General features: G+C 37.6%; 3 protein-coding genes across 29 annotated transcripts in view; all 3 read left to right on the top strand.

Moving 5' to 3' along the window:
• Positions 1–60,020, top strand: part of LOC120960043 (liprin-beta-2) — a 61,086-nt gene extending 1,066 nt beyond the window's left edge. Inside the window, exons 1-12 of one of the 21 annotated variants that reach the window (XM_040383941.2) lie at positions 34,867–34,944; positions 35,957–36,216; positions 48,554–48,769; positions 48,861–49,252; positions 49,460–49,684; positions 53,286–53,663; positions 53,746–53,899; positions 54,101–54,583; positions 55,183–55,718; positions 55,789–56,322; positions 56,388–56,636; positions 56,926–60,020. In XM_040383941.2, coding sequence (XP_040239875.2) covers positions 35,964–36,216; positions 48,554–48,769; positions 48,861–49,252; positions 49,460–49,684; positions 53,286–53,663; positions 53,746–53,899; positions 54,101–54,583; positions 55,183–55,718; positions 55,789–56,322; positions 56,388–56,636; positions 56,926–57,165 — 3,660 coding nt within the window. In that variant the 5' untranslated portion in view covers positions 34,867–34,944; positions 35,957–35,963 and the 3' untranslated portion in view covers positions 57,166–60,020. The other 20 variants (XM_040383940.2, XM_040383939.2, XM_049609739.1 and 17 more) reach the window with 20 other exon arrangements.
• Positions 60,021–66,771: 6,751 nt separating this feature from the next.
• LOC120959824 (testis-specific serine/threonine-protein kinase 3-like) lies at positions 66,772–70,647 on the top strand. The gene is made up of 2 exons (XM_040383500.2): positions 66,772–69,569; positions 69,629–70,647. The coding sequence occupies exons 1-2, from the start codon at positions 69,477–69,479 to the stop codon at positions 70,637–70,639; spliced, it is 1,104 nt and encodes a 367-aa protein (XP_040239434.2). The 5' UTR covers positions 66,772–69,476; the 3' UTR covers positions 70,640–70,647.
• A 9,478-nt stretch (positions 70,648–80,125) lies between these two features.
• LOC120957287 (zinc finger protein 236) lies at positions 80,126–142,683 on the top strand. 7 transcript variants are annotated; one of them, XM_040379408.2, is made up of 5 exons: positions 80,126–80,265; positions 82,779–83,146; positions 125,602–127,458; positions 134,438–134,569; positions 135,125–142,683. In XM_040379408.2, the coding sequence occupies exons 3-5, from the start codon at positions 125,824–125,826 to the stop codon at positions 135,629–135,631; spliced, it is 2,274 nt and encodes a 757-aa protein (XP_040235342.1). In that variant the 5' UTR covers positions 80,126–80,265; positions 82,779–83,146; positions 125,602–125,823; the 3' UTR covers positions 135,632–142,683. The 7 variants fall into 7 exon arrangements, with proteins under 7 accessions (XP_040235342.1, XP_040235339.1, XP_040235341.1 ...); XM_040379405.2 differs by having other exon boundaries at positions 82,748–83,146; XM_040379407.2 differs by having other exon boundaries at positions 80,126–80,285; positions 82,793–83,146.
• The last annotated feature ends 1,496 nt before the right edge of the window (positions 142,684–144,179 follow it).

The raw sequence follows: 144,179 nt of genomic DNA, 5'->3' as shown, positions 1-144,179 counted from the left end.
GTTTCACGCGCCTTTGCTAATAGTGTTTGAATGTCTAGGCACGTGCATAGATTGAACAAGTGAATCGAAGTGACTTATACGTATTCAGACACAGGAAATTGCTTAGTGGTCCGTTCACACGACTCTTACAATGGCATCTTCGACGGATATAAAGAATACCTTATCAAGTGAATTGGAGGCAAACGAGTTACTGGAAGCGGTTCTAAAACAGATGGATGGCATAATATCAGGTATGTCAAAGATTGTTTAACCATTAGTTTAAATATTTTGCAATTACAACGGCGGAGCCCTTCATAACGAATACTCCCTAGTATAAGTTTTTCGGTTAACGAGCAAATTCTCTCATAATGGGCAACATATTTGTGGTTCTAATACACTTGTTTGGTGTCATCTGGTACTCTAGCATGGTATCATCAAGATCATGATCGGTTATCATTCAGCATTTCTTTATTTTTTGTAATCGCTCGGGTAAATGAGAGTTTTGATACGAATAATCGTTTAATATAAGGCTATTGCCAGGAAGATTTGTAAAGCGTATGGTATATTTATGCAAGCTGCATGCATTTCTTACAAGCTTTTCCGGGTCTACTGGAAAATGAAATAATTTTAATGTAGAAGAAAAATGTCTAGTAGGACATATCAGGCACCTGAACAAGCAACGCTCGTATCTGGACTAGTATTTGCTAGGTAAATCTGATTCAGATTGGTGAATCAAAATGAATCTATGTAATGATTCAATCTATCTTAATCTCGATTGGGAAGATTTACGAGTCTCAAAAAATTCATGACTCTCAAAAGATTCATGAATATCTCATATGATTCACAAATATCCAGAGATTCATGAATCTCAAGGAATTCATAAATCTCCAAAAATATATAGAGCTTGAGCTTCTTTTTATTCTTCTTCTTGGCATAACAACCTACGAGGTCATGTTAGCCTTCCGAGATTTCTCGGTAAATTTTACGACCCCGGTTTGTTTGTTTTGCTACGGGAAAATGATCCATATGAAGCTTGAGCACACGACGGGCATGTTGTTCAGTCGTGCGAGTTAACCACTGTATCATGGAATCATGCAAATTCAATATCTATGAATCAATCTCAACGAAAGTTTTATGAAACCCAACACTATTCTGGACATAAACCGATGAATAACCGTTTCACATTTTTATTTTGCAGTGGTGATTTAAACGACTACGAATAAATCACGTGCAGTACTATTCGCATAAGTATTATTCACTTTTCATACAAATTTTATGGAAATAATCTCCCTCATAGCAAGTAAGTCGCTGGAACAAATTAATCTCGCAAGGATTCACTGTTTCTTTATTTGTTCAAGTCTAACGAAAATTATTTTTTACTGGTGTCGCGATTTACCTCTTTGATAAAAGATAGATTTATTTGATATCTTAATCTATTGCAATGATAATTTTTATAGCCATCTTTTAGTTAAAGGATGAAAAAACTGATATGTCGCCAACAGATATTTTATCGTATGACCAACCAAGCAACAATACGGCAAGGCCGTAATAATACACTAAATCAGTGGTTTTCAACCGGTAGGGAATTCCCCCCTAAAGGGGGAGTTTTGGCTTCTTTGGAGGGATTTTTTTGTTGAAAATTTTGCTAAATACCATTGCCACGCCCTCCCCCCACCCCGGCTTATGAATTTGTGAGTGGGGAATGAAAACCTACATGCACCCTATTGGGGGGAAAAGCTGCAGAAAGAGTGAAAACAACTGCACTAAATAAAAAACCAACCACCTTTTTATATAGAGGAGCATGCAATAATATAAATATCTGGGAAATTGAGTTCTAGATCTTATGTAATGAAACACTCAAAAATGTTATTTTCACAATAATTGACATTTTAGCTCCTTTATCAAACACATTGGATTTTCCATCGATGATTTAATGTAAAAAATAGGAATTAAAATCATATTAAAATGTCACGAAGAATTTTGTGGTGATCAGAATGGTCATAAAAAAAATGCATGAGAGTTTCTAACAAAAGTGTAAAATTATGCATAGATATAACAGCACAAACAAAATATATTTGGCAAACTGTTGGGAACATGGGGAAAAATGGTCGTGTGGGGTAATATGGGCAACATGCATCAATGTATTACTCAACATCAAACCCTAGTACCTGAAAAGTAAGTAACTTCCAAACCTTCCTGAAAGCAAGACAGTGGCTTTACTCTACCCTGATTAAAATTAGTTTTTTTCAGCTAACTTGTTTTGTAGGGGCCGGTCTGGTGGTACAATCGTCAACTCGTACGACTTAACAACATGCATGCCCGTCGTGGGTTCAAGCCACGAATGGACTGTGCTCCCATGTTTAGGACTGACTATCTTGCTATGGTAACAATAAGTCACTGAAAGCCAAGTTCACTTCACTAGTGGGTACAGGCAGGCCTTAAACGACAACGGTTGTTGCGAAGAAGAAGAAACAAATTTTTGTAGATTTTTTTTTCATTTGATTTGGAGAATTGTGCTTTCAAATTATTCGAATCAACCATTAAAGTGATCCAGTGTGATCAGAATTAGCGGAATTTTGAGTAAGAGTGCCACTGAGGAAAGAGTATTCACAAGCGTTTTTAAGTAAAACTTTAATTAAATGACCAATTGAGTATACAGATGATTTTGTTTCAACTAAGTAATTTGGCCAGTTTACGGGGTTGCGCAAATAAATATCAGAGATCCTTTTTACTCTTAAGAGTACGCCGAAATTAATGACCTCTTAACCTAATTAAAATAACATTACTATGACGACCCTTTAAGAGACTTAAAACCAAAACCAAATCCCAAGTCCTGGAACCTGTCATGAATCAACTCTGTCAACTGTCATGAACTGATATTGATCCTGAAATAGCTATTTTCAACTACAGTATTTGGAACTGTTCCGGATACGAATTCGGAACGATATTTGGACCTCGTCCGGGTCTAAAACCGATACAATTCCGCAGGCAGGCCAAGACCGTAACGCAGTTGTAGCGCCGGATAAGTGAGGTAATAAGTATCAACGAGGACCTTCACTACCTCCTGTCTTGCGTAGTTCCATGGTACAGTCACCAACTAGTACGTTTTAGCGACATGCCCGTAGTGGGTTCAATCCTAGAATGGACCTCCTCCCGTAGCGAGAACTGACTATTCAGCAGCTTGGTATTTAATAAAGTCCAGAAAGTCTGTATAGACCGGCATTTTCGACGTTTACGTCAAATTGAAGAGTATATATCTCAGTCAACGATCTATTAAGCACAGCTTTTTTTTCCTTTTTTATGTTTTTGCAGCAGGAATTTTCAGGACGTTTTTTTAAAGCCAAGATAGACTAATAAGTGTATGTAATGTAAAATAGACAAATCTGACTGTGGGGCCCTTTCCATTTTAAGTTCGTAGCAAAGTCTATATAATACAGAGGTCGATGCATAGCTCGATTTTGGTCAAATGTTCAAATGTTCTGGATGACTCGACCTCTGTATTATATAGACTTTGGTTCATAGGCTGAAATTTCAGCCTGTCAGTTGTTTGCATTGTATAGCAGTTTTCGAGCAGCTATCGAAGTGGGTATAATATGCAGGTGGGCTTATCCCAAGGTGTATGAATTTAGAAGGCTGATTTATATCGTTTCTGCTTCTGAATGAAGATTTTAAGAGTGTTTTGTGTATTCGTCAAGCCTCCAGCTCTCCAGCTCCAAAGCTTGTTTAAACAAAAGTTTTCACCCATCCTGTCAAAAAGTGATATTCAAATTTGGTTATAAGAAACATACTATGAGACCACCTGGACTACATACACTTTGATTCTGGATTCCATCACCCGATCTCTTTAATTCACTTTGGGATAAATGTAAACATCATCTTGTTGTGCCATTTTTCGAGCAGGTACTCGAATCTTATTCTAGCTTTGAGACTAGAATAATCTAGTTTGAAAATTGCAGGCTAGTTTTATGTGTGGTTTTGTCTGGAGTGTTTACAAGATTTCAGCCTCCAACTGTCAAACTCCATACAAAAAACTGACTTGAATCGTGAAGGGCCCCTGTGTTGTCATTAAAGAAAGATTACCTTGACATTTTAATAGATCCGGATCAATAGAAACTACTGCCTAAAATCGAATGTCTCATATTTTAACCTATTTGTTATACGTCGCAGAGTCGCACTTTTTAACTATGCTCCTGTAATAATCTTGAAATATGACTGAAAACCATGCATAAGTGTGAAAAAACGCGAAGCTATAAGAATGGATTAAAATAATTGAAACCAAAAACCAATAAAACATCACACACAAAACTAGCTTCAGTACTTCAGCGTAGATTAGATTGTGATACGTATTCCACTCATAATACCGTACACCAACAGCATCAATCACTGTTATTCTAGTTTCCACTGCAACATCTACAAACATGTAAGCAATCAATTGTTCTTCTTCTTCTATTTGGCGTAACGATCTACGCGATCATGCCGGCTATATAGACTTTTGAGACTTATTCCGCACCACGCAGCCGGATAGTCAGTCCTTGTTTCGGCCTTTTCTTTTTCAATCCCGTTGGATTATATTTAGCATGTCAGTGGAACAGTGTTCATCATCCGGGTTGCATCCATGGAGGGTTATAAACGCCCTCATAAATTGATCTTAAAATTCTTTATTTTACGATTTTTGTTGATGAAAAGTGTTTGTTTCCTTAACACAACCGAAATAATACTCTTACATTCACCAAAAAGAAGAAGATTCAGAAATAAACAAAACTATCTTTTGTAAATTTTTCGTCTGAGATTCTGTCAAATTGTTAGAGATAAGTCTAACCATAAATTGTCGTTTGTTAACATTTTCTGGCTACATTTTTCTAGGCCAAAAACCTGAGGCTAGGTTAGCAAGTGTTTATGTATGGAATATCCCCCCGCTCTTCCCCACCCCACCACAATATTTGAAAAATGTGCGCAGGTTAAAAAAAGATTATTATTATAGATTAAGAGAAGAGTGTAAGTATGACATAAAATAAAATTTAACATGTTATGCTTAGTCGCGGATATAATGCAATAAAGCGTAAAGCCGAAAACTTATATATGTAAATACCTCAATATCAGCTTTTTTCCTCCTGATTAAAAAAATCATCCTATGGTTTTGCTTTTTAATTGTGAAATTGTATAATGTTGTTTATTGTTTATGTGTAATTATTTTTAGTAATGCGTTTTTTTTTTGCTCACTCGATTTTTTTTTGTCAAATGGCATCAACAGATTAAAAGGTAGAGTGAAATACAAAAGGCCACAGTCGATTTGTGTAAAATGTGTTATCGTTCGTATATTGGCTCTCTATTTCTCTCTGTTTAACCTCTCTCGCGAATGCTCAATTGACGCATGTCCTGCAGTATCCTTTTTGGAAGCTGTGTGTTCTTATTTGATGTCGCAAAGAGCAGATGTACGTGGAATGAAATTAACAGTGATAGCGCTCCGATGAGAGCAAGAAACATTTGTTGCTCAGCTTATACCAACTTTAGTATGGTATCAGGAGCTGACCATTGAGCGTTTTCTTTACGTGCTGCGTATTTATTACGTGAAAGTCTGTTTTGCATTGTACAAGTATTTCGGTAATAATACTTGTTGACAACATTGCCGGTCTTGTAGTCATCGGTAAAGGTTTTGATACCTTCATTTAGTTAATACACCGGTATTTTTTCGTCGTTCGAATGTTCGCAGTGAATTGTAAAACTATCACTTTCCGAAGCCTCTTTGTGTATGTGTTTGTGGTTGTTCAATACATGATTATAAGTGTACCGTAGTGTTAAAAATTTATTAAAAATAGTGTTTATACAAGATTGAGCTAAAACATGTGCTTTTGTTGAGTTTTGTTTGTTATTATGCTGTTATAATGATAACCCTATCATTGGAAGTGTATATTTAGCGAAACATAGTGGAAGCAATTGTGTTAAAACGGAATAGAGTACTCGCGTACAAGAAAAAGGATTATGGTTGAATTACTGTACCGATATGCATTAAAGCAGTGTGCGTGAAATAGGTTCTATTTGATAGAGTAGATGTGATTTACTGGCTTTTTCAAGAACTACAAACCAGATACCTGTATAAGTCTTGTAATATTTGTTGTTCATACGTTGTGTTTGAGAAAAGGTTTCATATATAAGGGTTTTATTTTAAGACACCAGAGCTACCATCTGTCAAGTTGCATTCCTATGGTTACCTCTTATTTAAATTCCGTGTTAATATATGCGTATATATGTAAATATATATATATATTTATATAAATATATATATATATATATATATATATATATATATATATATATATATATATATATATATATATATATATATATATATATATATATATGTATATATATATATATATATATATATATATATATATATATATATATATATATATATATATATATATATATATATATATATATATATATATATATATTCCTGTTTTTAGAAATTCACATAAATAAGACATATTAAAGCATATTTGATGAGTATGAAAAGAAAAGCATACTCACTTGGTAATCAAATAAAACGAGATAATAATACTGAGTATGTAAAAAGAGAGATTCGTAGTGTAAAAAACTGAGAGTAAGCAGAATACTAGAGAAGAGTGAGAAATCAATCAAAGTTTTCCTGCTCTGGAACAATTCAAAACAAAGCTGTTTTTTAAACATTTGATAACACATTGCTAGATTTTGATATTAAATGCATAACTGTCTAGTGTTGACTGTAAAGTTTTATCATATCATGCCCGTTGAATCTATTGCGTGCTATTTAAGTTAATCAACCATTCACTAGCTTTTGCGGAAGAACTGCACAGGATTTGTTGTTTTTAAGTACTGCGCATAAATTTTACGATGCAAATGCACCGACCTATACTTTTATATACATGTTGGTACTTGGCTTCATAATCCTTGTGTTGATTAGCCTAGTTTATTTTCATTGGCTAGTTATTCGTAATTTATTGACTTTATCACTTATGACGGTGTTGCGTGAAGTATCCGATCCGTTTGATTCAATCGTGGAATAAGTAATAGAATAACAAAACGAGTTGTTACTTAAAATTTAATTGCAGGACAATATATGTGTTATATTTAAATTTATCAACAAATATGCGAACATTTATTTGTATCAAAATGTATCATTAAATATGCTAAAAAAACTTTTTGTTAAAAAATGGCTTTTCTGCATGTATTTAGACAGTAGGAAAGGAGTACTAAAGAGGAATATGAAAAAGTAAAGTGTTTTTTTTCAACAAGTACAGCGCTGTTGTTCCACTAACCAATACAGCTATAAAACAAATAAAGCAGGAACTGTCAGAAATAATAGTATTAAAATGAACAAAATTGCTTCCGGATATTGTGTCTTTAAATAAAACCTGTCCGGATACAAAAAAAACACGCACACACACAAAACCAACGTTAGGAAAAAATAAAGAAATATTCAGCAAAAATTGCTATTTGGTTTCTTCTGTTGTGCACTACAATTACCAAAATAACACAAATTTCCTCGACTTTTCCTATTTTTTTCATGAAAATAGTAGTTTACAAACCTCTGTTTGTTTGTATTTTATTGACACTTACTACGTTATTTGTCGATTGTTATCTTGTTTTTGATGTGGTTTTTCAGTGTGTCTGGAAGCGGGCTTGACCAGAAATTAGTAGAAATTTTATTGCATCAACATAAACGTATTATATGTTATATAGAGAGAAAAGGATGAACAAAAGCAGACATGGGGAGCTTTCACGATACTAGTGATTTAAGCACGAAAATTGAATTTTCAGCTTGTCAGTGGAAAAATGTTCATCATGGAGGTTCTATTAAAGGAGCCAAATGATAGATGTGTTCCGCCTTACAGGGTTTCACACTTTATCTGAAGACCGCGGGACCCCTTCCCGAATCTGTCTTAGCCAATGTCAAGACTGCGGTATGATGCTTGAAAACGTTGATGATACCTGAATTCATAGGATGCAATGCTGAATCTGCGGCACATTTCTCGAAGACTCTGTTCCGCGCCGAGGACATGCGGTCGAATATTTTTTTACGCGTATAACCTTTGTGTACATCAGTGTACTGAAAACACCCAATTATTTTTTTCGTTTCGTTCGCCATCGTCCGACATCGACCGGCGAATCAATGTGCGATATATCTCACATTTCGTGCGGTGTCGAAGTTTTGAGGATCTCAGCAGTCCGTGAAGCCCATAGTATGCACGATTCGCCTAAAAAATAAACTTCCGAATTTCGCTGCTGATGTCATTGTTCGAAGTAACGATCTCCGAAGATAGCTGAACTCCTTTACTACCTCGAGATTGTCGCCGTCAATTAATACAATGTCTTCTAGTTTGATCCTATCACGAGCTGAGCCTCTGTCAAGCAGGTATTTCGTCTTCGTCGCATTGATTCTTAAAGCAATTCTTGCTGCTTCACATTTGAGTTGGGTGTACGCCTCATACATCTTCGCTGTTGTCCTGTCGATGATGTCGATGTCATCCACGAAGCTAAGAAATTGGAGAGACCGGTAGAGGATCGTTCCAGGAGATTCCGTCACCTTGCTTCAGACCCTTGTGAGATTCGAACGATTCCGACATTCTAATTCTAATTCTAACTAATTCTCACCTTACACTGCATCCCGTTCATGGTGGCCATTAACAGCCGGATCAACTTCCCAGGAAAGTGGTACATGGTGTTCCGGTCTATGGTGTCGTTGGCCGCCATGAAGTCGATGAAAAGGTGGTACATGGGGATCTGGCGCTCTCGGCACTTTCGGAGAATTTGCCGTAGAGTAAAAATTTGGTCGGTGGTGGATTTGTCTCCAACAAACCCAGCTTGGTAGCTGTTGACAAATGTGTAGCAAGAGGCGCAAGTCAGCAGAACAGATCTGTGACAGAATCTTGTAGGCGCCATTGAGGACTATGATGGCTCGAAAAATCAAGCAATCCAGTCTGACACCCTTTTTGTTAATTGGATAAATGATATCCAGCTTCCACTCCTCCGGTAGTTCTTCCTGCACCCAGATTTTCACGATCAACCAATTTTGACGGTAAGCCTCTCCGGTCCCATCTTGAAGAGCTCGGCCGCCAGTTCATCACTGCAAGCAGACTTATTGCTCTTAAACTGCTTGATGCCGCCGGCAATCTCATCCAGAGATGTCGGGGCACCTCGTCGTCTGCACCAATGCTGTCGATGTTGTTACTGTTGTGCTGCTGCTGTGGTGGTTATCTTGTTCTGCTACTTGCACCAGCGTTTCTAGCCTCTGCTCCATTCAGGAGTCCTTCAAAGTAGCACTTCCACCTTTCGACCACCTCCCGCTTGTCTGTCAGCAAATTTCCTTCTGCATCCCAGCACATTGCGGTATTGGGAGCAAACCTGCACCGTGCCTCCTTCAATCTCCTGTAGAGCAAGCGGGTGTCAATGGACAAGGAATGTTGCTTCAGCAGCTGTTGCAGCAGCCTCTTCAAAACGGCGCTGCTTGGTCTGGAAGAGCAGGGTTTGCTGTTTCCTCAGTCAACTGTAGATTTCCACAATCTGGTTGCATGGTTCTCGGATACTGGAGCTATTGTTTTTTCTCTCTATCTGGTAAGCAGACAATCTTAAGTTCGACTGCAGCGCTGATAGTTCGTTTTACCATACGCCAGTGGTCTGCGAGGGGAATCGCTGCGATGTTGTTGTAATTAAAGCTATGAAACATAAATCTCAACAAAACAATTATCAAATGAGTATACTTTACCCAAACAGGATTTCGATACTCTTCCAAGTATTTTTTTACAAAGTTTTAGTAAATCGATGCAAAATAAAATCTTTGCCAGTTATGTGAAATTAATAAACATGCAATAGGACCTAACTCCAATAAAACAACAAAATATGTTGCCTACGCTACGATCTCAAACAAAATGTATAGTTGTATCATGTGATTGATGATATTTAGTTAATGTTTATGGTTACTGGTGTCATTCGTGGTGAATGTAAAATAACGTGTTCGTGTTCGATGGTTTATATTACCCGTGTTATACTATTGATAATCTGTTAGTGGCATTTCGGTCCTATGAGTGTAAAGTGTGCCACCTGTATATTGTAATAATTGAAGCTCAAAACTGTAGTCTTGGCGTATAGTAATCGTGGCGCTTATGACCCGTTGGTGGTGGTTTCGAGCATGTAATAATCCAAATTCACACTCCAGTGAAAATGGCAGCATATTGGCAGATGGACGAGGAGTCAAGAGTGCATTTAGTGGCAGAAGCTGTTTTAGCTGTAAGCTATGATTTAATACTTTTATATAATTTTATTTAATTTTGTGTTGACAATTATTATAATCATATGCAAAATTACTGGTATCATTGAATACATTCGTAACGGCGGCGTACGTCCCGACACTCATTTTAGCTAATTTTTCTGACATACTAGATGTATAGTACTTTACCGCGATGTTGTAGGACCGGGCACACGAAATGTGTTGCCATCCCTAGGATTTTGTGTGAGCGCCGCACGTTCCCGCTACGGACGAATTCAATGATACCAGCCATTAACATCACAAAATGTAATACATTAGCTGGCCCAGTAAACCTAATTTTCCTAATACCTAAAACATAATATTAGTTGACGATTAAGTATTATAAGTTGTAAATATAGGTGCCTGAGTACACATATATTTTTTTGTTATGTGTTCAAATCATTGAAGTTTATTAAACAAATAATATAGCACAGAACATAATTTGAAGAGTAAATTACAATTACAGTGGAGCGCCGTTTATCCGGGTACCTTTTATCCGGCTTCCGTTTATCCGTGCTGTTGAGAAATGACAGTTCAATACAAAGGTGACATTGTGTTATGAGGAGGATATTTAAAAAAGCGGTTATAAGAGCTCATTATCATAACAAAAAACACTATAATTCATGGCAAATTTTAAATATTCTCATGGGAAAAACATGAAGATAATAAAAACTGGGTTATTTTTTTATCAAAAAATAGGATTTTTTTAAAGAACTAATCAGAAATTGGTGATAAAATATATCATTTGACTCATCCGTGTTATTCGCTTATCCGGTCGAGGTCAAGTCCCGAGAAGCCCGGATAAACGGCGCTCCACTGTATAATACATTGATGTATTTACATGCTTTACAAATTATTAGTGAATAATTACATTACAACTACGCTAAAAATAATTACATTATTGTAATAAATAGAGAGCTTCTATTAATCTCTAATACTATCTCATGCAATGGAGCGCCGATTATCCGGGTACCTTTTGTCCGGCTCTCCGTTTATCCGTGCTGTTCAAAAATGACAGTTTAATATTAAGGTGACATTGAGTGCTGAGGAGGATATTAAAAAAAACGGTTACAAGAGCACATTGTTATAACAAAAATAGCTGGCACATTTAATATATTCTCTTTGGGAAAGCATGAAGTTAATAAAAACTGACTAGATTTTACCAAAACAGAATACACATTCAAAAAAATATCAGCTATTTCCCAACTGACATTTTCGAGCACGAATAATCGGGAATTCGAGCAAATTCCCTTAAACTGGAGCCTTAAACTTCCCTTAAACTGCACCAGTTTAAGGGAATTTAGAAAAAGTCCTTTAAAATCAAGTGTAATGCGGCTTTTTCGTTACTTTCTTCTAGATTCGCTCGGAAATGACGTTTCCCATCGTTTTAGTTGGCCATGTTCCCATTTTATACTTAAATAATATCTTTTTTTTTTTCATAAAATAACGTCACACAAAATTAGCTTTTGTTTTTCATCAAAAAACCATGACCATCAGCAATGAATGAAAAATGACCTCGACGGCATCGTCCATCGATAGAGGAACGTCTAATTTACGAACGCACCAAATTTTGAGGCTTTCAACCCACTTGATCACATACAAATCCAAAATTTCAAACGTATCTAGTACTAATCGAGCAGATGTGGGAAAACATTTTCGAGCAAATGTCACTTGGGTTGTAATAAAAAATATACTCTGACTCATTATTCGTGTTATTTGAGTATCCGGGCAAGTTGGGATCCCGATTAGCCCGGGAAACGGTGCTTCACTGTATAAATAGATAGGAAACTGCAGGATCTTTGCTTTGCTTTGTGATAATTGTACTGTGCCCGTATCCTCACAGTACCCGACCGTCGAGTGTAAACCACCAGGCATCAAGTGTCAAAGTACTCTATACAACAACAACTGTTGCTACGTGTGTAGTACTGGATTAAGTGGGTCGCAAACGGTAAAGATAATTTTACAAACTGTTGTTTATTCAAGCAGTTTTAAAATTGGTGGTGTCTTTCCGCGTTCTGATTTGCCCTGTTCTCGATCAGCTGTGCGAACTTGACCCTGGTTGAACCGCTTCCTGATTGGTCCTATTTTGGGAGAACTAGTTGTCGCACAAGCTAACCCTGTCGTCCCTTTCGGTGTATCTAGTACGCCATCTGTCGGGTAAAGTGGGAGTTAGGTTGATCTGCTCTTGACATATCGATGTTAACAAACATTACTTTCTGTTTAGAACGCATGTGGTCTATATCGTGCCAACAACAACAATTATGCTTTTTGTATAGGAGTTAGAAAATTGCAATTAAATTAAGTTTAGTTTAATATGAACATTTAAAACCTACTCTCATGCCACCATAAGGTGTGTGCAAAGTTTCGTTGAAAATGATACAGCCGTTTCGGAGGTTGCTGGTAACAAACACCGTGACAAAAGATGTATATACAGCGCCTACCACAACTATATGGACCAAGGACTGTGTAAGAACGAGGTCAAATATTAGCCAAAATCGGTTTGGCCATCTTGGATGCCATTTGACAGCAGAGAGCCCTTAAATATTCATCAAACACTCAAAACTTTAATATTCAGGGTGGCCATTCAACCGGGAAAACCGGGAAAACCGGGAATTAGCCGGGAATTTTATTTTTCCGGGAAAACCCGGGGAAAAACCGGGAAAAACCGGGAAATTCTCCAAAAAAGGGAAATTATCACAAACTTTTGCTATCACTGTTTACCATCGTACTAAGTGCATTTTCAATTAATGTTGAAATATGTTTTGTATATTGTTCCCAACTTACCACAGGCCAGCAACATCACACCAATGTGTAAGGACAAAATTTTCCGTTTCTCACATATGGTACTATATAATACCATATGTGCAATATATGTACTATACTTCTCATTCGCACTGGTGCAATACTTACGTTCACCGATATTGGTTCTTGCACATTTCGGGTGTGGTGTGCTTTATTCGTTCTACCTTGCATTCGTCTTTTATTCAACTCTCGTGAAGTTGCGGTCTTGTCGAATTTAACGGTGGATTTAGTGCGCGATCCCAATTTTTGAACGTAATTGATAATTTTTGTCCCCTTTAGCAATTTTAAGGTTACCCAATCACACATCACCTGTACATTGGCATTTTGCAGTTTGGTTTCGGGCCTGTACCTTCATTCTTCCCGGGTGACTGGGTTCCCACACTGGCACTGATGGTTGAGGTGGCGTCGCTTCTGCAGTCCGATCGTTGCTCCGTTGTTTTATTATCACATAAAGTACACTTCCCGTAAAACATATTCAAGAAAGTGTCCCAAAATTAAGAAACAAACTGAAATCTCCTGTATCTATTTGTGAGGTGCATCATCAGCGTCGTGCGAGTAACAGCATGCATGGCTGCTGTTTTACAGGAAATCCGTTCTTCGCAGATTTGTATGCTTTCTCCAGTGGCTGGTTGGTCCATGACTTCAGCTTTCCCTTTTTTAAGGTTGTGTGATGACATCTGTTAATCAAAAATTGATAGCAGATGAAAAATATCTTTGCCACGGGGTAAAGTCTTTACACGTTAGTGTCTTGATGCTAAACCACTAAAAAGCAATATTCGTATAGCTTTTTTTGTCGTTTTTTCATCAGTTGTTTGCTCATATAAAACTTCCGAAAATATAAAAAATGCATATTTAAATAGCTTAAGATCCATAGTAGCCAAAATAGATCCATAAACGCGAGCGCACGATTGAAAATTTGTTTGTACAAATTTGATAGAAATCATGCCAAAAATGGTTCTCAAATGTGTTGTCACACCTCTAGATTGGATATTATCTCTTCTTCTTCTTCTTCTTCTTTTTGGCTCAACGACCGTTGTCGGTCATGGACTTGACTTTCAGTGACATATTGATCCCCCCATAGCAGGATAGTCAGTCCTACGTATGGCGGCACGGTCCATTTGGGGCTTGAACCCATGACGGGCATGTTATTAAGTTGTACGAGTTGACAACTGTTCTACGAGACCGGATAAATTGGCTAGATTGGATATTATATTGTTGAATAATTCACTAATACTTTTATCCAGTTTTTATGACAAGTTTCCATCGTTCCCGTAATGCCCGTGGTTACTTACCATCCTCTTGATAGCGATTTTTGAAAACGTATTATAATTTGGAATCGAAGTACGATAAAACCGACACACGAAGCATAGTGAACTCCAAAAAAATCCGGGAAAAACCGGGAAAAAACCGGGAATTTAAAATCCTGATTTGAGTGGCCATCCTGAATATTACTAGAGGCATACACGGTGTACGATGCTGTCGCAAATATCCCAAATATCAAAGCAGAGATGACATGGTTTAATAATTTGGGAATAATTATTACAAAAAAAAGATATGCTATTCCGTTTTGGCATATTTGCATATAGACATACGTTCCAAAACGAGCAAGTATAACCCAACTGAAACAGCTTAATACTCTATGTGTTTCTTCAAGACCGATGTTGTTAGATGCTATTTGCTTCTATTAAGATTTATCAATTCGATCAGTTTAGAATTATTTTACCATACTGATTTTAATAATTCGATTTACTTTGTTGTTTTGTACTCAAAACTGTAGTCTTGGCGTATAGTAATCGTGGCGCTTATGACCCGTTGGTGGTGGTTTCGAGCATGTAATAATCCAAATTCACACTCCAGTGAAAATGGCAGCATATTGGCAGATGGACGAGGAGTCAAGAGTGCATTTAGTGGCAGAAGCTGTTTTAGCTGTAAGCTATGATTTAATACTTTTATATAATTTTATTTAATTTTGTGTTGACAATTATTATAATCATATGCAAAATTACTGGTATCATTGAATACATTCGTAACGGCGGCGTACGTCCCGACACTCATTTTAGCTAATTTTTCTGACATACTAGATGTATAGTACTTTACCGCGATGTTGTAGGACCGGGCACACGAAATGTGTTGCCATCCCTAGGATTTTGTGTGAGCGCCGCACGTTCCCGCTACGGACGAATTCAATGATACCAGCCATTAACATCACAAAATGTAATACATTAGCTGGCCCAGTAAACCTAATTTTCCTAATACCTAAAACATAATATTAGTTGACGATTAAGTATTATAAGTTGTAAATATAGGTGCCTGAGTACACATATATTTTTTTGTTATGTGTTCAAATCATTGAAGTTTATTAAACAAATAATATAGCACAGAACATAATTTGAAGAGTAAATTACAATTACAGTGGAGCGCCGTTTATCCGGGTACCTTTTATCCGGCTTCCGTTTATCCGTGCTGTTGAGAAATGACAGTTCAATACAAAGGTGACATTGTGTTATGAGGAGGATATTTAAAAAAGCGGTTATAAGAGCTCATTATCATAACAAAAAACACTATAATTCATGGCAAATTTTAAATATTCTCATGGGAAAAACATGAAGATAATAAAAACTGGGTTATTTTTTTATCAAAAAATAGGATTTTTTTAAAGAACTAATCAGAAATTGGTGATAAAATATATCATTTGACTCATCCGTGTTATTCGCTTATCCGGTCGAGGTCAAGTCCCGAGAAGCCCGGATAAACGGCGCTCCACTGTATAATACATTGATGTATTTACATGCTTTACAAATTATTAGTGAATAATTACATTACAACTACGCTAAAAATAATTACATTATTGTAATAAATAGAGAGCTTCTATTAATCTCTAATACTATCTCATGCAATGGAGCGCCGATTATCCGGGTACCTTTTGTCCGGCTCTCCGTTTATCCGTGCTGTTCAAAAATGACAGTTTAATATTAAGGTGACATTGAGTGCTGAGGAGGATATTAAAAAAAACGGTTACAAGAGCACATTGTTATAACAAAAATAGCTGGCACATTTAATATATTCTCTTTGGGAAAGCATGAAGTTAATAAAAACTGACTAGATTTTACCAAAACAGAATACACATTCAAAAAAATATCAGCTATTTCCCAACTGACATTTTCGAGCACGAATAATCGGGAATTCGAGCAAATTCCCTTAAACTGGAGCCTTAAACTTCCCTTAAACTGCACCAGTTTAAGGGAATTTAGAAAAAGTCCTTTAAAATCAAGTGTAATGCGGCTTTTTCGTTACTTTCTTCTAGATTCGCTCGGAAATGACGTTTCCCATCGTTTTAGTTGGCCATGTTCCCATTTTATACTTAAATAATATCTTTTTTTTTTCATAAAATAACGTCACACAAAATTAGCTTTTGTTTTTCATCAAAAAACCATGACCATCAGCAATGAATGAAAAATGACCTCGACGGCATCGTCCATCGATAGAGGAACGTCTAATTTACGAACGCACCAAATTTTGAGGCTTTCAACCCACTTGATCACATACAAATCCAAAATTTCAAACGTATCTAGTACTAATCGAGCAGATGTGGGAAAACATTTTCGAGCAAATGTCACTTGGGTTGTAATAAAAAATATACTCTGACTCATTATTCGTGTTATTTGAGTATCCGGGCAAGTTGGGATCCCGATTAGCCCGGGAAACGGTGCTTCACTGTATAAATAGATAGGAAACTGCAGGATCTTTGCTTTGCTTTGTGATAATTGTACTGTGCCCGTATCCTCACAGTACCCGACCGTCGAGTGTAAACCACCAGGCATCAAGTGTCAAAGTACTCTATACAACAACAACTGTTGCTACGTGTGTAGTACTGGATTAAGTGGGTCGCAAACGGTAAAGATAATTTTACAAACTGTTGTTTATTCAAGCAGTTTTAAAATTGGTGGTGTCTTTCCGCGTTCTGATTTGCCCTGTTCTCGATCAGCTGTGCGAACTTGACCCTGGTTGAACCGCTTCCTGATTGGTCCTATTTTGGGAGAACTAGTTGTCGCACAAGCTAACCCTGTCGTCCCTTTCGGTGTATCTAGTACGCCATCTGTCGGGTAAAGTGGGAGTTAGGTTGATCTGCTCTTGACATATCGATGTTAACAAACATTACTTTCTGTTTAGAACGCATGTGGTCTATATCGTGCCAACAACAACAATTATGCTTTTTGTATAGGAGTTAGAAAATTGCAATTAAATTAAGTTTAGTTTAATATGAACATTTAAAACCTACTCTCATGCCACCATAAGGTGTGTGCAAAGTTTCGTTGAAAATGATACAGCCGTTTCGGAGGTTGCTGGTAACAAACACCGTGACAAAAGATGTATATACAGCGCCTACCACAACTATATGGACCAAGGACTGTGTAAGAACGAGGTCAAATATTAGCCAAAATCGGTTTGGCCATCTTGGATGCCATTTGACAGCAGAGAGCCCTTAAATATTCATCAAACACTCAAAACTTTAATATTCAGGGTGGCCATTCAACCGGGAAAACCGGGAAAACCGGGAATTAGCCGGGAATTTTATTTTTCCGGGAAAACCCGGGGAAAAACCGGGAAAAACCGGGAAATTCTCCAAAAAAGGGAAATTATCACAAACTTTTGCTATCACTGTTTACCATCGTACTAAGTGCATTTTCAATTAATGTTGAAATATGTTTTGTATATTGTTCCCAACTTACCACAGGCCAGCAACATCACACCAATGTGTAAGGACAAAATTTTCCGTTTCTCACATATGGTACTATATAATACCATATGTGCAATATATGTACTATACTTCTCATTCGCACTGGTGCAATACTTACGTTCACCGATATTGGTTCTTGCACATTTCGGGTGTGGTGTGCTTTATTCGTTCTACCTTGCATTCGTCTTTTATTCAACTCTCGTGAAGTTGCGGTCTTGTCGAATTTAACGGTGGATTTAGTGCGCGATCCCAATTTTTGAACGTAATTGATAATTTTTGTCCCCTTTAGCAATTTTAAGGTTACCCAATCACACATCACCTGTACATTGGCATTTTGCAGTTTGGTTTCGGGCCTGTACCTTCATTCTTCCCGGGTGACTGGGTTCCCACACTGGCACTGATGGTTGAGGTGGCGTCGCTTCTGCAGTCCGATCGTTGCTCCGTTGTTTTATTATCACATAAAGTACACTTCCCGTAAAACATATTCAAGAAAGTGTCCCAAAATTAAGAAACAAACTGAAATCTCCTGTATCTATTTGTGAGGTGCATCATCAGCGTCGTGCGAGTAACAGCATGCATGGCTGCTGTTTTACAGGAAATCCGTTCTTCGCAGATTTGTATGCTTTCTCCAGTGGCTGGTTGGTCCATGACTTCAGCTTTCCCTTTTTTAAGGTTGTGTGATGACATCTGTTAATCAAAAATTGATAGCAGATGAAAAATATCTTTGCCACGGGGTAAAGTCTTTACACGTTAGTGTCTTGATGCTAAACCACTAAAAAGCAATATTCGTATAGCTTTTTTTGTCGTTTTTTCATCAGTTGTTTGCTCATATAAAACTTCCGAAAATATAAAAAATGCATATTTAAATAGCTTAAGATCCATAGTAGCCAAAATAGATCCATAAACGCGAGCGCACGATTGAAAATTTGTTTGTACAAATTTGATAGAAATCATGCCAAAAATGGTTCTCAAATGTGTTGTCACACCTCTAGATTGGATATTATCTCTTCTTCTTCTTCTTCTTCTTTTTGGCTCAACGACCGTTGTCGGTCATGGACTTGACTTTCAGTGACTTATTGATCCCCCCATAGCAGGATAGTCAGTCCTACGTATGGCGGCACGGTCCATTTGGGGCTTGAACCCATGACGGGCATGTTATTAAGTTGTACGAGTTGACAACTGTTCTACGAGACCGGATAAATTGGCTAGATTGGATATTATATTGTTGAATAATTCACTAATACTTTTATCCAGTTTTTATGACAAGTTTCCATCGTTCCCGTAATGCCCGTGGTTACTTACCATCCTCTTGATAGCGATTTTTGAAAACGTATTATAATTTGGAATCGAAGTACGATAAAACCGACACACGAAGCATAGTGAACTCCAAAAAAATCCGGGAAAAACCGGGAAAAAACCGGGAATTTAAAATCCTGATTTGAGTGGCCATCCTGAATATTACTAGAGGCATACACGGTGTACGATGCTGTCGCAAATATCCCAAATATCAAAGCAGAGATGACATGGTTTAATAATTTGGGAATAATTATTACAAAAAAAAGATATGCTATTCCGTTTTGGCATATTTGCATATAGACATACGTTCCAAAACGAGCAAGTATAACCCAACTGAAACAGCTTAATACTCTATGTGTTTCTTCAAGACCGATGTTGTTAGATGCTATTTGCTTCTATTAAGATTTATCAATTCGATCAGTTTAGAATTATTTTACCATACTGATTTTAATAATTCGATTTACTTTGTTGTTTTGTACTCAAAACTGTAGTCTTGGCGTATAGTAATCGTGGCGCTTATGACCCGTTGGTGGTGGTTTCGAGCATGTAATAATCCAAATTCACACTCCAGTGAAAATGGCAGCATATTGGCAGATGGACGAGGAGTCAAGAGTGCATTTAGTGGCAGAAGCTGTTTTAGCTGTAAGCTATGATTTAATACTTTTATATAATTTTATTTAATTTTGTGTTGACAATTATTATAATCATATGCAAAATTACTGGTATCATTGAATACATTCGTAACGGCGGCGTACGTCCCGACACTCATTTTAGCTAATTTTTCTGACATACTAGATGTATAGTACTTTACCGCGATGTTGTAGGACCGGGCACACGAAATGTGTTGCCATCCCTAGGATTTTGTGTGAGCGCCGCACGTTCCCGCTACGGACGAATTCAATGATACCAGCCATTAACATCACAAAATGTAATACATTAGCTGGCCCAGTAAACCTAATTTTCCTAATACCTAAAACATAATATTAGTTGACGATTAAGTATTATAAGTTGTAAATATAGGTGCCTGAGTACACATATATTTTTTTGTTATGTGTTCAAATCATTGAAGTTTATTAAACAAATAATATAGCACAGAACATAATTTGAAGAGTAAATTACAATTACAGTGGAGCGCCGTTTATCCGGGTACCTTTTATCCGGCTTCCGTTTATCCGTGCTGTTGAGAAATGACAGTTCAATACAAAGGTGACATTGTGTTATGAGGAGGATATTTAAAAAAGCGGTTATAAGAGCTCATTATCATAACAAAAAACACTATAATTCATGGCAAATTTTAAATATTCTCATGGGAAAAACATGAAGATAATAAAAACTGGGTTATTTTTTTATCAAAAAATAGGATTTTTTTAAAGAACTAATCAGAAATTGGTGATAAAATATATCATTTGACTCATCCGTGTTATTCGCTTATCCGGTCGAGGTCAAGTCCCGAGAAGCCCGGATAAACGGCGCTCCACTGTATAATACATTGATGTATTTACATGCTTTACAAATTATTAGTGAATAATTACATTACAACTACGCTAAAAATAATTACATTATTGTAATAAATAGAGAGCTTCTATTAATCTCTAATACTATCTCATGCAATGGAGCGCCGATTATCCGGGTACCTTTTGTCCGGCTCTCCGTTTATCCGTGCTGTTCAAAAATGACAGTTTAATATTAAGGTGACATTGAGTGCTGAGGAGGATATTAAAAAAAACGGTTACAAGAGCACATTGTTATAACAAAAATAGCTGGCACATTTAATATATTCTCTTTGGGAAAGCATGAAGTTAATAAAAACTGACTAGATTTTACCAAAACAGAATACACATTCAAAAAAATATCAGCTATTTCCCAACTGACATTTTCGAGCACGAATAATCGGGAATTCGAGCAAATTCCCTTAAACTGGAGCCTTAAACTTCCCTTAAACTGCACCAGTTTAAGGGAATTTAGAAAAAGTCCTTTAAAATCAAGTGTAATGCGGCTTTTTCGTTACTTTCTTCTAGATTCGCTCGGAAATGACGTTTCCCATCGTTTTAGTTGGCCATGTTCCCATTTTATACTTAAATAATATCTTTTTTTTTTCATAAAATAACGTCACACAAAATTAGCTTTTGTTTTTCATCAAAAAACCATGACCATCAGCAATGAATGAAAAATGACCTCGACGGCATCGTCCATCGATAGAGGAACGTCTAATTTACGAACGCACCAAATTTTGAGGCTTTCAACCCACTTGATCACATACAAATCCAAAATTTCAAACGTATCTAGTACTAATCGAGCAGATGTGGGAAAACATTTTCGAGCAAATGTCACTTGGGTTGTAATAAAAAATATACTCTGACTCATTATTCGTGTTATTTGAGTATCCGGGCAAGTTGGGATCCCGATTAGCCCGGGAAACGGTGCTTCACTGTATAAATAGATAGGAAACTGCAGGATCTTTGCTTTGCTTTGTGATAATTGTACTGTGCCCGTATCCTCACAGTACCCGACCGTCGAGTGTAAACCACCAGGCATCAAGTGTCAAAGTACTCTATACAACAACAACTGTTGCTACGTGTGTAGTACTGGATTAAGTGGGTCGCAAACGGTAAAGATAATTTTACAAACTGTTGTTTATTCAAGCAGTTTTAAAATTGGTGGTGTCTTTCCGCGTTCTGATTTGCCCTGTTCTCGATCAGCTGTGCGAACTTGACCCTGGTTGAACCGCTTCCTGATTGGTCCTATTTTGGGAGAACTAGTTGTCGCACAAGCTAACCCTGTCGTCCCTTTCGGTGTATCTAGTACGCCATCTGTCGGGTAAAGTGGGAGTTAGGTTGATCTGCTCTTGACATATCGATGTTAACAAACATTACTTTCTGTTTAGAACGCATGTGGTCTATATCGTGCCAACAACAACAATTATGCTTTTTGTATAGGAGTTAGAAAATTGCAATTAAATTAAGTTTAGTTTAATATGAACATTTAAAACCTACTCTCATGCCACCATAAGGTGTGTGCAAAGTTTCGTTGAAAATGATACAGCCGTTTCGGAGGTTGCTGGTAACAAACACCGTGACAAAAGATGTATATACAGCGCCTACCACAACTATATGGACCAAGGACTGTGTAAGAACGAGGTCAAATATTAGCCAAAATCGGTTTGGCCATCTTGGATGCCATTTGACAGCAGAGAGCCCTTAAATATTCATCAAACACTCAAAACTTTAATATTCAGGGTGGCCATTCAACCGGGAAAACCGGGAAAACCGGGAATTAGCCGGGAATTTTATTTTTCCGGGAAAACCCGGGGAAAAACCGGGAAAAACCGGGAAATTCTCCAAAAAAGGGAAATTATCACAAACTTTTGCTATCACTGTTTACCATCGTACTAAGTGCATTTTCAATTAATGTTGAAATATGTTTTGTATATTGTTCCCAACTTACCACAGGCCAGCAACATCACACCAATGTGTAAGGACAAAATTTTCCGTTTCTCACATATGGTACTATATAATACCATATGTGCAATATATGTACTATACTTCTCATTCGCACTGGTGCAATACTTACGTTCACCGATATTGGTTCTTGCACATTTCGGGTGTGGTGTGCTTTATTCGTTCTACCTTGCATTCGTCTTTTATTCAACTCTCGTGAAGTTGCGGTCTTGTCGAATTTAACGGTGGATTTAGTGCGCGATCCCAATTTTTGAACGTAATTGATAATTTTTGTCCCCTTTAGCAATTTTAAGGTTACCCAATCACACATCACCTGTACATTGGCATTTTGCAGTTTGGTTTCGGGCCTGTACCTTCATTCTTCCCGGGTGACTGGGTTCCCACACTGGCACTGATGGTTGAGGTGGCGTCGCTTCTGCAGTCCGATCGTTGCTCCGTTGTTTTATTATCACATAAAGTACACTTCCCGTAAAACATATTCAAGAAAGTGTCCCAAAATTAAGAAACAAACTGAAATCTCCTGTATCTATTTGTGAGGTGCATCATCAGCGTCGTGCGAGTAACAGCATGCATGGCTGCTGTTTTACAGGAAATCCGTTCTTCGCAGATTTGTATGCTTTCTCCAGTGGCTGGTTGGTCCATGACTTCAGCTTTCCCTTTTTTAAGGTTGTGTGATGACATCTGTTAATCAAAAATTGATAGCAGATGAAAAATATCTTTGCCACGGGGTAAAGTCTTTACACGTTAGTGTCTTGATGCTAAACCACTAAAAAGCAATATTCGTATAGCTTTTTTTGTCGTTTTTTCATCAGTTGTTTGCTCATATAAAACTTCCGAAAATATAAAAAATGCATATTTAAATAGCTTAAGATCCATAGTAGCCAAAATAGATCCATAAACGCGAGCGCACGATTGAAAATTTGTTTGTACAAATTTGATAGAAATCATGCCAAAAATGGTTCTCAAATGTGTTGTCACACCTCTAGATTGGATATTATCTCTTCTTCTTCTTCTTCTTCTTTTTGGCTCAACGACCGTTGTCGGTCATGGACTTGACTTTCAGTGACTTATTGATCCCCCCATAGCAGGATAGTCAGTCCTACGTATGGCGGCACGGTCCATTTGGGGCTTGAACCCATGACGGGCATGTTATTAAGTTGTACGAGTTGACAACTGTTCTACGAGACCGGATAAATTGGCTAGATTGGATATTATATTGTTGAATAATTCACTAATACTTTTATCCAGTTTTTATGACAAGTTTCCATCGTTCCCGTAATGCCCGTGGTTACTTACCATCCTCTTGATAGCGATTTTTGAAAACGTATTATAATTTGGAATCGAAGTACGATAAAACCGACACACGAAGCATAGTGAACTCCAAAAAAATCCGGGAAAAACCGGGAAAAAACCGGGAATTTAAAATCCTGATTTGAGTGGCCATCCTGAATATTACTAGAGGCATACACGGTGTACGATGCTGTCGCAAATATCCCAAATATCAAAGCAGAGATGACATGGTTTAATAATTTGGGAATAATTATTACAAAAAAAAGATATGCTATTCCGTTTTGGCATATTTGCATATAGACATACGTTCCAAAACGAGCAAGTATAACCCAACTGAAACAGCTTAATACTCTATGTGTTTCTTCAAGACCGATGTTGTTAGATGCTATTTGCTTCTATTAAGATTTATCAATTCGATCAGTTTAGAATTATTTTACCATACTGATTTTAATAATTCGATTTACTTTGTTGGCTTTTTGATGTAGCATCAAAATTGCATGTGCGTAGCAAAATATATGGATGAATGGAAAAAATGATTGAATTTTAGTTTAAAACAAAAACAACCAAATTTCCTTTTAACCTTGACCTTTAAATGTTATTGATGTCCTTAACCTTTTAATTAAAAATGTATTGTATAGCAAATACCTGTAAATGTAGGTATTACTTCATTACCTATTTTAAGTGTTTTTCTTTTAGAAGTTGAATAGTTTTACACATTCAATAAACTATTATTTGAATTGAAAATGAGTGATTATTGCACACTAAAGATATTACACTATATTGAATGGATACTTTCAAGTTATGCATATATAAAGTAAGCAAGAAAAAAAAGTATTGCAAGTTATCAAGAACTTGCGTTCCGCGTTCCGTTTTTTTTCTCCAGATTGGCAGGTTCGTTCCGTTCCACAATTATCGGAACTATTCCCATCACTAGTCCCCATGCTTGTGGGTCTAATTTGACTACAGGGGTTTTTAAGCTTAATAATTTATATTGTTTATATTTTGGCAGTATTATTTTGTGCGAGACAAATGAGTTGACGTGATTATTATCCTAAAAACTGGTGACAGAAGGTAATGAAAGCAATAAAAACTTTTTGGTGGCAAGGAACACCGAAACCAAACTGGGAAATACGGAGATACACTCTGTAGATGGATCCCGAATGTATTGTTTATATTTCACTACCTATATCAATTGGAGATGAACCGATGGCATTAAAAACCTTAAGTAAGGGTAATCGGACATAAACTAATCCAGCAACTAGAGAAAGCATTAAAATATTTGAGGAACATGGGTCAACATATCATCCATGTGTTTTGCTTTTAGACGCTCGATGCTGATGAGGCACATCACGAAACCCTGTATCTTGCCAAGACTTGGTCTACTACAGGCGACCCTTGAGATACGATCCCCTCGAGTTACGACGATTCGCAGATACGACTTTGTTGATTTTTACAGTTGAAAGTTATTCTTTAGATAAGTTGGTGTATTTTTTATTTCTTAACCTTAGCTAATTATGTAATTACCGTTACATTAGTTTATTAGTGGACTATATATTCATATATTTATTCATTTATAATCGATATATCGTATCGACTTTCGGAATAAAATTCATATATTTTTTAACATTGTTTAAATAAAATACATAATATCATAGATTTAGATTCTTCAATTACGGATATTAACTTTATATTGATAGATGTTCGACTTACGACTTTTTCGACTTACGCCTTGTTTTGGGACATATTTTCGGTCCCAAATACAGTCGTTTCTCGGGGTCAGCTGTATAATCAACAAAAAGAAAAGGCAATGATATGACATCATTCAGGAATAGAAAAGAGATTCTTTGGGATTAGAAACAAAAAAATTGAATTTTGATGACACAAAGGACCATTTTTTAAACAAGTTCTTCTAACTTGCAACTTAAGTAATTTCGTAATAGTAAGTCCTAAACTGTAATTTGTAAGCTGGAGCAACGTTAGCTGTTAGGCCACTTCCAAACACACACAAAAAAACAGCGTAACGAAAAAGTTTGACAACCAAAAAATAACGCTTGTTATTGTAAACAAACAAAAAGTTAGTTTTGTTTTCCTCAATTTTGGTGAAAATATCACGAATATTTATGTTTAATTTGTGATAAATTGCTGTTTTGCACTGTAAAAGCATGTTAACAGCAATTTCGTTTACATTTCGTTCGTCGACGGGTGGGTGATCGGTGAAACGAAAAAAGGAGCGTTACAATGCGTTCGATTTCATCTGTAATTTTTTTCGTTACGGTGGTTTATTGGTGTCTGGCAGCGACCTTAGTGTCCGATTATCATTAATGCCTTACCCTGCAACCAGACATTCCGAGAAATAGCGTCGCGCTGTAAAGGCCTTATTAGACGGAAGAAAATACTGTCATTTCTCGATTGGGATTTATCTGTCAAACTCAGGCTTTGGCACAAAAATGCCTCTCGTACGTGTAATAAGGCAAGGAAATTGTTCTGTTACCTTTATCATTTATTATTTAATTTATTGATTTTCTTGGCATAAACGAAAGGATCATTCGTTGTTTCCCATTTTTGTTGATTTTATTCATCATTATCAAGAAATTCAATAGGTTCTATCGACATTGACAGTAAAAATCTACTCTGGAGCAAATCGGAATTGAGCATGCCGAATTCCAATGTTCCGCATCTATCTATCTAACGACTTCGGACGACTCCAGACGTCTCCGACTCCGGACGACTCCAGACGTCTCCGACTCCGGACGACCCCAGACAACTCCGGACGACTCCAGACGACTCTGACTCCGGACGACACCGACTCCGGCCGACTCCGGGCGATTCCGGACGACTCCGGTCGGACTTTACGCATCACTAGTTCATACCAAGGACCAAAGTGGGTTTATTATACAGGTGGGCTTATCCCAAACAATTTGACAGCCGTGCTGCAGAAAAATGAAAACGAAATGACAGGAGGGGATTCGATTCTCAATTCTCATTTGTTGATGTATGCGTTGTTGATTTGTTGATGTTCGATTCTATTTAGCGGCCGCGAAATTCCGCCTGCTAAAAATTGTATGGATATGACAGTTCGGAAAAGTTGCCCTTGATAGTGTACATTGGTTTGACAGCAGGCGGAATTCCGTGACCGCGAAACTCCGGTCCGTGTATTCTCGGCCTGAGAGCCCTTTCCGATTCAAATTTTAATTGTGATAAAAATGATAAATCGGTCTGGTCATCACAAGAACATTGTAAATTGGTTATTGAATGTTGCACCAAATGTATTGATGCCTCTTTTAATAATAATAGTTTGAAGGTTTCATAAGCTCTCCAGGACTTTCTGCTGTCAAATTGCTTCCAAGATGGCCGATTTTGGCTAATACTTGACCTCGTTCCTATACACTCCTTGGTTCATACATTTAGGCGTGAAATATTTCAGCCCCTTAAAACTGTTAACAGTAAACCTCTTAATTTTTCAACGTTTTCTACATTGTTGAAGAAACTTAAAATTTGGTAAAATGTTAAAAGTTTCAACACATTTTCTGATAATATATGAATGTAACATAAGATATGTATATTTTCATGATCAATGTATTCATATATCTATAGACTTTTTTAAATCTTCTCTAAAGTGTTCATCTTTACCTACCTTCCCTTGATGAAAATAATAATCATAAATTAATGAATGTGCCGCAGGATGTTTTTTTCCATCCATTTTTTTGTTATAGTTGTTTTAGTATTATAGAAACTTTCTATAGAAAGAAAGAATTTCTCTGGAGTCCTTAATCCCAAGTTATCTAAAATATGTTTTCCAGGTGATACAGACTACATTTCATCGCCTGATGATGCAGGAAATAACTCCTCATCGAATGGTGGTTTACAACACGGAATTCGATCCACATCAATATTGGCAGCAGCTCAGTCTCTTGCCATGGCTCTCCAACAACAATCGTCTTCACTACATCCGTCACCGGATCCCATAACGGCAGATATCATCAATATATGGCTCGATTCCCATTTACCGGTGAGTAATTAAAATCTGAAATTTAGTTTCATTTTGGCAATGTACTCATGATTGTTGTTATCAGTTAAATAATAAAACTCAACTATTTTAATTGCTCAAGTTAGACAAAAATCAATGCATTCCAAAATGTTCATATGATTGTAGCCAGTTGATGCTAGACCATGGTTCAATGAAATACGTAAAAGATTATAATGTTTACATGGCTGTTGGTTCTATGCTACTAATAGGTCATACAGGTTTATGTATGACCGCGTATATTATTTACCTAGAAATAGGATAATATTTGTAATTTAAAGTTTTAGAATCATATATATGAGCTGTGTTTAACTCGTTTTTCCTAAAAAAATATTACTGAATAGCTCAAGAGTTATAAATTATGAATATGAATAACATATAACAAAGTATTGCCCTAATAAACTGCTTTCCATACTTCTATTTCTATTCTCTATTCATAGTGTACCAATCCATCGTTGAATATTTTGAATTATTTCATTCAGTATATCAAAATAATATTTTTTAAAGGCTATTGTAAATTTAAACGTTTAGAGCCTACGGCCCAATGCTACCTTTAGTAGATTGTTTCGCAGTATATTATTATTTTTTCTTTCAATGGAGTGTTAAGAGCAAGATTTTACGGCGATGTGGCCTGGTGCAGCATGAAGGGAATTTTTTTTCTGTTTATTATCATTTTTCGCTACTCAAATGAAGTATTCTTATAATACGAAACGGGGTCAACAGGGATTTAAGAGACCAGTAGGGGAAGTCAGGGTTGGTTCGACACTGTGGGTAAGAACGACACCTCGCCGTTTTAGTATTTATAGAACTTTAAAAAAATGGTGATCTTATGTCTAAATAAAAAACAAAAACAAACACATGGTGCTTCTGATTGACAGCCGATGTGAATTTTACTTCTGAGACTTATGGAATTGTGATGTTTATTCAACAGTTTCCGTGTTAATAGTTTTGTTTTATAAATACATTGACTAGTTCTGTATCAAAAAGTGTAGTTTTTTTATATTAAACTATATAGTACAACATGTCACCAAAACTAATGTGGCCAATGGAGGTAAATCAACACAACATATGGTAGTAGTTTAATGCTCATCTGTAGTATGTCAACATTATATTTATATCCTAATTTGCGATTGCATATTTTTTCTACAGATGTTCCATAACTATGTACGATAAACGTAACAGTCAAGCTGAGCAAACGCTCAATTAAAAATACCTTAGAAGCTATAAGACTGGAAATGTCAATAAACCAAGCAGATTATAATTATGGAATTCAGCTATCTTATCATTACCTCATAGAACGTCTGCCTAACTCGGACACAAATCATGTATTTAAAATAGGATGTAGGATTATTAAAATAAATATTATTACGGATTCCGACGTATTTTAGGCTTATTTTAGGTTTGTGTAGGCTTAACTGAAGAAAACAATTATCAGTACCGTCAACTTGTATGGGATCAAATGACCGATGTTTGATTTTTGGCTTTCGCGTTAGCAGAGAAAATGAAATTTAACACCCTTCCATTTTATGAGAAAAAAAGAAGATTACTCAAAGATACTGGCTGCAAGGTAATTTTTTTAAGTAATTCGAACCACTCATTTCGTAAACTAGATGCTATCATGCTACATAATGAATAAAAAAACTATCTATGTTTACTAATAAGTTTACAATGGCAAAAGTATTGCAATCAGGAGTGAATCTGAAGGTGTCGAAACTACTCCCACTTCCCCTACAGTACTTTAAAAATGTCATGAAGCAGCAGTTATCAAGTACCTCTCTAAGTTCGTAGGCCGTTACGATACCTAATATAAAGCACTTTCTATACGTTTTACTACTAGCTACGTTTAGGGTTTTCGTACCACTGCACAGTGTAGAATGGCTATACAAACGCCGGAATGAAAATCGATTCATACTATTGCATTTTTTCTTCGTTCTATTTGCTTTGACTATATGTGACGGTCCTATAGTACTTGACGACTATACTAAACATAGATACTAAACATTAATAATTATCGCTCACAACATTTTATCATTAAAAAAAAAACATTCCAAAATGAAAATATTAAAAAAAATTAGAAATTATGTTTGGTTTTCGATCATTTATGAACTTTAAAAATAATTTGTTGCAAATTTCTAAGAAATAGCTTAAAAGTATGTACAAAAATATTTTCAACGACACATTGATAATCAAAATTTGACTATTATTTATTACAACATTATGTTGGGTGAAAAAATAGCTCTAATTTCGTATCATGGTATCACTAGTAATTACAGTGCAGTGAAATAATTTCCTTTCAATAAATTACAAATCTTGAATTTTTTTTCCTTAATCTTGAAATATTGAATTTAGAAGTCTTTTATAAAGGGCCCAAAATTACACCGTTTTCGAGCGAAAATAAACAATGTTAAGCTGTTTTTGAACTTTGTTTAACTGTAAGTTAAAATTTGACGTCCAACCGAAATTCTAATGGGTTTCTGAACGGTATTCAATATCAACAAAACATTTACTTTTGAACGTTATTATCGTATATAATCGTACGTTTCTATTGTCCGTGTACGTTTCTTTGGTGTTAATTTCTTGCAATTAAATTAAACCAGAATTAAATTGGTTTTGTATTTGTTTAATAGTTACCGATTAATTTTGAAGGTATTGAGATAAATTCCTTTCTTCTTTGGCTCGACAACCGTTGTCGGTCAAGGCCTACCTGTACCTCTTGTGGGCTTGGTTTTCAGTGACTTATTTATTTCTTCCCATAGCAGGATAGGCAGTCCCTATCACAGAAAAAAATTCTTGAACTTCAGTAAAAGTTAACTGAAGTTTTGTGAAATGCACATTCAGTAATCCTTTCAGTAAAAAGAATGTTTACTGAATCATTCAGTAATGTTCGGTGCTCACCAAATTTACAGCTCGTTTACTGAATCACAGCTATTCTCATATTACTGATTTTTCAGTAATTGGTAGCGATTAAAAAGTGACGAAAACTTTCTAACAAATAGAGATTTTTTTAAATTGATGCGAAGAGATTGCCAGCCCCTCGTTTCATGTTCACACTTATTTTGTTGTTGTTTGATACAGTTGATACCGTATTTGGCGTAACTAGTGTAGCTGGTTCAGAAAGCGCCCACAGACACCATGAAATTTTAGCACCGACAAACCGACGTGACACTTCGAACAAAATGAGCTTCAAAAGTTGTCTCCTGATTTCAAATGAAAATACGTTAAACACTAGCGCCATCTCTATAATGATTCGCTTACTACACTGACACAGAGAAGAAACTGCTAAATCCCCTTTTTGTTTTTCTTCGCAAATTCCAATGCGTATTGTTTAATGTACTTCTCACATCTTTTGCATTGATTTGGAAACTTATAAAATGATTTTCCTGGGTGTTTTGTCCAAAAATTCTCACAAAATCTTGCCTAACACTTTTTCCGCCGTTTGTACTTGGAAAAGTTGTTTACATCGAAGCAGCAGTGAACAGAGCTTACTTTGACAGAAGTGATCGCCTCACTGGTAAATGACAGTACTTTCGTGTGGGACACTTTTTTAACGCCAGTTTCACGTCGGTTTGTCGGTGATTTTAGTAAGCACATTGGATTGTAGCAAAGACGTTACCGCAGGACTCCACACAGCATAACACGGAGCGCAACATAACAATTGACAGCTATCAAACGCTTCACAAAACGCTTGGAAAAGGAGGTAAAGCGTTTCATTAACTGTCGGTCATCGCAGTAGGCTGGTAGTTTTTCTACGAGCAATGAGCGGCCTACTAAGGATATTCAAAATATGATACCAGCAATAAAGCGTTTTCTGAAGCGTTTGGCAGCTGTCAGTTGTTATGTTGCGCTCCGTGTTATGCTGTGTGGAGTCCTGCGGTTACACACCAACACGGTTGCCAATTGTTGCAAATTAATCCCGCAAGTCGAAATATCATCTGAAATTTTACAAGGGTGTCTGTAAGAACCTACTAAATCAACTTTTTGCACATCACGAGCAAGTGGGCACCGCATTGTTTTGTTGTTTGTTGTTCTGACTGACAGGTCGATTTGACAGAATGAATTGCTGCATTTTCAGTCATTTGTTTTACGGATATCCAATGAAACGACTAATTTGACACTTATTTTACAGATTTTCAGTAAAATACGTATTACTGAAATGAATTCAGTAAATTATTTTGCTGAAAGTCAGTAAAACATAAAATTTATGCCGAAACCAGTAAGATATTCTATTACTAAACCGTTTCAGTAAAAAACTTTGTGTGCGTATGGCGGCACGGTCCATTCGGGGCTTGAGCCCATGTCGAGATAAATTATTGGCAATTACATTCTAACTATGGGGTCCTTTCTGTTTTAAGTTCGTAGGCTGAAATTTCAGAATTTCAGCTGTTTGCATTGTATAGCAGTTTTCGAGCAGCTATCGAAGTCGGTACAATAAACAGGTGGCCTTATCCCAAGGTGTATGAATTTAAAAGGCTGATTTTTATCGCATCTGCTTCTGAATCTAAGTGTTTTGTGTATTCGTCAAGCCTCCAGAAAGCTAGTTTGAATAAAAGTTTTCACTCATCCTGTCAAAAAGTGATATTCAAATTTGGTTATGAAAAACATGCTATGAGACCACCTGGACTACATACCCGTCAAACATTGCGAGGGTTGCGAGTAGTATCTTCTCGAAATCTTTTGATATTTTAAATAATCTCTGTTTTTTATTCATCAATTATTTGTGTTGCGGTGTTATTTGTCGAAAAAATCACTGTTTCAATTTTTGTGGATTTTTTCAAACTAAAATGTCAAAATTCAGATGTTTAATATGCTATAAATTGCACTGTTATATTTGCTCTCGGGGTGCTATCATTATAACTGCTAGAACAAAGGGCAAAAAAACTGCCTAGGCTCGCAAGCTCTTTAATGCGAGGGCTACAACTCCATAGCTTCTCCTGTTCTATTCGAGTGTAGTTAGACCTGTATAAAGGTCTTGTTATAAATAAGTTTTCCTCTACTCAATTTTGAAATGAAGATTTGTTAAAATACACTAGACGAACCGACCTTTAGTAATTTGTGAACCTTGGTTCAAACCATAAACCATAACTAAAAAGAATTAAAACAAGTATTAAACAAAGATGAGTTCATCAATTAGATGTTCAAGTTGCAAAATTATATTCACATCCAACTCCGGATTCATTTGCTTCTCGGTTGATGTTGACTCCGAAAGCGAACGGTTCTGCATGTGTTCGGCAAAGTTAAACTCATCTGGAGTCGTCTTGGCTCCGTCAGAATCATTCGAACTACAGTGGAACGACGTTTATCCGGGCTCATTGGTACTCGACCTCGCCCGTATGCTCGAAAAAACGGATAATGGGCTGAAGTATGTTTTTTGATCAATATTTTTAAAGCCTTGTTGTACTTTTTATGTTTTGGTAAGACCTAGTTAGTTTTTATGAGTATGATGTTTGTTCAATGAAAATATTTGAAATATGCCATGAATACTCGTATATTTTATTATTAAAATTTTCTGTAATAACGGTATTTTCCAATATTTCGTTCATCACGCAGTGTCACCTTTGTATTGAACTGCCATTTCTCAACAACACGGATATACGGACAGCCGGATGTAAGGTACCCACATATACGGCGTCTCACTGTACTCCATTAGCTCGGCGTTTTTTTTACCAATCTGACATTCGTTATATTGACGCTTGGGTCGGAATGGATCCGCGTGTCCGAGTTTGGATCGTTCTAACCTTTTCACGACCAAGGGGAATATGTTTTCCCATCTAAAAAAACGTTACCAATTGTTTGATTAATTTGGAAACGAAAAAAATAAACGATTGCCAAATGCGGCAAATCTCTTTCTGAACGAATAAACAAAGAAAAACTATAAAATTTTATTGCGCCAAAAGCAAAAAAATCTTAGGCTTGATATTTTGAATCTTTATTAGACCTGAGGAAATAAAATAACTATGTTTTGCGACGTGTTTTATATTGTATGATTTCCATAATTTTATATAATTTCACAGTAAAGTGCAGAACATTGGCACATCTTATCACTTGCATTAAAATTGAAATATGTTATGTGCAATGTCCATTTATGTTTCACAAGTAAACGAATTTGTTTTTGTGGTATACCATAAATAACTATTAACTTTACTATTCTTAGAATTGAGTTGTAATTTGATTTAGAAAGCAATAATTGAAATATCGATGTAATCAAACAAACTCTTCATTTATTTACCTTTATGGTCCATAGGGAAAAATATATCCCATGAAATAATAGAAAACTTACATCCCCTATGTGTATGTGTAACACTCCGTTATGTTTTCTAGTTATATTTCCCCCAATACCTAACACATCCTGTTGAATTTGTATATTTAGTCCCAAATAGCTTATGGTCCTGAGTACGGTAATTTTTACTGAAAGTATTTTGAAGTTTTGCAAATTTTTTGCCATATTGCAAGTTGTTTAAACTGTAATAAAAAATGCTGCCGTTAAAAAAAGTAACGATTTTTTCAGTCTTTTCTAACAGAACAAACATGGCTAATCAGAGTAACTAAAATAATTCGGGTATGTTGGTATGGGTGTAATGGATACTGTTTACATTATGCACTGTATGCATACATTCTGTTTGTTCAGTATGTGAAGGGAATCGTCTTTGTAAGAACGAAAGAAATATGATATGGTCAAAACACACATGTACATAGGTTTCAATGACAAAAGTACATGTCTAATTATAAATACTAATTATAATATCTGAACTTAACATAAAAAATAGTAAGATATCATAATCTCCGATTGAATAAATTAACTTTTTAAATTAGGAATTATTTTAGAGGTTTAGAGGTTAAGGTTGAAGAAAATAACCATATTGTTGATAACGAGAGTTGTCGAAACATAAACTTTCCTGCAAATAACTCATTTTCTCACGCATGTTTTTGTCTGTTATGCGTGTTTAATGTTCTCAATCCAGCACTACGCAATGCGTGTTCTCTATTTCGCTCTTGAGAACACCCTCGAAAGCAGCATCTGAATTAGTCTCCCGGCTGTCGTCACCATATTCAGATCAACCAACGTTGTTAACTGGTTATTCTCCTCTCCATTTTGGTTGTAAAGTTGTGTCGGAGTTGTTTAAGCGTGCATAGTTTAATTCAATTCTGAAGTAGTATAATAGAGCAATTATATTATGTTAGTCAACAAAGTTATGTGATTGTCTCTATGACTAGTGTGTTTTGAATGCAATGAAAATTGATTGCATATTTAAAGGGCATTTGGTTAATATTGCCTACGTGAATTTTAAACGTTCGATAATCTTTTGTGGATAAAGGTGTTACATGGTGTTAATATTATTGTGCAAGCTGTTTTTTTTTAATTTTTGTTGTAGAGATTCTCATCCACCACTTTTCATTATATGAAAATCATAATATACGTTTACCATTTAGATATGGTTGTAACTATAACATAATATACTTTTGTTACATTGATTTGTTGGTAACAATGGAACAAAAAAATCATTATACTTCTTAAATAATTGCTGGTCTTGTGCGGTTCTTAAAGTACCATATAAATTCATGTTCATGTCGAAACGTCTGGTTACTGGTGAGAATTTCAAATCCAGACGTTCTAAAAATAGTCATTTTAGAGTGTAGTGTCAGAAAAACTGAAGCAATGCCCGCATGTATTGAAACACAAAGACGACGATTTTTATTTTTTGGTTATAAAGATTTTTAAGGAATATTAAAACTGGTTTGAATACATTAAAAACAATTGAAATAACTTTTTTTATTGTTTGGCTCGTGTCAGCTCTTGCGCAAACCTTATCTTATCTTACATGCGCACTGAGCAAGACAGCGTAAGTGATTGGAGATTAAGCGATATTCTGACTTTTTAAAACATATCATATAAAGTATGTGTTGTGTGATTTTTTATGAACTAATTATAAAATTGTGCGTGGAAGATTTCCTTTGATTATAAACATATTATTCTACCGTGAGCGTTGATTACAAATAAATGAATAGTCTTATAAATTTTATGGAATTCTTCATTTGACCTAAAATAAAATCATAGATATTAATTCGAATTAAATCAACTACAATAGTTTTTCAATGTCTGCAACATCCTCCGAGGCGACTTCTTCATCTTCTGGAGACGAAACATCGCACTCTTCTGAAGGTGAAGATGGCATAGTTACGAGCACTGAGGTTTCAATAAGAAGCAAAACTCGCGATGAGGGGATATTTGCGGCATCAATTCCAGCGTTAGAAACAAATGCAGCAAGCTATTGGTTAAAACAGGATGTTGCAACTAACAGTCGTATACCACGATTAAAAAAGGCTGCACTTACAATGATTGATCAAGGTAAGCATTATAAATTTCGTGGGAAAACACAACTTTGCGACCCTGTAGTTTTTAAATGCCAATCGATAAAGCCAACCAGACCGTTTTTCAAACAAACTATATTCAAATTGGGTGAAATCTGTTCTTTGTTGGCAGATTGCGCTTGCGCATCACATTTCCTTCGATATATGTCATCAAGACACTAAAAAGTGTCTTAGAATAGAATAAAATATATCGCCTAAAATGGAAGAGCATGATCGCCTCATACGATAAAAAAGTGCACAGAATGTCATTATTACAAAACTTTGATGAAACACGATTGTGTGTATAGTGTGACACACATGCTTATAATCATTAAAACTGAGTCAGAGAGAGTTCATCGGCGCTCTGCTGAGTTAATCCTAGTTGTTTTGCGTCTTTGCGCATTACGTACAACGCAAATGTATTAATATCACCAGCATGCATTTAGCAGAGAGCAAATATTTAGTTGGAAGTGTGTATTTAATATTTTCCCAATAAAGTGCGGGATTGGTTCATTCTGTGGTTTTCTGGTTACCAACTAATAGCATATTTTTTGGGACCAATACACACATTTACAGTGCAATTATAACGAATACATCGGCTTGGGTTGCGTACTACTACATAAAATTACCCCGATACACAATTCATATCGCAGAAATGTCATGGTATTAGTATTCGAGGGATCGTATCGTTGCTTTCATTCATTTGCAACCCGTAGATTGCAGAGAGATAGCCAGAGCGTTTATTTCTGTCGCTGACGGCGGTCATGTGAGCGCAGCATAGTGAACAACTATTGGTTTTTTTCGACCTGAATAGTGCGAAAGTATCTACGTAAAATAAAGATGATCATGTCGAAAGATCAGTGGTGAAAATAATATTTTAGTGAAAAATGTTCTGTGCGGCTGGCAAACCATACGCCAATACATGCGAATGTAGGCAATTGTCTTTGTAGTGTTGATAACGCATTTAAACGTTATTGGTGGTATCCTAGTGCGAAGGCTCAACATATTTTTGCTCATTTGAGAATATATTTTCGAGAAATTTAGGCAAACGTGGTAACCAACGAAACTATTACGATCCCTAACAAATACTATCCTTACTCGGGATCGATGGAGAATAAGCGATGCGATGAGAAAAATGAGCCATTAAGATCAGAACATTTAGCAGAAGTACCATCATCATCTCTTCAGTCATTTGTTTCATCACGAACACGAAGTCATCCCGTAATATGCGATGTGATTCGCCTTGAGGTTATTCGCGAGCGTAGCAGTGTCTACAGTGAGGATGGCGAGTTCATTGACTTGCCACTGCCGCCTGTTCCACCATTGTCAACTATTTTGAAAGATGAAGTTGCGGTTGATGAAGAGGAAAATCATATAAAGGGCAGCGAAAAATCTTATGAATTAGATGCACATATCAAATCTCCAGTGAATAATTTTGTGGGGCACAGCGAGGCGAGATGCGACGTAGATGTCATTGATATATCTATATCACCATACGATTGCAATCATAATACCGCTAGTGATTTGACACCAAACAACAAAATGCATTTGCGTGTAATGGAAGAAGATGCAAAGTCAATCGACAGTAGTACGGCATCAAACACATTGCGGAAAAGTTCGTGGAGTGTGACTTCGATTGGTTCCACTGGAGCTGAATACTCTAATGACGATTGCAAATCTGGCTGCCAGTCCGACAGTGTGGACAGCGATGAGGGTGATCGACCAGAGGACGATTACTGTGAACATTCATCTGGATATCGTGATAAATCGCCATTTCTACGATCAATATCGCTATCACCAGTAGAACGTCGTTTTCGTAAATTGTCCTCATCTCGGGAGCGTCGACGTCATGCACATGAAGCTGAAGGGAAGCTATTGGGAACCTGTGATGATTGGAGATCTCAACGGTCTAAGCCGTACAGAAAGCATGAAGCAGGTGATGGAAGCATCCACTAATATTTGTTTGTTTTGATATGGCTGACAGGATAATTATTTGGCACAATTGTCTTTTTGTTTTAATTTTCAATGTAAATTTTCTGTTTTGTTTTCAAGTGTCGCAAAAATGGTTGAATATATTAGTTTTATATCTGATTTTTGTAATATTTTACGTTGTCTTATATTTGTTGTAATCTGTCATTTTTGAACTTTTTCATTGTTATGTATGGCAGTTTGGTCGTACATACTTCATAAATACAGTACACATACATAAATACATCGATTATCCGAGGGCGGATTAATCGGCGGGCGTCTTAACCGTGCACATAAATTTGACAGTTGTTCAATCGTATGGTGAACATTTGCAGCGATATTGAAGTTGGTAACCCTTTTTTGTGCGGCTCTCTAGTTTAAAGTAATATTTTCAAACTTCATTTTTGTTTATTTGAATTTTACGCAATTTCGTGGTAATGCAGTATGTTGAGAAAGCAACATGTGTGCAATGAACACATCATAGTAGTCTTTAGAAAATGTTTAATATTGTCAGTCTAGTTTAAAATACATTACATACAAGTTCATTGTTTAGTTTCTGCTCCTCTTTTATTCCACTGTGTTATAACTCCGCTCAACAGGTTATGGGCCCAGAAGTACTGTCGAACAAGTGTTAAGTTTGTGTTATATTGAAGTAATAATCTATCGAAAATTTTAATCTTGAAGAAATACTGAAAACTTATCGAAAATTTTAATCTTGAAGAAACACTGAAAACTTAAATCTAGAAACATGTCTGAATCACACGTCACCATTGAAAAATTAAACGATCAAAATTACGCAATATGGAAATTCAAGATGGAACTTTTGTTAGCAAGGGAAAAGGTGCTGACTGTCGTGAAAGATTCGAAACCAGCAAGTCCCGACGCTGCATGGATTGCGAATGATGAACGTGCTAGGGCACTGATCGGTCTGTCGTTGGACGACAGCCAACTCATCCATGTCATGCAAACGAGTTCATCGAAAGATATGTGGGATGCCCTAAAAGGCTATCATGAGCGTTCATCTTTGTCCAGCAAAATACACGTCATGCGAAAAATGTTTGCCACAAAAATGACTGAAGGTGGAGACATTTCTAACCATCTCAAAGAACTATGTTCTCTGCGACTTCGTTTAATTGCGCTGGGAGAAGAAATGAAAGATCCATCCTTTGTCGCGTTAATGTTGTCCAGTTTGCCAAAATCCTTTGATGGTTTGATCGTGGCTTTGGAAAGTAGGCCTGATGAAGATCTTACGGTGGATTATGTAAAAGGCAAATTGTTGGATGAAGGAAGACGTCGAGCAGATGGTGCAGATGAAGATAAAGCGTTACTATCTGGAGGAAAGAATATCACGAAATTTTGGAAGGACAGGAAACTAACAACCAACAAGGAAAAACAGTGCCATTATTGCAAGAAGAATGGGCACATAAGAAAAGACTGTAGAAAATGGGCTGCAGACAAAAGAAGTAAACTAGATGGTGAAAGCGTCAACGTTGCTAATGAAGACAATCGAGAGGAAGTATGTTTGTTCATTGGAGAAAGAAACGAAACTGGACCATGGTGTTTCGATTCTGGTGCAACTTCTCATATGACGAACGATACGTCTATTTTGAAATTAATAGATAAATCGAAGCAATCCTCGATTTCATTAGCGAACGGAGATTCCATCAAGTCAGCTGGTGTCGGAAGCTGCAAATTGTTTTCCATGGATGGAAACGGAAAACGCAAGAAAGTTTCCTTGGACAATGTGTGTCATGTACCATCTTTGACGACAAACCTATTATCTGTAAGTAAAATTACCGATAATGGATTCGAAATGCTTTTCGATAGGTATGGATGTCGTGTCCTGAAAGGAAAACAAGTATTGCTGATTGGTGAACGTAAAGGTGGTCTGTATTATCTAAAACAGACTGAACAAGCCATGTTGGTAGATAAAAACCATGAAGCTTCCTGTATACACCTATGGCATCGTCGATTTGGCCATCGTGACATAGAAGCCATAATGAAGATTGCGCGGAACAATTTGGGAAGCGGCTTGAACATCAACCGATGTCATGTGAAATCCATTTGTGGATCATGCTGTGAAGGGAAGATGAGCCGTGATCCTTTCCCAAATTCTTCATCTTCAAGGACATCTGGTGTTGGCGAACTGATACATACGGACTTGGGAGGACCGTTTGAAGTATCAACAGCCCGAGGAAGCCGATATTTTATGACTATGGTTGATGATTTTAGTCGGTATACAATTATCTACCTGGTGCAAAACAAGTGTGAGATAGAAAACCGGATCAGAGAATATTGCACCATGATGAAAACACAGTTTGGACACTATCCGAAAGTCATCAGATCGGATGGTGGTGGTGAATACAGGAGCAATTCTTTAAAGGAATTTTTTGTAGATCACGGGATCGTGCATCAACAAACTGCCCCATATTCTCCACAACAAAACGGCGTGGCTGAACGTAAGAACCGGTACCTCGTTGAAATGATGAGATGCATGTTGGCAGAATCGAACATGGACAAGGTGTTCTGGGGTGAAGCGATCACCACTGCCAATTATTTACAAAATCGCTTGCCATCCTCCTTACTGGAATCGACACCTTACGAAATGTGGCACGGAAAGAATCCTTCGTATGAACATCTTCGAGTATTTGGTTCAGAAGCTTTCGTACACATTCCTAAAGAAAAACGGCGTAAGTTGGATAAAAAGGCTGAAAAGTTGGTATTCGTCGGATACGCGGACAATCAGAAGGCCTATCGATTCGTAAACCTGGAGACGAAAACAATTACCATTAGTCGTGACGCAAAATTTTTAGAACAATGCGAGATTGAGAAAATTGGAACAAAACCGAAACCAACGACATCAGGAGGAGTAGTGGTACTGCCACTTGGATCAACTCCTTCATTATGTCGCGCAGAAGAAACTACCACGAGAGAAAACATCGTTCAAATGGAGGCTTCTGCTGAATCCTCCTGCATTAGGGAATCGAACATGAACGATACTGTAGATGAACTTGATGTTACACCATACAACAGTGCATCTGATGGCGAACTATCAGATGAACCAGGGGCTATTGAAATGCATCAAAGTGTACGTAGGTCCACGCGAACAACAAAAGGCATCGCACCTGTTCGATTCAGGGAGGAAAGTTATATGGCGGGATCTTCTGAACAAAACGAAGAACCCAGAAATTTGAAAGAAGTTTTTGTCTGTGCAGCACGCGAAAAATGGATATCGGCAATGGAAAATGAACTGAAATCACACGAAGAAAACGGAACATGGGATGCATTGGTAGAGCTACCTGCTGGCAGAAAGGTTGTTGGTTGCCGCTGGATTTTTAAGTTGAAGAGAAATGCAGCTGGACAAGTAATCAAACACAAAGCTCGTCTAGTGGCGCAAGGCTATTCCCAGCAATTTGGCGAAGACTATGATCAAGTATTTGCTCCGGTCACAAGCCATACAACATTTCGTTTGATGCTCGCTATAGCTTCTAAAACACAGATGAAATTACGGCATTTAGATATTAAAACGGCCTATTTATATGGTGATCTAGATCAGGAGCTTTTTATGCGACAACCACCTGGATACGAGATAAAAGGCAAAGAGCATTTGGTTTGTCGATTGAAAAAGAGTATTTATGGTCTGAAACAATCAGCTCGATGTTGGAACCAGAAACTGCACGGTGTTCTGCTAGAGATTGGCTTCCAACAAAGTGCTGCTGATTAGTGTCTGTACATTAAAACTGAAGATGGAAAAAGAGTCTACATTTTAGTGTACGTGGATGATATGATAGTCGGTTGTGTGGACGAGACTCTCATTGATTCTGTGTATCACGCTTTAACCGAACATTTCGAAATGACGGACCTGGGACCAGTTAGTTACTTTCTGGGAATGGAGGTTAAATATGAAAAAGGTAACTACAGCGTTAGCCTCGAAGGTTACATTGAAAAATTGATTCGTAAGTTCGGATTGAGCGAAGCAAAAACTGCGAAAACACCGATGGATGAAGGATTTTTGAAGCAGCAAGACTCAAGCTCTATTTTGAAAGACTCTACTCAATATAGAAGTCTAGTTGGTGCTCTTCTATACATATCGGTGTGTACGCGACCAGATATTGCTGTAAGTACGGGAATACTTGGTCGTAATGTTAGTAATCCTACTGAATCATGCTGGGTTGCGGCTAAGCGTGTTGTAAGATATTTAAAAGCAACTAAACATTTTAAGCTCACTTTCAACAAAGCTGGTAGCGATTTGATTGGTTATTCTGATGCTGACTGGGCAGGTGATACTATAACAAGAAAATCGACTTCCGGATATGTGTTTTTCTATGCTAGTGGAGCTGTGTCATGGGCCAGTCGCAAACAAACCAGCATTGCATTATCATCGATGGAATCAGAATATATTTCCTTAAGTGAAGCTACTCAAGAACAAATGTGGCTTACTCGATTGATGAAAGACTTAGGAGAACATATTGAAAACCCCGTTAAAATCTTTGAGGATAACCAGAGTTGCATTTGTTTCGTCAACTCTGATAGAACCAATCGTCGATCGAAACACATTGAAACAAAAGAACACTTTGTCAAACAACAGTGTGAATCTAGAAAAATGATGCTTGAATATTGTCCCACGGAAGAGATGGTTGCGGACATTCTAACGAAACCACTAGGAGCAACAAAACAAAGAAAATTTACGGAGATGTTAGGGCTTCATGGCACACGTTGAGGAGGAGTGTTGAGAAAGCAACATGTGTGCAATGAACACATCATAGTAGTCTTTAGAAAATGTTTAATATTGTCAGTCTAGTTTAAAATACATTACATACAAGTTCATTGTTTAGTTTCTGCTCCTCTTTTATTCCACTGTGTTATAACTCCGCTCAACAAGTAAATATCTAGATAAATACTTGATGTATACAAATTTACTATCCAAAATTTTAGAAACTAGCAAATAGCTCCATGATTTTTTCTCAAAATGATCATCAAACAATTTATACAAAACCACACAAAAAACTAGCCTGCGATTTTCAGTCTAGAAAATTTTAGCCTAAAAGCTATACGGACGTCACACGAAGCGTAAACTTTGGCGTAAACTGGATTTCAGCCATACAACCCTGAAATCTTTTGACAGGAAGTTTACGCTCTCCCATACAAATCAAGCGTAAACTTTTTGAGTTTACGCCTAGTGTGACGTCCGTACTAGAATTAGATTCGAGTACCTGCTCGAAAACACTGTTTTGTTTACATTTATCCCAAGGTGCATTAAAGAAATCAGGTGATCGAATCTGGAATCAAAGTGTATGTAGTCCAGGTGGTCTTATAGCATTTTTTTTATAACCAAATTTGAATGTCACTTTTTGACAGAATGAGTAAATCTTTTGCTCCAACGAGCTTTCTGGAGGCTTGACGAATACACAAAACACTCTTAAAATCTGCATTCAGAAGCAGAAGCGATAAAAATCAGTCTTCTAAATTCATACACCTTGGGATAAGCCCACCTGTATATTATACTCCCTCAGATAGCTGCTCGAAAACTGCTATACAATGCAAACAGCTGACAGGCTGAAATTTCAGCCTACTAGCTTCAAACGGAAAGGGTCCCATTATTATAAGAGGCGTACATATTTTTCTTGTAAAATGAACTTAATAACAACCTTCTTGAGATGACCAGACCTTTCATCGATTAAAAACATTAAAATTAATCAATTAAAAATTTGAATAGAAAAGGGCTTTCAGATGTCAAACTGCATGTAACGAACTTTGAGATTTCGCCATACAATTTTTTTTTTCGTTCTGAATTGCGTTTAATTATTTATTTATTTATTTATTTATTTATTTATTTATTCATTCCTTTACTTATTTATGTTTTCTTTGTTAATTGATTTATTTATGTATGTATGTATGTATGTATGAATGTATGTATGTATGTATGAGTGTATTTATTTATTTATTTATTCCATTGTTACGGCAGATGTATAGTCGTATTTTCAGCCCAATAATGCTGATTGACATTTATCTACAGCAAGGCATTTCCTCCTTATCTTATCCCGGGCATACTCGGTTCACGACGATTAACAATTAAGGTACATCTAATGTTCCCGGTTTATTGAAGGACTTATAGGTGTATGTGGGACTGTTGTTTGGTTGCGCTTGTAGGATCCAGGGCTATGGTTTATTATGACTGTTGCAGTTTGCAGTACTTGTAGTTGAGTTGTCTCTGGTAATGTGCTCCATCTCAATGGTTCTTGTGGGGTGTAATCCTTCCTCCACATTTCAGTGCTTCAAAAGAGCTAAGATTATCAGTGAAAATAAAGTCCTGATCTGGTAGTCCCGCTGCTATTATTAAAAGCGCGTAAAAAATTGTCTGTGTCTTCCTCGTGTAGCGTATACAACTCGCCAGGCTCCGATGAGCTGGCCATGATCCATCAGTGTAATACAATTTATTTTTGTGTAAATATCCGTACTTGTTCACAAAAATGCCCGACACAGTCCTCGGGCGAAGATCTTTTGGAATGGTCCTTATTTCCTTTGGCAACGATGAATCTGTACTGACAAAGGAACTGTAGCTTTCAAGACCCGCCATGCAATTGACAGCGATTTGCGAGGGCGCGTGAGGGCTCACACGCCATACAAGTTCACAGCCCCAGAGCCCTCGCATTAAAGAGCTTGCGAGCCTAGGTATTTTTTCACCCCTAGTTTTAGCAATTATAATTACAGCACCCCAAGAGCATGTATAACAGTGCCAGATTTGTAGCATACAAAACACCTGAATCTTTATTTTGCAAAAATTCACAAAAATTTAAATAGTGATCTTTTCGACAAATAACACCGCAAAATAATGTATGAATGAAACATTAAGATTATTTAAAATACCATAAGATTTCGAGCAGATGATACTACTCACAACCCTCGCAATGTTTAACGGGGAAGAACAACACGGTTTATTGCTTGTTTGAAGCTAGGATGCACCTCTAGGGAAACAAAGTCATTATACACGTTAATGACTTTGCTCTTAGAATCTGTCTTAATTATGGCTTTATAATTTTCTATAATCAAGGGATTCGATACTGAGGAACGGACTAAAAGACGAATCGACAGCATGTCAAAACGCAGTTTTAACGCCATCACTCCGGTCGTCACTTTTAGGGATATGTTGTGCGTTGATGCTCCATAGCGCGAGTAGAAGACAACGGTACTGCGATCTCTCTAGTTTGAGAATATTCGCATTGGATACCCAATGGAAGCACATGCATTAATATTCCAAGACGGATAGTTTTGTTATCTTATACAGCCGAAGGACATGTGCTGGGTGTACACCCCACCAGAATCCTGTGACTGTTCCTAAAAAGTTGATCCATTTTGAACCATTTTTGGAGAAACTGTTATAAAGACGAGCTATACGAGATGTACGGCGACTTTACTGTCGTGTAGCATATACAACTCGCCAGGCTCCGATGAGCTGGCCATGTTGTACGCATGGAAACGAACGACCGAGCTCGTAAAGTCTTTTTAGGATGTCCACAAGGTCAGAGTAGGCCGTGGTAGGGCCAAATTCAGGTGGCAATATGGTGTGGAGGCGTCCGGTCGGGATAACGGATTGGCAGACGAAGACGCGAGTCCGTGAGCAGTTTCGGACGCTCCTGAGGCAGGACAATACCACATATCGGTTGTAGCGCCGGATAAGTAAAGTAAAATAGTATTGCCTCTCTGTTGTCGACGGTGTTACTAAAAGGAGCGAAAACTAACATTTTCGTTTAACTATGATAGTTCGTTCAATTACCAAATAGATCTCATATATTGCTTGCGGGCGTGATCAAGTTCAATTTATGTGACCAGTAGCGCTAAGCAGTCATTTGTACTCTTTGCTCTACTAAATTCAAATTGGGTATCTGATCGAAGATTTTTTATGCAAATCATTCATTTGATCGAAAAAGGATCATTTTTTCTAAGAGATTCCTTAGACAGGATAGTAGAGCCAGGGGTCTTCAAACTATGGACTGCGGACCGCATGCGGCCCGTGATGACGTTGTTAAGACTAGAACAAATAGATTATTGCAGGTATTCCCTGCAATATAATAGGATATACGCTATTAATGTAGCGTTAGCGTATCTCGATTATTAGCGTAAGTCGAATTTAGAGGTTTACAGTCAAATTAAAGCTATTTTTCCTATAATTTTACTTGAAGTGGTAGGTTTTTAGCCACTAAATTAGTTATTCAATCTGATTTCAACTGAAGATTACAATATTGTACCTTTTAAAATGGTTTTTAAAGTTCGCAAAAAAAAGGAATTTATTTTGCATTTGACATTTGATGTGTAAAATCAGTACGATTTGCTCGAAAAACTGTCAAATTTAGAAAGTAGCGTATAGCGAAATCGAGTGTATCGAGTATGGCGTATATCGGGAAATACCTGTATTTAAATATTTTAAATCAAAATTTCAATGTTTACTTTTAAGTTTTAAAGAGAGGTTCAATGATAAAATCTGTATAAATTTTATATTATCATTTGTTATTTTCTAATTACAAAGAAATTTAAATGTTCGTCCATTAACTAAAGGTGGAAGTAAAGGGTCAAAATAGCCCGCAACAACGATATTTGAGAAGCAAAGAGGCCCGCGAAGTGAAATCTGTTGGTATGATTCGTGATTTTATGGTGTTTTACCAGGCTTCAAGATGGTGACGACATTCACTTCTCTCCATTCTTGCGGGACGATGTTGAATTCAAACATGAGGTTGAAAATACTCAACAATAGTTTATTGGCCATCCCATTACGAGGTTATGGAGCAATTTGCATTTGACCTGATCCAGGCCTGAAGAAGAATTTCTCTAGGAAAGAAGAGATATAGTTCTAACATCGATAACGGTGCATCGGTGCTCAGGCGCATCTTGAATCTTGCATTTTGCGCACGAACGAAATTGGGACAAAGCTTGTAAGCGAAATCTGCAGGCCAGTCTGCAGAAAAACTTTGGCTCTCATTTATATTTTTGCTGTTTCGCATCCTTTTAGCCATTTCCCAAACTCAATGAGAAAGAAGGGTGTAAAATGTAGACAAACTTGCACTAGAATCCCTTTGTTCGCCCTACACAGATTTTTGCACATTTTCTCGAGACTTTGTACTTTGTTTGTTTGTACTGTGCAAACAAATATGTGTCTGTGAAAGCTTTTAACGCCTTTTAAAGCTTTAACATCTTGGTATTAAACACCGCTTGATCCTTGTCCCACCAATGAGTGTGTTGCTTTTTAAATGTCCTTACTTGATGGGTGCCTCTTGTTTAGGCTGCAAGAACGCAAAGTTAATCACTGTAACAATATTACAAGGTACTAGATAGTATCTTTACCAGTCTATGTACCATCCATCTTGATTCCTTCTCAAGCGTAGAATAGTGCTAATAATGCAACGTTTTTCAATAAGATTGTCCAAAAAATATTACCCCTTTTCAAATCTTGAATTTTTGAAAAAGTGTACAAAATGTCAACTTTCTTGATATGTGTTTCTGAGTCGTCAACTCGTACGACTTAACAACGTGTCCGTCATAGGTTCAAGACCCGAATAGACCGTGCCCCCATACGTAGGACTGACTATCCTGCTATGGTAACAATAAGTCACTGAAAGCCAAACTCACTTCACTCTGTGGGTACAGGCAGGCCTTGACCGACAACGGTTGTTGTGCGATTACAAAAAAACATGGAAATATTTTTTTTAATATCACTAAAACAAATGCTGTTTTCGTTGCAATGTTACTAACTTAAGAACAGAAAGCACTCCTCGCCTTGATATTAAACAAAAAAAAGGTGTATGTGCTGTGAACACAGATTTCGTCGCAGATAAAAGACTCGTCGCTCAGAAACAGTTTTGTTTGTTTTATATTTTTATTATTTATCTCTCAAAAAGTAAATAAGTGTTTAATGTTTAAAGTGTTTAAAGGTTAGTGAATGCCAAGAAGCGCATTACGATATTTAGTAAAATAATAGCTTTTAAAGTAAATTACTGTAATATGCGAATAAAATCTCGTCTCTTTTAACTTATTTGACGCAATAACCGGAGTTGCATCGATTCGAAAAGCATTTAAATGGTTTAATTAACAAATATGTAATCATGTTACGATAAGAGTACGTATTCATTGTGAATTCGACATACTTTTCGATTGATCTTTTCATGTATAATGTGATGCAATCTTAGAAGACTCGACTTGCTGTGATGATGACTTTACTTGGGTATACGCTCACAACCACCATGAAGCGCCAAAGGCTTCCGTTGAATCTGACCGACGATCCGTTTCACAAACAACAGCAACTCGATCGGTTCCACGTGACCAACAACGTAGTCGAGAAATGTCAATACAAAAAACTGATCAATGTCAATCCACAGCTAACACAATTGGTATCGGGGAAGCAGTTCCTTGTGGCAAGCCACCCAGACCTTCACGGGAAACTGGTAGCCTAGATCGACGGCGGAACTTACGCTCAAGTCGTCACGAGCGAGATGGAAAAAGCCACAGTACACATTCACTAAAAGAAAATTCATCTTCGTCCGAATTTCATAAACACGATTCTATGTCCAGCAATCTCAGTTTAAATTCTAAAGGTGAGCTTCCTTGTACTTGTGCGTTGGCCGTGAAAGCGTTGTATATGTATCTTAATCGCTCAAACTTGCTTTCATCGTTACTTTGAAAAAGATCATCTGCAAGACTCGGGAAGCTTTCACAATTACAACATTAGTGGTAGCGGAAATACACATCAACGTCATGGCTATCCACCTCATCCTCAAAATGCATGTACAAGTCCTAGTATGTGGGAACCACCACCACCGCCGCCATTGTCTCCTTGGGATCCTCAATACTACTGGAATAATCCGCATTGTCGCCACCAAAGCAAAGAAGAGTTGAGATTAATCGACTATCATCGCCGACAGCAAGAATTGTACCAATATGGAAACAGAAGTGGGCAAAGTAGTATGCAGGATTTATCTTGCGCTAGTGGCTGCTGTAATCGAAACTATTATCATCACCCACCTCTGCCGGTTTGTTGCCCATTGGATCATCGCACGCAATGGATCAACGATGTTCAGGTTTGATTCTAGTCAATTGAAAGATAAAAAATAAAAATACATAACATTTTGTACTAACCGTATTTCGTTGAACCATGCAACAGTACAGCTAAAAACCCATCATAACTTTATACGTCAAGCGACATTTTCAAAAAGAATAAATAATAATGAAATTAACTACATAACTACATATATAATTAATAATTTATTGATTTTTTTCTTCTACAGCGCCATGACACTGATGAACGGCTACGACGTTTACAAAAGGACAAAGAATCACTAGCTTTGCAAGTTAAAACACTTACGGAGCATATGCAGACACAATCTACAAAAATAAGTGAATTGGAAAACATGATAAAAGAGAAAAATCAGCTGCTATCCAACGCAGAAGATCTCCTGCAGCGAGTAAGCGTATTTGCAAAAACAGTTGGCATCCAGATTGACAAACAAAAAGTACCGCGATTTTTTACTTTTTTCTGTTTTTTGAGCATAGTATCCTTTTTCTAACTTTGTCTGTCTCTATCATTTTCTATTTTATTTATATATTTTGAATCAACGTTAGTAAACACTTTGATATCAACACATTGATTGAAATTGCACTTATATTTAAATAAATTGTCAGTTTACTACAAGTAGGAGACTGGTATTATTTGCTCATTTGAACAATCGTTTAGATTTTCATAGTTAACGATTTTTTAAGTAATCAGCAGTTATCATAAATACGATACGATGCATTATTTTAGTTTTTTCTTTATCTTTTGGATTGTTATTTGGGCTGTTTTATTATTATTCTTAAATACGAATATCTCCTTTTCACAACATTTTGGGTATATTGCTTGCTTGTTCCTTATATAGATATTTATCATTTGCTTATTTTTTCTTATCGTCTCGTGTTGTTTATTTTCATTTTCCTTTCACTATTTTTTTATATGTTGTCTTTTCTTAATTCATATGCAATTACCGAATATATAAGTTATTTTACCATTTTTATTTTATGTTTGCACAAAAAAAAAACTTACTTGTATCGTACAACATATACTTTTTAATTAGTTACGTGTATCTGTTTTAGATATCGGTTTAAATTATTTATATTTTAGGCCATTTCTAAAAGGCACAACAAAAATGTGTCGAAATTGGTTATCTGAATATTGAAGTTTATGTATTATCATCTCAGTAAAAATCGTAACTGTTGTATAATGTTTGTCAGTTGGGTTGCCAAAATGCATTCTATGATGATATTTGTTCATGGATCTTTATTTGTTTGTTTGTTTAAGTGTTTTATGAATTCTTTACATGCAAATTACCTGAAAAGATGCTTTGGAGTTTTGGCTTATAAGATAACCACTAAACACGTACTAGTAGCGGGTTTGAAGATAATTTGTGGTTAAATGCTGGTTTACAATGTTTCGTTTTTAATTAACTGGTTTAAGTGGTTTGATACAACTCTATAATATATTTGTGCAATTTGGATTCTACCATTTTTCACATTTTTTAGCATGTATTACAATATTCATGTACAGCTAGTTCCCGAGCTTGGCGGATTTCTAGTTTTGTATTAGGCTTTCGCTGAGCAAAATACATTTAAACGTGCGTTTAGATATATCCCTAAATATCGCTGCGATATTATGACATGTTACGATAAGCAAAGAGAAATCCATGCTTAAAAATCAATCTCGCGGTGGATATTTTCTAATCTTGTGTGAGTTTGTGAAAAAAATAGCATTTCGTCGAACCACAACCACACATACATAAATTGGCAACGCAGTATAAGTTTGCTAAGCTAATTTAGGTAACTTTCACACTTACCTTAAGCCATCAAAATGTCACCAAATGTCTAAATGCACAATCAAATTTCAAATTGAAGATACCATGTAAAGTCCGCTCCCAAGTTACGGAGTTAATGCGTCCCGAAAGCATCAGCGTAACTCGAAAATCATCGAATAACATTTCACAAATGAGAAAATTTGACAAAAGTAGTGGTTTACATTTTTGTTTCATAAAAAACTTATTTGTCCTTTTTTACTGAAAACGTGAATTTTACACGACGTTCCGTGACTGAAACTTCCATAAGTGGGTAGAGGTTATGTGGTGATGGTTTTATAAGGAAACTAATATTTATTAAAACACAAGTTAGTAAATTAGACCCGCTGTTATTTGCTTTATATCAATGTAACATAATCTGTCTTATCGCCCCATAACTGTTTAAGGTATGCAAACGACATAAGATTAGTTATCGTTCGCTAGAAGCTATTAGGTGCTACAATACAACGCCCGCATGTACATCCCGACTTGGGATTCATGTTGGACAGTAAATTAGATTTTCGTGTTCATTATGACTGGTTATAACTTTTAGCAAAGCCTATAGAATACTAGGTTTCGTTAACCGTCACTCAGATACCATAACTGATCATGATTGTCTAAAAATCCTCTACTTATCATTTGTCTGGTCTGTACTTGAGTATTGTTCAATAATGTTGTAGCACGGGATCAGACTAGATAAATATTTTAATATTGCTAAAAGTAAAAGTAATATTTCTTAAAAGTTTAACAGTGTAAGGTACTGATCCATCATTGGCATAATTAATAGTGTAAGACATTGAGTTGGACCAACGCGCCAAATTTGATACACGCGGATGCTTTCGTAATGCATAAGGCAAAAATTCGGGCTGTAGTACAACTAACAGCTGTAAAATGTAATACTTACGATTTTGGGGTTGATGATTGCATTTGATTGGTGTGTTGTTTGTAGTTTAATTTGTGCTCTACATATTTTCAATTTTAAAAACTGCCTAATGGGTTCAGTTGCATCATGAGGTGTAATGCATAACGCTAGTGAACATGTGATTTTTTTTACTGTGCTAACGTGTTTAGTAATGGTTTTAAAATAACGTTTTCTTTCTTAATTAATATCAGGTTGATCGTTGTTGGTAATAAAGAGTTGTCTTTGAAATAGGCATCAAGCTTTTATTCATTGTATATGGAATATATTATAAGGGCTTAAATAAGGACGATAGATTTCTTAAATACGATATGCTACCAAATGTTGATTTTGCTATTTAATTTATTTATTTAAACTGAATTCTTGAATACAATTATGTAAAATTTATTTATTTCAATTTATTGTTCAGGCAAAAATTAGTATAGCCTGCATGTTTTTTTATTGCACATTCGCATAGTGCATAAATGGATACTCTCATATTTTCACAAATTATCTGTAAAGGAATTTTACTCAATTCCTGATTGTATTTGAACAGTTTTTTTTTACGAAACTCAACGCAAAATAAAGTTATGTTTATCATCAACAATACAATTTTATATTAGAAACCGCTATTACACTGCAGATTTTGATCCAGTTCTTGTAATTGTCTTCAATCTAAATTTCTGTATTTACCATGCAGCATATTGTAGAATGTATATCTGCATAACATTTTAAATTATAATTCAATTATTGTATAGTTGCTTAAAGATATTCAATATTGTGGCTATAGTTATATAGTTCCTTACTTATATATGTATGACATAGAAAATATAAATAGCCACCAATATTACTCAACATTATATTAGACCAGCTTGATTGTTACTGTACCAATCATTTTTCAATTGTTTATCATACGTGTCATATAGACGAGAACAAAATTTCGTTAATTTGAGTTTCTCTATGATCTACCACTATGTCAAAAATCGAATTTCTTCTTCAGTTTTTTTTCGATTAGTTGTATCATTATAATGAAATAAACACTAAATAAATTGTTATGTACTTTGAATAATGTCAAATTTAAGATTATCTTCTGCTTAAATTCAACCGTACTAATATGAAAGCAATATCATTGGGTTATATTTTTTATCTCTTCTCAAATACTACACTAACATTTCCCTCCTGTTATTTACTAACCTAATACAATCTATCCAACTAGTACTGCTTTAATAGTCGAATCTGAAATGTTTCTGATTTTGCTTGAAAGATCAATTCATAGCAATTATAAGTAAAATCGTCATAACAAAATCATAATATTTTAAATGTTCTGTTTTCTTTTCATATTTGCAAAAAATGAAGGAAATGCTTTCGAGATCTTCGCTTGAAACACAAAAATTAGAGCTCATGTCAGCGATGAGTGAGCTCAAACTTCAACAAGCAGCCCTAGAAAGAGAAAATTTGGAACTTCGTACAACTTTTGTAACTAATAGCGTGGCATCTAGCGGATTATTCAATGGAAATCTTGCAAATGGATCAGGGAGTGGATCAGCGATAACAAATGTGCTTAATAACAACAGCATTACGTCTAGTTTGCTCAGAAGACCTCAGATTATTACGAATACTAGAATGGTAGGCATGTCCGCCTCTACTCCAGGAGCTTCAATGATCTCGTCTCCAATACATCATGGCAGCCATGGGAGTTTACAACAAGCAGCAATTAGTCCTATTACTCCGAAGGTAAATATGCGTTATTTTTTAATAGAAAAACTGGATCATTCTTGTTTGATTTTTTTTTCTGTATTTTTTGTTTAACATGCAGACCCCACCGGCATCTTATCGACAACGTATCGATGTTCACTACAGTAGTCTTCCAAGACAAGCCTTTGCTACTACATTATCAACGGTTAGCACCTCCAGCGGCTCCTCAACAGCAACAGATAGTAACGCCAACCCTAAACGAAACGTAGCTTTTGGTAATTGCATCCCTTTATTAGAAGATTATTTTCACATAAGATCAAAAACAGTAGAAGAATCATCACACGTACATCTTTTGGGTGCGAAGAATACAGATGAAAAACAATCAGATCGAGAATCTCTACCACTACCGATAGAAATCATAAATTTCGGTGGTCTTGATAATGTCGATGATAAATGTATTAAAAATTCTTCTTTAGGTAATGTTCGTTCTATCAACAAACGATTGCAACTACCTAAGCTTACAACGTCCAGCTCAATGAATGCTCTTCTGCTAGCCACAGCATTGCAACGCACAGAATCTAATCTGAGACATATGAAATCGGTATCAGCACAAGAGTTAATGTTCGATGCTGCATCCAATGACCACAATGATGCATCTCGAATAAAAGATGAAATGAGTTGTTTAGAAAATGAGAACCGTTGTCACGAACGAGCGAATACTGAACCTCCATCGGCAGCATTATTAGATGACGAAGCAGGAGCATCATGCGTTCAAAACACGAATGAAAATACGGCGACAGAAACCGTGAAAAACTGTGAGATGGAATTAACATCCGATTTCGATGCACTTCTAAACTTAGAGAAAACGTGTGAAATTGCCCCGTTTGATTCAAAGAACAATACAGGACAAATACCCAACGAAATCGATAGACTACGTGGATTTTCAGTACCAAATTTAGGTTTCAAATTTTTACCCCATTTCAGTTTCTGTTTTGGCTTATTTTTTGTGCTTTCTGTTATATCGTTAACTATTGATTTTTGTATCTATATAAGCCTTTGTTGGTGTCAAAACGTTAAGAAACAAAGTTGCTTGCGTTGTTTGCGTTAAAGAAAAATCATAGTTCAATAACTCAACGTCAAAATGATAACTAAAACATTTTAACACGATTCAATCTAACCCTGTGTGCTTTTTTGTTTCTACACACGTGTTTTGTTTGTTTTTTTTTTCCACGTTACATTACTTTTCATTGCGAATTCGTTGTATCTTGTATTTCATATGTGTTGCTGCCACTTTAATTTATCTTTAGAGTTTGATTCGTTATCTCGTCTGATTACTAGGTACTAAAAAAAGTATTACCTTTACAAAATTATCCGATCTTTGTTATGACAATCCATGTCTGAATTTCTCAGACATACCGCATACATCCTTCCTTGTTTGCATTTTCTATTTTAGTAACGATTCATTAACCATATTACTCTAATAACATTGCGATGGTTTTTACAGTGTTTTTATTACGATGTTGTTCTAATTAAGTTTATCATCGGTATTTTCTCATAGCTGATGCAGAAAATCGCGATAATGGGGTCTTAGAACACGGTGAAGGTGGTGTGCAGCCCACTCGCAGCTTCACCCCTCAACCTTCGCCATCGCCGTCTATGAGCCACAAATTAAAGAACATTTTTGGTAAGATCAAAAGAAGCAACAGTGGAACCTTGGACGATATTACAACTCCGGAAGGTGAATTTAAACGTGGAGGAGTTCGTGCAACCGCAGGGGCTCGTCTGGGTTGGAGTGGAACGACTCCATATCGAAAACCTGATAAACCGTTCCGCGAATGGGATGTAGATACAATCTGCCATTGGTTCGAGCATCTGGGTTTAAATATGTATGAGGAAGATTTACGAAAGTGGATCAAATCGAGCACGACGCCTGGAAGCGAATTGATGAAAGCCTCGCCAGTAGATATTGAAAAAGAGTTAAGTTTGCGAAATCCATTGCATCGAAAAAAGATAGTGTTAGCTATTGCAGATATTTCGGGGACGGTGGGAGACGACGGGTTGTTTGAGAACGCTGGAAAGCTGGATTCAACATGGGTAAATTAGAACGAATAATGGAATAGTATCCAACAAATAGATTTACGTAAATTTTTATTTCGAATTTCAGGTCCAGCGTTGGTTAGACGATATTGGTTTGCCCCAATACAAAGAACCCTTCATGGCGGCCCGAATGGATGGACGAATGCTACACAAATTGACGATGGACGATTTGGGCCATTTGCAAATATCTTCTTGTTTGCACGTGGCCAGCATTCGTCGTGGTATACAGCTTATGCGTAATGAAAAATGGAATCCCGATTGTCATATTCGTCGGCCATTGCAACTCGGATTAAATGCAAAAGACGATGTAAGGTTATGGACTTCGCAAAGAGTCCATGAATGGTTACGAGCCGTCGATTTGGCAGAATATGCCCCTAATTTGCGTGGATCTGGAGTACATGGAGCTCTCATGATATTCGAAGTTAAATTTACAGCCGAACTTTTTGCTGATTTATTGAACATTCCTTCAAGCAAAACATTGTTACGTCGACATTTGGCTACTCATTTTAAGGAGCTTTTGGGTCGAGATATCATACAGGTGAAACGAGAGGCTGAAAATACCCTTGGATTCCAACCACTGACAATTACGGCAAAAATTAAGGTAATTAGCTTTTGTAAGTGTGGAGATCAATCAAATTATTCTAACCGATTCCTATTTATTTTTAGACGCCTAAAAAGTCTCAATTTTCCTTAAAACGGAAAAAGAGCAACAAAGGTGGCAATCTGGGAGGAGATGAATGGAGTGATTATGTCTGCCCAATGGGTGGTTCAGGTCAGGAACATTTACCGCCTGCATCTTCTTCAGCTTATGATCAAACTAGCACAAATCAAGGCAGCAATACTCCAATTTCTGCTCTTTCTGCCTTTACGTCAAATGCTTCTTCTCCTAATACTAATATTGTCACTAGCATCGCCGTAAGTTTTCGTATCTCTACTAACGTTATTTATAATTTATTACATTAATTGTATTTGTATTTGTATTGTACCTTCGATCTGTATCATTGATTCACCGCTGACGTGCAAATATCAAATGTTTTAACCATATATGTTGTTATTTCCGTTATAAATGTAACACATTTGCTTGTTTTTTCTTTATTATTTTGTTACTGTTAAATCATTTGTATGTATACTTCGTTTTCCAAGTCGCTAAACATAGTTATTGTCGTATTGTTTTTAATCAAATTCATTTAAACCATTTTAACAGATGACGAAGGATCCCTCAACGGCACCAATTGCTTATCCAGACAGCACAACCAGCAGCATCTCCAGCACAACTACTTCCGGAGTCGGGTTGGAGCTTGCTTCAGTTCAACGTCAACCGTCGAGTAGCGCACAGTTAGTAACAACGTCGATAGTCAATAATAACGGTGTCGAATGTAGAGGAGAAGGAGGTGGTAGCGATTCTCCACTATCAATACGCAGTTCAACTGCTTCAACCTCCTAGCAGAGGATATTTTCCTGTTCCATCTCTTCGACCGCCTCTTCTCCTATACTCAGCAATTTAATAATGAACTACAATCGTTCGGTGACGGCAGATAACGACAATAATTCGGTATGCACAAAATTAACCGACAATGTCATTGCATCCTTTTCTCCAGTTAAGGATGTTTATCCGATAAGTTCGGTCAACCAATCCAATTATTCTTCAACATCGTCGCTGGTATCAAACAATTCTACAACAAAACAAAAATCATCTACGGTAACAATAATCGGAAGGAAATTAGATGCAGTTACACTGTTGTCGGATGCATCCCACAAGCAAGTGACAGATGCTCCTATAGAAAACATTGCATGTAATATTCCTGTGCAGCGATCGGCATCGTTTAACTCCGCATGCACGGTGCCATTGAGCATAAGTAAAACAATACAGGTGAAAAACTCGGCTTCGTTTAGCAATTGCTCCATTCTTGCAAAAGTGGCAAAAAAAAGCTCTGTCTTGGCAACTTTGACCACGAATCCGGTACTTAAAATTACTTCCAACTCGGTGACGAATATTCTAAAGCAGCAAATGACAAACGTATCCTCTGGTTCTGCAAATAGCATGACCAATACGTACAAGAGCAATATCACTGAAACTCTTGCAAATGCTGGCAATAATAACCGAATACAACCTATGGCAAATAAATCGGCTAGTGGTGGTAGCCTTTCCTCATCTACTGGTCAGCTTCCTTCGTCTTCTTTGACTTCTCTTTCATCAGGCGCGTCTTCTGTTATGAATGGCCCAGCAGGTGGTCATCCATTATCACTTAATCAATCCATTAGTACGACAGCTCTTTCGCTGGCACAATTAAAAAATAATAGTACTTGTGATTATTACGTATGAATAAGTCAACGGAATATCCGGAATATACATATGCTTGAATGAAAACATAGTCAACAGCAACAGCAAATGTATGTCGCAATAATACATAAGTCAGTGTGATTCTATCAGTATGCAACATAAACAAATTTAAATGAAACAACCCTCTACATTCGAGCTATGGTTAATTTTTTGATAGAATGTTATAAAATTGATTCAATGACTAGTGATAATCGCAAATGAATAACATTTCAAGTAGCAAGTTGCAGAAACACACAAAGCGGCATTGTCACAATGTATAATCAACGACATTTGTAGTATGACGAATTTAAAGAACGTTATTTTCACTTATTAGACTGGTACCACTGTGCTGTATGCCGGTAATTGAAACCATTATGGACCAAATTTATTGTGGACAGTCGTGAAATAGATCGACAAAAATATTTTGGAAATGTAGAGTAAACAATAAAACATCGAAGCCGCAAAGTTAGTAACGGTCGTTTCTTGAACGCTCCAATTCTGCATGATACATATTATAACACAGGGTAAAATGAAGAGGTTTCTGGTTTACACTATAATATTAAATTTATATAACAGCATACCATTTGGAGCGATAAAAATTGTGGCATGTAACATTTTACGAAAATATTCCAAGCAGTGGTTTATCAAAACACGACCAGAATATAATTGAAATAAAATATGTTACACGCTAATGAAAGCCAAAGACAATAATCAGCTCTTGCAATCGACACATTGCATATATATAGGACATATCTTCAAGGGTCTGTATTGTCTACTAATGCGTTATATCAATGGTAATGGTTCAACCGTTACAACATGACCAATTTCAATTTTTATACTATTTATTGATACAAATCTTTCAATATCGCTGGGTAGACCTAACAGCTAACACTATATTCTGAAAGTCAAGAACGTTTGATCGTCGAAATTTATTTTGCGTAAACATTTTTTTTTACAATATTCTGTTCAATATATCCAAGTATCCCAATATTTGGAGCAAAGCATTGGAGCAAAGCAAACAACCAAATGATAACGTTGTTACCATTTTTGAATTCATATCCTTATACAAAGCAAATCACAATCATAATCGTTTATCTAGAAAATAAAGAGTAACGTACCATGTGACGGTAGACGCTGTTGGTCATACAGAAGCTTCTTTTGGTACGAAGCATATTATACTTTCGTTTTTATATCATAGTTTTTTGCAAACACATAGCAAAGCAGGAGTATAACTAACCTTTGAATACATGGAAAAATACCATTCATTGAAAATAATATAGAAACATGTTTATATTCGACTATTAGGAAATTGGCATGTTAATGTTAATTAACGTAAATCTTAGAACGTTCTTTACTGCAACAAAACGTATACATTAAAATATATTCATAATAGAACCAAGGACATTACTAACAACTGACGAAACCTGTCTATAGAATTATCAAGGAATATTTGCAAATTATGAACAAATTCAAACAATTAGTTGAATGGTACCGGTGAGATATAGAATGATTCTAAAATAATCCCGTTGCACATGGACACGAAATGCCAAGTCACTTTAGAACGATAGTAAACAAAATAAGTAAACAGCATAAAATAGTCGAACCAGAACCTGTAAATTCTGGAGTTATGATTCGATTCCCATCGAGACCTTAACCTCGTACAAAAGACTCCTGTTAAAGACCTGCGTAAGACCAGACCTGTATGAGTCATTTGAGCCAAGGTGCAGAAACATAAAATAATAAACATCAAGAAACATAAAATAAATAGGTGTTCGTCCTTAGGAAAGGTAGGAAAGCAGAAACATGAACCACCTAAATCAGTTAAAAAATTGATCAGTAACGTGAAAAACGATTTATAAGCGCCTAGCAAATTCAATCATTCAACCAAGTAGCAAATTGGCTTTGATGATATGAATGCTCATGCAAAAATGACATGAAATGTTAATAAAATGAAATATTGGATAATTTTTTTGTGGAAATTTTTTGTCCTGTTTGATAAATATATGTACGAAACAATTAAGATAATAACCCCTTTTTAATGGTGTTTATAGTGTGAATTAGATTTTGGTGTACATATTGATGGTGTTCAGTTTGTGTTGAAAACTTAAAATATTAAAACAATTCAACATACCGAATTGCTTTGAATTACGGATACTTGAAACATGTTTGGCATGTAATATTTTCTAACTGGTTCAAATTTAATCGATCATACCTCTGTTTAACTCACTTTACTGAAGCAGACGTTCTAATTTTGAGGATAAAAAAATATGATTACAATAATTTTACTCCAAAAATTTGAAAACATCTTGAATCTGCAACGTTGTTTTGATTGATATTCCGGACAGTTTCGAGCTCATATTTCAAATTACGGGCGTTGTTTGTTATGAAATTCTTTTATTCGGATCCTACGTTATGTTTCTTAATTCTTCTTTGACCTTACTCTGTCCGCATCCGTGAGCCAACAACCACGTCTGTCAAAAGGCCTGCCATCCTAATGTCATAAACGTCTGTCATCACCTAATTCACAAAACCAAAACCTGTTGTGTACGAAGAATTACTACGCGAACGATCCCATCTGAACCAGGATTATCTTCGTAGGTTCTGGCTAGCGGCCACTCGCAGGGAGCAACGATATCCTCCCTCGAGATCACCATTTGGCCGACAGCCAAAGGCTGAGGAATCAGAATCCGTTGATTTTTGTTGTGTAGCTCACACAAATACTCGGTCACCCATCTCTTCCAGTGCCGCTGCACTATCTGTTGAAGTAGTTGAAATTGGCGCATGTGGCTCTCAGGGACATCTACAACATTGTTATCAGGCAGCGTCATCAAAGCCGTCCCGATGAGAAAGTGCCCCAGTGTTAGGGCATCTACTTCAGTAGGATCCTCAGATAAGGGAGTTAAAGAGTGGCAGTTCATTTCTGCCTCGAATTGCACCAGCACTGTCGCCATCTCCCCAAACGATAGACGTTACTGACGAAAAAGCTTTCGCATGGTACGTTTAGCCGACTTGACTGCTGCCTCCCATGACCCCCGAAATTAGGCGAAGGCAGGAGTATTAAGTGCCATTCTACCTTTGTTAATAGCACATTCTGCCAGTACGGCTTCCTTATGATTCGGATCATTGAGAAGACGATGCAACTCCAAGCCTCTACGCGACATAAAACGATTTTTTTTTTATTTTTATAAAGTTACATTTACAAACAGAGAAAAAGGAAATCAAAGCTGTTTTAATACTCAACTAAACTTTAAATTTATCACTTTTTGTTTAATTTTCTTATATCGTTATTTATTTTGTGTTGTATTCTTTTAAAGTATTTTTTTATAAAGAAAAGAAAAGCTCTCTTTTCTTCTTCTCTGAAAAGAAAGCAGCTCGCATCCACATGCTACAGTATGAAAGCCGTGGAGAACTACAGACGACTGAGGAAACAGCAAACTCTGCTCTACCAGGCCAAGCAGCGTTTTGAAGAGTCAGACGAACAGCTGCTGGAGCAGCTTTCTCAGTCGGGGGACACCCGCTTGTTCTACAGGAGATTGAAGGAGGCACGGAGCGGGTTTGCTCCTAAAATCGCAATGTCCCGGGATGCGGAAGGAAATCTCCTGACGGACGAGCGGGAGGTGATCGAAAGGTGGAAGTGCAACAACAGCGACAGCATCGGCGCAGACGACGAGGTGCCCCCGCCATCTCTGGATGAGATTGCCAGCGTCATCAAGCAGTTTAAGAGCAATAAGTCTGCCGGCAGCGATGGACTGGCGGCCGAGCTCTTCAAGATGGGGCCGGAGAGGCCTACCGTTGAAATGCATCAGCTGATCGTGAAAGTCTGGGAGCAGGAGGATCTACCGGAGGAGTAAAAGCTGGCTGTTATTCCCCCAATCTACAAAACGGGCAAAAGGCCGGATTGCTTGAATTTCCGAGCCATCACAGTCCTAAATGCCGCCTACAAGATCCTGTCCCAGATCCTGCTCTACAGACCCCTTGCTACAAATTTTGTCGACAGCTACCAAGCTGGGTTTGTTGGAGGCAAATCCACCACCGACCAAATTTTCACTCTACGGCAGATCCTTCAGAAGTGCCGAAAGTGCCAGATCCCAACGCACTACTTGTTCATCGACTTCAAGGCGGCCTACGACACCATAGACCGGAAGGAGCTATGGAGCATCATGCAGCGGTACCACTTCCCTAGGAATTTGATCCGGCTGTTAGAGGCCACCATGAACGATGCAGTGCAAGGTGAGAATACTTGACGTCGGAATCGTTCGAATCTCACAGGGGTCTGAGGCAAGGTGACGGAATCTCCTGTCTGCTCTTCGACATTGCCTTGGAAGGTGCCATTCGAAGCGCAGGGCTAGATAACGATATCCGTGACACGATCCTCTACCGGTCTCTCCAATTTCTTTGCTTCGCGGATGACATCGACATCATCGGCAGGACAACAACGAAGGTGTGTGAGGCGTACCCCCGACTCAAACGCGAAGCAGCATGAATTGGATTGAGAATCAATGCGACGAAGACGAAGTACCTACTTGCCGGTCACTCAGACCATCTGGGAAGCAGTGCATTAGTTGACGGCGACAGTCTCGAGGTAGTAAAGGAGTTTTGCTATCTCGGGACGGTCGTTACTTCGGACAATGACATCAGCAGCGAAATCCGTAGACGCAATGTGCAGGGGAATCGGGTATACTATGGGCTTCACCGACTGGTGAGATCCAGAAGACTTCAAGCCCGCACAAAATGTGAGATATATCGCACATTGATTCGCCCAGTGGTCCTCTATGGACACGAGTCCTGGACCATCCGAGCGGAGGATGCAAACGCTCTGGGCGTGTTTGAGCGACGCATCCTCCGGACCATCTTTGGTGGTGTGTTTGAGCATTAGATTTGGGAGGAGAAGGATGAACCACGAGCTTGCTGAGCTGTACGGCGAACTGAGCATCCTAACGGTGGCGAAGGCTGGTAGGATACGATGGCTGGGGCATGTCATTGGGATGACGGACTCGTGTCCCACCAAAAAGATGTTCGACAGCGATCCTCCGTTCGGCATAAGGCGCAGGGGAGCACAGCGAACTCGATGACTGGACCGGGTGAAGTGAGACCTGACGGAGGTCGGGTGTCTGCATGGATGCGAGGCTGCAGCCAGGGACCGAGCATCCTGGAGAATGATTGTTGACCGGGCCAAGCCGCATCGACGTGCTCTGCTCATGTGCAGGTTGTCGTTCATCACGGGGCTTCTCGACGGCCGTATTGACTCTCCGTCACTACTGACTGCCATCAACCTGTACGTTCCTGCCAGGCCGCTCCGGACTCGGGCAATGTTGACCCTCGACGACCGTAGAACGCAATTTGGTTCCTCTGACCCGTTCCTTCTCATGTGCCGTGCTTTCAACGCCGTCAGCGACGCTTTTGAGCCGAGGATTTCGCCAACTGAATCTAATGATCGTGTTTCTGTGTTAAATTTTGTTCCATAGTGCACATTTTTATGTTCTATGTTATTGTAATCCATTGTAAAACACTCATTGTAAAACATTGCTAGAATGGTTCGAGAGGGCATTACTGTCCAACGATAGACAAATAAACATAAACATAAACATAAATCTATAGAATGGTCGTGTGGTCAGATACATGGGTATCAACACCAACGACCACTACTCAAATCTCACTCACAGTCAGCCATCCTCAAATGCGAGAATTGTCATCCGGCAAACCTGTACGTGCAACTTCTCGTTTGAAATCGCTGCATCCCTTTATCGATGCAGAAGGATTACTCCGTGTTGGTGGCCGTCCACAGCAAACTGGGTTCGAGTACTCTGGCAAACACCCTTTGCTACTACCAGGAAGTAGTAGTGTAGTTTAGGACTGCCAGATCCTAAAACAGTAGCCGGCATCGCGAATAAATGAACTCTTTTTAACAGTCGTTTAAAGTTCATTTTGGTTTAACCGAGTTCATTTGTTGTTCATTCCTGTTAAAATAAACGACCGTCAAAACAGTTAATGACTGTTCGATATCGCATATAGGCAAACACGGGGAAAAAATTCGAGCAGTATAATTAAACGACTGTTAATTTATATCGCATACGCTCTTGACAGTCGTTTGTTTAACGGCGGCATAGGACCAGTCGTTAAAATTAACAAATGAACTCAATGCGTTCGCGATGCCAAATTCTAGCAATTTTTAACGACTCTGGTTAATTTTTAACGACTGTTAATTTTAAACCAATTCTTTCGCGATACCAGCTAGTATCTCAACCTAGGGGGCAACTTCCTGAATCTCGTGCTCATAGTATACCCGATTCCCCTGCACAATGCGTCTACGGATTTCGCTGCTGATGTCGTTGTCCGAAGTAACGACCGGCCCGAGATACCAAAACTCCTTTACTACCTCGAGACTGTCGCCGTCAACTAATGCACTGCTTCCCAGATGGTCTGAGTGACCGGCAAGCAGGTACTTCGTCTTCGTCGCATTGATTCTCAATCCAATTCATGCTGCTTCGCGTTTGAGTCGGGGGTACGCCTCACACACCTTCGTTGTTGTCCTGCCGATGATGTCGATGTCATCCGCGAAGCAAAGAAATTGGAGAGACCGGTAGAGGATCGTGTCACGGATATCGTTGTCTAGCCCTGCGCTTCGAATGGCACCTTCCAAGGCAATGTCGAAGAGCAGACAGGAGATTCCGTCACCTTGCCTCAGACCCCTGTGAGATTCGAACGATTCCGACGTCAAGTATTCTCACCTTGCACTGCATCGTTCATGGTGGCCTCTAACAGCCGGATCAAATTCCTAGGGAAGTGGTACCGCTGCATGATGCTCCATAGCTCCTTCCGGTCTATGGTGTCGTAGGCCGCCTTGAAGTCGATGAACAAGTAGTGCGTTGGGATCTGGCACTTTCGGCACTTCTGAAGGATCTGCCGTAGAGTGAAAATTTGGTCGGTGGTGGATTTGCCTCCAACAAACCCAGCTTGGTAGCTGTCGACAAAATTTGTAGCAAGGGGTCTGTAGAGCAGGATCTGGGACAGGATCTTGTAGGCGGCATTTAGGACTGTGATGGCTCGGAAATTCAAGCAATCCGGCCTTTTGCCCGTTTTGTAGATTGGGGGAATAACAGCCAGCTTTTACTCCTCCGGTAGATCCTCTTGCTCCCAGACTTTCACGATCAGCTGATGCATTTCAACGGTAGGCCTCTCCGGCCCCATCTTGAAGAGCTCGGCCGCCGCATGGAGAGTTTCTGGCGCAGCTATACCATGATCAGGACATGGTCCCAGTCAACGTTTGCGCCTCTATACGTTTTAATGTCGATAATATCCGAGAAGTGCTGTTTGTCAATCATAACATGGGACTTTGAACCACCTTTAGGGTGTCTCCAGGTGTAGCTAATGTGGAATAATGGTTTACCACTGTCAGGCGTGATGCTACCTGGCATGAATATAATGTTAAGTGACAGGAGGTAGGGTATAAAGTAAGTTGCTATGTTGAATAAACTCTCTCTCTCTGCGTTCTGAACTCTACCCCTCAAGTGTGCTGCGTTAATTCATTGCGATTCTGCTAACAGCTAAGGCTATTGATTATACTTTGTAAGTAGACTGATTTTAACAATGTGTGTGATTTTTATTTGATGTTGTTGTCTTTCTGTCAGGAAGGGTCATAATAGAACCATAATGCATGAACGAAAACGTCATTACGTCAAAAAGATGAAGGTCTTTTTACTGCTCTTACTGTGCACACGGTTACAATAGGAAACCATTGGAAAAGGTTATCTTATTCTAAAAGTTTAAAAGAAATGATCAATTTTTCAACAATTAATGGACATTTTCAGGTTTTTTGTTTCGGGATATTTGTCTATTTTTATTATTCCATCGCATTCGTGATTTCACCGGGTACGCTGCTGTGTATTGAGGATGGAATATTATTAATTAATGTACATTAATACCTATCTGGTTGGAAGGCGATCGCGTTCGACGACTATACGGTTGAGTTGTTAGACAGACGGTGGATGTGATGAATAAAAAAAGGAATCCGGAAATATAAAGGAAATCCTCATAACGAGTTTTATGTTTAATGTTGGATTCAGCGCATTGTGACAATTCAAAGGAAAGCAACGCGTTATGCTGTAAAGCTCCTCCAATGGAGACATCGTGACGTACATCCCATTAAAGCCAGTCGATGTCTACTGTTAGGTATAGAGCCACTCTCAACAATCATTTCTCCCAACATACTCAGTGCTGTAAATGTCTTTGCTCCGTCTAGAACTCTCAGGCAAAAACAAAAAATACGCGCATCTTACTACTTCGGGTCAGTCAGATCTGATGGACATGACCCATCACCCCAGTCGCCTTCAGTCAAGTTTACAATATGTATGAACTTAGTATGTCTTAATCTGCGTTCCCTGAGCGTTTGCGTGTTCGTTAAATTAAACTTAACGTAACGCCCCGTAGCTTGTAAGCGCCTGGTTCATTGTGACTTTCTCTATGTCAGATAAACAAGATCAATAAATACTAAACACTAATCCGTTCCAATGACTCACTCGTTATGCGTAAAGCACTTTTTGATACAATTTGTATGAAAAGTGAAATAATTGGTTCCAGGTCAAGAAAAGTTTCAGAAAGGATTTTGTGAATTTTTCAAAAAGCGATTTTTCTATACAAACGCATGCTTTTAAATAGCACTGTTAGCTAACTATCGAGCATTCAACTAAAAATCGTTCAACTATTGAATTTATTGATGCATTGATCAATTCTTAGAAACGAAATTCTCGCCTTCACGAGTGAGTAGATCAAGAATGCATGCAAGAACACACTCATCAATACACCTCACACGTGTGACACACGCTTGATGGCGTAGATGTACATGTCTTGCACCCATTGCATCCATTTTCATGGCAAAAAACGATGGAAAAACTACTTAATTTTAAGATCCGGCATGACCATTCCCTCGATGACTAAAAAAGCTTCCACCAGCCTCCGCCAGATGCGCTAGTGAAAATCGAAATTACACTATCGAGTTCGGACAGTGTCCCCCGGCCGTTATAATTTTGATAACATATATTTGGAAGATTTTTAAGGGCTTTCCTGAACAGCAAAACAAAAGATAGGAAGAGAATACATTTCACAAAACGTTCGCAAAAGCATAGACCTAAGGCGCAGTTGTTGTGGCCCATATTGCCCCAGTGTTTTGACGTATCACAGTTTGTTTACATATGCCCATTTTACCCCAGGGCTATGCCCATTTTGCCCAAAATAGCTTCTTGTAAAACGTCAGCATTTATTTACCACTTTTTACTTGTTTTTTTTTTTAATATTTTCATTGTAGCAATTTTATTCTAAAGATTGATGGTGGAGGCATACAATAATGCAAGAATAATTGTGTTTTGTGACATATTCAATGCCCATTTTGCCCCGCTTTCCCCTACACTTTGTTTCTTCCTCTTTTCGATTTAAGACGTTTTACGGACGTCACACAGGGCGTAAACTAAAAAAGTGTATCTTTGATTAGTATGGGAGAGCGTAAACTTCCTTTCAAAAGATTGTAGGGTTGTATGGATGAAATTCAGTTTACGCCAAAGTTTACTCTTCGTGTGACGTCCTTCCCAAGCTCCCGACCACGCTGGTTTTCGCTGGTCTTTTCGGGGATAATTCGTTAACGAATTATCCCCGAAAAGACCAGCGAAATACATATCATTTTCGGGGATAGTGAACACACGTGAAGGATGAACCCATGCAAAAAAGAGCTAAAAATAGAAATGAACATTCGGATTCATTCCCTTCCCTCATATTCCAATTCATGCTCATGCTTCATCCTTGATGCTACCAACCACATCGCTAATTCTACTTCGAATCACTTTGCCAGTTGCGCCACCATATTATTATTCATGATCGTGCTATTTGCTTGTTTTGTTGTATGAAGGGGTACTGATACTAAACGAATTAAAAGAAATAAATAAAACAATAAAAATAATAGATTGACTATTAAACACGCATTTCTAACAATGAGTAAAGGAGTCTGAAGTTACTGGAGCTGCATGTTTTAAAAAGAAATCAAAACTTTAAATCATCAATGAAAACAATAAAAATGGAATTGAACTCATGTCGACCATGGTGCAAACATTACACCATTACCATTTGACCACTACTAGTTCATGAACATGAATCGTTATCTAGCAGTTTTAAACCCTTCAAATATAGCACAATGAACAAAAAGATGTGTAAAAGTTCATCGATGCGTGTGAGAGAGTAGAGCTGATGAATAGAAATAGATGGCATGAGTTTGTGTTCATTATCCCCGAAAAATTTCGCTTGGGTTATCAAATTGCACTGGATAAGTCCACCTGATCAAGGTGTTATAAATGACAAGGTGAAGTTGTTCAGAGCAAAATGACATTTCTCGACTTGACATATCTCTTCCGTGGGCTCCGGTATAAAAATCGGGGAGGGCTGGTGCGGGGTAATGAAATTTGTATGCAGAGAGTGACAGTTGTCCCCCACAATGTCGCCCAGCAAAAGCGATAAAAATCAACCTTCTAAATACATTATCCTTGCACCTGATATATCAACTCACTTTGGTCAAAATAAACAAACATCTATTTCGATGCACGTCGTGATGCGTCTGTCAAAATGATTTAAACATATCGGGAGGAAATTGATATTTAAACGTTAAAATGTTTCGGGCGGAGTTTTGTGCGTAACTGAACAGATCCCATAGAAATCTTCATCCATCATGGCTACCAAAATCGGAGTTAAGGACTCACCTGTAGTTTATCTAGGCACCTTGGTGCCATCTTTGATTTTGGTAGCCATGATGGATGGAGATTTCTATGGAGATTGGCAGATTGGGTGTTATTGTTTCTAAGAACTTTGTATGAGATGTTGGCTGGTATTATTGAATCCGTTCGTAGCGGCAGCGTACGTCCCGACACTCATTTTCCTAACGTATTAGATGGTAGCTACAGTTATTTACCGCGGCGTTGTAGGACCGGGCTCAAGAAATGTGTTGCCATCCCTAGAATTTCATGTGAGCGTCGTACGTTACCGCTACGAACGGATTCAATAATACCAGCCGTTGGGTATCTTCGGAAATGCGGACGGAAATCAAGATTTATCATAGTACACTGAACGGACCAACCTGTAGTAATTGATGGACCTTACTTGGTACGTTTTTGAAATGAAAATTGAAATGACAATTTTCTTAATAGGCCTTGCCTTGCGTTTTTGTGTTTTTTTTTCAAGATCCGGGGTTTCGGGACTGTATAATTATTTTATTAAAATCCGTTCGCGTACTTTGATGGTTTTATATAATGTTATATTTCAGACTGTGCTTCAGTTAGAATGAAATTAACACATATCATAAACTGCCAATAGCTCAACCAAATCAATATGTAGTGCAGTGTTTATTCTTAGTTTGGTGCAAATCGAAATCGTTAAATAAAAATAGAAGATCTATATGAAAAATGCCATTTCAAGGTGAACAGCCAATACCTGCGTCCATAGAAGCGCTAGGATATCGATGGATAAAGCGAATAAGTGAAGGGGCATTTTCCAAGGTATGGTATCTCGATTACACCAAAGTACTTCAATATAACATACAATTGTATGCTTTTAGGTACATCTTATTGAATATCATAACCGAGCAAACAATTGTTTCGAAACGTTGGCTTGTAAACTGATTGATACAAAGAAGTGTAGTGAAAAGTTTCGAAAACGATTTCTCCCAAGGGAATTAACGGTACTGCTCCATATTCGTCACCCATACATCATCCGCATAAATGCGATTATCAAGTGTCGCAACAAAATTTGCATCTTCATGCGCTACGCCGAAATGGGTGACATGTTATCTTTCGTGATTGAGCACGGACCACTCAGAGAGACCCAGACACGCATCTGGTGTCGACAACTTGCTTTGGCTGTTCAATATCTACACGAATCAGGCATTGCCCACAGGGATCTAAAATGCGAAAACATTCTATTGTCAGCAAATTTGAACGTAAAACTGAGTGATTTTGGATTTGCTCGGTATGTTACAGAAAAAAACCGACAACCGCAATTAAGTACAACGTTTTGCGGTTCGTTCGACTATTCAGCGCCTGAGTTGCTGAAAGGAAAGCCGTACAACCCGAAAGCATCAGATCTATGGGCATTAGGAGTTGTATTGTACATGCTGCTTAACAAATCCGTACCGTTCAAGGGCAAAACTCGGCAAGTGTACGAACAACAAATGGCCCGTGCTTGGAAGTTCCGATCGCGTGTAAATGACACATTGTCGCCGGAAGTAAAAACACTGGTGCGAAGTTTACTCGAACCCAATCCTTTGATTCGATGGACTGTCGAGGAAGTGCTGGTTTGTGATTGGTTGATTCAAGATCGTCGTTTGAGATCGTTGAACGCTGAAGAGTTTTCCGCCCTAGCAGAAGCAAGAATTTTTGCAAGGTCTTCCGCTGATATTGAAAGTGTTAAAGAAAAACTTCGTTTGATAGAGCACGCCGACCAATCAGTCACAGTGATAAAATCAACTGGATCAAATTTAGACACTCGAAATCATTCTGATTCGTTATTGTCTATGCAAACTTCAGTGCAAACTAATACATCAGGCTCCAGAATAAAGGGTAGTAAATGAATGTTGAATGGATTCACGTAGACAATTGTTTACACAATATGCAATCCTCAGAAACCAATATCAATATGTAAGGGCTCAGAAATCAATTATAGCAAAATAACAATCCTATTCTTGGTATGCCCGTAATGTGAAATCTTTTACAGGGTTTACCTAGCCAATCCGGCATCGTCAAAGCCATCTTCAATGACAGTGCCTAATTGAGGGTTTACGTCGCCCGAAAAAGTATTTACGGCGACCGATAACGCTTTGACGACGCCCGATTGGCTAGGTAAACCCTGTAATGCGCGGCTACTATGTGCAGCGAAATGAACAATTTGACAGGAGTAATATCTGACAGCTACAGCTAAGGATTGGGGGAGATACAGCATCACTAGCGGAAATTCACTTCAAAGGAATATCTTCTTTAGTAGAACATTCCCTAATTGTAAGTTATTTAATGGATAAATCGCGATTTCTTAAGGCCGGGCTAGCCCGCCGCCAGATGCGATAGTGAAAATCGAAATTACACTTGGGAGTACGATCAATGTAGCCCGGCCTTTATGTGTTTACTTTGCTCATCAGCTGGTTGCTGTGATGCGTTATCTATACATACACTCATACACATACACAAACACTCTTTAAAAAAATGACCGCATCTTGGTTAATTTTTACCGAGATCTGCACACCTGAGATCTCGGCAAAGATCTCGGTTAAATATCTGTTGCCGAAATCTTTGTAATAAAAAGCAAATTACATTTTGTTTTGACGTTTACATTTAATCGAGATTTTTTATAAGAGCAAACCGAGATTTTGGCTTAATGTAAAAAAATATCTGTTTTTTATTTTAATGATTTTATTTCCGTAACGAAGTAGTTTAAATTACTTCGTTACGGAAATAAAATCATTAAAGGTAACATAAAGACATAATAATATTTATTTTGGAGTAGCCCATGAGCAGTAGGGCGATAGGAGCCCTACCCTTAAGGCCGGGCTACATTGATCGTACTCCCAAGTGTAATTTCGATTTTCACTAGCGCATCTGGCGGCGGCTGGTGGAAGCTTTTTTTGGTCGTCGAGGGAATGGTCGTGCCGGATCTCAAATTTAAGTAGTTTTTCCATCGTTTTTTGCCATGAAAATCGATGCAATGCTTATAGGACATGTGCATCTACCTTTTACAAAACTTTTCTTGTCCAAATTAGGTTAAAAACATGGAAAAATTACATATTTTCTAAAACGGCTCCAAATTGTTTGGAAAAATGCTTCGGTCAGCCGCCGCCAGGTGCGCTAGTGAAAATTAAAATTACACCAGAGAGTACGATCAATGTAGCCCGGCCTTTAAGAGAGCTGCGGTGTGATGGGAAGCCTAGGGACGGGCGCCGGTCAACCGCCGGACCACAGCGTGGACCGGGGATAGAAAATGAGGAAAATGGTACAGGAAAATGAGCGGGTCCTTGTACAGGCACGGGTCTGTAAGGCGGGTAGAGTGAAACAAATCTGAGTGAACCCCGATTAGATATCGCGTGTTCGAGTGGTTGGATACTTACCTCGTGAAGGTGACCAGAAATGAAATCTGGATGTCCGAACGGACGCGCAAAAGTTGGTCCAATCAGACTAGCATCCGGTGATTCTTGAATAGGGGCTGCTCCAAGCGACGCTCTGATGAGCACCGACTACGTGCGATGACATAGTTTCCTAGCCCCAAACCCACTCTATACCCGTGCACGATCGCACACTACTGATGCTCGATTTCGTTACACTATATGACTTATTTTTACTTATTTATTCACACTTTTAAATTTATATAAAAAAATCACTCTAAAAGGTTGTCGTTTTTGTTGCACGAGATTAACAAAATGGTGAATGACAGATAGAAAACCGAGTCTCGGTTGACCTTCCTTTCTATAATCACCTACCCGGGTATGTTTTACTAATTCTTCTCATAATAAACTAGCTGCCCCAGTAAACCTAGTTTTACGCAACATAGTACAGTAAAGCGTCGAGTATCCGAGCTCATCGGGACTTGACCTCGCCCGCATATGCAAATAACACGGATAATGAGTCAAATGATATATTTAATCACAAATTCCTTATGTTTTTTGGAAATAAATCGTATGTTTTGATAAAAATTACCCAGTTTATATTAACTACATGTTTTTCTAATGAGAATATTTGAAATTTGTTATGAACTATTAGCAGTTTTTTGTTATGCCCATGTGTTATTATAACCGAATTTTTAAATAACCTTCTCAGAACTCAATGTCACCTTTGCATTGAACTGTCATTTCTCAACAGCACGGATAAACGGATGGCCGGATAAAAGGTACCCGGATAAACGGCGCTCCACTGTATTAGTTTACGATAAAGTATTATAATTTGTAAAAATAGGTGTCTGTGTAAACATTACCTTTTTATGTGTTCATATCATTGATGTTTATGTGTTCAAATCATTGGCATACCCCATTCAGTGTTTTGTCCTGGACTGTGATTTTGTTTTCCATTTCGATTTAATAGTCGCCTGACGGGAAGGGGGAGGGAACTCGATTTTAAGAGCATATTCACACAACAAAAATAGCTCTCATTCATAGCACATTTCAAATATTCTCTTTGTAAAAGCATGTGGTTAATAAAACTGGCTAGTTTTAACCAAACTAAAACACAAATTAAAAAAACTCCGGAATATGTAATAAAAATATACTTTGATTCATTATCCGTGTTATTCGAGTATCCGGGCGAGGTCGTGTCCCGATTAGCCGATTAGGACACAAAAACATAGGAAATTGAATTCCCCAGCTATTGAGACTATAAAACAAGCGCAAATGATGAATTAAATGCGTTTCCTTCTCATTCCCCGCTGATCATTATTTTTCACCGTGAACAAAGCGCGAAATTCTGAAGGGAACGAAATGCATGCCATATTGTTGAAGCGGTTCAAGTTTACCGTTTCAATCGGGCGAAAAATTTGAAATTTACCGTTTTAATCTCTGAACGTTCTGTCTTTTCGGAAAATTATTTCACCGTGAACAATGTCAATGGCTTGAATCCATGTAGTGCAACATAGGTTTCTTAAATTATTTTTAAACAAACCAACATTATCTGAAAAACACGATTTAAATATATTTACAGGGTGTGCGGGCTGAATTTGACACCTGGCCTTTGGGTTTATATCTCAGGGTTGAGTTGACATATCGAAATGATTGATTTGTTATTCGATTGCTAAAAGTTGTGCGAACAAGTGTAAAAAATGTCTAGCTCCGTAAATATGTGGAATTCGGAAGGCGGCGATGTGTTCGCTGAACACCGTAAAAACGGAGACGGTGGCCAATGGGCCGCCGTACGTTGGGCAGCAGGATTCTGCACCATGCCATACGGCCGTAAAAACACGCCAATGGCTCACAGCCAATTTCGACCGATACACCAGCACCGACGTTTGGCCACCCAGCTCCCCTGACCTTAATCCTATGGATTACTTTGTGTGGGGCACAGTTGAGGTTGGGCGTCCTGCAATACCAAAGCGGAGCTGGTGGCCAGAATAAAGGCCGTATTTGCGCCCATCCCCAGAGACATGGTTGTCCGGGCTTGCGCGCGGTTCTGGAAGTGGGTGCAGGCGACCATCGACGCGGAGGGGGGGGTGCTTCGAATAAAAAATGCGGCAAACATGGTAAGCTAAACTTTGTAGAATTTTTTTTTATATTTAACATAAATTTGATTAAAATTCCTTTCCTATCCCCTCAGAAACTGTCAAATTTTTCTCGAACACCCTGCATAATAACATGTTGTTATAAAATTTTAGATTAGTATTTAACATTTTATTCATTCAATTCATTATAAAAAATAATTGAATAATATTTATCTACTATTATATTGCATAAGTTCATTAATACATTTTTGAATAATGTAAGTACTAATTGAATGGAAATGCATTTAAATGATCCTTCAGAGTCCTATGTATTAGTGATGGGAAAAATGAAGTTTTTGTCGGAATCGATTCCGGCTAGCTCCGCAGTTTTCTGGAATCGATTCCGGATAGTAGGTCCGGAATCAGTTTCCGGAATCGATTCCGGAATCGACTCCGGAATCGGAATCGACTCCGGAATCGGCTCCAGAGATGATAGGACTCCGGAATAGGAATCGGTTCCGGAATCGACTCCGGAATCGGTTCCGGAATCGGAGTCGGTTCCGGAATCGGAGTCGGTTCCGGAATCGACTCCGGAATCTACTCCGGAATCGGTTTTGAAATCGAAGTCGGCTCTCGAATCGGAAATGGCTCATAAATTAGAATCGGCTACCAAACGGAGTCAGTTTCGGCATCGCCATAAAAAAGGCGTTTGGGTCCAATCATACTACTTATTGATAACCGCAAAAATCCAAATTTACTTGTAAAAGATCCATTCTCATGGAGATTCCCGGACTGATTTCGCTCCGGAGTCAACACCGGAATCGGCTCCGGAGCCAACTCCGGAATCGGCTCCGGAGCCAACTTCGGTATCGGCTACGGAATCGGCTCCAGAATCTTCTCCGGAATTGGCTCCGGAATCGGCTCCGGAATCGGCTCCGGAATCGGTTCCGGAATCGGCTCCGGAATCGGCTCCGGAATCGGAATCGATTCCAGCATCGGAATCGGCTCCGGAATTGATTCCGAACACGGAATCGGAATCAGGTAGGTCCGATTCCGAGCTCCCACCACTATACTATGTATGGCTGATATGGTCCTAACGGGTCTTGGTTGAATTCCTGCCCAATGACATTTTCGAGCACGAATAATCGGGAATTCGAGCAAATTCCCTTAAACTGGAGCCTTAAACTTCCCTTAAACTGCACCAGTTTAAGGAAATTTAGAAAAAGTCCTTTAAAATCAAATGTGATGCGGCTTTTTCGTTACTTTCTTCTAGATTCGCCCGGAAACGATGTTTGCTATCGTTATAGTTGGTCATGTACCTATTTTATACTTAATTAATACCCATTTTTATAGAATAACGTCACATAAAATTAGCTTTTGTTTTTCATCAAAAAACCATAGTCATGAATGAAAAATGAGCTCGACGGCATCGTCCATCGATAGAGGAACGTCTAATTTACGATCACACCAAATCTTAGCGCTTTCAACACACTTGATCACGCACAAATCCACAATTTCAGGCGTATCGAGTACTAATCGAGCAGATATGGGAAAACAATTTCGAGCAAATGTCACTTGGGATGTAAATATCTCAAGTGATAAAGCAGAGATGATATGCTTTAGTTGTTTGGGAATAATGAATGCAAAAAAGATGTGCTATTTCGCTCTGGCATATTTGCAGTTTTACGTTCCAAAACCAGCAAGTATACTTGCTTGGCTCTTAGTATTATAAAATACCATTCACATTTTTGGTTACAGAAGTTTACCGTTCAATTTGCAAGTGTAAACGACATTTTTCGTTACGGTGTTTTGTCCAGTCTGTCTGGCAATGGCTATTGAATGACTATCAGTTTCCTATCTATATATACAGTGAAGGGCCGTTTTTCCGGGAAAATCGGGATCCGAACTCGCCCGGATACTCAAATAACACGGATAATGAGTCAAAGTATATTTTTATTACAAATTCCTGATATTTTTAGAATTTGTATTCTGTTTTGGTAAAACCTAGTCTGTTTTTATGAACTTCATGATCCCAAAGAGAATATTTGAAATGTGCCATGAATTAGAGCGATTTTTGTTAAGACAATGTGCTCTTTCAACCCTTTTTTTTTGTTTTTTCAGCACTCAATGTCAACTTTGTTTTTAACTGTCATTTTTCAGCACGGATAAACGAAGAGCCGGATGAAAGGTACCCGGATAATTAGTCGATCTTACTGTATTGCATAGTGTCCTGGGCATTAACATCCAAACGGGGGCTTCAAAGTTCAATTTTTAAACTGACGGGGTGTCTAACAATCCACTAACAAGTATATTTATAAAAATAGTTCTAGTTCAAATAACAGGAACCTTGTATGATAAGGAGAACAAAGAGATTTATGAGACCACCAAAAACAATAATATAATGCAGTGTAAGATTACGATGAACTGATTCTAGCCTATTAATTTAATATTTTTGTTGTCCAAAGGATACTAGAAAAATTCTACAATAGGAAGAACAATAGCCCAATACAGAGCTTTTACTCTGAATGGATTTTTGAAGTCTTTCGCAACAAACTAAATGAACTTTAATGGATGGAAATCTTTGATGACTTCATATTCATTCTGAAAGGTTAATCTGCTATATAAATGAACGCCTAAGTCGCGGATCACATTTATACGCGGCACCGAGTTATTATCAATTTTGTACACATCAATTTTGATACATCAATGGAGACCGTGTAAGTCAAATTCGTGTAATTTTGTTTAACGTGATAGGTTTTAATGCTACAAGTTCTCAAATGTGCAATCCCTTCGCGCAACGCTTTGCTGCTACTTTTCACCTGCAGTTCTCTATCTCCTTCCCGTCGGCTTGCGAAAAATTGGGACTTTACATTTTGCTCCTGCAAATGCGAGACTAAGAATTCGCTACTTTAATTCCAGCTCAAAAATATTGATAATCAAAATGACATCAATGTCAACTCTGTAATGGACCCAACCAGGAAGGAGTTCCCTTTTCTTACCATCAGTATGTACTTCTCAATGTTGACTGAATTCTAACATTCAAAACAAAAAACTGCTAATAGTTCATAGCAAATAAAAACTGGGTAATTTTTATCAAAACTTACGATTTATTCCCAAAAAACATAAGGAATTTGTGATTAAATATATTATTTGACTCATTATTCGTGTAATTCGCATATGCGGGCGAGGTCAAGTCCCGATGAGCTCGGATACTCGGCACTCCACTGTATTTGATATAATTCTGACTGTATATTGTTGAAGTTAACAATTGATTTAAGTATACTATGAAATACTGGTGTACAATTGATCGTAGTATTCCATAAAATTGTGTTAACAGAATGTAGTTAATAAAATGTTCATTCCTCTTTCAACCATCAAACAGTAAAGATGTTTTAGCTCTGTTAATATATATTACAATTTTCGATTAACTTTTGCACATCTCTTTGTTCATTGTGCTATATTTGAAGGGTTTAAAACTGATAGATAATGATTCATGTTCATGAAGTAGTTATGGTCAAATGGTAATGGTATAATGTTTGTACCATGGTTGACATGAGTTCAATTCTGTTTTTATTGTTTTCATTGATGATTTAAAGTTTCTGATTTCTTTTTAAAACATCCAGCTGCAGTAACTTCAGACCCCTTTACTCATTGTTAGAAATGCGTGTTTTGTCAATTTGTAATTTTTACTGTTTTATTTATTTCTTTTAATTCATTTAGTATTAGTACCCCTTCATACAACAAAACCAGCAAATAGCACGATCATGAATAATAATATGGTGGCGCAACTGGCAAAGTGATTCCAAGTAGAACTAGCGATGTTGGTAGCATCAAGGATGAAGCATGAGTGTGAATTGGAACATGAGGGGAGGGAGTGAATCCGGATCATTTCTATTTTTAGTTCTTTTTAGCATGGGTTCATCCTCCACGTGTGTTCACTATCCCCGAAAATGGACTGTATTTCGTTGATGTTTTCGAGGATAATTCGTTGACGAATTATCCCCGAAAAGACCAGTGAAAACCAGCGTGGTCGGGAGCTTGGGTGAACGCTTTTTCATCTAACTGTCGAAAACAAGTTTTCAAAATGGTGCACCAAAATCGAGCTATGCATCGACCTCTGTATTATATAGACTTTTTTCTAAGTCTGAGGTCGGAGATCGGAGGTCTGTTGAATGAAACAAAATGATGTAATGAAAGGCACTCTGATAAGATCCTTTCTTTATGTATTTTATTTTATTCGATTACACTGCTCCTTGCTTGCTGACTGAACGGATTCAATAATTGTTTCCTAAATATCAAATTTTGCTAGGGAACTGTGTTGTTGTTATCCAGTAATCTTCAAATCATCATTTTAATCCAAGAACTGGCAGTCACTTAAGTTTTTTTGCTTCTTTCTTCGTGCTACGCCTGAGTAAAACCACATACTATTTCTGCGAGATACTGTTTAAACTTGAAGGCATACGAGATTTTGCTATGGAACAAACTATCTAATTGCGTGTTGATGTATTGAGGAGGAAGAACACTATAAGCCCATCTGATATATACACTCACTTTTTTTTTAGATTCTGAAATCAGTTGTCAAATTAAATGGGACGAGGCCACCTGGTCATACACTTTGGTCAAATATATACAACTCGGATGAGGAATACTGTTCCACTGACAGGTTGAATTTAAATTTAATCTTGTTTTCTAAACAAACGTAAGGTGTGAAATTTAGAAATATCTTTGAATCACTTGAAGAGTTAAACACTCAGTATGATCTAATTTCTTCTTCTTCTTCTTCTTCTTTACCACAACAACCGTTGTCCGTAAAGGCCTTTACCACTAGTGGGCTTGTCTTTCAGTGACTGATTGATTACCCATAGCAAAATAATCAGTCCTACGTGCACGGTTCATTCGGGGCTTGAATCTATGGTGGATATACTTTTAAGTTTTGGGAGTTAACGACCGTACCACGCGTCCGACATAATCTGTTATCGGTTAGAAAATTATCATTTTACCGGAATCATTTTTTTTTGCAATTCGGTATGGCGTCTAACAAAACATTTATAAAAATGTAGTATGAATATGATACAATATTTGATTCCATTCTCGTGTGTCTGATCTTACATTAACTATCTGGAAATATACTAATATTGTAAAATAGTGTAGCCAATAAGAAATATATAGAAATACAATAAAAGTAACTAACTTACAAAATATAGTTAATAATAGGGCTGGGGAGGAATAAAAGAATAAAGAACGATTAAAGGAAATTGTTGTGTTGAAGGATGCTGAAATTGTGAAGTTATAAAACAATACAGAGAAATCATTTTACTCCAACAAGCTCCATACTTCTTTGTAGGCAATGCATATAATTTAGTGATATAGAGCCTACATTATTGCCGCGTGGAGTCGCTGGAAATGTATGAAATTCACAACAAAGTCAATTAAATTTTACTATAATAAAGTAGTATGATCAGCATATGGGCACAATTGCACTAATTTTAAAAGTCCAATACGTTGACTTTGGAATACGTAAAGTCTTGTAATAAATCATAACCGCTGTTTAAATGGATGGTTATTTCATAAAAATTAATACAAATAAAATCTTAGTCTAAACCATTTGTCTCATAAATTGTTTGGAACCAAGTTTAAAGAAAACATGGCTTCAATTCAATAAGTAGGTGAGTTACTTACGCGATATAGTGCGTGCGAGAGTTTATATTCTCTCATCAGCTGCACTTTCGCTTTCATGAGCACTCATCGAATAATTTTCCCCACGTGCTCACCGTTCAACCCCAAGTTGGGGAGCCGGTGAGTAGCAATGAGTTAGTTTTGTGTGTGCCATGAGTTCTCCCGGCACGTTGAGTGCTTGCGCTTGTTGGTTTCTGTCTGGCATCGAACAAGATCGTATTTCAGTTCAATTTTCCGTTTCATGATGCGCACATAGTTGGTAGCGCTACGCAACATTTCGGGAAGCGTATATGAAAATCAGTAGAAGCTTGCAAGGAATCGTTTAAAAGTGATAAACGTCAACTGGGTCAACTGGTATTCTCTTGTGATTATGTGTACGTAACCAACAGTGGAAGGAGTCAGTCGTGCTATGATTGAAAGAAACAGTGATCATACATTCTAGCGGCACGCCAGAAAAGGATATAGTGATTATGAAATGTAAATTACAGCATCTTAAACTCGATCAGCAGAACATTTTTCTTATTGAAGGCAGTTAATTGATTTCAAACAGCTTGTTGTGGAAAGCTTTTGCTCGACTGTCAGTGTGGTTCAAGCTGGAATGTATGGAAAATATCCTCAATTTCCATGGTGTGAATCACTACTCGAATCCTGCAGGGCCAGTACTTGGTTGCCAGCAGGAAAAGTATGAGAGAAGCGAAAAGTGTGTGTGTGTGTGCGAGGGCTTCAAAGTGCGGTTGCATAGATGGTACACCGTAGAGAGAGTATTTCCTCGCTCTTATTTTAGGAAGTACGGGTTTCATTTCTAAAGGATACACGAGACAAACTATTCGAGTGTCGCCCGTTGTAAAACGAGGGTCGATCCGAAGAACGATTAAACCTAACCCACCAAAAAGCTTCCAATGGGGGATCCTTAGGATGCAGCATTCATTTTCACTTTTTGATCATCGTTTTTTCGTTAATTGTGCACAAAGTAAATGTTTGTGTTTCAACAATTCAGTGCGTGTTCTACAAAGTTTTCCTCGCCAGACTTCAGCTCAAGCGAATTATGCTGTATACGTTCCCGATACCGAAAAATGTATAGTGTGTTTATTCGCTGTATGCAAGTTTCGATGTGATAGAAAGGAAAATAAGAAAAAAAGATTAATCTCGAACATATCAAACGAAAAATGCCAGTGAAATGGAGAATAATCTTTAATATTCGTGCTTTCCTTTCGTTTTATAAAGGAAGTACACGAGTGAAACATGAGTGAAATAATCCGAAATAACATGAGTGTTAAAATAATCATAAATGTGAAAATATTCAGTTCCAGTTCTATAAAAGATGAAGAATTGTATCGATTTGAACCAATCTCACGCCATTGTGCCGCTGTGGAATTTAATAGATCATTTTGTGACTCTCCTAGTTCGGGTGTGTAGTTGTGAGCACAAAAATAGCTATGTATGAAATGTCAGATATCTGGGAATGCGTCTGTGTGCACAATCCTAACGCAACGATCTGACAGTTCCAAATGCTAGAGAGAAAATATCCTCCGAGAAAACTTCCAAAACTGAAGTAAATTGAGCGAAGCTTTGAAATCGTGCCGAAAAAACAGACACCAAAACTCCCAGTTCGTTTAACATTCCAGATGAATTAGATGCTTTGTATTTAAACAGTTCATTTGGATTTTGCAAAGTATAGTATAAAAAATGGCATACAGCGCAGATCTATTCAGGTATATGGATAGTGTAAAGGGAAAATATACGTAAACAATAACGTAAAAGATGAGATATAGTTGAATGGAAAGGGGTATAGAGCTATTGTGTAATAATCTACAGGGTGAAAGTGTCTAACAGAACCTGAATCTTCTATTCTAACTAATTGAATAATACTTTTTGCCACATCCAGTCAATTTGAGTAGATATTGCGGGAAATTCAAACCCGTTCACAAAATAGCTCGCGTATAATTATTAACAATCCCACTCAAATAGGGCGGGCCAATACAGGATTGAAGAGCTCTCCTTCAAATTCCTTGTGCGCAGTAAACATCTTTATTTGCTCAAGTAACTTTTTGCGAAAATTTAAATGTCGTTTTCTTTCTTTAATAATATTATACATTACGATAATCGGCGATGAACTGCATATGGGTTGTGTAAATCATGCAGGTATGCAAGTCGCCAAAACAAAAATAGTTCAAGCTGGTCTAATAGTGACTAAAAAATCTCTGTCAAGAGGAGAGGCGTTATAAACATCACTACGTATTACCGATATCAATATATAAAACCCTTAAAAAATAAAAGGTGTGTGAATGCATTGTGACATTGGAAAAACAAGATTATTTTGTCGTAAGGACTTCAGTCCAGCATATGTTTTGTGTGTGTCTGTGCAATGAGCAATCAATGACTTTGCCAAAGAGCCATTAATATACAGTGATGTATTTATAACAAATTTCAATGTGAGATGAAAGCTGGAGACCATATCAAAATTACAAAATGCGAATGTTAGATTGTTGTATTAGAAAGGTGTGAAAACAAGAATATGTGCTTAGCCGGGACACAAACCATTACCAAGCTAAAAAGAATTCGGCATTTTCTACTCTCTCGAGAGAGCTTTTTTCGGAAGAAGTCATAAACACTAAGCCCATCGAATATTTACTGAAAAATGTTGTTACCTACGTGTTTTATTTTGATTAAAAAGTGAAGAACGAAACAGGTGAAATTAAGGCTATATTTATTGCAAAATATAAATTGTGCGATCGATAACATAATTACCTCTGGGATCTGTGATATCAATATTAGTCTTTTGCTCGGTTATAATATAATTCAATGTGACCCATTCTATTTAATGTTGTTGACAAAGTTATGCTTGTGAATTCCGTCTATTTACGTAGTAAATCTACTAAAGTTGTCAGTGAAAACCAGATTGTACAGGATTTAAGCTGTAGTGCAGTGTTCGATTGATTTTTTTTTAATAATGTGAATGAAGTGCTAGTTATTCAACGCTACCAACCTTTGATTAGTTTTGTTAGTTTTAACATCACGCTCTACCAACAATGGTACTCCCATTCTGTTGCACAAAATACTAGTTCAGCGTTTGGATTACTTGATGTTGCAGAAATAATACATTGTCCGTCATGTGTTATAAATTATGCATCAAAGTGGCGCTCGTACTTAATTAGCTTTATACGCAAATGGTATTAGCGGATCGAGTGACCTATAAGACTTAGAGAAAAACTTATTGCTGATCTTCATGGTGAAGGTATGTATTATAAACAGCTTTTTATACATGTTTGCTATAGTTTTTAGTATGAAAAACATATTTTTTACTAACTATATTTTTGTTTTCACGTTTGGTCTTTTTGTTATCATGCATTTTACCAAAGAGTTTTTAAACCGTATATTAGATCCCCCGAGATGACAATCTGTACATTATTTTACTCCTTTTATTTTTCCTCCAAAGTGGGTATGGAGTTAACGTAATTAGGACTGCCAGCGCCGTAGTGGAGACATCTGGAAAAGTTTGGTTGCTTGATATTCCATATAAAACAAAAATCTACAAACAGGCATCCCCAATAAGTGAAACGCCGTTTATACTTGTACCTTTTATTCGGTCATTCGGATAATCCGTGCTGTTCAAAAATGACAGTTTAATAGAAAGGTGACATGGCGGAGTATTTGAAAACCATTTTCAGAGCGCATTGTCATAACAAAAAACTCAAAATGCAAAAACTCAAAAACTCGGGCGAGGTCGAGTCTATATGAGCCCGTATAACTTTCCGCTGTAGTTAAAACACAGATTTCTTTATTGACACTGTTATTGATTAACATATGGAAAAAGTTAGATCTCAGTATTTTTTTTAAATAATTCTTTTTATTTTTTATATAATAGTTGATCTAGGCCTGGCTTAGCCATTGATGCTTATGTCTTACGTCTTATGAGCTTATGTCTTACAATAAGCTATCCAAGGCTTGATACGTTTTCTTTGTTGTACAAATTCTTTTGTACATGGAGCATAAACCATAAGAGTTTTAAACTTATGACGAACATATTTTAAGGTCGTACAACTTGACGACTGTACCAAAAGATCCGATATTTTTTTAATTAAATATTTGAAGCAATTTTAAATTATTTCACGCCAGAAACATAACATGGCAGTATGTTTTCTAATAGATATAATATAAGATCATCAAGCGGCATGATTATCCTCGTCATATTAGACGACATGGATTTTCAGTCCCTTGATATTCGGCTATGGTATAGTTTTGTCAATCAATACAATACGGAATACGGAATAATTGTAAGGGTTTTGATAACCCTTATTTATCTCAATACCTTGGTTGCTCTGCATACCTTCATAATACGACTGCACACATGAATGGTTTATGAATGAATGGAAAGGAAAGCAAAACAAATTAGAGCAAACCGTTCTGACCGATTTTCTCCTACGGAATCGTTTGTGTTTCGCTCCAACAAACGGCGGTCATCATTTATCCCACCCCAGCAATTAATTCAATCGCTCTTCGCTTCAACCTAAAACACAGTAAAGATCGATGCGATGTCAATTCCTACACAACTGTTTTCGCCTCACCAACAAAAATCGTATTTAGTTGGTCCCTACCGATCGTCCCAACGACTTGGGCTGTATTTTCGATAATCAACACCCGAGTGAATATGCGTTACCACCGATAGCCGATGGGTGCGACGTAACCTCTGTTGTTTTTTTTTTACATTTGTATGTAGGGTATAGGATGATCGTGTGGTAAACCAAAACTCTCTGAATGACAAGGCTCAGTAAAACCGCCTTGTCAAGCCGATTTTGCGTGGATTATCAGCAAAAGGGAATGAAGACGATGAAGATGAGGTATTTGATGTGGGTTAAAAATACAAAGAAAACATAAATGCTCAATCCTGAGCAAAAGCGTATCGGGAAAACAAGCGAAGTCGCCGAACGAAGGGAGAGAGTACGGAGCATTCGGTCCGTGTGTTGCTGTAGAAGCGAGAAAGCGGCTAAACCGGCGAACAAGAGGCAGTGGAAACAGCTTTTACATTACTGACCTATATTTGGCCGTACGCACTCATACCCGCGCAAAGCAGACGAACACACAGAGCTGGCACAGCGGGCTTAGCGCTCAAAACTTAGCTCGTTCACGTGGATGGAAAGAGAAAATGAAATAAGCGAAGAAATTAAAAGCGTGCACAATTAAAGGAAAATACAAACCGCCCATAATGTTCATTTACACAAGAACGCGCCAAAATGTGCACATTTACAAGCGCTAGTATTTTTTTCGAGCCCATAATAGTGTTGTCTACTTGACTGCAGTGTCAATGCAAAAAAAAACCAGCATTAGCGCAATAATGGCAAACATGCCAAAGGGGTGGGGAGAGCCGAGAGGGCCACGCAGCGCAAGGTGTGACGGCAAACGAATGAAACTTGGTACGAGTCGACGACCGACCGAGATCAAACTCGCCCCTAGTACGCTCACTGATGTGCAGGCGATACTCACGCGCATTGAGTGGGGTTATGGTTTTCGCTGTGACCTGATTTGCCTCGTGCGCTCAGCGCACAAACGAACATTACGCCATCCTCTTTCGCCACAACGGCAAGTTGCTTAGGTTAGGTCTTCCAACTCGCGCTACCCTATTGGAGCTCACGCTTCTTACCCCACCTCGGTTAGCCGGCACTCGCCTGCAGCCGTGCTGCCTATTTTGCTTGTTTGTAGCGGCAGCACCCTTTGAGTGCAATCCGCATGCAGTGTGGACAGCGAGTGAAATAGTATGCACCCGATATTGCCATATAGTGGTGTTCCAGAAGGGTTGTAGGTGAATGAAAACAAGCTCACCAAATCAATCCATACTCCGCCACTCTTTATCTAGGCCACTGAGCGTGAAATAAACACACACACACACACACACACACACACACACACACACACACAAATGCAAAAAGCGTCTGTTGGCTTATGGGCCATATAACGCACGGCAATACGCGAATGCGTAACACGAAATCAAAGCCACGTGGAGAGCCCAAATGGCGAAAGAGGCCTCTAGGTGCCACTCATTTCGTGCATTAATGATCGCAGCTTCCACCACAGTTTTTCACAAGAAAGATTGTGAAGTAGGTGAAATAAAGCTGAAAAGTCGGTCTGAAGCTGATAGTTGCGGTTGAATGGATAAATGATGCCATGGAAGAGTGGCGTTCGCAACGATTGTGGGCGACTTCTCCGACATTGGAGAAAATGCGTCAGATTATGACAGGTCAAAATACAAACGCGATCTTACCGGTCGCGAGCGCGGTGCATTATGTAATGATGTGTCGAACAAATTGGAAACCATTTTGCTGCTGCTTGTCCGACTGCTTTGCCGTGTGCCGTTTTCTAAGTTTCTCTATTTCTCTTTCTGAAGTTCTGTTTTCATCATTCGCAGTGGTGACATAGGAGCTCGACACCAAAAGAGTAAGAAGGAAAATAAATGCATATCGACCGAGCGATAGAGATAGAAAAAGAGAAAGGGAGGATAATAGATAGAATAAAAGAGAGGATGTGTGAGAGGGAAACGGTGTGATGTGTTGAAAATGATTGTAGCAGCCGTGGGAGTTGGCGATAAAAACTTCTGGTTCTACAACTATTAGTGAAACCGAGAGTGTACAAGAGAAAAAAGGCAGAGTGAGAAAAACATATATTTAGGGAAGGAAAGAAGGGCGACGAACGATACAGAAATAGAGAGAGAGAGACAAAGAGAAATGTGCAAGTATGGCAAGCCTTCGAGCTGCCACGAGACTCTCCTACTTCTTTGGCTCCTGTACTTTGGAGCATTGCATATTTCAACCCATGCTGGTATAACATTTTACAAAGGTGTTTTCGTTCAGACCTGTCAGCGTTTCTAGCGACCTTTTACAAATCATTCAGCGCATAAACCCACACACACACATACACACATTACATAACTTATAACAAGCGCTTATAGCGGCATTCGATATAGGAGGAATCGTACAAAACCCCTCCATGTTTCGATGTGTTTTTATTATCTCTTTTCCTCCCACTGTCTTTCGTTTGTTGTCTGCAGGCAAGTGGCGCTGGATCGTTGACCTCATTTTGCCAGACGTTCAGTCGCAGCCACCAGTGGTGTAAGAAACACGAATTGTCGTCTGGTCATAGGAAATCGACGATGTTTAGATTACATATTTGAAGCAGCAGGTGTTTGGAGAAAAACTTAACTATTCAGGTTGATAACTCGCTCAACGTGATAACTATTTTAAAAGAAAAAGATGTACTTAGCTGCAATGTAGTTAGCTGTAAATGTTTCTATACTAGCCACTCGTTATAAGCTTTGTTGTTACTTGTAAAAATTTACATAATCATAGTAACTCGACCAGGCGGATCAAATCTGTCTGAGTAGTAGTAGTAATAAGATTAACTAGTACTTACTGTTACATAATATATTATTTTCAGCTTGAAAATAAATCAACGGGCTCAACCTTTATCTTTTTTCCATTTTGTAGAAGAATTAAAGCTTTGCTTTGTTTAAATGTTTCACTTAGATAATAATGTGAAAATTGAAACATAAATTGGTTTAAAAATTGTCTAACAAAAACCTAATTTTCGGAAAAAAAATCCAAATTGGCAATGATTTTAATTTTTCTATAATGTGCACGCTTATACATTACATTACGCTAAATGGTATGCGTAGTTTAAAATAGGCAGCGTTTTAGACCACAAATTACTAGGCGTCTCCATAAATTCAAGAAACGAGACGCTCTCTTTCATTGCTCATATTCGGCTGGTCCTTAAAAAACCAACAAATCGTTGAGTGTAATCGTTAGAATCTTCTCCAGGCTCGGTAGCGATGACCAGGATGTAAAGTGTAGCTGCACGTCACTTTCTCTGAGGGTTTTAACGGGTTCTTCGGGTCGAAAAAATGCCCCAAAGCATTCGCCAAGGTGTATGTCGAAAAAGTCGTTATAATATATAGCGCGTGGCCACGGAGCTGAAAAAATGTTGAAAATTTTTTCAACTTTGTCAAAATTGCTTGTCAATTGCAAAAAAGAGCTTTTCTCGTTGCTGCACCAAAAACATACACAAGAGCGACAAAAAGCTCCAACATCTGAATATCATCGATATTTTGTTTAAGAAACACTAACTAGGTACATAAATCAATTAGAATCATGCATTTTAGCATTATTATCATAACAATGGGTCACAACTGCGCCAAATAGCTGTTTGTTTACGCTTTTTCACGAACGTCAACTTTTGTCAACTTTTTTTCCTGGCTGCTCCAGGTCACAAAATTTTGACAAAAGCTCAAAAAAGTGACAAAAGCTCCCATTTTGAAAAATTTGTCAGCATTTTGTTACTCCCGTGGCCTTTCGCTTATACAGTATACAACCGATGTTGACGAGTCAAAATCTATGAGACTGTTTTTTTAATAATGTTTTTTAAATAACATAATGTTCGTTTAATGCATTAAAGTACATTTATTTGCAGAAATCGTTTACACTAGAGCTCTCCAACCTTTTTAGGGTTGCAGACAACTTTTTAGTATTTACTGCGGCCCACATCTATTCAGAGCATACACTTCGTAGACATAATCAAATTTTTGCTCATAAATATGTTTAAATCTTATTCTAGACATGCCTGTTGAAAATTGAATCTTGTTTGTAAGAAAAAAATTCATAACCTGTATAGTAATAAGCTGTTATTGTTGGAAAATAAATTGTTTGGCGGACCACGTCTGTTAAGGTCACGGTCCATAGAATGGAGATTACTGGTTTATACGTTAGAAATTTTTAAGTTTGGGTAGTTAAGAATCTTCAGAAATGTGTATGTAACCATTATCAGTGAGAAATAAAAAAAAAATCTGAAATTCTTCTAAATAACAGCTCAAAATTAATCAAACAAATTTTTATTTTCATAAAACTATTCATCTCTGTTATTGAGATGTTATCTATATAGATATAGCTTATATATGTATACATAAGCTGCCCCGAAAATCTTTGTTATTCCCAAGTAACTTTGTCTTTGCTTGTTTGGGATATTTACATGGGTAACACAGTGTGTCAAAGTGCTGTATACAATAAAAACAACAATCCTGCTCAATGGGAGTTGAAAAATTGCTATTGAATTAAGTGTAACATCTGAAAACCTAATCTCATGCCACCATAAGGTATGTGCAACATTTCGTTAAAAATTATTATATTCAATATAAATAAAAATCTCGTGTCACGGTGTTTGTTGCGAGCAACTTCCGAAACGGCTGGATCATTTCCAACGAAACTTTGCACACACCTTATGGTGGTATGAGAATAGGTTTTTAGACTTAAAAATCGTTCAGATGTTACACTTAACATAAGTTAATAATGATTTTATAACTCCCATACAAAGAGCAGGATTGTTGTTGTGTTGTAACAGCACTTTGACATTTGGTGTGAGGTGCCTGGCGGTTTACACTCGATGATCGGATTCTGAGGGGATACAAATATCCCAAGTAACAAAGCAATAATGGAATATTTTAGTTTTTTTATGAAAAACTCAGTTTGTCAGTAATATATATTATACTATATATACAACTATATATATACAACTATATATATATATATATATATATATATATATATATATATATATATATATATATATATATATATATATATATAACAACAAACGTTGAAAATATAAATCATTTGTTCTTAACCTTGAACTACAAATGAGTTCTGGTATCCAAAATAAACCAGTTCATGTCATCTAAAATTCCAAAAATAACCCATTCACAAAACTATCTCAACTGTGTACGAAACCACTCTATCCATTGCAACATATACAAACATACCCCCACTGCTGACTTTGAAAAGCACCATCGGGACTTTGGATGGCAGGGAGTAACAGAAAAGAAAAGTAACGAAACCATTACCATCAGCTGTTTTCAGTATGCAATGCATGCGATGCTGCAGGCACACAGGCGATATCACGAACCGCAAAGTGCCTGCTCACACTAGCGGTGAAAAATGTGCACGTCTATAATCGTTCATTCGGCGAATCGCTCAAACAGGTTTTGACCATGTAGTTGTAAAAGTGCACGAGTCAAAACATCATGACGTCACCGTAGTGAACATTGCCTAAGAGATCGAGCACTCGATACCGAGCCGGCTTCGAGTGTAGCACGATACATTCTAACATAGCTAAAATGAGTGCTGCACATGCAAACTCCCAGAGTGGGGAATTGAGTAACTCAGTAGTGCTACGCAACTGTGTGATATATAAATGATGCTGCCATTTTTGACTCTCCGCTTTCGTTCGCACAACCCACTGATTGAAGGTTCGTTGACCTCATTTGGGTATTTTTTGCTTTCATTCTTTGATAAGTTCTTACCTATCTGTCCTATCTTATTCGAAGGGTATTTTAGTAGCTTTGAATTTGTTGTCTTCCTTTTCATTTCATAATTTAATTAGGTATTGTATCGTTGAATACAAATTGATAATATATTGTAAATATTAAATGATATTATAAATTGCCTTGTTTTGATATTACAAACCGTACAAACACTTGTAAATTTGTAAATGCACAAATAAATATTCAGGAGTTTTGTTAACTATAATTGACGAATAAGAGAAAGTGGTGTTACGGTATTATCATATTTTTTTTAATATTTTGTTTCTGCCATTGTAACTGGGACAACCGGGAACCTCCGGGAGAAAGCCTGTGATATGCCAACGATCAGTTCCGGACCGTATGGATAAAAAAGAGAGTGGTACATCACTATCATACTACACGTACGACGGGTACGAGGCTGTTGGTTATTTCGCAAAACTTGCGATTATTCAGGGCGTGACGCTCATCACCGATGAGATCTTCTCGTAGACCTCTAGGCACAGATTGTGGATATTAGTTGATGGACAGTTTTGTTGTTGGGGATCTATATAATAGTTACGGTTTATACAATTTGAATTTCTGTTAATAGTTTCATATTTAAGATTATATATATATATATATATATATATATATATATATATATATATATATATATATATATATATATATACACACATATATGTAAAAAAATACATATATCTATATATGTAATTCCTTAATTAATTTAATTCATTTATTTATGAAAAATTTCCCACAAATATACATGAAAAGTACCTTAAATGATTAAAACCTGTAAAGCAAATGCATTATTAAAACCTTCAAAATATAGTATATTATCATTACACATACAAATATGTGAGAAATATGAATAAAGTTGGGCTAATTTCAAGGAGAAAGTTTTTTATGATTAGAATGGAACTCGTTAGGAATTTTTACTGATAACTAGTAATAATCATCATCGGTGTTACCACTTACAGTGAAGAAATCATCTTAGAGTGTGGCAAACAGTTTTACTCTCGTTTCAATCCGGTATTACCCCTTCCCTATCAACGGGTAGCTGGCTCCATAAGTCTGGAGATTTAGGGCTCGAGCCATTCTCGGCTTGTTTCTCTGCACACAGCTGTAGAAACCGGTTTGTCATATTCACACGCACAGACACCGTTTTCTGGCATCCATTTGCGCAAACGTGCGAGGCCTACAGGCAGACGGCAGCTTAACTCACTTTCGCTCCATTCATTCAACGAGCGTTGTAGTAAACCTCGGTGAACACTCCGGTCAACCTAGATGACGCTGTGGCGTCACGATCGTGTCCCTCACACATATATTTTGCCGTGGTCGACCGTCTTAGCGCTCTCTTTCAGTTTTCTATTCAGATACACTTAGATAAGCCACATCGGATCTATTCAACGGTCTGGAACATTTTCCCCTGTTGACCAGTGTCTTTTCACTACTCTGCTGTTATTTTGCTCTTGCAGACATCAATACAGCAGTCCATTAGCCTACAGATAGCCCTGTGTCTTGCTTTACGCCAATGAGTATTAGATTGCCGCATGATGAATTGAACAAAGAACACAGCTCGTCCCGGTGTATAACGTCACGATGAGTTCGTTCACAGAATACTACAGTGAGTTTTGGATTCTGATCGTCATAAAGATGTGTGTGTGCGTTTTTAATATGTGTTTCATGTCGCAAACTTTGTTTGGGTAAACATTTGTTCGCACTATAATGCACTAGGAGAGGCAGAACGAGATACAATCTATGGGCAAAAGAGATCGTACAATGACACAGAGATGGTAGGCAAGAGCGAGAGAAATTGACCTTATTTTCTATTTCTGTGCTCACATGCTTCAGCAAGTATTCAGTGCTGTTTTAACTGCACGTTATGTTTTCATTCTGCACCGGCCCTCTTGCTTTTATGTGGATCTTTGATTTGTCAAAACAACAAATTTGTTCTTGTGAATTATCACCATAATCAATTGAATATGTGAATTTGAAAAATTAAAATCACGAAAAAATGCGATGAAAATAAAAGCGAAGCTTAATAAAAGAAAATATTATCACTATTAAATTTCTATTTAAACTGAAGCATGCAAATGAAAAATACATCAAAAGCGCATAAAACACGGCGGAACTTTTAACGTAGTAGCTCTTTGCTAATTTAAATAATTTCATCAAATTTTAAAAATCCGACATCGTGTCCCGAACATCAATTATCCCTCTGGCATCATATAATATTCATGCTCATTTCAACTGCAATGGGTTGTTGGAATGAATCCGGAGACGATTAATTAGTGTAATTGTGTAGAGCACTGCCAAATCCTTCTTACTTTTTTGGTTGCCATTTGGAATACGAAGAAAAACGTTTTATTTTGTTTTTTTTTTTTCAGGATGCCTTGTTTAACAGGTAAAGTCAGTTTATGTGTAAATATTTGAAGTTATCATGATTGGTTTTATTTGTATTTGACCATCCTACACAAATCATAAGTCTTAATGAAGGGACATTTTGACCTGAATAAAATAGAAAAGGGTTAAGATGAATAAGAAATGATTTATTTTCCTTTGGGTAATGCGCCTCGACGTAATTGAATGATATACTGTGAAATGGTAACGATTAGATGACCAATGCTTGACGGTTTGCGTATATGTTTGCAAATGAGCAAAGGTTTTTCAGTGTTATTATTTTTTTTTTCTTTTCAAAGTTGAAATACTTTTGCTAGTTCTGTATCTGTCATTTGACGATGCTTACATGTATTTGAAGTAACGCGAGTCAATAAGCAAACAGTCATTTTGTTGTTGAAAGATGACCGACTCATTTCTACTAAACCATAAACGAATATAAATTCCTAGCATAATACCCAACGACAGCGAGAAGAAAGTATTTTAAATTACTATGTTTGGAAAATACATGTTAGGAAAATGGTAAAGGACCGTCATAAAACCTATCTCAACACTTTTATATAAAATTTTAATTTTAGAAATAAATGTAGACTATTTATTCCATATGTTATTTAAAACATGAATAAAATGAATTTCATGGTTTTCGCTCAAAATACATAATGCTTCATGTTTTTTTTTGCTGGTTTGTTTTATCCAGTAAATGAATATATGATATTATTTTACTTTTTAAATAAATGTTCATTAAACAAAAAGGCAATTTATTTTCAATTGGACAATTGATGTACATTTTCTAATTAAACTTTAAAATTAAGAAACCCTTATATCTACGAATCCACGTATTTCAGAGACTTCTATTCCAGGGAACTGGGCTACAAGGGTAGCCAGCGACTTTAGAGGTTTATAACTTATAAATGTGAAATCCAACATTGGAACCCTTTCCGTTTTAAGTTCGTTGGCTGAAATTTCAGCCTGTCAGCTGTTTGCATTGTATAGCAGTGTTCGAGCAGCTATCTAAGTCGGTATAATATACAGGTGGGCTTATCCCAAGATGTATGAATTTAGAAGGCTGATTTTTATCGCTTCTGTTTCTGAATAAAGATTTAAAGAGTGTTTCGTGTATTTGTCAAGCCTCCAGAAAGCTAGTTTGAGCAAACGTTTTCACCCGTTCTGGCAAAAAGTGATGTTTGAATTTGGTTATAAAAACATGCTATGAAACCACCTAGACTACATACACTTTGATTCTATATTCCATCACCTGATCTCTTTTATGCAACTTGGGTTAAATGTTTGTAAATGTAAATGTACTCGAATCTAATTCTAGCTTTGAGCCTAGAATAATCTAGACTGAAAATTGCAGGCTAGTTTTGTGTGTGGTTTTGTATGGATTGTTTACATAATTTCAGTCTCCAACTGTCAAACTCCATACAATAAGCTGACTAGAATCGTGAAGGGCCCCATTGAAAAAATATTCTGTTAAAAATTATAAAAGAAAATTTATGCAGTTTCTACATCTGTTCATAAATTGGTTAAATTCGCTATCGTTTATTACTAATTCAGCCAGGCCTTATTAAGGCTCATAAACTACCTTACGAGTTCACGACCAAACTTTACAAGCCGACAGCTATGGTCGCCTTTGTAGCGGTCTAAGAGAATATCGATGGTGAAGTGGGTGGTGGGAAGAAAGAATATCAGGCTAAGATTACATTCCTCCTACACTATATTTGTAACAGCAGCAAATATTTTTATTTTTTATTTTGGCTCAACAACCGTTGTCGGTCAAGGCCTGGCCTGTATCCACTTGTGGGGATGGCTTTCAGTGACTTTTTTTTAATTACCCCCCATAGCAGGATAGTCAGTCCTACGTATGGCGGCACGGTCTATTTGGGGCTTGAACCCATGACGGGCATGTTGACGACTGTACCATGAGACCGGTAGCAAATATTTATATTCTGAAAAAAAAAATCGTTGATGAGGTTTTTCTGTCGCTGTTGTTTGATCAGATCAGTTTTGAGCCGTTATACCCTAAATTGATAAGGTTCTCATGTCAATTTAAAAATAGTTTTTGAAAATCTTTTTACATATTTTTGTTCGCATTTTAAAAACAATCATTACACGCAAAAATAAAATTGTCTTGAATTTTTTGTTTTAAATTTTGATAAATACTCATAAATTTCATAAAACCTTAAAAATAAATCTTAAAAGCACTTTTTAAAAATCGTCAAAACTTGTGTTTTGGCAAAACTTTTCTAGAATATATTATTAATATTTTTGAACGATTTTTAAATGCGTTAGCACAAATAACCTGTTTTTCGAAATGTATAAAGATATTTGGTATAAAGGTTTTGGTACGACCATAAATTTGTTTTTTCGGAATAAGTCGTGTAAAAATGTTTTAAAAATTTGAAAATTATACGAAGATATAAAATAGTATTCTACACAACTCACACATTCACTGTTTTTATCTATCTATTCCTTACAAATAGAAGAAGCGCTGTAGTAAAAGAAGTGAAATTTTAAATTTAGATTAACATGTAACGGACTCTATTTGGTCTTGGATATTATCAAAAGTTGAATCAATTTGCTTACTTATTTATTTTACTATCCGGTGTGCAGTTAATAGAGTACACTCACTCACATAAGCTCTCATAAAACAAGGATATGTTTAGCGCTCCAGTAGTTTGATAGATTGATAAGTTCTTAAAACTATCCAAAAGCTAACTATCCAATTGCATGGTACTAATATTAAGCTGGGATTGGCCGTGTCTCACTTTTTTATTGTTATTTTTTAAGTTGTTCTGATTTAGCTTCAGGTGAGACACAATGTGTTACCGCAACAAATGGAGTAAATTTTTCATAAATCACTAGAGTGGCTGTTATAATATGTACACCATTGGATTTCATCTTCCCGGTCCATCCAACGTAGATCTTGTCTAACTTGCAGCATCTCTCACTATTGCCTTAAATTTTAACCTCCACAGCGAATGATGGCCGTCGATTGTTATGTAACCGTGGACGGGTATAAAAAGCCACACTACTACATTCACAGAGTATTTGCCAAACTAACCCAAAGAGCTTAGATTCATCTTTGCTTAACTGGGACATTTCATTCGGTATGGGAGAAGGCTTCATGGGAATAGGCGAGGAATGGTAGTCCCGGGATCGTAGGCTGCAGCCGGTTTCTAATGACCCCCATAACCACAACAGTGCTTCCCCCTTCTCCACATAGCTCACTAGTTCACTGGGTTGGCCGGTCGGCTGCTTGGTCGAGTGGCTGGAAAGTATGTCACGAGACTGCTGTTAAAGTTGCTGTTGATGGGGAAACAAAAAAATGCTCCCTCAGCAAGGGGCATGAACGGCTATGAGCGAAAAGAAAAATATGGTACAAACAACAGGAAAAAAGAGATCGATAGCTCGATCATGAAATGAAATAGAAAACATCTCAGGGATCAGACGATTGCAAAATCGCCATGAAAATACTAGTGAATTTATGGTTAACAATTCCATAAATGGCTAAAATACTTTAAACATATAACAAATTGCAAATAAAATAATTGATTATGCTAAAAGCGTTGAAAATATTATGTTTTGAACACTATTAATATTCCAAATAATTGGTAGTGTGTGTAGACAAAAAAGATGAGCTGATCGTCGTGTAAACTTTTTCCAATGTATAATTTAACTTTTTTTTTGTACAACAGCACGATAGATAAGCATGCCAGACCGTTTGATCACCACAGATGCACAAATTTCAACGCTTACAATGATAGAACAACGATCTAGTCAATTCATGGTTTTAAAGAATTGCTTGCACCAGAGCTGCAGGGTTCCATAGGAGGTGTGAAATATTATCGTTGAAGCCTTACCTGATAGCCGATTCCTGAACACACTGAGGATCAGTCGCTATTTTACCTCTACCTTTCGAAATCGGCCCGAATCCAACGAAATCGTTTTCCTCCCCTTTCCCATGATTGGTGGCCTCCAATCTGAGGAAGCCTCCATTTCGAGCGTTTCGGTCTAACCTAATAAGGCAAATGTGTGTTGCGACCCTACCACTGTTGCGGTGGTTCGTCATTTTGATTCAGGGTGATTTTTCCTCGGGTTCTGGTTGTTACCGTATAAAGCAGTGGAAATTATGTTATGGGAACATCGTCCATCACCACTGGTTTACAAATTCTTAGGGCCCCGATGGGTTATACCTTGCTGTGGCTTACAGATGTCAGTGCTAGCGTTGTGCCGCCGCTTTAGTGCAGACGGATGAACATTATGGATCTTGAACAGCATTGTTTTCGGGTTTTCATTCGGTCCACCTACATTTCAAAGTTTGAAACGAAGAAAAAAAACAAATTTAAGCTGCAATAGCCTACCACTGCAGCCGGTTTGATTTTGAATTTTTTGCTGGAAATACGGTTGCGAGTTTTTCAGCACACCGTTACCCTTTTTGTCATCCATTCACTTGGATCAATGAACAAAAATCAAATATTACGAAGTGAAACGAAGCATGAAGAGAATTTTCGAAATTATTTATGACCAATATGAAGCTCTTCATTATAAATTTGTCAAAGCCTGGAAGGGCAATCGCTGTTAATCAGACGTTTTTTTTAAAGATTGCATTGTTTTTTTTTAATTCTGTTGTATGCGTCGTAGTGATTTAAAGCAGTTGGAGGAATAATTGAAATACATGTAATGTAAAGTACCTCCTCATGACATTTGCATTTAACTAAAAATGTTTAAAGAATATCAAAACGCTATCAAGCAGCAAAATGACAAAAAACTAAATCAATGTGAAAACCTTCTTCTTCTTCTTCATTGGCACAACAACCGTTGTCGGTCAAGGCCTGCCTGTACCCACTAGTGAAGTGAGCTTGGCTTTCAGTGACTAATTGATTTCCCCCCATAGCAGGATAGTCAATCCTACGTATGGCGGCACGGTCTATTTGGGGATTGAACCCATGACGGGCATGTTGTTAAGTCGTACGAGTTGACGACTGTACTACGAGACCGGCTCAATGGGAAAACCATGTGTCAGAAAAGAAACAAGTTTAAAATCTTGATATGTGTGGAAATATGTTTACCACAATATTAACATTTTAATTTAAAGTTTAAAAGTTAAACAACAGTTTTTCTCTTAAAAAAAGTCCATGAATTAGACACACGTAAACATTATATCTACGTAAAAAAAAATGATTTCTTTTTTATACAAATTCTATGTAAAAGATCCTATTGACTGGTAAAATTAAGTAAACTGCTATAATCGCGTCAATCTTTACCTAATAAAAAATTGAGATAATTTATCTTTCAAAACACTTGCACCCTAACATAAACAGTAATAAGTACATAACATGAACAGAGGGTATGTTCCTAGCTGCGGGGTATGTGCGGAATCAAATATTTGTTTTGCTTCAATTTGACTTCAAATCATAACCAACTTCAAACTCGTACACACATTTTATAAGTGTTGAAAAAAACGCATGAATAATTTTGAACACTTTATAATCCTTCTAATTTCACGATGGTAATCAACAACGAGCGCATTTGAAATAGCAAAAATTGAGTTTTCGATTACGACGTACTCGTTAGTCTTCTAGTAAGTCTGTATAACCAAACAGGCAGAAGAAAACCATGTGATTTAATTTATATCATCCTATTCTCCTTTCATTTAATCCATAATTTGTGATTTAATTTATATCATCCTATTCACCTTTCATTTAATCCATAAACATTATGTGTATATTATTATATGAAATTCCATTATATTATATGCATCTTTTTTGTATAACAAGGAATAGTAGATTAATATTCTATATTTGTGTTATTATTTTTAATTGTTTTAATGGGCTTTAGATGAGGGATAATCTTACAATCGCATTTTTATCAAGATTTTATTTTTTTTATTATTTTAGATTTTATTAAGATTTTAAAGTGTTGTTTGTAGTTCATAAAATGATGTCAAGCATTCGATGAAGCAATGTGGCTAGGCAGGGCTAGTCGCAGAATGCTTGAATTAATTATTTGAATTTCAGTTAGTTAAATAAAACTATATTAGCCTTTTAATATTATACTACATATCCTGGCGTGTTTATCGTGGTCACCTTCGCTATTTATCTGTTAATGACTGATCGACACAACTGCATTACTGAACCTTCTGTCCCTCCTTGTTCCGTGTGAATGCAGCGCGAAAAGATGGTTTATCAATATGGCACAAACATTGACGAAAAATGTGCAAAAACTGGATAAAGTAATTTTATATCGATATACCGTTAGCACTATCTCACGTAATGTCCAAATTTCGACCCGATTTGCGACGGAGTCTTTCTCTTCAACTTACCAGAGCAGATTTGATCCTAAGGATCATGCAGTTGGAAAGAGAATAGCGATCGAATATTACATCGAGCCATAGTACCAGACCTTAGGCGATGTGTGAATAGCTATTGCGAATCTCTGTGGAAATAATAAAAATAGAGTAATGGAACAACTTAAGGGCTGGGGTACATCGTCCGTACACGCTAGTGTAATTTTGATTTTCACCAGCGCATCTGGCGGCGGCTAACTAAAGCGTTTTGCCAAACAATTCGGAGCCGCTTCTGAAAAAATGTTATTTTCCATGTTTTATACTTAAACTGGACTGAAAAAGGTGTGTGATTGATGGATAAATATGTTGTGCAAGTTTTTCATTTTCGCATTAAAAACCATGAAAAACCTACTTAAATTTGAGATCCGGCACGACCATTTCCTCGATGACCACAAAAAGCTCAAAATAATCATCGCCTAGTAATGGCTAAGACCCTAGCCAGTTTTTCAGCTGCGGCAAATAAGGAAGACAAGAATAAATTGTTAATGTTTGTGTATTCCCTAAACATATTACAATCAATCGCTCTAAGATGTAGTCTCTTCAAGATGAATTGTTTCTTTAAGATGAACATTTTGACGGTGCGATTCGGCAGCTGAAATTCTCTAAGATGACAGTTCAGTCTCGGTGACTATTCACAAAAATATTGGTAAAAGGATGCCATGTGGTTTCTTGGATACTTCATGGCAACACTTGCATTAGCTTTCCTCAGCATAAAGATATCTCTTAAGGTGACGGTTCCTTAAAGATTCACCTTAGAGAGATTTCACTGTAAGTTAGTTGGCAGGCAACTTTTCGGATTCAAAATTGGAGGATGACACATTTAACTATAACTGAGAGAAAAATCCTGTTGCAATATATAATCTAAGTATTATTTACTTGTTCATTTATTGTTAAAATTCAACAGATCATATGTGGCCTCCTTGAGACAATATTAATTTCTAGTGTTTTATTTGATTGAATTCGTGAAGGGCATGTTGTTATGTTGTGCGTGTTGACGAATGTTCCGCAATAATGAAAACGTACAGTATTACATACTACTTTTTATCAACTCATTGGCTCATTTGCGTGGTAGCTCACTAAAACATGTTTTCCAGGATTCCAACAAGTTATCAGGGGAAGTAAGACCCACTCATGAGTTCCGTAAAGGAAATAACGATTTTGTCGCGCTAACGCCTCCAAACATCCTGTGTGCTCCTGGGGTTACTAAAGTTCATTGTCCTGATAAAATTTCGGGATTCTACACAGCCTGCTTTGGTTCCCAGACAAGACGCGTCGCTCCTTCCCTTCCTTCTTCAACTGGTCCTGTTCAATGTCAATGACTTGCGTTCGTTGCGTCGATGCGTAGCACAGAGTAAGGTCAATGTCCCGAAATAAGCTTGTGTTATTCGGGAGGCTCCCGTTTTCTACGTACAGTACATAATATACAATCCCTTGAAGAGGCTTTTTCGGTAGCCTGAACCGAGGTCGCGCATGCAAGTTGAGAATGTTCGTGAGAGAGCGAAAATACTCACGCATTTTTACGCATTCAGGATGTAGGGCTTATACTAGAGTGGGTTCACTGACCGGATCGATGATTTTGCTCCAGGAGGAACGCAATAACGTTTTTCCTTCGCTATGTATATTTTCCATCGTATTGATTTCTTTATGTGGAGGCTTAGCGAGCTTGTGGGGTGCCTTCAGTAGCGAATTTTTGATGTAGTCCATCATTGTGATGTTATAACGAGATTTTGTTGAATGAAAAAGGGCGAAATTATTGCGTTTTATGATATCATATCAACTCTAGCTGTGCATATATTATTTAAATCTTGTTTGTATGTAATCTTACATCTAAGGGTTATATCTAACATTATCACATTATCTAACCCGTGTATTATCATTTACAGGCTCAGTATTATCAACTCATTACAAAAGTCATGTTTGATGTGTAACGAAACATTCAGCATTTGTGAATACAGTGAACCCTCTCTTATTTGACACCTCTCCAATTTGAAAAACCTCTCTTATTTGAACATTTTGCACAGTCCCTTGATTTCCAGTACATTTTTGTTCCTCTAATTTGGAAAACCTCTGATATCTGTGTCCCTCTTATTTGTGTATGGTGTTGCCATGGTTATTGAATGATGTATGCTCAAATTGGCAATCCTGTTCGCAGTTTCCTATAGCAACAGTTAAGGCTGTATACTAAATGTTCTGTCTCTTTCTTGTTTGGATGGACCTTTCATTCACTTTTCACCTCTGTAATTTGAAAACCCCTCTTATTCGACAGTCCCATCGCCTCTCAAATAAGAGAGGGTTCACTGTATTTCTGATAAAGTTGTATGTTTTTATATAAATATGTTTAAAAAATATATGAAAAATAAAGCAAACATTAAATAAATAACCCCAAGATGAAACTAACACTAACACAACGACGAATTAGGAACCGACAACGTGTTCTAGTGTGGGACGAATATTCATTTTCTCTTTAAACTCTAACACACACATTTTAAAGTGGTTAATGTTCGTTGTTATAGCTTCTAATGACATTCGTGTATTGAAAACAAGCTTAATTCTTTAAGTAATTTCCATGCCGGTGTAAAGATAATACAATTAAAACACTATTCCCTTCTCACCCCCAAACTGTATATTGTGTACTGCATACTATGCCAGAATATTGTATAAAAAATATATGGTAGTGCAGTGCACATTTGAATGCTAGAACTGTTTTTTTTAAATATATTAAAGGTGTTTCTGTACTCTAGAAGGCTCTGATGACATGATATTTTTTTTATTATTTCACCACCGAAGTTTTGCTTCAAATCACCACCAAATCAATTTCATCGATAATTTCCAGTAATCTGGTCAAGGTGCATTGGAAATACAGTAGTGTTCGCTAACTGGATGCTTTTTAACTGAAATGTTTTTTAAATTGATGTTCGCTAACTGGGATGGTTCCCAGTTAAAAATGACTAAAACGACAAACGTACAACATCCGGCATCCTACGTATGATAACGGAAAAAGAAAAACAATGGGAATGGTTTTTATTTGATTGCTTTGATGGTTATAATTTTCATTTCAATTTTTTTCATTGATACTTCGTCCCCTAACTGGAAAGCAAAAATATTCCAGTTAGCGAACATTTACGTACATGGGGAACAAGTGTTTTATCTTGTTTTAAATTTCGAACAAATTGAAACTGAACTGAAATTAATTGTTGTATATTGCATAATAAGAAGGTTTGCTCCTGTTAAGTATGCACAGGCTGAATGAGCAATGGCGTATGCATGCTAATCAATCCTAGCTAATGTTTGAAAATGTAATAGGCATTATATAAACTAATACAACATTAGTTTAGTATTATGTTCAAATCAAATCGCTGGTATCTTGAAACATCGAAAAGTTGTAACGCAATGAAATAAAGGCACAGCTCTAAAAACAGTAGCAAAATGCACCGGTGGCATAATGCACCGTATGAAAATTATTAAAAGCCTTGAAATAAATCCGTATGTATTGTAATTTGATATTGTAATAGTTTTTAATTGAAATTAATATTTTCACTATTTATAAAATATAAAAAATATATATAATTTAATATTAAATATTAAAAATTGTAACTTTTACGTTCTTTCCTAAATTTGTCCATTCATTAAATAAAATGGTCATTACTTCAGTTATCGTATCCACTGCGTCCTGCGCATTGAAAAGTTGACAGGTTCTTAATCTAAAGCGACAACGATTATTATAAAGAAACATTATAAATATAAATAGTTTCATGCTTGATCGTGACTTCTAAACCGCACTATAAAATTTTAGCAATGCACACAGCAATAAAATTCAATAAATCAAATTGTTACCACATCAACCAGCAAGCCAAACAAACTTTAAAAGGGAATTGATAGAACCCGGATCAATATGAATATCAAAGAAAGATGAAGACCTCTACGATGTAGACCTAGATCAATATGCTAGATAACGTGCAATAATATTGTGATTAATGTAAACTTTTTGGCGACTGTTACATTATACGACAAAAAATATAACATGTTTGTTTATTTGTATCACATGATAGCAATGATTTTACTAAACCTCCTACTTCATTCATTTTTTGACAACCTGTGTAATGTGTCTATTTCTTAAGGTTTTCATGTATTCTGTTGTGCTTCGTGTGTCCGTTGACCACATATTTAGCCACATTTGGTGATGGAAAGCGCAAAGCTGTTACACTTGACTTAACGCTTTTCACTGACCATCTATCCAGTGCCACGCATGTAATATAGACCTGACCAAAGTCCATGGCCGGTAACAGCAAACTCCTTGTATGTATTGAGGCTTTCGCACAGTGTACCGTCGTCGTCTAAGAGAACGCCTAAAGTGAGGAAGCCTGACTTAACCTGTACTGAACTTAAAGCACAAGCCCTGGAGATACCTTGTCTGTATGTGGGAGCTTTCGACATAGTCCTAAATTAGAGCACAAATGCCCAACGACTATGGACGCAATGACGGCGATGAAGGAAAGCACGGCTACTCGTTCCATGCCATGGACATTTTCACTAAAGGGTCTGAGGCAACACCGCGGTCTACTGAAGCAATAGAAGTTAGTAGTGCGTGCGTGCTGCTTGCCGCAATGGATTGCATTATTTTTTTTGTTTATAAATATACAAACTGACTCTCTCCTTTCTTTGCGAAGGCTTTGGAAAACTGTACCCCTCCATATCCAGTTCATCGTCGTTGAAGTGAAGTTCCCATTTTTCATCACCATGGACGACGCTTGTGATTTCTACTGCTAGTTATGCACATTTTTCATTTTCTTCCCCATTTCTCACACAACCCAAGCCTCGCCCGGCGCAGATAACTATCTGAAGCTTTTTCTTTTTCTTCTTCTCTTCTCTTTTATGTCAGCCCGAGTTGGTTGACTGGATGGCTCCTCTCGTTGGAAATACTTCAAAGAGTAGGAAAAGTGGCAAGGGTAGGCATGCACTAAATACACGGTGTGAATTGTGAAATAGCTTCATCGGTCACTAGACTGGCGCGACTGCGGCTATAGAGTGGTGCATGGTCGGCCAATCTGGCTACTATCAACAGCAGCCAATTTGCCAGTGTTGGGGAGAGCGGCAGAAGGTTGATACACTATGTTGAAATCTCGCTCCTTTACCAACGTGATCATCGCTAGCGGTGCCATGGCTTTGGCAATGTTATGAGCCTTCAAGGGAGGAGGAAACTGGGAAAAGAATTAATTATGAAAACCAAACGAGGACAGGTCGAACGTGTGCATCAGATCTCAGTAGCACAACATGGTTGCGCTCAAGTCATTGTGTGGCAATGGTTCCATTGAACACAACACACCTAAACCCTTGACTACATACATTCTCATGCTTTCAGGGCAAAACTATCAACAGCTGTTTGGCTGCTTCGAGGATCGCTCAACTAAATGGGATAGACGGTAAAATTAGTATTTTTTTTACATGCTAAGGATGTTTTTATATAATTTTTGAGGTAAATTTTTCTGCAACATCACAAAAGTCAGAGAAAGTTAAATTGCAATTTCTCGTTTATGATAGTAGTAATATGTTGTAATATGTAATATGTTTATTATAGTAGTAATACAATATGTAGTAGTATATGTTTATGTTTATATATATATATATATATATATATATATATATATATATGTATGTATATATATGTATATATATAAATATACATATATATATATATATATATATATATATATATATATATATATATATATATATATATATATATATATATATATATATATATATATATATATATATATATATATATATATATATATATATATACATAATTTTTTTATGTATGTGTGTATGCTTGTATGTATGAATGTATGCATGCAAAACGTGCTAAGTTACGCATATTTATATTTTTAATTTTTTGAACGATCACTGATATGACTAGAGCGCACACTTGTCTGAGTGCACACGGTTCAGCGAAAGGCCATGCTGTTTTGGGCAAGAAGCAGGGCGATTCAAGCAACAGGTTGTTGCACCGAACAAATTGGGACATCGACGCAGCACGGTGGTGCACAGGCGGACGTATTAGTAGCACTCAGTAAACGCAATCGCAAGTAAACGAAGGTGAACGGATTATGGGACAGCACCTGTTTGCCGGTGGGCTTTAAGGCGAGAAATGTGTATTTAGTCAATCATGACAAACACAAACGCAATTGATGCGTCAGGCGTGAATGGGATTAAGTTTGTAACACACATAACGATATTCAAAAATTTCTCTGTGCTTAAGATAATTTGGTCTGCGTGCTCGAATGCTAAGTAGGATATTTTATAGTCTCGTTTAAATACTATAATATTTATTTAATTTTCCATAAACGTATCATGTTACCTTAAATACGTACTTGCATAGCTATGTTGATTAATTCAATTCTTCAATGCAACAGTTCAACGAAGCCAACAATAAACAAAACGTATCGCCATTACAGGGTTTTCCAAGTCACTTTCGAATGTAAACATTGTTATTCACCGTCTGCAAAATGTTATTCCACATCGTTCTGACATTTCATTTTCATCATAATAATTTTTAATATCTTCAGCATGATTTTCAACACTTCAACGGGCTTAGTTTATCGTAGCTTTTTCACCGAAATTTGAAGATCACGTTTTCAGTTGAAGTGTGTAAAAAAGTGCTGAAGAAAAAAATGAAAAAGGCATATTTTTAGACGGCTTTGTGAAATAAAACTTATTATTTACACACACAAAAATCGGCAATTCGACAAAGGTTCTAATGAATGGATCGTCCTCCCGTAGCAAGGATTGACTATCCGGCTACGTGGTAATGAATTAAGTCTCGAAAACCTGTATTGGCCGACATGTGTGAAACTGTGTTTAAAAATCGTCTAGAATTGCTAATGAACCTTTAAACGGGTTTCAATATTCGGTGTAATTCATGTTTTTCTAGTATTTAATTAATGTGCCTGGATGAAACACTCCTTTAACGAGTTCTTTTGCTTGTAGGAATTTCTATTACACTGTTCTATTATTATTAAAAGTTTATATTCGAAAGGAAAATTATGTGTGTATAACACCACGGATAAACCTGGCTGCCTATTCCTTCCTGTAGATTTCATTTAACGGCCAAAGTGTAACTGTGGGGATAGTAAATTATTGTAATATATAAATACCAATGGGAGTCTTTTGGGAAGCTCACCTCAGTACCTCCACCCTACAGCTGCGATGTTGGAGAAAGCAAGGCTAAACATAGGTGAACTACTACCACAATTCAGCGTGCGAGACGGCTGCACCTCGCCCCCAATTTTATTGCTGGTTCCATCCACCGGATGACTGCTGGTCTGGTTTTGTTTTCGTTTGACTATGCTGCACCGACCGACTCTTTGCCGATGTTGGTAGGATCCGATTCACGCTTCTTCATTGGAAATATACAGCATATGTTTCATTAAAATGTTGACCTAGTCCGCAATAGGTGACCCGTTTATGAGTGGACTCGTTTAATGTAAAAGCGCTTGCTGGATAAGCAAAAGTCCCACTGAATTAGGAAACTACCGCAACCAAACAATGTTTATATGATTATACACGAATTCCAGTCGATAAAGTGTTTTAAAATAATTTATATTATGATATTCTTCTTATAGAATGGATTGAAATAATTTTTTTTAATTTTTTTTCCAACCAACTGAACAACTGTCCAATGTGAACATTATTCACCATTTGCAACATGTTTTTCAACAGCTGTCATTTATTGTAGTTGCATCGCAATAAATTTTCAGTTCTTCATATTTTCAACAAAAACAAAAACGCTGTTTCCAGTCCATCAAAATTCAGTCCATCTTTTAGCGTTAAAGAACTGAAAAATATCTACCACCACTAATGCATTCGCAAAACACTATTTTTATTTGTTCTTGCTATCGTAATATTGTTATTGTGGTACGTTTGATCTTCTTCATTTCAGATGTGATTAAATCAACTCTCGATTTTATTCCATCTTCAAACTCCAGACCAGGAGCTAGACGATTTCACTGACCCCATTATATATGCAGGGGTTCATGAGCTTAGGAGGCTTTTGGTCTAGTATACACGTTGTGCTCGACATACGATATTGATGCGTTCCGCAAAGACATTCGCAATAGTGATGCGAATGTTCGGAATCGATTCCGGAGCCGATTCCGATGATCGAAACGATTCCGATTCCGGAGTCGATTCCGGAGCCGATTCCGGAGTTGACTCCGAAGCCGATTCCGGAGCCGTTTCTAAGGTTGACTCCAGAACCGATTTCCGAGTCGGATCCGGAATCGATTCCACGATCAGAATCGGCTCCGGAATCGGAATTGATCTGGGATCGCAATTTGCCCCTATTACGGAATCATAATTGACTCCACAATTATAATTAGCTCCGGAATGTGAAGTACTTCTTGAATTGAAAAAAAAAAGTTTTAGGAGCGAAATTAGTCCGGGAATCTCCATGAGAAAAAAAAAGATCTTTTACAAGTAAATTTTAATTTTTTGCGGTTATCAATACGTAGTATGATTGGACCCAAACGCCTATTTTTATGGCGATGCCAAAACTAACTCCGTTTGGAAGTCGATTCAATTTTAAGAGCCAATTCCGATTCGAGAGCCGATTTCGATTCTGGATCGATTATATATATGTATATATAAATCTAAATCTAAATCTATATATATAAATCTATAAATCTATACATATATATATATATATATATATATATATATATATATATATATATATATATATATATATATATATATATATATATATATATATATATATATATATATATATATATATATATATATATATATATATATATCTCGTGTCACGGTGTTTGTTGCGAGTAACCTCCGAAACGACTGGATCATTTTCAACGAAACTTCGCACACACCTTTTGGTGGTATGAGAGTAGGTTTAAAGATTTGAAATCGTCCAGATGTTACACTAAACTTAATTTAATAATGATTTACTAACTCCCATGCAAAGAGCAGGATTGTTGTTGTGTTGTATAAGGCACTTTGACACTTGGTGTGAGATGCCTGGCGGTTTACACTCGATGATCGGATCCTGAGGGGATACGGGCACGACACAACAATCCCAAGTAACAAAGCAATAATGGAATATTTTAGTTTTTTTTTAATGATGTAGTTGGCCAGCTAGTGTATATATATATATATATATATATATATATATATATATATATATATATATATATATATATATATATATATATATATACATATATATATATATACATATATAGAGAAATATATATATTAGAATATTATTATATTAAATGTATATATATATATATATATGTATATATATATATATATATATATATATATATATATATATATATATATATATATATATATATATATATATATATATATATATATATATATATATATATATTACATTGCATTAAAAAACTAAAAGTAAGACTATAGTTTATTGTCCAAACACTACTACATTAAATATTTGATATTATTCGGATTGCATATCATATTTTATAAATGATTTTATAAATGATGTTTTAATTCAATAAAATGGAAATTCTTCAACACCAGTATACTTTAAAAAAAAATCAAATGAAGGAAACTACGTACTTCGTATTTTGAGGACTATCTGTATAGGCTCATTTGCTTATGTAGTGTTGTGTATTATTTTCAACACGCCACGAGCAGAATGTGTTGAATATTATCTGTTATTGAAGAACAAGAAGTTATTGTGATTCAAGTACTATATGTGACAACTGTTGAAAAACATGTTACAGGAGGTGAACCCTGTAACACTGATTCCACACGACACCTTTTTTTTCAAAAGTAGCTTGCAAAACTTACGATTCTCGCAAAAAAAAACTCTCATTTGGAAACAGTGCTTCCGTGTGCCCAAACAAACTGTTAAATAGTGTTGCGCCGTGATCGATTAAATGTGACCGTGCGGCCATAAAGGTTGAAATCAAAGAACATGTAGACCAAGTGATCTCATAGCGTGTTTTTTATAATCAATTTTGAACGACACTTTTTGACAGCATGGGTGAAGTCTTTTGCTCGAAGAAGGTTTCTGACGACTTTACGAATACATAAAACACTCAATATCGTTCTAATCACTAAGAGTTCTTCATAAACTTTAAGGATTTTAAAATTTTTAAACTAAATCAAATCTTACTTAAAATCCATTTTTGTTTTGTGCTGTTATGCACAGTGATCCGTTCTTATGGATATTCATTTGCCTTTTTCGGTCGAAAAGAGCTTTTATTATTCAGAAATTAGTTTTCACTTTAAATGGGGCAAGACCACCTGGTTTCTATACTCTTTGGGTGAAATACACACTGAAATGAACTATTAGACTTGTGAAATATTGGAGGTAAGGTATATCTCTTACACATACTATCTCTTCATTGACTTCAAAGCCGCATATGATAGCATAGCCAGGGTGAAACTGTACGACGCTATGAACTCTTTTGAATTTCCGGCCAAACTAATAAGGCTAGAATGACTATGACCAACATTACTTGTCAGGTATAAGTGGATGGAAAATTCTCAGGACCTTTTGCTACCACCAAAAGTCTGCACCAGAGGGACAGGCTTGCCTGTCTACTATTCAACCTGGCGCTAAAGAGGGCCATCCGTGACTCGAATCCCCAGATCCTGGCATACACTGATGATATATACCTCATTGGTCTGCGGCTCTCCTATGTAGCAGAAGCCTACCAAGGGATCAAGCAGGCGGCAGAGAATTCTAGATAAATGAGGCAAAGACCAAACTGATGGTGGCAACATCAGTGGCCCTACCAATAAATAATCAGAATCTACGTAGGCGTGACGTACAGATAGGTGAACGCACTTTTCAAGTCGTCCCACAATTCACCTATCTATGGCAGCGATTTGCGAGGGCGCGCGAAGGCTCGCACGCCATACAAGTTCACAGCCCCAGAGCCCTCGCATTTAAGAGCTTGCAAGCCTAGGCAGATTTTTCGCCCCTAGTTTTAGCAGTTATAATTATAGCACCCCGAGAGCAGCTATAACAGTGCGATTTGTGCCATACTAAAGACCAGCATTTTGCAATTTTATTTTGAAAAAATCTTCAAAATTTTTAATTGCGACATTTTTGACAAATAACACAGTAAAAAAATAATTGATGATTAAAAATCAAACATTTTTTAAAATACCATAAGATTTCGAGCAGATGATACTACTCGCAACCCTCGCAATGTTTGGCGGGATACGTGAGTTTGGAATAGGTAGTGTGAGTAAGTAGCATGTGTTTTTTATATGAAACGTTAATTTTGGTTATAGTTCAACTTCTTCTTCTTCTCTTTGCGAGGTTATATGCGGTTCGGCTTCAGAGTCCAGCTTCCTGGGAATATAGTTTAACTTAACCAGAATTAAAATATTTTCTGTTTTTACTCTTTACAAATTTATAAATTCGGTATAAGCCGGACAGTGCTAGCGATTTGATTTTTTTCGCAGGGCAACTAATTTCAAATGATCTTTGTTATTTTTTTATGAAAGCGGGAGAATCTTTTTTTTTTTAATGAAGAGCGACGAACGTCTGGTCATTAATGTTAGCGAGCAAACCTCATGAATCCCGCTCTTCTTGCCCATGTCTAGTCTGGGCGCATGGATTGGATTTTTGTTTCAGTCATTAAGAGTTAAAAAAGCATTGACAAATTCTATAACGGCAAAGCTTTGCGCAAATGCTTTGAAGCTTCCCGACAGGTACTTAGGCAGCGCTATAGCGTTAGTATCAGTACCATTTACCCGTCACTCTGGGACCAATCGGAAACGACATCGAACATGAAAAAAAATAATTTAACTTAAAAACTAGGGGGAAGATAAAGGGTAGAAACGCAAGCAAAACATTTTTTTTTCTTTGGCACAACAACCGTTGTCGGTCAAGACCTGTCTGTACCACTTGTGGAGTTGGCTTTCAGTGACTTATGGATTACCTCTCATAGCAGGATAGCCATTGATACGTATGGCGTCACGGTTATCTTGGGGCTTGAACCTATGACGGGTATGTTGTTAAGTCGTGCGAGTTGACGACTGTACCACGAGACCGACTATTACAAACCAAACAAATGGGAAAAGGATTATGGAGAGGAGGAAGAGGTGTAGCTCCGAAGACGTGAACAAAAACAAGACAAATATACATTATCGAACACGTGGTAGGGATCTTTGAAATCTGATAATGCCTTTTAATACGGGTCATTTGCACCGAAGCGAGTATGACGGGATGGAATATAAAGCGGGCGTCTGTCACGCAGACGACGGGATCGAGCATATAACGGAATAGAGGATAGGATATAAGAGGATATACAGTGGCCGGCAGAATAAAGTGGCCACTACTTACAATTTTACACTTTTTACATTTTTTCCGTGAAAAATGAAGTTATTGTACTGCTTTATTTTTTGAAACATTGTTCGTGATATGCTTAAGAATGCGCAGTACCATAGCATGACAAAAATGAGAAGTTTGCTTCAAGAAAAAAATTTTTTTCCAAAATTGATCAAAATCACTGTGCCAAAATAAAGTGCCCACTTTATTCATTCTACAGAAAATATTTTTCTGGACAAATATAACACCAAACTTATAATTTGTATGCGTTCCTCTCGCATTCTTTACATGTTCGATGATCTTTGCCATAATTTATTTTGTTTTTATCTGCACATATTTGGCATTGGTTCTTCCTAAAAGTATTTCAGAGCTTTAACATATTTTGTTTTTCTTAATCACGTCATTTTCACTACATTTGCATTAAAATTTGCACACTAAATCGCGATTGAATTTAAATTAAGAATAACTGGGAGCCATTAAAAAAAAATTATTCGATTTGATTGAAAAAATAAAATAAAAAATTCTTCGTGTATAACTTGAGTCGTCTTCCTAATGTAACATCAATTTATTTACTAACTCCGTATTTTTCACAGAAAACAGATAAATTCACACAGGATGCTTGTATAGGTATTAGCTTTCACTATGCCGTCGATTCAAACCATGCTCCCCACTTCTCGTATAGAAATCCCCTCCCTGGTCATCACATTGCACTCTTCATACATATTGGTTTGTTGGATCGCGTCTACTTATTTTTGAACATCAGTTCTAATTTGGACTCATCTGTCCAAATACCAGTTTTTCATCGATCTAACGATATATCAGCATGTTCTTGATCATATTGAAGCCAATTGGCTTTGTTAGTCTTGCTGTAGCTCGGGCGAGGAACTTGAAGGACGCTACATCTAACGGGCAGTAAATTACGAAAATTGCAATGTGATAGCTAGGGGGTGTTTCTCTTTAGGAGTAGCAGGAAAACTGGTGTGAATCGAAAGTACAACGATGGCTGATACCTTTTTTAACATTCTTCATCACTACTTTGGGATATTTCTTTAAAAAAAATAGGGTTTGAAAACTAAAAACATGTTCCTACAGGCTAACATCTCAACACACACAATCAATACAAAAATCATTTCTCAACTAGTATCGTATAAAATACCTTGCATGTCCTCCATGAAGTCTAAATTTTTGTTCCATCGAGAATTTGTGGCAGATTCTATGTGCGAAGGTGGATAAGACTGGTGTCACACACATATAAATTTAAATTTAAAGCTCTTAATAACGCTTGAGAAGAACCAGATGCAAAAACTAGATGCAGAACTAGATAAACCTTTAAAAATTAGAAAAAAAACGATCCTCGAACATGTAAAGAATGCGAGAGGAACGCGTATAAATTATAAGTTTGCTGTTATATTTGTTCAAAATAAAATTTTCTGTAGAATGAATAAAGCGGGTACTTTATTTTGGCACAGTGATTTTGATCAATTTTGGAAAAAAATTTTTTTCTTGAAGCAAACTTCTCATTTTTGTCATGCTATGGTACTGCGCATTCTTAAGCATATCACGAACAATGTTTCAAAAAATAAAGCAGTACAATAACTTCATTTTTCACGGAAAAATGTAAAAAATGTAAAATTTTAAGTAGTGGCCACTTTATTCTGCCGGCACTGTACATCTGTTCCAAAGAACAATCCTTTTGTTGGTATATTTTTTGAAACTAACATAAATGTACCCATAAAGCTCATAAACTTATTCTACACAATCGTACATATCAATCGAGACCCTTAAGAATCATTGAATCGAATGCAAGCTCAGTCGTATTATGGTTCGATTAAATTCTGAATATTAGCATAATTTTGTGCACACTCGATTGCACATTCTGTATGGAAAAATAGATTTGCGTCAACTGTCTACAAACGAAAAAAGTCATAATCATGTTACCATAAATGATAATAACAGTGATTGTAGCCAAGTTGGAATTATTTGTACCCCACATTCTGCAAGACGAATTAATGTACTCTCCAACCTCCCCAAAAATCAAAACCAAAATTATACGATTACGTTTAAGCCTAAAGGATTTAGATCAAGGATTAAAACATTCGAAATGCCGAAGCCTTGCAATTCAAAGCTTATTAATAGATAAGCTCACAAAGTCCTCAATTTCTCAATTCGCGAATCATCTCCCTTCAAGTATCAAAAACAGATTTGCCAATCTGTATGGGATCACACACCACGAATCTTCGTCAGATAAAATTATCGTTATTAAAAAAAGTTATTCGTAAAATACGGGTTCTTGTTATAAGAAATGAATACACCACCAGAACACATGGAGCTTGGAAAATAGCGAAAAATAATGTTTAAACACGTGTTATTACTATTTTTCTCTTGATCTGTCAAAAAATTGCAAGCAACTTTTTTTGTTATTCATCCAGCGATGGATAGCTCGGATTGCTTGAAAAAGATTCACTACAGGCTGCTAGACTTCCCCTACTTCAGTGAAAAAGTGTATTTGACAGTTATTTTCTGGCAGAACTGCCGTAAGAGAACGCGAGTAATGAAAAATTTCCTATTTTAATAATAACATTAAAAGTACATTTAACATTTTTTCTTATATAAAAATGAGCACATATAAAAATATCATCGCGAATTTGTACATAACAAACGATTCCAGATAAGAAGCGAGTAGTACAAAAAGTCAATTTGTTTAACAATAAAAATCTAAAAAAGTATTTTACATAAATATTGGGGTATATTTTTCAATCTCAACTTTGCGGCCAGCGAATCATTGAAAATTTGTTCTTGCGGCCCTCTGATCAAATGAGTTTGACACAGCTGCACTAAAAGAAAGGATATTCGATTCTGATTAGATTTAAAAAAAACTGAAACTGATTTTAGAAAATGTTTCGATTTTAAAAAATATTGAAATAACGCATTATAGAAAATTTCACGAAAAATTTCATTGGGGCTCTAATGCGGGTTTAAGATACAGGATATTTAAGATGAGTTGTTTCTTTGAGGTGAACATTTGGACGATCCCGTCATATTTCTTACATTTTATGTCTCTTAACGATGAAAGCAAATTCATATGGCTATATGCAATTTGGCAACCCAAATTCTTTAAAGCTGGAAACACACGAATCGAGAGATCGCCGATTTTCTCTGGTGGACTATTTAATGTGCCAGGATGATATATGTATTTGTTAAGACTTGCGAATCAAATTATTTATTTCACATAGCTTATGCAAAATAAAAAAAAACAACATTCGTAACTCCACACGAGTTTTCAAACAAATCAACTAGAAAAAGCACAAATAATCGGTTCACGATACCGCGAAAATCTAAGGAGGTATCTCTGCGAAACGACAGGCACGATGGGAGGCACGGAAAATTTGACAGCCTACCTGGTCTACAATTGTTATAAACAAGGCGCGTATGTCGCGGTACCACGACGATCTTGGTTCATGTATTTCCAGCCAAAGATGATTTTTTGAATGACAGTTCACAAAAAATATTGTTCAAAATATACCAGGGTTTCCCGTGGTTTCTTCAATACTAAATAGCAACACTTTCATTAGTTTTCCTCAACATCAATATCTCTTTAAGGCCTCAAACACACAGAGTTTCCGCGGGCGTGGAAACGCGTATAACAGTTCCGCAGAGATACACAGCATGAGCATTTCTGCATTTCCGCAGTAACGCGTTCAAACGAAATTCATTTTTATGACTAGATTGTTATACGCGTTTCCGCGGCCGCGGAAACGTGCGTCGTGTATTTGAGGTCTAAGTTGACGGTCCCTTGAATATTAGCATTAGGGATTGTTGTGTTCGCACAAATGCAAATGATTACACAACTATACGGCAAAAACAGAACATGTATTTATTATATTTATTATCTTAGGTAATATTAGGTGTGCATATAAATAACTATTTTTTTTTTCATAAGTTTATTTTTAATCGTGGCATTTTTATTTGTAATTTTATTTGTATTTTTATTTGTAAATTGGGTCAATCAAAGTGTTGGCCACTGTTATTTATTACTTTCCTCCACCTTTCGGGTAAATCGCGGATTCCTCTTCGGAAAAATGATACGTTTTTCGAGACAATCCAGGTGTCCAACCAATTCTGGATCTGTTCATAGGAGGAGAATTGCTGGTCAGCCAATCCATGTGCCGGAATCGGAAACAGATAGAAATCTGATGGTGCCAGATCAAGTGAATGCGGCGGATGCGGTAAAACCACCGACAAACCGACATGACACTTGCGTTACAAAACTGTCCTACACGAAAGTACTGTCAGCTGCTCGAAAACTGCTATACAATGCAAATAGCTGATAGGCTGAAATTTCAGCCTACGAGCTTCAAACGGAAAGGGCCCCATTATCTGACTTTGCGGCATCCTGGACAGTTCCCTAGATCACTTGTCGGAAAACATTTTCCCGCAGCGCTGAGGACACTCTTCAGCTAGTATCCTGCAAAAAAATAGACCGATATCTTTTAAAATCTCTGAATACCATCAATAAGGTATGAATGAGAGAAAATGTATGAAATGTATGTGGTCCACTGAAAATTGGACAGTCTTCATTTCATAGCAAAATTACCACGTAGCATGCCAATATTGACCAATATGAATCTATGATCATTTGATATCAGTTATTAGAGGTCCATCGACTAGATTGGGTGATCTTTAACTTGCCGTTAAAGATCTAATTGTCTCAATGCTAGTGAACATTATTCGGATAGAATAAATTACTGCTTTTAATTGCTTAATTTTTTTTTCTCCAGGCTTAGTAACAGAGCATGTTTGAATATGTTAATAAAGGTAATATTATCCATCTTTAGTAAGATAATGATGAAGACTTTGAGCCATAAGCCTTTACCTTTGATCAACATGTGACTTTCTTACTAGCATAAAGCCCATCGAGATTAATTAATTACAACTGATAGCTTTGACAAGCCCTACTACCATTCTGGCTTTTTTTTCTTATAAATTGATTACATTTACGCAGTCTTAAGCTTGATAGTTAAATAATGAAACATAAATGAATCATAATTTTTGTTACAACGACCCACAAAAACGGATGTTTTTATATATTTCTCCACATTGTTATGTCATATCGTCAAGATATCCGAATCACTTATTCGTTCCCGCCTTTTAATTGTAGTATTAAAGGAATTATGACGTCAAATATAGTCCGGAGGATGAATCATTCAAACACACCCAGAGTGTTTGCATCCTCTGCTCGAAAGGTCTAAGACTCGTGTCTACAGAGTAGCACAGGGCGGATCAATGTACGATATATCCCACATTTCATGTGGTCTCAAAGCCTTCTAGATCTCAGCAATCAGTGAATCCCATAGTATGCACGATTCCCCTGCAAAATACGTCTTAGGAATTGTTCGAAGTATCAGCCGTCCCAAGATACCAGAACTACTTTACTACACCGAGGTTGTCGCCGTCAACTAATACACTGCCTCCCAGTTGGGCCCTATCATGGGCTCAGCCTCCGGCAAGCAGGTACTTCGTCTTTGTCGCATTGATCCTCAATCCAATTCTTGCTACTTCACATTTTAGTAGGATGTACGCCTCACACACCTTCGCTGTTGTCCTGTCGATGATGTCCTTGTCTTCCGTGAAACCAAGAAATTGGAGAGATTGGTAGAGCTTCGAATGACACCTTCCAGAGCGATGTTGCTGGAAGAGCAGACAGGAGAGTCAGTCACCTTGCCTCAGACTCCTGTGAGATTCGAACGATTCCGACATCAAGTTTGACACCCTCAATTTGTACTGCACCCCATTCATGATGGCCTCTAACAGCCGGATCAACTGCCCAGGAAAGTGGTACAGCTGCATGATGGTCTATAGTTTATCCCGGTCTATGGTGTCGTAAGCCGCCTACAATCAAAATAAGGCAAAGCGTCTCACATTAAAGCTCGAACATGAAGTGGTGTGTACTCTGTTGTGTACGGGCCGGGACATATGAGGTCGATGAAATCGTGGTGCGTAGGGGTCTGGCGCTCTCAGAACTTCTGGAGGATCTGTCATAGAGTGAAAATTAGGTCAGTGGTAGATCCGTCGCCCTTTTTGTAGACTGGATGAATGATATCCAGCTTCCACTTCTCCGGTAGTTCCTCCTGCTCTCAGATTTTTACGCTCAGCTGATGCATTTCGATGGTAAGCTTTTCCGGCCCTATCTTGAAGAGTTCGGTCGCCAACTCAACACTGCCAGCAGACTTATTGCTCTTAAGCTGCTTCATGGCGCTGGTAATCTCATCCAGAGATTATTAGATGGCGGAGGCACCTCGTCTTCTGAGCCAATACTATCGCTGTTGTAACTGCTGTGTCACTGCTGTGGTAGTTGGCTTTATCTGCCACTTGCGCCAACCTCTCCTGCATCTGATCCATTAAGCACGTGTCCTTAAAAGTAGCACTTCTACCTTTCAATCACCTCTCGCTCGTCAGTCAGGAGACATACTTCCACATCCCGGCACATTGCGGTTTAAGGAGCAAACCCTCATCGTGCCTCCTTCAAACTCCTGTAAAGTAAGTAGATGTCCACGACTGAGATGGCTGCTCCAGCAGCTGTTCGTCTGACTCTTCAAAATGGCGTTTCTTTTTCGTGATTCATTAATATTCGCATTATTCGCATCAGTTCTTTCAAATGCACCTTTCGCTCTAGATTCATAATCATCATGATTTAACCGGTTGCTATGGATCGCAATCGATGATAATAGGCCTTAGCACCATTTTTCGATCTAAAAACTTCGATCGATCCGGCTGTCATGTTGGTGTCATTTGACACTCATGTCCAAGTGTATGAAGACCACGTGGTCTCGTCCCATACAAATTGACAACTAATTTCGGAATCAAAAAAAGCTCCATTTGACAGAATGGGTGAAATGAATTTCCATAGGAACCGTTCGCTATGTTCTTAGCAACACATACGTAGTACACATTGGTGTCCTCATCGACGGCATTATTTTGATCAAAAAATGGATTTTAATTAGTTCAGATTTGGTTTAGCTTACAATAAGAAATATTTTGAGTGCTTTTTAAGATATTTCAGTGCAAATAACGAAGATTACAAGATTGTTTGTGTATTAGGCAAGTTGTCAGAAAGCTTGTTTGGGGAAATGTTTTCACTCATGGTGTCAAAAAGTGACGTTCAACTTTTGCTATGAAAAACAGGCTATGAGACCACCTGATCTTCATACACTTTGCTCATGTCGCCGCCAAGGTGTTTATTTTACTGGTGTTTTAGAAAACTAGTATACCATTGCACTCACAGGCAAAATGAAATTGTGCTAAAAAAATTCTATCATTGCGCTTTGTATGGGAAAATAAAATCCGCGACGCATTGAGCTGCGAAAATTATCGTATATCAGAAAGATTACATAAATCTAGGCTGATGTTTTTAAAAAACGTAATGTAAAAGCAAGTTAGTAAAAGTTTTGGTTCTTTTTCAATGTTGTGAGTGATAAAAAATCATTTATTGGTTATTTAAAAACATGGATTTTCTGTCTACACTAAAAGCTGAACTCGATGAAAAACGACTTCATGTCGCAGTAGGAAAGAAACAGTTATACTAGCAGCATGAGCGCTGTCAATATGCCACAAAACACAATTTTTCGGCGCACGGCGCAATACGGCGCGACGTTTGGGGTCCCATTTTCACGAAATATGAGCGACCGGCAAGGGAGGAGCGCATCCAGACCAGCAGCTGAACGGGCAGTCCAAGCGTCTGAAGCTTCGCGAGCAACAAGGCGTATGGAACGTTGTCGAAGGCAGCCTTGATGTCCGTGTAGACCTTGTCGATCTGTGCGCCGGCATCGATGGTCCTGTGGCAGAGGCTGACAAAATCAAGCAGGTTGGTGGTGGTTGAGCTTGGGGATAAATCCGTGTTGTGCACGGCAGATATAATTCGAAGCAGCGGCGAGTAGTGGCTCGTACACTAACAGCTCGAAAACCTTAGCGCAGGCGCTAAGCGACGTGATGCCGCGGTAGTTACGAGAGCTAGATTTGTCCCTCTTTGTATGCACTGGAACAAACCACAATGTCTTCCGGCAGGCAGACAACGTGTAAATTTACCCAAGTAGCTATAAAGCGGCTTCCGTGGAGACATATTGACGTCCTACCATCTTATCGTACTAGGTATCAGTTGTTATGGCTTATGGATTTCAACTCTTGAAAAAAGCAGAATGGTTGCCCAAGGAATTTTTATGTTTAAATTGTTAACTGGAAAAATCAATGTACCTCTATTGCTAAGTAATGTTATTTTGTATGTTACCATCTTTTCTGTGCTAGGGATCCGTTATTATTGAAGTCTAAGAATTTAATTTGTATTCAAATGTTAATGACTTGTCCTTTAGTATCTCGAAATATACAAGTGTCATACGAGACTGCATTGCGTCTAATTTTTTAGGAGCCCATAGTTTATAACACATTAGTTGTAATTGTGTATGTAGGAGGCATGGAGGCTCGATACCTTAATAATAAATGATAATAATAATGGCAGGATAGATCCTCAACCTTACCGAGTCACAGAAGATCGACGTCAGGATAGGTGCAACCGCAGCACCGAAGCGCTTGAGAAGGCGGAATCCCGTCCGGTGGTTTCAGGCGGCTAATCGCTTTAGAAACCGAGGACTCGTCGATTAACGGCAAACAGGGGGTCATGGCATCAATCGGAACGTTTGCTAGTGCATCGATTATATGGCTCTCATCTGTTACCGCCGGAGAAAATGAGGCCCGTGAGGCAAAAATGTCACAAACTGCGAACGGGGTATGACCGCTCTGTCGGTTGTAGCTGACGAAGGTGGGGAAATCAGACGATTTTTGCCTAGCGTCAACAAATTTCCAAAGCTCCCGAGAGTTTCCGCGCGAGTGCAAAGCCATACGGCACACATACGCCCGGTAGCAGTTCCGATTGTATCGCCGATAAAGCGAGTGCGCGGTGACCTAGACGAGGCGAGACATCTTCGAACCCGATAGTCGCAATGTGCAGAGGCCTTAGCTTTTTTTTAGCCTTTGTAAGTGCCGGTCACCCCAGGGAGGGACTCGTTTCAGACGCTTGAATAGTGTACACGCATTCAACGTTTGCGACATGAACCGTGCCAAATCGTCAACGGCGAGTTCAAGGCAGGTGTAGCTGGAACACTAATGAAACCCTTCTGGCCGCGTTAGAGAGGAAGATGCTCAAAAAGATTCTTGGCCCCGTATGTGTGGAAGGACAATCCGCTATGACCCGGAGCCGTTATAACGACGAGCTATATGAGATGTACGGCGACCTCACTGTCGTGCAGCGTATCAAGCTCGACAGGTTCCGGTGGGATGTTCATGTGGTACGCATGGAAATGAACGACCCAGCCCGTAAAGTCTTTTTAGGCCATCCACAAGGACAGAGCAGGCCTTGTAGACCTAAATTGGGGAGGAAAGATGACGTGGAGGCGTCTGCCATTAAATCGGGGATAACAGGTTGGTAGACAAAGGCCCGAGACCAGGCAGGCCAAGACCGTAACAATACAATACAATACAATACAATACTTCGCTACCGCAGCTGTAAACATGTTTTTAGGCATGTGTATGAGTACTGATGACTAGTACTGAGTCAAACGATTCATTTCTCGACGCAACCCGGATTCGGATGCGAGTCTATCGGAATCGATTCCGACCCAAGGGTGTAGCTTGAGCGTAAGGTCAAAATCGAAATCAAGTTCGACCCGTGGTACGGGACAGTCGGTGCAATGTTGCATAAGTGACATCGACCCGTTGGTGCAGCGAGTTCCGGCCGGGCCTTGAACCTACTTTGGCTCGACCAAAGTCGCTTATGCTTTATTGTACCTACTGCCCGCGAACATACAACGCCCACGGGCCTACCCTTGCCGAATGCAGAGCCGATAGCATACGATTATATCTTCGTCATGAACGTAAGAGGGAAAGGTTTATACCATGAATGTACCCGAAAGGTATGCATGCTTCACTCATCAGGATCTAAAGGCAAGGACAAGGCAATCACAGCGATAGTTAACACAACTATTCGGTTCGGCCCGGTAAACGTCGGGTGGGCGCCGGAACGCAGAGGAGCAGACTTTTTCATGATTTTGTACCACTTCGGCTGTTTTGGACCTCATGTGTGGATAATTTTGACAGTCACCTACGGAGAAAGAAACAAAATTTTTATGGCAAAATTAATTATCGGAGAATTTTTTTTTGTTTTAGAAATACTAGCTTACCATGTATTTTATTCATTTTATTCAAAATATCCGCCCTCACCTTCTATTACGGTCTCCACCCGTCTCCGGAACCGGGAACAAGCCCTGGCGACAGTTTCGTAGGGTAGGGCACCGAAAACGGACCTGATTTTCGCCATCAGCTCCGCCTTGGTGTTGCTGGAGGTTCTGTTGGTGTCATTTTCCACCGCGCCCCGCACGAAATAATCCATTGGATTAAGATCCGGGGAGCTGGGAGGCCACACATTCGGCGCGGTGAAGTCGTTGAAATTAGCCGCCAACCACTTTATCGTTTTGGAGGCTGAATGGCACGGAGCGGAATCCTGCTGGAACACGTACGGTCTGCCGTTGGCCACTCTCGTGATCCAAGGCTTCACGACGGTGTCCAGCATGAGCCATTTTCCTCGTAGATGGTGCCACCCCCATCTCACGTGCCAACGGCCGAATTCCGATCCCCGGATTTTCCATCACACGCGCCTGGAGGTCAGTCAGGAAAGCGTCGGTCCGCACGCAATCCCGCCGCTGAGAATGTGGTTTTCGTGCTGCCAAAGCTTCGTCGTCGTCGCTATATTCTCCCAGCTCACTCCGGATCGCCTTCACCGTGTTCAGCGAACACTGCACGCACTGCATGATGTCGCGGTTGTCGCGTCCGGCGCGGATCATCATGATGCATGTGATCCGCTTCCACAATGTACTCTTTTTTGGCATTTTTTATCACGGGATGTTTTCGCTGCTTGTTCCGTACACTTTTAGCTGTCGAATGCTTGTTTTCCTATGCCAACTCGATCACGAGTTATAAACAAAAATGAAACTGTCAAAATTATCCCGAACGCCCTGTATATATCAAGGTGGATTAAAAATATCAGGTGGTGGATTAGGGCCTTTGGGAGGTCGCCATAGTTGAGGGACTTTACGTCATTTTAAAACCGTTAACCATTGGTTTCCACACACAAAGCATAGCAAATAGAACAGATTTCTTTGTTATTATGTGCATTTTTGTGTGTCTATTGATTTTATAGAAAAAATGAAATATACAGTAGAGCGTCGATTATCCGGGCAGCTCGGGACCGGACGGTTGCCGGTTAATCGATTTGCACGGATAATGGTCCAAGAAATATCAAACGCATATAAAACATATGAAATTCACTAGTTTTACAGGGTTTCACACTTTATCTCAAGACCGCGGGACCCCTTCCCGAATCTGTCTTAGCCAAAGCCATGACTGCGGTATGATGCTTGAAAACGTTGATGATACCTGAATTCATCGGATGCAATGCTGAATCTGCGGCACATTTCTCGAAACACACTGGCCCGAGCCGAGGACATGCGGTCGAATATTTTTTTACACGGATAACCTTTGTGTACATCAGTGTACTGAAAACAGTTAATTATTTTTTTCGTGTTTTTACCAAAAAAGATTATTTAAACAGTTCAAACTACTTTCTTAACACTTGTAAATATTTTAATCAAACAAATATGCATTCACTCATTTTATTAAATTGTCTTTTTTGGTAAAAAAAAATGAAAGGATAATTGAGTGTTTCTAATAGACTGATGTACACAAAGGTTATCCGTGTAAAAAAATATTCGACCGCATGTCCTCGGCGCGGGCCAGTGTGTTTCGAGAAATGTGCCGCAGATTCAGCATTGCATCCGATGAATTCAGGTATCATCAACGTTTTCAGGTATCATCAACGATTTCAAGCATCATACCGCAATCTTGGCTTTGGCTAAGACAGATTCGGGAAGGGGTCCCGCGGTCTTGAGATAAAGTGTGAAACCCTGTATTATTAATTCACCTAGAATCAATCGATTAATCGTTAGTAGAATATTATTTTAATCAATAACTGTAGGTTTAACAACTGTTCATGGACAAAAATGAATTTCGAAAATACCCCTAGTGTTGTGGATGATAGGCGACCCCTGTTCTCACCGCGCCAGTCGTCCTGTCGATGGTGGAGTCCCAGGGAGGATGCCAGTGTGCGCACGCACACTCCGGCGCATCCATAAGCACCGCACGCATCAGTGTGTGGAACAGCCGATAGAGCAGGAGCTCTCGGCAGGGCACGCGGCCCGTTTACTGTGGTTGTATAGTGTTTTGTATGTTTTATCTGTAAATATAAAACGTTCTGTTTGTGCCGTGTAATACTTCAATACTGTGAATTATTTCATCTGCTCGGACACAACACGTAGACACTACAGAGCTGCACAAGAAACTGGTTACCCAATTGACTATCGCTGCAAACTTTCGCCGCACGTATGAACAGCTGTCAGATTTATGCGCACGGTTAAGCCGCCCACCGGTTAATCCGTCCCCGGATAATCGACGTTCTACTGTACAGCAATTATCCGCAGTACGCGATACTCGATATACGCGAATTCGCAGTACGCGATTTCTCTAAATTTGACAGCTCCATTTGTTTTTTGCAAATATTTTAAATATTTGAAATATTTTATGCTCTTTTTGAATTTCCTTAGTGTTCTTAATGCATTTTGCATTAAATTTGTGCAAAAGATACCTGTTTTATAACAAAAAACTTCAATGCAAAACTCTGTGACGCTATATTTCAACCCTTGAACCGGTAGTGTAAACTATTTTTCCATAGGAATCCGCTATACGCGAAAACTCGAGATACGCTATTGCGCTCGGTCCCGTGCGATAGCGTATATCGGATAATGACTGTATTAACAAAAGATTTGATGCTTTGTTTATGCACGAAATTTAAAATCAAGTGAGTAAGAGTTCTAATTTCACGTAAATTGTCCAAGCGGCTCGTAGATAATGAGGAATCAACGTGAAAATTGAAAAAAAAATGATTTCTTAATTTTTATCATCAAAACTGTCGAAAACACAATGAATTAGAGAATGAATTCACGGAATAACACAAAATAACACTCTTTAATCCATGTTTAAAGGTAAAATAAGAACTCGCGAAGTCCAAAATATATTTTTAAAGAATATTTTATCGAAAAAATGGGGTGGATAAATTATATGAACAAATTTAATAAATGTAAACAAAGTTTGAATCCTGGGGACCTTACGTCAAGTGACGAATTGTCAAAATGCACTAGAGTCCACCACCTGATATTTTTAAATCCACCTTGTGTATATATGCTCCCCATCAAATCTTTTCTAACAGAATCTTTCAAATCCGATCGATATAGCAGTGGAGTGGAATGGAGTTTGCCGCCATAGCAACGTGGTTAAAATGTCGAGCAGTGGGATATGAAGTTAAAAATTTCATTTCAGTTAAAAAAAAACCATTACAGCCCGATAACCATATCCACTGCTCAACCCCAGTTGAATTAACAGTTGAAAACTAAATAATATGAAAAAACATGTTTACAGCAAACAAAAAAGGATTTTTTATCACTGTTTGAGTTATTTGAGATGTTTTATCACTCGATATAGCTAAAATATTCATGTTAAGAAAATATAAAAGTATCTGTTTTTAATAAAGAATCAAAACACATAATTTTAGGTTTAATCTTTATGGTTCAAGCTAAGAAATGAGAAACCAACAAAAGAAATCATTTTTTTTTCTAATCCTTCCCTTTTATCCAACCTTATGTTGAGTACGTTAAGTTGACATAAACAGAAGACCGTTATCAAGAAACTTCCAAGGCTACCATTTACATGACACCAAGGTGGGTGACGGCTGGTTAGAATCGGATTCCGACACATGGATGTAACGAAATTGAGAAGACCCATAGGATAACTAGGTGCAAGGAAATATAAGCAACTCCTATCCGATGGAGTGGCGAGTTCCGGTCTGAATGTTTTCTTGCACCTATCGAAGATGTTACGCCTACTTGTACCTTACGGACTGTCCCCAAAAACTCCGCTTCCAACCATTAGCATTCCGCATCCTATTATTTCTTAATTTTGTACTAATTACATGATAAATCGTATTTGTATTAACAATTTTGATTACATAATGCCAAGAGCATGTGATACCAAAATATTAACATTTTTTTTATTTGGAAGTTACAAGAATAGTGACATTATTATAATATTTATTGTATTCTTTATTTTCAGGAGCAGTAAAACTCATATGATTGAATTAAGTACAAAATAGCTGCCAATACGGCAGGGGGAATTGTAAACTACAAGATATACAGATTTCCAATAATTGTGCCCGCTGCCAATCTCGTCTCCTATCTGCTCAATAAACGCCACAAAACGAAACGTTCCGCGAATAAACGGCGTCGGAGTGTCCGTGGACAAACCCGAACGCCGTGTCTTGTTTCAATATTACCGATGTCCACTAATGAGCCGGACTCGGCTGGAACATCTTCACATGGACTAAGACGCCGCACAACGCAAGGTCTACTAAAGCACGCGGAAGCAGCAGCTACATCTACAGCCTCTGCATCGGAAGCAGAAGCCGCGGTAGCCGCTTTGGCTTCGATGATGGAACCACCAGCCAGCATTATTATGAAAGCTGCTGCAGCAGCGGCGGCGGCAGCTGCTAAGGCTGCCGCCGGATCTGTTACCACTAAAGAGGAACCGGATTGTGGGGAGATAAACGATCGTGTCGCATCTTCAGTTGATTCTAGTATGGACAGTAGCGCGCTAGCAAATTGCCTTTCGAGCACAATCTCATCCTTACGTAGTTCTGGGAATTGTAGCACTGGAAATGGTGGTGGAGGTGGTAATATTAGTGGAGGAGACGACAACTTGTCCGACAATTCAGAATCTACATCTGGAGCAACGACTACGACGTCGAGTACCGCAGCAGCTCAATTATTGGAAAATCTCAAACATAATCTGAACCATCATAACCACAACAATAACAACTCAAGCGTGATCAACAACAATAATCCACTTCACATCAACAACAATAACAACAACAATGGCAACCGTAAGCTTTTTGAATGTGATGTTTGTAATATGAAGTTCTCCAATGGAGCAAACATGCGCCGGCATAAGATGCGCCATACTGGTGTAAAACCGTATGAATGCCGAGTATGCCAAAAACGATTCTTCCGTAAGGATCATTTGGCGGAACACTTCACGACGCACACGAAAACCCTACCGTACCATTGTCCAATTTGTAATCGAGGGTTTCAACGGCAGATTGCAATGCGTGCACATTTCCAAAACGAACACGTTGGTCAGCACGACCTCGTCAAGACCTGTCCCCTATGTAGCTATCGGGCAGGTACGATGAAATCACTGAGAGTGCATTTCTTCAATCGGCACGGTATCGATTTAGATAATCCGGGACCTGGAACGCCGTCGTCATTGCTACTTGCCCTTGATCAACATAACCCGGCAAACTTGTTGCCGGCGGCACTGGCAGCTATGAACGCTGTCAATGCCTCGTTTAGCGATGGAAGTGCAGCAGCTGCGGCAGCTGCAGCAGCAGCCGATTCTATGCAGCGATCAATAGACAACGGCACACCGCCAATGCACTTTCTAACCCCGCATGTCGAAATCTCGATGGACAATGCGGATGATGACAACAGCTTACCACTTAACTGTAGTCGTGACGGCCCCACCGGTACTGGAAATTCCGCCGGAAATCAACAGGAATTACACCAAGGGAATAGATCGCACAACGGAACTCCTTTGCTGCATTCAAACGGGCCTAGCCCTGGGGGCAACAATGATCGCAACACACCGACAACATCATCTACATCTGCAACGATCTCTTCTGCGCTGGACATTCATGCAATTGTGCGGCCATCTAATGGTGGAACACCAAATGTAGCGTCAACTGGATCTCCGGTTGGTTCGCCTCATTCGGCAGATTCAAACGCTCCTTCCAGTTCCCAATCTTCATCGTCGTCGACGACTAATACGATGCTTCCGACATTAGTACAAAGCTCAAGGCATATTATTTTTGATAACCCTATTACACCATCGATTAGCTTAATACCTATAAAGCAGGTAAGTCACAATATCATTTTCTTGTTTAAATAGTTTATTGGGATGATTCTAAACAAGGTAACGGGTAACATTGAACATAGTTTCTGTGAAAGTTATGTTGACATTATCTTTGTTAATTGATTAATTGATTAATTGATTTGGTAAAAAATTAGAACAAAAAAATATATCAAGGCAAGATTAATCACCACAAAATCAAAAACCTTCACGTATTTCACTTTAAAAAAAAGTATAATTTTAAAAGTACTACAACTGAGCGCTCCTTACTTACTTCCTTATCCGGCGCTACAACCGCTTTGCGGACTTGACCTGCCTTAGAAGTGCTCGAAACCGCTCATGGTCCGTTATCCCTGCCGAGGCGTTCGGCCTCTTGCCATCTTGCCACCTCAATTTGGGCCTACCATGCCCTCCTTGTGGACGGCCTAAAAAGACTTTACGGGCTGGGTCGTCCGTTTCCATGCGAACAACATGGCCAGCCCACCGGAGCCTGGCGAGCTTGATACGTTGCACGACAGTGAGGTCGTCGTACATCTCGTATAACTCGTCATCCTCCATTGTCCTTCCACACATACGGGGCCAAGAATCTTTTAGCATCTTCCTCTCGAACGCGGCTAAGAGGGTTTCGTCATATTTGGACAGTGTCCATGTCTCAGAGGCGTATGTGAGTACCGGTACTATATATGTACTATATATTCCCAGCTTCGACCGTCGCGACAGGTTCTTTGAGTTGAACTGACTTTTGAGGCTGTAGAATGACCGGTTGGCAGCCAGCATCCTTGCGCGCAACTCAGCTTCCATGCTATTGTCGTTGCTGACCTTTGACCCCAGATAGGTGAATTCTGGGACGACTTCAAAAGTGCGTTCATCTATCTGTACATCACGCCTACGTAGATTCTGATTATTTATTGGTAGGCTCGCTGATGTTGTCACCATCAGTTTGGTCTTTGCCTGGGTTATCGTCAATCCGAGGTTCTCTGCCGCCTGTACGATCCCTTGGTAGGCTTCTGTTATCTGCGCGTCAACGTCAGCCGTAGTTTTTCGCGGACGACCGGTCGACTTACCCGTAGCTTCGCTACGAATGGCGTTGTCCACAATCGTCCGCGAACGGCCGAACGCCTTGCAGATTGTCTTTATTGGGACGTTCTCACGAAACAGCCCCTGAATGTGTTTCCGCTCCTCTGGTGTGCAGTGCTTACAACGACGCATGATGATTTTGTGGATTTTTTTAACAGCAACCTTACACCTTGACCACTGACTGAAGAATGAAGTGCAAAACGATTTGGCTCTCGTTTTATACTGCCGCGATACGTCATCGGCACTCGTAACTCAGGTTAGTAGCACACCAAAAATGGGAGTATAAAAGGCAAAAATTGGTGATTGCAACTTTAGTACGCCTCGCACTCTTGCCGATGACACATCCAGCGCATGCATTGAACCAAAAACAAAAAACTATTTTTATGTCCAGCGGTGTATATATACGGAACAAACAATTATTTTTGACTTTATTGTTGAAAAACAAAATACTAAAAACTTCAGAGCGGAGACTCTTTTTGTACTCGTGAGCTGTTTTAAAAAATGAAATTATCGCTGATATCGGGAAATTAAAGCGCTTCAGAATACTTCCGACTATTACAACGACTCCAACGGCTCCAACCGGCTCCGTCGGCTCCAACGGCTCCGGACGGCTCCGACGGCTCCGACGGCTCCGGACGGCTCCAACGGCTCCGGGCGGAATCGACGGCTCCGGGCGGAATAGACGGTATTCGGAATCGGAGCCGGAGTAGCAATGCTTCCGCTTCCGAATTCCGATTCCGTAAGCGTGACACCCTGGACATTGACCAGTGGTAGCACAACTACCACGGCAAGTCCAGCGGTCGGCACGGCTGCCCACAACAGAAACTGAGCGGGTATCCAGTAGCTCAGTTTCGAAAGATTTGAGAGGGTTAACACACCAGTTTATAATGCCAAAAATTCGTACAGTTACCCTACGTCTGGTTTAAAAGAAACACCAACAATCTGAGTCTACAGACCCGAATCTAGTAGCCGTTGATTTTAATCAGTACACAAAAAATCCCATACAGAATATAAATTTATTGCATTTTTTATGACACTAGTTAATTTGACACGGTTAAAGAGTTATGCAAAATAATTTAAATAAATTCCGATATTGAATTTATTAAAAATTGATATTACTATACAATGCGTACAAATAACATTTGAAAATACAACGCAGATTACAGGTGCCTTAGAATTCCAAAGGACATATTGGCTGGAATTATTGAATCCGTTCGTAGCGGCGTCGTACGTCTCGACAGTCATTTACGACCTAACGTACTAGATCAGACATGTCAAACATACCTATTTTCTGACTTTGAGACTTTCTAGCAAGTTCGGAAACCATTTATTGGAATACCACTTTCTTCATTTCATTGATGAGGGTACTCTTTAACTGCACTTTAAGTTTAACTACACTTTAGCTACACTTTAACTAACTTTAACTATGTAACTTCGGCAAAAATCTCAAGAAACCAAGCACTTTGAAATGGCGTGAATTGTATGAGGTCGACTGTAAGATTAAAGTATTTTTTCCTTAACAAAATGGCCATACAGCTAGCCAACATTTACCGATGTAGTGCTAAAATGTTGAATTGAGTACTTGGTGTGTCGTCGTGTGTAAAGGCGATATACGAGTTTTAAAGAACTGTCCAGGTCCAATAAAATTTTCGAGTAAGAGTGACCACCAGTGAAGTACAAAATGAGTAAATTCCATGAACTTCTTTTATCATTATAATGTTATTTCAATGTTCCCTTATTTCTACAAAATGAAAGACGTATGGTAGGCAACTTGTCATGAATAGCTTTTTTGGAGACTTCGAAAAAATTTAGATAAGAATCTAGGTCCAGGAATAAGTCTTTAGGTATTTTCGCAGATCGAAAACATTATCCCCCCTTCTCCCTTTATTGCGACCCGCGAGAATATTTTCAACCGTAATCTGGCCCGCAACCCAAAACGAGTTTGAGATCACTGTACTAGATGGTTGCTACAGTTATTCACAGCGGCGTTGCAGGACCGGGCTCAAGAAATGTGTTGCCATCCTCTGAATTTCATGTGAGTGCCGTATGTTCCCGCTATCCGTGTATCCCTTATCCCTCTCAGAAAGGAAGAGAAACAAAAATTAATACAATTTGGAATAAAAATTCTAGTGCACGTGATGAAAGAGTCCATAAGGACCTAAGTTACTATAATTTTTTGGCAGACAGGCAGAAAGTTCGTTCCCGCTACGAACGGATTCAATAACACCAGCCATTAAGAGAAACTTATTTAAAACTCAAACCGATCTAGGAACTGATCCCAAACCCATGTCGATCCAGGAAGTATACATAACTTATACCGATGCTGGAGCTGATTCCAATTTCATGCAAATGCATGATGTTATGTTGTACTTCACGTGTTTCACAAGATGGTGTTATAAGTCCTTTATTTTTTGCTTTATAATTAATAATGATTGTGATATATTACCTCTAGATGGTCATCTTTTGTATGCGGATGATATTATTTTTCCATCTGTCTCTTTGCTTACTGATTGTGAACTTTTACAGCTTTACCTGGACTCATTTTTCACATGGTGTTCAACTAATGTTCTATGCCTCTGTCCTGATAAATGCTCAATTATTTATTTCTCTTATTCTCGTTCCCCTATTTGTTTTAATTACAAGCTCTTTAATATTTCCTTCCTTCTTGCTCTTCTTGTATTATATTCCCTCCGCACAACTTCAGTGCGGTGGAGAGGGGAGGAGGGGGATGTTCTGGATGGTCTAGTATAATAGGCATCCTTGAGTTTTGTCCATCCTGTTTTACAATTTGTGAACCTGTCGAAACTACATTTATATGCAGCATTTTACCTTGCAGTATTCTTTGACTCCTTTAAAGCCTGTTTCATCATGTACCTTTATATTTAACTTTCTGTTAGTTTTCTGTTCCCAACAATCAAAAAGCCACTTCACAACACTTCTTCACGACGCTTTAGCGGTCAAAATTAAGTTAAAATTTGAAAGAAACGAGTTGTACAGATTTTTTACTAGAAATTTGGGCATTAAGCGGAGTACATTGTCCGTACACGCTAGTGTAATTTCGATTTTCACTAACACATCTGGTGGCGGCTGGTGGAAGCTTTTTTTGTCATTGAGGGAATGGTTGTGCTGGATCTCAAATTTTTTTAAGTAGTTTTTCCACCATTTTTTAGTGCGAAAATGGCTGAAATACTTGCACAACATATTATCTATCAATTACAAAGTTTTTCCAGTACAGTTTAAACAAAAAAACATGGAAGAATAGCATATGTTCAGAAGCAGTTCAAAATAGTTTGGCTAAATGCTTCGGTCAGCCGCCGCCAGATGCGCTTGTGAAAATCAAAATTACACTAGCGAGTACGGACAATGTACCCTGGCCTTTAGAGGCTAAACACGAGTATTTTGTTTCTTCCCACAAACACTACATGCCATTTTGGATACCACATCTTGAGTTGGTCTTAAGTCTGCAAAGCCATTTTCGTAACATTATACCACGAATCGCTTCTCTCATGGTTCGGATGTTGTCGCTCAGGCTTACAGGGTTTTCCAGGAGTTCTCATAACTGTGGGACACTTTATTGACTCCTTCTTACGTAATCTAAACTTAATGTGATGGGAATTGGACTTTATAGCACCCTTGTTGGACAAATCCGATAGGAATTTACAATAGGAGCTGTCCAACAAAGGTGCCGTAGAGTCTAATTTCCAACCAATGAAGTTCACTTCGCATAAGAAAGAGTCAAGGAAGTGTCCCACAACTATGAGAACCCCTGGAAACCCTGTATTATATGAGAGCACAAGCTAGCGAACGCGTTGTGTTTGTGATGGTGGTAGTAGCGCGAACGATAGGCGGCAACACATAAGTGGATTGGTGGATGTTAGCATCCTGTACGTTTCTAAGCGACTAGGCTCCGAGGCGCAAGTGAGTGAGCACGCTACTAGTTTGTGATTATGGTAGTAACGCGAAATAGAATAGACTGTACGGCTCTAAGCGTACCTAAGTATCTGATCTTAGTATCTATTGTAAAGGATCGCGTTCGATCTTCGAAATAATATGTTTCCCTTCGTCCTCGTCAGGACATTTTCGACTAAGGGCAGGAATACGGAATAAAACCTAGTATGCACCACACCGAATTAGAAATAATATTTAGTGTCAGGGATAGGTGTCCAGGGCGCGGTATTAGAGGATCGCGTTCGATCCTAGTGATATATTTTTCATCTCACCCTATTAAGGATATTTTTCCTAGAAAAATATGTTATCCAGCGCTAAAGATACACGTTGTGAAATCATCCCTTTCCTATCTGAAAATAAACCAAATGAGCTAAGCAAGAGAAACGAAACGCAATATATTATTTCACTCCAGAAACGATATAATCTACGAAAGCTTATTGATCCGCCATTGGACCCCTCCAGTGGTCATCCTCATCGGACACCAGTAGGCAGAAAGGTGAAGTCGAATACGATCTCTGCTCGCTCACTCTCTACTCGTTGAACTTCTCCTCTTGAAAGTTTCTATGGTAAAGGTTCTCCTTCCATCTGCATAGCCCCCCGAAAGCCTGGGGAAATTAGCTGGAAGGCAGACGCTGTGAAGCGCGAACTTTTGCCAAAGGGATCTCGAAGGCGGAGTTCCTGGCGGTGTTAGTGGAGCGGGGCTTACTTTGAATTGCTGCTCGTCTCCACGGCGGACCCTGGCACCAGCTACCTTTGCGGCTGGTCGGTGCGGCCGGGCAACAGATATCCTTGTCTAACCCCGCGCTTCGAATGACACCTTCCAGGGCGATGTTGAAGAACAGATAGGAGAGTCCGTCATCTTGCCTCAGACGTGACAGTGAGTTTCGAACGATTCCGACGTCAAGTTCGATACTCTCACCTTGTACTGCATTCCGTTTATTGTGGCTTCTAACAGCCAAATCAACTTCCCAGGGTGGTGGTACCTCTGCATGATGTTCCATAGCTCGTTCTGTTCTATGGTGTCGTAGGCCGTCTTGAAGACGATGAACAGGTGGTGTATATAGATCTGGCGCTCTCGGCACTTCTGGACGATCTGCCGCAGAGTGAAAATTTGGTCGGTGGTGGATCCGTCGCCCTTCTTGTAGACTGGATGAATGATATCTAGCTTCCACTTCTCCGGTAGTTCCTCCTGCTCTCAGAGTTCGGTCGCTAACTCAACACTGCCAACAGATTTATTGCTCTTAAGCTGCTTCATGGCGCTGGTAATCTCATCCAGAAATTACTAGATGGCGGAGGCACCTTGTCTTCTGAGCCAAAGCTGTCGCTGTTGTAACTGCTATGCTGCTGTTGCTATGGTTGCCTTATTCTGCCATTTACGCCAGTCTCTTCTGCCTCTGCTCTATTTAGGGGTCCTTCGAAGTAACACTTCCACCTTACGACCACCTCCCGCTCATCTGCCAGGAGATTTTCTTCCGCATCCCGGCACATTGCGGTATTAAGAGCAAGCCCGCTCCGTGCGGCCTTCAACCTCCTGTAAAACAAGCGGATGTCCTCTGACTGGACTAGTTAATACAGCCTTCTTTTTATATTGCTGTATATCATTCCCTCTTCACATAGGATTTGGTCACTAATCTTGGCTGTATATTGATCACATAGGATCACTAATCGAATGAAAAATAAATTTCCTTAAAAACGTGTTTTGATTTTATTTTTTATACGCAAATTTTGAACCATATTGTAATGAAAAATAGCTTAATATATTGTAATGAAAAATAGCATATGAAAAATATCAAATCTTTACAATTTTTCGGGAAAACAATGTAAGGTTGCACTAATGTTATTCTATAATTATATAGTTATTCTATAATTATATAGCATATGAAAAATATCAAATCTTTACAATTTTTCGGGAAAACAATGTAAGGTTGCACTAATGTTATTCTATAATTTCCTGTTTTAGGAACCAACAACGAACGATGAGTACAACGATATTAAACCAAGAAGCAGTAGTAGCGCCGAACCACCCTCTTCGAATATCAGTCATTCATCGGAATGTGTAACTCCTTCGTCTAGTTTGACATCATTAATCAAGGTACAGCATTTTTATTAAATATCAGTTTGAGGTTTCTTTGATACGTGTAGGCCAATTGTAAGATACGATGTGGCTTACGTTGACATTCCATATGTTGCTACTTTTAGATTAGTTATTTTAGTGTACGGACAATGCCATTCATTTCTTTTGTCTGATAAACTTTTGTCTTTTAAAGAGCTAATATTGGCTAATCTTTATATGACTTTTATTCATTATTTATGTGTCGGCAGGTCCTTATTGCAAATTAATGTATGACCTCAAATGTGATTAATTATTTAATATTTCAATTGCGATATTTTTGTAAACTTTGACTAATAAAGGACAAAATTTGATAATCTTCTATTTCAAAAACTATATTTACTCTGAAAGATTACTTGATGAATGGCATCACAATTAAGTTTAACTTGAGAACTGGCTACGTTATATGAAAACAAAAAAATGTGAGAAAAATGAGTGAAACCATCAATTAAGGGAGCCACTTTATATAGACGTAGATTGGCAAGAAATAATATAAAAAATACTGATTTCCTAATGAAACATAACTATCCGTTTCAGGTATCACCATTGAAGTCATTGTTGCGAGAAGACCTAAAGCGAAGAATTTCGGCACGTGCCACAACTCGTGCAACCAGGAACGGAATACTGGCCAGTAGTTCACCCATTCCGACTAGTAGTCCCATTCCAAATAGTTCAAATACTGTTACTCCTGGAGCTACTCAGGATAGTGGCAATGGAAGCAACAGTTCGAGCAGCTCAAGTAGCAGCTCCAGTAGTAGCTCTAGTAGCAGCAGCAGTATAGCCGCTATTGCTGCCGCAACTACCTCAAATGGCACCATCACCTCCACCGGACAGGAAACCGACCTACTACTATCCCTGACCACCAAATCGACACGAAACTTACAGTGTCTCTTTTGTGGCATCGAGTTTCCGGATCAAACTCTTTATTTTCTGCACAAAGGATGTCACAGTGAAAGCAACCCATGGAAGTGCAATATTTGTGGAGAGCAAATGAACAATGTGTACGACTTCAACTCACACTTACTCAGTAAAAGTCATCAATGATGTTAAGCGAGGGAAAGAGAAACAGTTTACTGGTGATGTTTCTCTTTTTCTGATCGCTTACTTATCATTGAACTATCGTAAATCTCACGAATCGCCGTAAACTGTCGAGGGCTACCTTGATTAAGAAACCTGGATAATGGCTTCCCTTCCAAGAACGCCTTGAAACGGTTGGAAATGCATCACTAGGATCTACTACCATTGTACAAGAATCGTCCAGCGTACCTTTGTGTGTTGTACCATTAGTAGTGCCGTACTACACATATTACGGCTGTGTGACTGCGTTCTGTAGTCCACATTTCTTCAGGTTTCAGAATGATACAAGCAATGGGTAAACGAACCAATAGTAAAACGAACACGTGCCTACGACACATAGCGATGGCAACAAGCATTGTTATCGTTATTCTAGTAGGTAAAATTTGGCAGATTTACAGTCCGTCCAGTAGCCTTTAAAAGGAAATAGCAAAATCGAAAGCAAATAGGGAAATTGATGTGTAATTTGAACATCCTGTACGGTGTAATGCAAGGATAGATATTGAATTCAGAATGGATAGTAGACCATATATGAAATGCATGAAAAATTGCTTAGTGGAAGCCTCCAAGGACTCATTATTTTCTTATTCAAAATAGCATCGCACAGCATCGAGACTCTGAAACATACAGATTATAGCCAAAGCACAAATTATATGAAGCAGAAAAAGAATAGTAAGTGGAACGAGAAACAGCAACAGGCGATTGAATCCGTTATGTCTGTTAGTGGAGCCCGACTATCGGTTTTGTAACTGTTATATATACAACACTGCAGTTGATTTTGCAATATCCAGTGACTCAAAATCACAACGCCTAAATTACTATCGGGCCAGAAATGTAGCCATATTTTTATGGTTACTAGGAAGTTTGCAACACCAGTAAACCAACTGCAGTGATTCGTATTTTATTTTTTAAATTCAGATTCTTTAACATTCTTCGAATCATGAAGCTGATCAAGTAGAATGGATAACCCCTGCGAGGAGTTAAATCAGAGTACGTAATAGCTGACAACTTCGATATTTGAATCAATTGCACAGTAATGATTCTGACCCTGGGACAGTAAAGAATTCAATTCAGGAAATCATCATTTATAAATTTTAGTACCACCGTGGCGAAACCGATTTCACTGGAAATGAAAAAAACGAAAAATTCAAAGTAGATTACAATGTTTACTTAAGAAATATCCTTTTCCTTGCGTCACAAACCCTTACATATAGGTTTTCGGTTTTGTTTGTTAAGATGTTAGAGGATAAAAACAATGTTTTGTTGAAAATGTTTTGTTTGCTATTGTTTTTTTTTTTCAAACCCATGCTAATATGTATGATCCCCATACAAGCATCACCATGATTAGAAAAGCAAAACATTCAACACGATACAATGTAATACAATTAGTCTTTTAATGGTCGGTTCTGCACAAAAGCTCTTAAAAGGATATTAACTAAGTGTTTGTATAAAGTGTGATTCCTTTATCCTAATGCGGGCTGAAGAAGGTGTAGTATATAGGTGTGTAAGATGTGTACGAAGGGATGTGGATTGTACATATTTGTGTGTGTGTGTGTGTGTGTGTGTGTGTGTGTGTGTGTGTGTGTGTGTGTGTGTGTGTGTGTGTGTGTGTGTGTGTGTGTGTGTGTGTGTGTGTGTGTGTGTGTGTGTGTGTGTGTGTGTGTGTGTGTGTGTGTGTGTGTGTGTGTGTGTGTGTGTGTGTGTGTGTGTGTGTGTGTGTGAATGTGTGATATTAAAGATGAAATTTATATTTTGCTTCTTTTTTGTTACTGTTGTAGTATGGTTTGTGTGTTCTGCTTTGTCGTTTTTTCTTGTCTGTTATAATCTGTAATTTGCTTCAAATAATTTTCGTTCAACATTTATGCTAACCTGCTTAAAAATAAATAGTTCATTGTACTTTTTGGTTCTTGAAATTGATTGGTTCTTGACTCCCATTATTATGTAAGAAACTAGGATAGCTGAAATCAGGAAAGGAAATATGTAACAGAAATATTGTTCAAATTTTACAATAGAACAGTGTTGTTATACCACAATTGAAATTGTGGATTATATGAGCAACTAAACAGGACAAAAATATAATTATATTTATATAAAATCTTGTTGTTATTATAAAACGTAACTCATAGAAGAAGTATAGCAGAAACAGAGGTAAAATCATTGATACATATTTTTCTTCTGTAGATAAAGATCTAAAACAAATTAAGTAATCCAAGAAGTGTTATTTTCGTATTTTTATAGCTGCATGTTGAATAAACAAAGGACGACTTCTAAAGCAAAAATTCATCTCATCACTCCCTCAAACTTGTTTCAAACTAAATTGGTTCAACTACTCAGCACCTACCTTCACTAGAATATAGTGATATAGAAATATCAAACTGGCATGGAAACAAAACACTTAACAAGCTGCTTGTTGTGAATGTGAAATGTGAATTATTGACCGAAAACTATCCGGCGATATCGACCATAGACAAATTAGCAAATCTTGTTGCAACATTTCATTCATTCATTTCATGTAATTCATTTCATTGTTCAAATACTTATCGAGGTAATTTCATGGCATACCATTCTTGTGCAGCTGTGTACGAATTTCTTATTTATACCCTATCAAAAACAAAAATAGTTGTACCAAAATCTGTATTTTTGTTTAGTATCGAATAAAACATCTGCAAAAGCATTTAGAAAAAAAACAATACAACGACATAAAAAACAACTTGCTTGTGGGTCAGTGTTAAAAAGTATTTCTAAAAAAATATTCATGCTCATCAAATTTCAAAGGAAAACAACAGCTGTTTTTGGTTTTTAAATAATTCTGGAATGAATAAAACCACGTGAAATGTTACGAAACTTTGTAATATTTTGGGGCAACTATAAAAAGTACAACAAACTCAGAGAACAAATCAAGTTTAAAGAAGAAAATAGGTATTTTCTTAAAACTAGGCCAATAGTTAAATAGTAAGCTGAATAAAAGAGTGAAACTATTTTAGTATTCTCCCTCTGTACCTTAACCTTAACTCACTGTAAATGAAATCTAAAAAATACGGAAAAATTTAACATATTCCATATTGAAACATTTTACATGTTTTAAAATAATTATTCGGCTACCCAAAAAATCACACCATGGATGAAGAATAATAATGAAAATGGTATGAACATAATGTACTTGATGAAAGAAGAACAACTATACGGCTTGCAAACTCAACTATAAATAAAACATGAATTTCATTTCAAAGATATAATTACTGGGGAACTAAAAGAAGTAAATAACCAGACTATGTACAAAACAAAATTTTTAATTTAAAGTACAGTTGATAAATGTCTCTCAAAATTGTCTTGGTTTCTTCAAAGGGGTTTATAAAAAGATTGAAACACAAACCAAAATTAACACTTCAAGAGTGTGCAAAACAAAAAGGGAAAAAACTAAAAATCCGTAAGTTTAAAACAATATTGATATTTGCAAATACTCCATGACCTACCCATGATGTATTACAAGCACGATTAGTAGGCTTGTACCACCAAAGTAGTTCCAAATAAATATGATATGGATATTAAATTTAAAAAAATGCTATTCGAAATAATGCAGCTCAAGCAGTAGTAAAACATTAACAGCAATTGTCTTCTTATTGCTTGATACAAATAATTCATCTCAACTTAAAAGTTATATCTTTCAAAAATCTTGATATAATTCTGATCTAAATGGCGAATGTTTCATTCCTAAATATTCAAAATTTAGCAGTACTCTGATAAACGTTGGAATATGTACGGAAAAGACATGTTGGTGCACTTCTTTCTTCTTCTCACGAAACAAAAAAAAAAACAAAATACATTCATACCAAATCCTATTCAATTAAAAATTCTAGAATGTTGTGAATTTATTCACTAAAAATATTCAAAATTAATCAATTTGAATAAATTTCCATTTTTTCTACAGTTCAATTTGTATATAACACGCGCATTTGCAGTTTGATCTAATGGGCAGCTATATCAATCAATCTTTAAAAAACAGTTACCGTTGTGCACCATGTTGCAAGTCATATTTATGTCAACATACACATTTGCAAATGATATGAGTTTTGCTAAAGAGTAAACAACTTCAAAAACAGCTGATAGACTGTCGAACAAAGCTGTCAACAGCATTACCTGAGTGTTTTTTTATGAAACAAGAAATGATATGAATTTCAATTAATTATATATGATTTAGTGCGCTACAGTAGCGGTAAAGAAAGAGAAAAAAACGACAACATAAATGACCGGTACTTTGACATACAAAACACACAAATATTAAAGCAAGATCATGGGCAAAATTCTACAATAGCTTCAATTTCCATCGCAATAACTATAAAATCAATAGACAACGCAGATTAATCAACCAAAAAGGGTGCCTTTAAACAAAAGCATGTATAAATAATGAAAAATTGATATAGTACACAAGCTATAAAATCATATTATACTTACAAATTTTATTTATAAAGAAAACAATAACTTGCTTCACAAAACACCTGGTTGATGAAGTAGGTTTTATGGTTAAATGTCCAAACTGAAAGAAACGCAGGCAACATACAACAACAATAGCTTAGACAGATAAAATTCAAATAGATGGGCAAAATAAAATATTTTGACGCGGATACATTATAAGGCTATCATATAGATTGAACCAAATCAAAACAGGCAAACGGGAATTAAGTGCAAAATGAAACAAAAATAAACAAAGAGCGAATTATAGTCATGCGAATATGAAGAATGGCAACGAATAGCAATTAAAATATTCTGTTGGTAATGTGAACAAATTCGTAGATAGACAAATGTATTTCGAATTGACATAGGAAGAAACAACAAAGCACTTAGGCGTAATGAAATTAATAACAACAACAGAAATTCAACATTGTTTCTTTTAATCAAACCGTGCAATGAACAGTTTATTGTTGTGAATGCCATGCATAGTAAAACATATAGGACCGTGAGAGTTGTGTTGTAACTTAGTGTGAAAACAGTGAATAGGCATAAAGGCTTATGTGATACAACATATACCAGGAATTATGGAAGAAGGAAGCAAGAAAATAATATATGCGGCAAAAGCATAAAATTAATAGTATATGGAAATGTTTTAACACAAATTCAGGCCTTACAAACATAGCAGACATAAATACAAGAACAACCCAAAACGTTCATCAATCTTTTCATTATATCTGCTGAACAAACTAAGCCATACGGGATAGTACATACAATTGTGCCGGTGTAATTGACGAGAAAGTGGAACATATGTAAATTATAAACTTTAAAGTGAAACCAAATAACTCATGCCGTAATACCTCAACATACAAACAAAAATGCATACCAATGCAGATATTAAAACGAACCAGAAAGAAGAAACTGAAAGTGAGATAAACTAAACGGAATGAATTAAAATTTTACCAACCTAGATCATCAAAATAATGTATAATTATGCTGGCGATGAATTCAACCCAAAAACTACAATTATAGTTTTTGCAAACAAAAAAAACTCCTCTACACGTACTGTTTATGTATATCACCAGGAAACGATCATAAAAAGACATTACATAATGATCTTCAATGTTTCTCGTCAATGAATGGTTTTCGAAAACACTATTCAAACAAAAAAATAATTCAACTCAAGCTAAGTAACAGTGATTAAAAAGCACACAAAAAGCCACGATAAGATGTGAACAATTTAGAAATACAATTTTTAAGGCAAAACGGTGGCAAAAACAGACGTAATTATTACATTCCAACTTCATGTGATTCAAAGAAATGTTGTTTATAGGTTGTAATACGTGCAATTATGTTATATGAATAGAATTACAGATACAGATACTGTTTGTTTGTCTTGTAGGAGAATGAAGGTTTTGAAATAGCTGATTAGATTGCTTGGTTTATTATTTTGGTGTTACTTTTCTGCACTGCACGTGTATGATACTGCAGTAAAAATTGCGCCACTGATGTGTGAATTATTATTCTTGTGTTATTTTGTTAATTACGTTTTGTTACATTTCCTGTTGCTGCGATGACCCTACAACGTAATGCGATGTCCCTGTTTATTTTTCTTCTTATATTGTACATTGAATGCCAATAATCTTTAATATTCTATTAAGTAGCTTCCTCATTGCGATTGATAAACCTACAATTGTTTTGATTTTGATTTGATTTTTTTTTTATTAGTTTTCACTGTGATGTTTTGCTCGTGTTAACATAAAATGTAACAGTAATATGTATGATTTGGTACCTTTTTTTGGTTTTGTTTGTGTGAGTTTCATTTTTTTTTTTATTAAGGCCCTGTTCTTGTCGATTTCATCAACATAGGTGAAAAATGAAGTATTGTTGACTCCTGAACATTATGAATATGAAGCACACTGGATAAATAAAAGTAACCATAAGCTAGAAAGTTATAAGCTTACGTAAAAGCATAACAAAAAAAAAGATATTAGCGTGTGTGAGTTTTTGTTACTGACAAAGCAATTAAAATAAAACAAATCCTTAGTGAACAAAAATGTACCTAATTGAATGCTAGCCGAAACGAGAAAAAGCAGAACACAAATCCCAATATATTTATGTAGTTTATACAAGCTCATGTAATGTTATAGAAAGATGGTCTTAGCACAATAATGTTGCTCTGAAACGCAAATAACAAACAGCGATTATTAACAGAACAGATGTGGGAATCGCAATTAGAAGAATTGCATAAACCTACGTCATGAGGTAATGCAATGCCGTACATACACAAATTCTATGGTACACCATTCTAAAAGATACGCGTTATATAAAAAATTGGACACATGCAAGTATATAGAATACACTCACACACAGACACACAGACAGACAGACACACACACACACACACACACACACACACACACACACACACACACACACACACACACACACACACACACACACACACACACACACACACACACACACACACACACACACACACACACACACACACACACACACACACACACACACACACACACACACACACACACACACACACACACACACACTTATATATATATATATATATATATATATATATATATATATATATATATATATATATATATATATATATATATATATATATAAATAAATATATACATATATATATATATATATATATATATATATAAATACATCCATTGTTTACACATGCTGAAAACACATGCTGGTACTCCATGCAAACACTAAGAGTCGCATATGATTACTATTAAACGAAGGTGATGGTTCAAACTAAGAAACAAATGAATTGTGAATTTTGAAAGTGGAGAGTAATACAAACCTACAGTTATATTGACTTATTAATAATATTAAAAATATTTTCAAAACTTACAATAAACGTCGGTTTCCAAATTAATATTTACGCGTACGGCTTGCGAAAGAAAATGTCCATCTTTATAAGCGAAAGGCAATGGGAGTGACAAAATGCTGACAAATTTTTCAAAATGTGAGCTTTTGTCACTTTTTTGTGCTCAAAATTTTGTAACCTGGACCAGCCAGGAAAAAAAGTTGACAAAAGTTGACAAAAAGTGACAAAATTTGACGTTCGTGAAAAAGCGTAAACAAACAGCTATTTGGCGCAGTTGTAACCCATTGTTATGATAAGAATGCTAAAATGCATGATTCTAATTGATGTACCTATTTAGTACTTCTTAAACAAAATATCGATGATATTCAGATGTTGGAGCTTTTTGTCGCTCTTGTGTATGTTTTTGGTGCGGCCACGAGAAAAGCTCTTTTTTGCAGTTGACAAGCAATTTTGACAAAGTTGAAAATTTTTTCAACATTTTTTCAGCTCCGTGGCCACGCGCCATATGATAAGGATTTTATTACACACATTCGACCAGAGCATGGACTCCGTTCGCCGAAATCCGTTCGCCGCAACACCCAATCTGCACTCATTTGCATTCATGAGAGAGTGCCGTCACTCACTTTTCATTGAGAAATCCGTTCGTTCCCGTTTGTATGGGACGAAATTCGCGAGGTTTTGCGTCGCACATTCTTGTGTTGTACGCTCCCCGCTTGGCAAAGAGTAATTCAATTTTGTGCCTCTTACTACACCTAGCCCTTACTTTGAAGCAATCGTGCGACACACTCGCCTTCCACCCATGACCAAACGCACCCATTATCGAGGTGTTGACCAAAATTTCGCTGTGTGCATTAGACACACACTCGCTCCTCCAGCCCCCTATAGCTCAACGCTCCCGCCGTTCCGATGATTGGAGAATTTTCGTTCTGAGTGTGATACCCTGAAACGCAAGAGATGACACTATCAGCCATGGAGCATGGACTCCGTTCGCCGAAATCCGCATTATGTGAACGTTCGAAACTTATTGCCAGAACGAATGCAAAGTTCATTTGAATACGATCTGTGCCGGGTAATGCAGTGAAAATCATTTAATGTTAACAGAAAAGTTGTTAGGTTAATCGCGAAAGATGTCAACGTTGGCGTAAAAGCAGTATTTTAGTGTTAAATGGTCTACGGGTAAGTGTATGCATAAACAGA

This window comes from Anopheles coluzzii, chromosome 3, assembly GCF_943734685.1.
Source record: "Anopheles coluzzii chromosome 3, AcolN3, whole genome shotgun sequence".
NCBI classification, from domain to species: Eukaryota; Metazoa; Arthropoda; class Insecta; order Diptera; family Culicidae; genus Anopheles; species Anopheles coluzzii.
Note: the sequence above shows the minus strand (reverse complement) of the source record. Positions and strands in the feature narration are given on the sequence as shown.

Bases quoted from the DNA above. Each gene is read 5' to 3' on its own strand.
- LOC120959824 (XM_040383500.2), top strand. From the start codon at position 69,477: ATGCCATTTCAAGGTGAACAGCCAATACCTGCGTCCATAGAAGCGCTA. The intron at 69,570-69,628 runs GTATGGTATCTC...GTATGCTTTTAG, and splicing joins GTGAAGGGGCATTTTCCAAG to GTACATCTTATTGAATATCA.
- LOC120957287 (XM_040379408.2), top strand. From the start codon at position 125,824: ATGTCCACTAATGAGCCGGACTCGGCTGGAACATCTTCACATGGACTA. The intron at 127,459-134,437 runs GTAAGTCACAAT...TTCCTGTTTTAG, and splicing joins GCTTAATACCTATAAAGCAG to GAACCAACAACGAACGATGA. The intron at 134,570-135,124 runs GTACAGCATTTT...TATCCGTTTCAG, and splicing joins GTTTGACATCATTAATCAAG to GTATCACCATTGAAGTCATT.